At 44.6% G+C, this 142,224-nt stretch overlaps 9 protein-coding genes and 1 long non-coding RNA gene across 10 annotated transcripts; 3 read left to right on the forward strand and 7 right to left on the reverse strand.

Annotated features, from left to right (window-relative positions):
* The first annotated feature begins 16,617 nt into the window (after nt 1-16,617).
* LOC128419221 (free fatty acid receptor 2-like) lies at nt 16,618-17,790 on the forward strand. The gene has a single exon (XM_053399648.1). It carries the CDS (start codon nt 16,618-16,620, stop codon nt 17,788-17,790), a length of 1,173 nt encoding a protein of 390 aa, XP_053255623.1.
* A 5,333-nt stretch (nt 17,791-23,123) lies between these two features.
* LOC128419222 (free fatty acid receptor 2-like) lies at nt 23,124-24,170 on the forward strand. Its single transcript, XM_053399649.1, has one exon. The coding sequence runs from the start codon at nt 23,124-23,126 to the stop codon at nt 24,168-24,170; it is 1,047 nt and encodes a 348-aa protein (XP_053255624.1).
* A 14,459-nt stretch (nt 24,171-38,629) lies between these two features.
* LOC128420388 (free fatty acid receptor 2-like) lies at nt 38,630-41,789 on the forward strand. The gene is made up of 2 exons (XM_053401987.1): nt 38,630-38,808; nt 40,159-41,789. The coding sequence occupies exon 2, from the start codon at nt 40,167-40,169 to the stop codon at nt 41,205-41,207; it is 1,041 nt and encodes a 346-aa protein (XP_053257962.1). The 5' UTR covers nt 38,630-38,808; nt 40,159-40,166; the 3' UTR covers nt 41,208-41,789.
* A 7,635-nt stretch (nt 41,790-49,424) lies between these two features.
* On the reverse strand, nt 49,425-50,375 carry LOC128419223 (G-protein coupled receptor 42-like). Its single transcript, XM_053399651.1, has one exon. It carries the CDS (start codon nt 50,373-50,375, stop codon nt 49,425-49,427), a length of 951 nt encoding a protein of 316 aa, XP_053255626.1.
* A 10,359-nt stretch (nt 50,376-60,734) lies between these two features.
* LOC128419225 (B-cell receptor CD22-like) lies at nt 60,735-76,363 on the reverse strand. Its single transcript, XM_053399652.1, has 11 exons — nt 76,074-76,363; nt 75,481-75,741; nt 73,544-73,804; nt 71,743-72,003; nt 70,820-71,134; nt 69,864-70,160; nt 69,020-69,119; nt 68,170-68,233; nt 67,426-67,583; nt 66,321-66,393; nt 60,735-62,289 (listed from the first exon to the last, which is right to left on the reverse strand). Exons 1-11 carry the CDS (start codon nt 76,336-76,338, stop codon nt 62,125-62,127), a joined length of 2,220 nt encoding a protein of 739 aa, XP_053255627.1. The 5' UTR covers nt 76,339-76,363; the 3' UTR covers nt 60,735-62,124.
* A 1,630-nt stretch (nt 76,364-77,993) lies between these two features.
* LOC128418517 (uncharacterized) lies at nt 77,994-83,862 on the reverse strand. The gene is made up of 3 exons (XR_008331718.1): nt 83,702-83,862; nt 78,832-78,889; nt 77,994-78,340 (listed from the first exon to the last, which is right to left on the reverse strand). It is a non-coding gene; the product is annotated as an uncharacterized LOC128418517 (long non-coding RNA).
* A 1,512-nt stretch (nt 83,863-85,374) lies between these two features.
* On the reverse strand, nt 85,375-99,191 carry LOC128419226 (B-cell receptor CD22-like). Its single transcript, XM_053399653.1, has 10 exons — nt 98,915-99,191; nt 96,343-96,400; nt 95,437-95,850; nt 92,020-92,316; nt 91,415-91,675; nt 89,502-89,762; nt 88,477-88,737; nt 87,470-87,529; nt 87,176-87,367; nt 85,375-86,159 (listed from the first exon to the last, which is right to left on the reverse strand). The coding sequence occupies exons 2-10, from the start codon at nt 96,374-96,376 to the stop codon at nt 86,056-86,058; spliced, it is 1,884 nt and encodes a 627-aa protein (XP_053255628.1). The 5' UTR covers nt 96,377-96,400; nt 98,915-99,191; the 3' UTR covers nt 85,375-86,055.
* Nucleotides 99,192-102,260: 3,069 nt separating this feature from the next.
* On the reverse strand, nt 102,261-110,279 carry LOC128418516 (B-cell receptor CD22-like). Its single transcript, XM_053398241.1, has 6 exons — nt 109,838-110,279; nt 109,252-109,659; nt 107,545-107,838; nt 106,824-107,096; nt 105,308-105,577; nt 102,261-102,345 (listed from the first exon to the last, which is right to left on the reverse strand). Exons 1-6 carry the CDS (start codon nt 110,079-110,081, stop codon nt 102,341-102,343), a joined length of 1,494 nt encoding a protein of 497 aa, XP_053254216.1. The 5' UTR covers nt 110,082-110,279; the 3' UTR covers nt 102,261-102,340.
* Nucleotides 110,280-111,003: 724 nt separating this feature from the next.
* On the reverse strand, nt 111,004-117,189 carry LOC128419227 (B-cell receptor CD22-like). Its single transcript, XM_053399654.1, has 4 exons — nt 117,079-117,189; nt 115,115-115,172; nt 112,771-113,184; nt 111,004-111,284 (listed from the first exon to the last, which is right to left on the reverse strand). Exons 2-4 carry the CDS (start codon nt 115,146-115,148, stop codon nt 111,004-111,006), a joined length of 729 nt encoding a protein of 242 aa, XP_053255629.1. The 5' UTR covers nt 115,149-115,172; nt 117,079-117,189.
* A 3,534-nt stretch (nt 117,190-120,723) lies between these two features.
* LOC128418518 (neural cell adhesion molecule 1-B-like) lies at nt 120,724-138,116 on the reverse strand. Its single transcript, XM_053398242.1, has 9 exons — nt 138,010-138,116; nt 135,956-136,045; nt 132,140-132,352; nt 130,892-131,038; nt 130,226-130,366; nt 129,415-129,605; nt 125,211-125,304; nt 122,775-122,949; nt 120,724-121,444 (listed from the first exon to the last, which is right to left on the reverse strand). The coding sequence occupies exons 1-9, from the start codon at nt 138,047-138,049 to the stop codon at nt 121,384-121,386; spliced, it is 1,152 nt and encodes a 383-aa protein (XP_053254217.1). The 5' UTR covers nt 138,050-138,116; the 3' UTR covers nt 120,724-121,383.
* Between the last annotated feature and the right edge of the window lie 4,108 nt (nt 138,117-142,224).

Genomic DNA, 142,224 nt, shown 5'->3' on the forward strand with positions numbered 1-142,224 from the left:
GGCACCAGCCATTTGGTTTTTCACCTACCTCGTAGCAAATCGTCACAACTTTCTCGGTTTTGGCGGTTAGGCATTGGTATGGGTATTGTTATGTAGGGGGGGAAGCACCATCACCTCCCCCAGATATTGAAGGGTAGTCCGGTAAAGCATTCCAGGGGGCGTGGCCTCGTCCGAAGCCTATGGAGGTCAGGGCCTAAAGCACGCCACCGAGCGGTGACCCCGGGGGAGTGCCTAGGTGATGTGCATCATCAGGGCTCCCCCTCCTGGTGTTAACCCTTCCCGGTCTTCAATCAAACAGGCTGAAGCCGGATAGTTGGATAGGACCAATGCCTAAGCCAATACTGTTCATCACCTGTAACCAATAAACTTGTGGCCAATTTTAGCCCATTAACCTAAAATAACGGTGTCATGTGTCTTTATTCCTACTGGTGGGAGGCGGGAACTTGCCACGCAATGTACTAACCATCCATCACCAGCTGGTCCCAAGGTGGGTTACAGCCATATTTTAACATTTGGAATTAAAAACTGTTAAAATATTACACTCACAAGAACAGGGTGAGTCCTGAACAAACATTACTCTCCGATGCCCAAGGCTGTTTGCACTCTATGCTGCTGTTTGTAACAAATACAACCAGCTCTGCATAGATCAGAAGAAGCTGGTTAGAGTGCAGACCACCAACAATGGTTGCGTCCTAAACTGGTTATGGGCCATCCTTGTCGTTTGTTTCAAACATTGCAAATTTTGGATAAAATGGAGTGTTTCAAGAAGTGGCAGAGAGATATCTCTAGATTTGTCTGGCAGGGCAAGAAGCCTCGAATAAAATTTAAGATATTAACTGATGCTAAAGAAAGAGGTGGATTTGCCCTGCCAGACTTAAAACTTTATTATGAATCAGCCGCTTTTTGTTGGCTGAAAGAATGGATGCTTCTTGAAAACACTGACGTGCTGGATTTAGAAAGTTTTAACAATGTATTTGGGTGGCATGCATATCTGTGGTATGACAAGGTTAAAGCACATAAAGCGTTCAAAAACCATATTGTCAGAAAAGCACTGTTTAATGTTTGGATAAGATATAAGGACTTGCTTGAAAATAAAACCCCAAGGTGGTTGTCACCAATGGAAGCGAAGGCTCAGAAAAAGCTCAATATGGAGGCCAAATGGCCGAAATATTGGGAAATTTTGGAACAAGAGGGAGACAGATTAAAACTGCAGAGTTTTGAAAAATTTAAAAATAGAGTGCGAGATTGGCTTCATTATTACCAGATAATGGAGGCATATAACTTGGACAAAAAAATTGGCTTCCAGGTGGAAAAATCAAAATTGGAAACAGAACTGCTAGATCCTAAAATTAAGAATTTGTCAAGAATGTATAACTTGCTGTTGAAATGGAATACTCGGGATGAAACGGTGAAATTATGATTAAATGGGCACAAGATGTTGGACATAATATTATGATGGCTGACTGGGAACAGTTATGGACCACAGGTATGAAGTTCACGGCATGTAATGCCTTAAGAGAGAATATAATGAAAATGATATACAGGTGGTACATGACACCAGGCAAGCTTGCAAAAATCTACCATTTGCCCGATAATAAATGTTGGAAATGTAAAGAGACTGAAGGTACATTCTTTCACCTTTGGAGGACATGCCCAAGGATTAAGACTTTCTGGGAGATGATCTATAATGAAATGAAAAAGGTATTTAAATATACCTTTCTGAAGAAACCAGAGGCCTTTCTCCTGGGCATGGTCGGCCAATTGGTGTCAAAGAAGGATAGAACTTTCTTTATGTATGCCACAACAGCAGCAAGAATACTTATTGCAAAGTACTGGAAGACACAAGATCTACCCACCCGGGAAGAATGGCAGATGAAGGTGATGGACTACATGGAACTGGCGGAAATGACTGGCAGAATCCGAGACCAGGGAGAAGAGTTGGTGGAGGAAGATTGGAAGAAATTTAAAGACTATTTACAGAAACATTGCAAAATTAATGAATGTTAGAAGGATGTTGGAATGATGTTATGTGGCTTTAGCAGAAATGTTATAAAGGATTTGGGAAAAACTGACTGTTAATTGGTGAAAGGAGGGAAAGTAAAGATACATCATATTAAGATAAATTACAGGACAAAAATTTTAAAAGATGGAAAGGATTTGCTGAAACAGATAATCGAACTAGAATACAAAAAAGGGAGGTGTGAGGAGGTCAAGGAAATAAGCTAATGAAAGATAAGTTATGGGAAGATGCTCTGTATTCCTTTTTTTTTTTTTGCCTTTTTAATGGATTTTATTTTTTGTGTTTTTTCTTTCTTTTTCTCATTCTTGTTTTTTCTTTATTGTGATGTGTTGTATTGTTTCTGTTTAAAATGGTGTTTTTTGTTTTTTCTTCTGTAACCTTCAAAACTTTAATAAATATTAATTTAAAAAAAATAAACTGGTTGTGGGCCATCTCCAAGGGACTTCAGTTCCCAGAGTCCCACCCCTGGATTCCATAAAGAAGTTGTGGGGTGAGTGTCCTGTCACACAGCTGGTGCTATTGAATGTCCACCCCTCGGTCTGTATTTTTACCCAGTGCTGCTTCTGACACTTTTCCTTCTGTAATTGCTGCACATTGTGACCAGCTTCCTGTTTGAGAAGGCACCCATTACCCCAAATATCTAAAGAAGTGCACATGACTATATGCCCCATAGCCAGGGGTGGTTGAGAGCTGCAGTCCAGCCACAGTTGGAGGGCCACAAGTTCCCAATTCCTTGATAAAGAACAGCTGGGTAAAGAATGAAGTGGGACATGACATCACTTCTAGTCACTCTGTGGTTGGAACTGAGGATTCCTGACAGTGGCTTAATGGCCACTAAGTGCTTGCCCTCCAAAGTTCTACTTTCGATGCAATTTCCCCAAACAACGTGCTCGCCAGTAAGATCCAGGCACCGTAAACATCCTTTCCTCATTTCCCCTAATGGAAGCTGGTTACAAAGTGCCGCTTAATCCTGGGAAGGCCAAACAAAGAACTGAGTGATATTGATTGGGCTCGGGTGCAGATACCAAAGATGGTTTTCAGAGAAGATGGGAAAGTAGAGCAAAGAGCCGCAAATGCCCCTGAATTCCTGTTGCTGGAGAATGACAGTGAGAGAAAACTGTTGTGCTCCTGTCCTAGTTATGAACTTCCCATTGACATCTGGGTGGTCTTTGTAGGGAAGTAGGATGATGGATTAGATTGGTCTTTGGCCTGATCCAAGCTGGATGTTATGTTGTTAGAGATCAGGTTAATGAGGCCTACTGGAAACCCCTGCTACCTCTGGGCATGTGCAGAGCTCCCTTTTCCTTTTCCAATGAAGTGAAAGAGGAGCTCTAGCTCAGCAGCTGGGCACATGCCTTGCATGCAGAAGATCCCAGATTCAATCATTAGCCCCTGGAGTCCAACAACATCTGAAGAGCCATGAGTTCCCCTTCTCTGCTGTATACAGAGTCCTACTATTGGGCCACCTAGTCCGATGTTGCCTACTTTAACTGGCAACCATTCTTCCAAGGTCCAATCAAAGGTCTTTTCCAGACCTGCTACCTGAGATTTCTTCAGATGCCAGATCATCTGCACACAAAGCATGAGCTTTATTGTGGATGTACAGCCTCACCCAAAATGCCACTGAGCACTCTGAATAATGTGTCCTTTCTGCATAAAGGAAAAAGGAAGGAGAGGGCTGTGCCAAGGATGTGCCAGAAGCATCCCATTCCCATGGCACATCACAAGAATTAAGACAATCCTACTGGATCAAGCCAAGAGGCCATCTAGTCCAGCATCCTATCTCAGTGTGGCTGACCAGATGCATGTGAGAAGTCTGCAAGATGGACATGAGCGTGACATCACTCTGCCCACCTCTGATTCCCATAGTGCCTCTCACAGTGGAGGTAGAACACAGCAGTCGTAGTTAATTGATAGCTGTATTCTCCATTTATTTGTCCCATCCTTTTTTAAGGCCATCCATGTTGGTAGCCATCACTCCTTCCTGCAGAAATGTTGGGAGGACCTGACCAGCTCTGTGCATAGTTTATTTCTCTCCCATTGGAATAAAAGAGAGAAAAGCTGGTTCTAGATAACTAGAATGAGTTGACTCTGCCTGTCATTGGCTCTGGGTCCATTTACTGTTGGTCTCTCTGCCCTATGCCCCACCAGCTTCAATAACACCAGCCACTATTGTTAAACCAGGGGTGGACGTTGGTAATATGGTGAGTGCCCTGGGCAAGGCCAAAATTTGATACCCCTCTCCAAGCCCTTGCAGTACCTTCCCAAAGCTAGGTAAGGGAGGCACTGGTCTTTGGTAAGGCGGCATGAGGGCTCTGACAGGGTCCTAGAGCCCTCCTCTTCCTTCCCAAACCTGGAAAAGCAAGGGGGGAGGAGGAGGACTCTAGGACCCTGTCAGATCCCTCACGCCTCCTTCCCAAAGCGCAGCTCTTACTAGGCTTCAGGAAGGAGGCAGGAAAGTGCTCTCTTGACTCCTATGTCCTGTGGGGGGGACCGGTAGCACTGCCTTAAATCTGCCTCTGATGAAACCACCCACCACACCTCACTTGGTGGGGGCACCCAGATATGGTTCATCTCACAATTTAGTTTTATGAGGGGGGGCGCGGTTCTGGAGGACACACTGGCACCTGTGGGTGTTGGTGACCCATCACTAGGGAGTGGAATAGTCAAGTTCCAGAGCCTGAGAAACCCTGGCTTCACAAGGACACAGCGAGTTACTAGGAAAAACACAATTTCCTCAAAATGCATTGGAGCCACTCAGTCAAATCCAGTCCGCTTTCAGGATGTGGGCTATTTTAAGGTATTTCCTCTTTTAGCCTAACCTAAAAGTAGAAGTTAAGTAATTTAGGGGAAGTCAACTCCCGTTTCTTGCTTCTTTGCAGTGCTTCCCAAATTGGCTTTCATCAGGTGCATCGCTGACTGGCTGCACAGTTCACCATGTGATCCCTGGCGCGTTGCCTGACCAGCAGTGGTGGATAAGGATCACCTCTGAGCCACCAGGCAGGGAAACTTTGTAAAGTGGAAAACAGCTGGCTCTTTCAGGGTGTCAATGGGCTACCCCTGGCTAATAGCAGTGGACTCTGGCTGTTAAGCAGAGGCTGTATGGCCACCTATCAGGGATGCTGTAGTTGGGATTTCTGACATCAGCAACTGGTTGGTCTAGAAGACCTTTGAAGTCCCTTCCAACAATACAGTTCTGGGGTGGGGGTGTTTTGACAACTGAGTTTTCATGATCTTCTTTCTTCAAACACAGATGAATCTCAGTGGCACTACATCCCATGCCACATCCTTATTTACAAGTTCTCCTTTGTCCTACAAGCAAATGCTCTCTTCCTCCTCTGATGGCAGCAACACTGCGGGCATGAAGAAGGAGTTACAGGTGTGCTTGTCTTGTCTCCCCACAACCACCAATTTTTAAAATTTGCAACTGTAAAGGTAAAAGGAAAAATAAACAATGGTGTTGCTGATTATAAGGACAGAAGCAACAAAAATCCATTCATACGTGTGTGTGTGTGTTTGAACATATCATTTTAAACAATTATTAAACATACTTTCATATCTTATACAATTTTTTTGACTTCCATCAATCACATCTGAAAATTTTCCAATCTTTTCACTTAATTTACATTTCTTACTTTCACTGTTACAGAAATATCATAACTAATATCTCTTCTTTCTCTTCTTTGCAATATTTCATCTATTCCTCTTTACAAAACTTCCTGTAGTCCTACTAGTGCAATTTGTTGATTACAGTTGCTCTTCAAATAATTTGTATATTTCTTCCAATCTTCTGTGAATCTCTGGTCCCACAGGTTTTGAAAGCTTCCTGTCATTTTATCCAATTCTGCGTAGTCCATTAATTTTGTCTGCCATTCTTCTTTCATCAGGATTTCTTCTTGTTTCCATTTCTGGGCCAACACTTGCCGCTGTTGTTGCGTATAAAAACAGTTTAATATCCTGCCTATTAATGTCCTCACTTATAATACCAAGTAAAAATGCTTCTGGTCTTTTTAAAAATGTATATTTCAACATCTTTTTCATCTCATTATATATCATTTCCCAGAAGTTTTTTACTTTCTTACATTCCCACCACATATGATAAAATGATACTTCTTTTTCTTTACATTTCCAACATTTATTACTTGTCTTATACATTTTAGCTAGTTTCACAGGTGTGATATACCAACAAAAATCCATTCCTAGCTGCCATTGGCAAGAAGACTTTTCCATCAATCCTGCATTAAACATGTATGTTAATGCAAGTTGTCCAAACAGGTCTCCAAATGAAATTGACAATTATAAACCATACCTTATAAGTGGCAAGATCTTCAAGCCACCACGGTGGATGGTCTGCAACAGTTCCTCTGAGCAGCTGTGGATTGCATTTTCCTTAGTCACCAAGTTACTCCAGAGACTATCCCCCCCCAAAAAAAAAAAAATTGGCAGAAGGACTCCGGATGAGTTGCTGTTGTTGCCAGATGTATACAAGTCCCAGCGTCTGCTTTTCCAGAAACTCAATGCTGCAACAACCCTTATAGAAAATATGTTGCGTGTGAACTCAAACAGGCTTCAACTACACTTCATTAAAAGGGCACATTCTCTTCTAAAATGGAAGCCACATCACTAGTTCCCTCTCATCTAACTACAGATTCTAGTTTGGGAATTGTGTTTTGTGATATCTATCATCAGTAATGTGGAACAGGGGCATGCAGTCACATAGATTCAGAGAAAACTGGTCCACTGGAACGTGCCGTCAGTGAGCCCTCACCCTAGGGGACACTGGCTGTTTGTTTCTTCCTTGGTTGTAATGTTGCACTTCTGGAACTTATGAGTAAGGAGGACAGGGACAGAAGTAGAATTAGTTGGCTCTGCCTATCACTGGCTCTAGCTCTGCCTACTGTGGGCCTCTCTGCCTTCTGCCCACCAGCCCCTATGGGCACCAGTCACCACTGTATACATTTCTTTGAGGCATATACAATGGTGCCTTGGGTTAAGAACTTAATTCATTCCGGAGGTCCATTCTTAACCTGAAACTGTTCTTAACCTGAGGTACCACTTTAGCTAATGGGGCCTCCTGCTGCCACCGCGCCACCACTGCGCAATTTCTGTTCTCATCCTGAAGCAAAGTTCTTAACCTGAGGTACTATTTCTGGGTCTGTAACCTGAAGCGTCTGTAACCCAAGGTACCACTGTATATTCTGCCCGTTGGCCAAAATGATGAGTTGTTGGCATCTGTCTGTCTCAAGAGACAGTGGAGTGTGTCTCCAGGGGCAAAGTTAAACCACTATGTTAGCAGCACCTCTCCAGGGTGTAAGTGACCACTTTGGGGTATAAGCCTGGGCTGTGTGTATGAGGGTCAAGGTCATAATCGAAATAGACATGATTAGGTTGTGGATGGACCTATCAAAGTCTACATGGGGTTGAGACTAGACATGCATGAGTCAGTCAGTTTCGGTTTCTTTTTGTAATGTTAAGTTCTGTTCTCCACATTCATTTGCCATTTTTTTAAAGAAGTCCTCGTGGAAATTGATCACCATTTTAGTGTGACTTTCCCCCTAAAATAACATGTTTGAGGAAATGTAAGGTTATAAAAAGAATTCTGGGAAATGATGTATAATAAATTGGGGGGAAATGTTTAAAATAACTTTTGTTTAAAAAACCAGAAGCTTTTTTGTTAGGAATTATAGGTGCAGAAATAGCAAAGGAGTACAAAAGACTTTTTATGTACATAACACCAGCTGCACGGATGCTCTCAGAGATGGAAGGATGAAAAAGTTCCCACCAGATGGAAATGGCAGACCAAACTGATGGACTATGCAGAGATGGTGCAAATGACTGGGAAAATCAGAAACCAGGAAGAACAGAATTTCAATTAAGAATGGGGGAAATTTATAACTTACCTTGGAGACCAATGTAAACAGCTGAGCTCTTTAACAGGATTTGAATAACACTTGTAATGTAACAAGAACTAGGGATGCAATGGATATATAAAAATTGAACTGACTTAAAATATGCAGCAGAAAAAGACTGGCAATGGAGCCCATGGAGGGGTGGGAGGAAGCCCAGAGATTAAGTCGAATCATTGTTTGCATATATATATATATATATATATATATATATATATATATATATATTCATGAGTTTGTATGTAAATTTTAATTTGTAAAACTAAAATGTGTGTGTGTGTTTGCATGCCATTTTGTCCAATATAGATATTTTTGCAAAGGAATTTCTTCTAATAGAACACATTCTTGTATGTTACTTTTACTAATATTCGCATTTTATGCACACTTTATCCTAGTGCATGCTTTTTTGTACAAAAGAGCTAGTGTGGTGTAGTGGTTAAGAGCGGTAGACTCGTAATCTGATGAACTGGGTTCGCTTCCCCGCTCCTCCACATGCAGCTGCTGGGTGACCTTGGGCTAGTCACACTTCTTTGAAGTCTCTCAGCCCCACTCACCTCACAGAGTGTTTGTTGTGGGGCAGGAAGGGAAAGGAGATTGTTAGCCGCTTTGAGACTCCTTAGGGTAGTGATAAAGCGGGATATCAAATCCAAACTCTTATTATTATTATTTGACTGGAGAACTGCACCGCAAAATTCAAAGACATGCACATTTTGAAAGCTGGCAATGTTTGCATTTTCCTGTTGTTTTGTGAATAGAGCCAACTCACCTTTAAATGTGATGTGAATTGAATTTTTCCACCATCCCTAGATAGTCCACCTGTTCCTATTTTCATGCAGAATGTAAAGTTGGGGTGAGGGACTCCACATGATATTAAATTTTATGGAAAAATACAATTTCAAGGAAACAGCATGGTTATCCCTCGTATTTATATCAGAGCAGCCACACAATTCACTTAGCAGCAAAGATTCATCAAGTCCTGCATCTCCATGGGGACTAGCTCCTTGATTCTATGAAAAGCGTGTGATGGCAAAAAGAAGCCCACACATGCTAGTCAAACCAGTCTGAAATAGTCTTGGAGGCTGGACCTTTATTAAAAAGAAAAGGAGGGTGGAATGAAATGAGGGCAATGGCAAAACTGAGGCATTCAGGCCACTTTGTAAAGGAATCCCTAGATTGTAAATTCTAAAGGGGGCTCCTGAGCTGATCCAAGTCATAATCTGCCAGGATCAAAATGGACAAGTCTGCTTTGGGATCCACATTTTGTGTGTTTCCAATCCACCCTTCCCTAGACATGATACATAAAGGGGGGGAATGGAAGTGTGTAGGTAGAAGCAATCTCAGTGCAAAGGTTTTAAAGTTGCTGGTCTTATAACAGTCATTTAGCTGTGTCTATGAGGACCCTTGCTGTCTAGAAGGGAAGCAATGCCTCTCCATTGTCGCTGGTGGTTCTGGCTGCCTTGCCCTTGAATAAGAGCAGTCTCTGCTCAGAAGAACACACAGATCTCTCAAAAAAATAAAGCAGATTCAGGAGCAGAGCAGGTGGCAATGTCCATGTCATAAGGTCTCCTGTTACAGCTCTTCCATCGGGCACCTGACTTTGTGGAACTGAAGTCATATATCACATGCCCCTTAACTAGTCATCAGTGCATGAAAGGGGAATGAGAGAGATACTGCATGATTACCAAAAATGGCAATGAGAAATATAAAACATCTTGTTGCAGCTCGAGACTGTGAATTAAGTGTGCTCAAAAGATCCCCTGCTTTTAATCTGCTATGTTAAGTAACTCGTAACACATTTCAGCTTCTTGGTTCATTCTCTGTAGCCCCAGACACAGAGAAGTCCCTCAGCTTAGGGGAACAACACAAGTTGTCAATGCAGAAGGTGCAAAATTCAATCCCTGGTTTCTTCACAAGTGACTGGGAAAGACCCCTGTCTGAACCCCTGGAATGTGTATTTCCAGTCAGTGTAGACATTGCTGAGTGAGATGGACCAAGCATTTCACTCAACGTAATGGGATGTTTTTACCACTTTGTGTTGTTCCTCAAAATCACTTTTTGCACTTGGTTGCTCTGCCTTTTTAGTCATGCAAGAAGGACCAATTACTTAACTTCTTTGATTCCAACATCACCAAGGAAGGGATAGCCAATGTGCTGCTATCTGCATGTCACCTGACTACAACTCCCATCGTCCTTGATTATTGGTCATATTGGCTGAGGCTGATGGGAGTTGGAGTCCAGCAGCATCTAGTGGTTACCCCATTGGCTATCCCTGGTCTATCTCCCACAGTGACCAACCAACCAACCAGATGCCTATGGGAAGCCTAAAGCGTCATCTAGTCCAACCCCCTGCAATGCAGGAATCTCAACTAAAGTGTCCATGACAGATGGCCATCCAACCTCTGCTTAAAAACCTCCAAGGAAGGAGGGTTCACAACCTCCCGAGAGAGACCGTTCCAATGTCAAACTGCTCTTACTGTCAGAAAGTTCTTCCTTATGTTTCATCAAAACCTCCTATCTTGTAACTTGAAGCCATTGGTTCAGGTCCTAGCCACCAGAACAGGAGAAAGCAAGCTTGCTCCATCTTCCATGTGACAGCCCTTAAGATATTTGAAGATGGCTATCGTATCTCCTCTCAGTCTCCTATTTTCCAAGCTAAACATACCCAGCACCTTCAACCATTTCTCATAAGGCTTGGCTTCCAGATCATCTTGGTTGCCCTCCTCCGCACATGTTCCAGCTTGTAAATATCCTTCTTAAATTGTCCAGAACTGGACACAGTACTTGAGGTGTGATCTGACCAAGGAATAAAAGATGGTACTGGTTAAAACAAATTAAAAATCAAGACAAAACAAATTATAATAGGGTGGGTCCTGAACTAGACAACTCAAGCATCTGGCATGGGCATAGAGAGATGGATTGAGTTAGATCTTTGGTCCATGTAGCTCAGTACTGTCTACCTTGACTGGCAGAGACTCTCCAGGGTTTTCGGTAGGATTCTTTCCCTAACCCTACCTGGAGATGCCAGAGATTGAACAAAGCAAATCAGGTGCTCTACCACTGTCTTCTACATCCAATGAAAATGACATAATCAAGGTGTTGGATGCACCTCTTTGGAGAGGGAATTCCACAGCTTAGGGGCTGCTACGAAGAATCTTCTCTCTCTGGTTGCCACCACCACCCTAAATTTCCAAGGGCAACGTAACTAGCCAAAACGTCTGACAATCTTAATATCCAGGAGGGTCTGTATGAAAGACCTATTGAGTTCAGAAGGAGATGGAGCCCGGTGTCACTTTTTTAAAAATGCAGAACTTTTCCACTATGGTCAAAATAGAGTTCCTCCCACTCTGCCAGTGATTTCTACGTAAATTGGTTCCATTGTAAAGACAATCTAGTTCCTTTTTCTACTGGTTAACTCAGTTGCCCAATACATCTGCTTCCACCACGCCCGCTCCCAAACACCACATAAAACTGTACCAGGCAGGTTTTAGGCTTCCAGATGGGGGTTACATGCATGTCCATCCACTTGCTTACACAGGTGGGAGCACAGACCAGCCACTGGAGAAGTCATTGCAGAAGGCTGAGGTTCTTTCTCAACAAAGTGGTATTTTTCTCAACAAGAACACAAGTAAGATTTGAAACTGTTGCTGGGATTTATATTGCTTTTTTAAAAAAAAGACGTATAGTAAAAGAAAGAAAGACAGAGAGACATAGTTTGGTTCATTAATAGAACAGGAATTAATTGATATTCCTCATGGATGAGAAGTATTTGCTCAGATGTCATAGGGAAGATTTTTTCCCCTGAACAGGTTCCAAGATAGAGCTACAAGGGCATTTTGCAAAGCATTGACATTTGAAATTTGACTGTAGGGCGGAAATGACTGGCAGAATCCGAGACCAGGGAGAAGAGTCGGTGGAAGAAGATTGGAAGAAATTTAAAGACTATTTGCAGAAACATTGTAAAATTAATGAATGTTAAAATGATGCTGGATTGAAATCAAGCGGCCTTAGCAACAAGGTTAATAAGAATATGTAAAAATGGATTGATAACGGATGAAAATATAAAGTTATAATATGTTGAGATATAGAGTTAAGATAAAAGAAAGAGGGTAAGGATTTGCTGAATTAACCATGTGAATGGGAATACAAAAAAGGGAGGTGTGAGGAGGTCAGGGAAATAAGCAAATGAAATTTAAGATATGAAAAAATTGATTTGCTTTTTTTTGTTTTTTCTAATTATTTTTTATCTACTTTTTCTGTATTTTTTATCTTTTTTCTATGTATTTTTGTATTTTTGGTATTTTTTTCTTTTTTCTGCTTTCTTCTTATTCTGTAATTTTCTTCTTTTTGTAAAATTTCAATAAATATCTTTTTTTAAAAAAATGAAATTTGACTGTAGAAGTAGACCTGCATGCAAATAAGAAAACCTGTGTCCCTGCTGAGTTATGTCTGGCATTATCTCTTTATAATTTAGGCTATGTTTGGTTAAGATTTACCAATTTTGGGTGGGAGTTTTTGTAGGAAGAGAGACCCAACGAGGCAAATAGATGGATTGCAGCTGCTTTAGTTATAGTTATTTAGGGATTTGTTACGAGATGCTGTGCTATTATTTTTAAAGATTGTGTTATTTTATGGATTTTTAAAAATCTTATTTTGTTATGAATTGCTTTATTTGCATTTTTATGATTATATTATGCTGCTGTTTTAATACATATGCTGTAACCAACTCTGGATTCAAAATAAGAGTGGTATAATTTCACTAGCATAAGTCCCTGAACCCAAAACATTTAAGAAGATTGGAGCAAACTGAACTGAAAGAGCATGCATTTGAATTTGGACCTCTCCATTTTGAAGGCAGTGATTTATTTCAATTCAGCTACAGCAAAATGTAGAACTGTCACAGAGGTGGTGCTGAATTATAGATCTAAATCATCAAAGAGAGACACTGCAGGGCCCAGATGCCTGGCCGCAATGCCACCCACCAGAAAAGGTGAGCGGATTTCTCAAGGCACTGTTTGGTGTCTAGTCTGGGACTAAGGTCTCAGTAAGCAGGATTCTAAGTGCAGTGTAGTCTCAACTAGCCAAGACCAAGCACACAGGCTAGGTCCCAAACATGATCTGCAAGTAAAGTCAAGACACAGTCCAACGTTAATGTCACATGGCATTCACCAAAAGAGGTGGGTTGACAAAGAAATATGTTGTTTCCAGCCACCACACAATAATCACAGCTGCTGACAGTGAAGGAATATAAGGGATGGGTTATTCATTAGTAGACCCCTTACTCACAAGTGGACTGACATCTCTGAGCCCATTGGTGCATATTGTGGCATTTCTCTTCAGCCTGGACCCAAAACTTTTAGCATTGGTGCTCTTGAAGACTGGGACAGTGGTGCCTTCACCTCCTCCTCCTTCTTCATCATCATCAGGTGTCAGCCTAAAAGGCTCCTCAAGGGGATCCTTGATATTGGATTCAGGGGGCTCTGCCGGCTCCTCAAGGTCCTTGCCTTCTGATTCATCCTCTCAGGTTTCTGTGTTTGGCACCACCTCAGGGTGGCGCTGTGGGTTAAACCATTGAGCATAGGACTTGCCAATCAGAAGGTCGGCAGTTCAAATCCCCGTGACGGGGTGAGCTCCCGTTACTCGGTCCCTGCTCCTGCCAAGCTAGAAGTTTGAAAGCACGTCAAAGTGCAAGTAGATAAATAGGTACCGCTCTGGCGGGAAGGTAAATGGCGTTTCCGTGCGCTGCTCTGGTTCGCCAGAAGCGGCTTAGTCATGGTGGCCACATGACCTGGAAGCTGTACGCCGGCTCCCTCGGCCAGTAAAGTGAGATGAGTGCCACAACCCCAGAGTCGGCCACGACTGGACCTAATGGTCAGGGGTCCCTTTACCTTTACCTATGTAAAAGAGGGTGCACTTTATTTTTCCCATGACTGTATATATTTGAGCTTTATCTCCAAAACCCCAGGGGCTGGTAGCTTGGTTTATGTCAAATGTTAGTTGAGATTTTCAACTAAATGAGCGCCACAACCACAGAGTTGGCCACGACTGGACCTAATGGTCAGGGGTCCCTTTACCTTTACAGGGCTAGGAAGGGCACCCTCCAAACTCAATTATTTTGGAGAAGGATTAAAAACTGTTTGATTTCCACATGGATTTGTGCCTTTCCCTATGCAAGTCAATGGAGAGCTATCCATTGTATTTCCACCCCACCCACCCCCACCCAAAATATCTATGGGAGAAGCTTGATCCCACCCACCACCAATGACCTCGGGGAAATAGGGACACTGCTGGTGGGGGGGAGCATTTATTTCACTCCAATCTTTCTTGGGAATCCATTCCCCACACAAACACCACCCCCCAGCCCTTCATAATTCCTATTTTAATTACTCCAGCATGGTAAAGGCTTGAACCACTCTGGAGGACTGCCGTGCCTACAAATTCCACTCACTTCTTTGAAAAGAAATGTTATAGCTGTTTTTAGATCTCCCATTGCAGTTGTATCTCGGAAGTCAAACAGAATCTGTTCCAGAATTCCATTTGACTTCTGAAACATTCAACTTCCAAAGCGCGGCTGGTGGAGTGAACCCTTACGTTTTTTAACCTGGGTTCATGTGCTTTGCTCATCCTTGGGGTAATCCAGAGCAGTCATTATGATGATGGAAACTCCTCTTGGACATATTGTACTCCTCAGGGCCTCATATTATATTGATTTCAGAACTGCAAACTCCTAAAGACTCAAAATACGCTGCAATTAATACAGTAAAAACTTTGGAGTCTGCAAAAAAGAATATGAGTCGAATATGGCCATTACCCATATACAGCAGTTAGCACTGATGAGCAAATTGCACCACCAAAAAAAGAAACATTAATCAAGCTAAAACAAACCACAGAGCTCAAAACAAACTCTCTGGCCACCATCTAGCCGGAAATTGCTTGCTAGTGAGGGCTTTTTTTTTTATCAACTTTAAGGAGTAGGTTGATTCTCCATATCCTCCAAAATACCACAGACTTTCTTCCCCTGGACAGATGCTTCAGTGAATGTAAAAATTGAGTCTCTTTGGTTTTGCAATACAGGCTTCACACGGTTCACTGTATTATCTCTGGAAAGTGCGTCATCTCGGCGAACAGACAGGGGTTCCTGAGTGGCAACGCTGGTGTAAGTGTTTCCTTCCTTTATTTAACGCAATCAGAATTGGGTATACTTCTTTTTAAATTATTCACAAAATACAGTGGTACCTTGGATTACAGATGCTTCAGGTTAGAGACCCTTCAGGTTACAAACTCCACTAACCCAGAAATCGTACCTCGGGTTAAGAACGTTTCCTCAGGATGAGAACAGTAATCACGGGCCGGCGGCGCAGCAGCAGCGGGAGGCCCCATTAGCTAAAGTGGTACCTCAGGTTAAGAACAGTTTCAGGTTAAGAACGGACCTCCAGAACGAATTAAGTTCTTAACCCGAGGTACCCTGGAGGGATGTCATTGGACTACAAATCCCATCATCTCTTGGCTACTGTGAGAGTATAATGCTGGCCCACTGGCTTGATTTAGCAGCCTCATCTTATCTTGTTCAGATCATTGGCCATGTTGGCTGGGATTGATGGGTATATAGCAGTCCAGCAGGCTCTGCAGAGCACCATATTGGGTACTCTTGCAGTAAACTGCTGGTGGTGTCTTCACTCCTTCTCTGAAGGTTCCAGTTCTTCATCAAGTGTCAGCCTAGAGGGCTTCGCAAGGGGATCCTTGATATTGGATTCAGGGGTCTCTGCCTGCTCCTCTAGGGCTTTGTCTTCTGATTCATCCTCTCAGGTTTCCATGTTTGGCACTACCTCAGGGCTAAGAATGGCACCCTCCAAACACAATTATTTTGGAGAAGGATTTAAAACTTCCTGGAGCCAACTCGAAGGCGCAGAAGCCCCGTCAGATGTTCAGCTTCCGAAAGAACATTCAAAAACCGGAACACTCACTTCCGATTTTTGATTGTTTGGGAGCCGGAACATTCGAATCCCAAGGAGTTTGGGAGCTGAGGGACAACTGTATAGTGAATGGGGAGGAGGCAGGACTAAAAGATACCATGGTGCTCCAAAACAGATCAGATGGCTTCCTAGAACTCTGGATACAAGTCGAATTTTACAGTTGGTACCAATCCAAGATAGAGATATATTGCCATCTCCATGTCTCTGGAAGGACAGGGTGCAGAAAGAGGTCGCATCTATCTCATACATTTAAAGCACTCTAATTCTCCTAACTAGAGAAGAGATGCGAGAGAGAGAGAGAAATGAAAAGTTTCACAATGATTATTGTTATTTACTTTATGTTTATTTGAGGTGTTCATACACTGCTCAGTCATTAACATTTCTAAATGGTGTACATAATGGTGTTTTGAGGTGCATATGTTTTAATTTTACTAATCCTAATTTTACTAAGGATAAATTTCAAATGGTAAATAGTGATGCTTTCATGCAAGTTCATCTACATTTTGTTCTCCAGTTTATATTTTGCTCTTTCTCTCTGTGCTGCTGCGTCTAAGGACTGATGCTACAGAAATTATTCTGACTCAGAACATGCTGGAAGAAATGACCTCAGCCTCTGAGTGACACCAGGAGAGGCTGCAAGCATATTCTGCCCCCTGGTGATTTCCTTGAGGGATAGGAATCAGGCTTCCTGATATTTTAATATCCTTCCTTTTACAGCAGAATGGCCACAAAGCCTCTTATCCTTGCCATCTACATCGTCACCTTCCTGACTGGCCTCCCTTCCAACCTGCTGGCTGGCTACGCCTTCCTGAGGAAAGTGCGCCAGAAGGCAACCCCCATGGATGTCTTCTTGCTCAACTTGACCATCTCTGATCTTATCCTTCTGCTGATTTTGCCTTTCAAGATGGCAGAGGCCTCTTCAGATGTCCCCTGGCCTCTCCCTGCCTTCCTTTGCCCCCTCACCAACTTCTGTTTCTTCAGCAGCATTTACAGCAGCACTCTCTTCCTTACAGGGGTCAGCATAGAGCGCTACCTGTGCATCGCCTACCCCATCAAGTTCAAGTCGGAACGTAGACCGACCTATGTAATAGTGGCCAGTCTCTTCTTCTGGTTTCTGGCTTGTTTCCACTGCACCATCATCTACACTGTTCAATACCACCCCGAGTCCCAACCCATGTCTCACAACTCTATGTGTTATGAGTCATTCTCCAATGGCCAGCTTAAAATCCTCCTCCCTGTCCGACTGCAACTCTGCATTCTCCTCTTCTTCCTCCCTTTCATCATCACCCTTTTCTGCTACATTAGGATCATTTGCATCCTGACCTCCTTGCCCCACATCAAACCCCAGAGGAAGAAACGGGCCGTGGGCCTGGCAGTGGCCACTCTGCTCAATTTTGCTGTTTGCTTTGGGCCCTTTAACATCTCTCACCTTGTGGGCTACATTCAGTTCTGGAGCCCTGAATGGAGGGTGTATGGCTTCCTCCTCAGCTCTTTCAACAGCACTTTGGACCCTGTCATCTTCTACTTCTCCTCCACTGCCATCCAACAAACCTTTGCTCACTGCTGGCAGGCAATGCACTGCAAGCTGCTGACTGTTGCATCCCAGTGGTCTTTGCCTTGCTGCAGGACTGCTGGAGAACCCGACAAAGAAGCAGGAGCAGGTGGTATATCGACATCTGGTGAACTGGCAGGGGCTGCCATCCCTACGGAAGCCTCCTTTGTCCAAACTGCAAGGGTCTGTGAGATCAGAGCCTTGAGCCCCCAGCAAGTACAAGTGCTTCGCGCAGGACTACGAGGCTACACAGAAGCCATCCTACATTGCCCAGAGCTGCAAGAGTATAAAGAACAGAACGGCGCAGATACAAATCTTCCAGATGGATCAGATCTTTCCTAAATGGGAACTTTAACCTGAAATCGTGAGTGTGAACCTTGACATTTGAAATCTGAGACCTTGGGAGGTTGCTGTGGTCCAGATCATCTTCACCAGCATCAAAGATGTGATCGTGTAAGTGGTTAGCAGGACAGCCCCACGTGCTTTGCTGCCTCCTTCCAAATCCATGTACAGAAGGCAGTTGGTCTGCCGTTTGGAGCTGACCTCAAGACTGGCAACAGACAGAGACTTCCACATCATCTGGGGGTGAAAGGGTAACTTAGAGCAGGCCATATATGGCACTCAGCTCTCTCCACCAACACTCTGGCACCGCTCCCTACCACCCAGGATTTGTCATCTGAGGCAGCTGCCTCAAGACCAACCCTTGTCTGTGGTTTTTCATACTTTGCAACTTCAAATGACCTCTTTCCATGCCTGTTTGCTTGTCAAACTTATTTCCTCTCTTGAACATCAACTTCCTCCTGATCACACTTGGAAATGCTGATTTTAACTTACGTTTGCATAAGGAAATACACACACAAATTGGAAAGTTAATAGAGGTGTATTAAAATAAATACATTGAAGTAGTAATAGTTAACCACCACCACAACAACAACACTGGAGTGTATATGATAGAGGACAACATGGGTGAGGGGGAAAAGAAAAAAGGAAGGGGGGAACGCAGAAGAGCAGTCCAAGTATTTTGGGGTCTTCTGGCAAACAATCCAACACTCTTTGGAGTAGGCCGTTGGGGGTGGGGTTGGCAGCAGTGAACACATTACATTTTACAGACATTTGTCCACCATGACTGATTTCGGGGAGGGGACCATGATAAGTTTCCCCGAAATCCCAGGTTTCTTTAGACCACAGTTCCACATCCTTCTTACTAATGCATCTTTCCCTGTGACCTATGTCAGAACTCGGCTCTCAAAGAGATAAAGAGGATCTGCAATCTCTCTATCTCATCTATGCCTGGGTTTAGATGAAGGTCAAGATGAAGCTCTTGAAGCTGAAGGCTTGCAACACAGAAGATGTCTGATATGCATCCATCGTTTGGAAACACCACTCCAGTACAGGAACAATCGCATTTGCAGACTCTCTTATAGTGCAAACACCTGGGTTTTTATTAGATTTCCCATTTCCTCAGCCTTCTGAAAACTTTCTGGCTCTAATCGGCAACAGGTAGTTCCACATGTCGGGAAGGATCAACTAATTTAAGTGCTGGCCGCCATCCCTGCAACGTGGTCCACCACAGACTCAAAAAAACTCCTTTTTCTCATACCTGTCTACAACTGCAGAAACAGTGACATTTATCAAAGTTGTGGTAGGTCACTGTCCATGGTTGTGATTGGCTTGATGGGTCTATGGGGTCTGCAGCCCAGGCCAAAATTGAAATGAGCCAATTGCATTGGTGGACTAATAAAATATATATGACTTGAAGGGACACAAGTACCACAGGTGATCATTACTTATTGAAGTAGGGATGTATTTGCTGATACTGGCAGGGCATTAGATCTTAGATCACGGCTGAGCAGGAGCATAGCTGGAACCACATCAGGTATAGCTGGAGCAATGTACTATGTCTAAGTGCCAATTTTTCATATAATGATGCACCACCTCCCATCCTATGCCTTTCTGAAGATAGTAACCAATCACAGTGCTTCCTAGTACCTAGGACATACAGGGTCAGAAAATACAGACACCGGCTTTGAAGAAAACCATTTGCAAGGACCACAAGTCAGGATTTCTCAGTTATGGTCCAAGAAAAAGGAATGGGAGGAACTTCACTCAGAGGAACAGGCTGCTCTGAGTCTGGTAGATCTGACCCAGGCAAAAGCTAACATGTTTTATCAAATCTACAGAAACTCAGAGTGTGTAATGTTTATAAACTATGGTCTATGTATCAGATCATAAGATATCACTTGTGCTATGCTGTAAAAAAATAAAAAGTGTATGTGTATGTGTGTGTTTTCAACTATTCTGCAAAACTAAAGGGATGTGGGAAGAAATGTACCTCAGGTTAAGAACTTAATTAGTTCTGGAGGTCCGTTCTTAAATTGAAACTGTTTTTAACCTGAGGTACCACTTTAGCTAATGGGGCCTCCCACTGCCGCAGCGCGATTTCTGTTCTCATCCTGAAGCAAAGTTCTTAACCCGAGGTACTATTTCTGGGTTAACGGAGTCTGTAACCTGAAGCGTATGTAACCTGAAGCGTCTGTAACCTGAGGTACCACTGTATTTGAAAATAAGCAAATAGGAGAAAACATTTCAGTGAAATTGTCATAGGTGGAGCTCACCTTACTTTTGAACCAGACAAAGGGACTGAGAGTCTTTTATTTCAATTTACAAAAACAGTATCTCCAAGGGTCTGAATTCTGTATCCTTCCCAAGTGCCCACGCTTCCTGAAAACCCCATAGCATCATCATATATATATTACCCTTAATGAAATCACTGCTGAAAGTTTTTGTAAAAGGTAAAAGGAATAAGGTAAAGGTAAAGGGACCCCTGACCATTAGGTCCAGTCGTGGCCGACTCTGAGGTTGTGGCGCTCATCTCGCTTTATTGGCCGAGGGAGCCGGCGTACAGCTTCCAGGTCATGTGGCCAGCATGACTAAGCCGCTTCTGGCGAACCAGAGCTGCGCACGGAAACGTTGTTGTTGACAAAGAACAGTTGAACATATAAAGAGCCCCATTACCTTCAGTAGCTTAGGGCCTCATCAAACCTAAATCCAGCCCTGGTAGCAATTCATGACACTCATAAAGAAATTATTTTATCAGCTTCATATTTTCCAAGATGTCTTTGGCCAATTGAAATTGTGAGTTAATGTCTTTTTCCTCCCCCTGCTCCTCTCTAGATAGGGGAACCTAATTCTCTGATTTAATATGGCACTTTGCCTGCTCATTCACCTGCTTTAACATGAAATCACCCACTAGCTTCCCTCATACCACCCATTTCATCCTACCAGTAGCATGTGCTGTTTCAGTCAATGCCATCTCCATAGCCAAGCTAATGGCATATTCTTCCCATTTAGCCTCTTTTACTATATACCTGTAGTCAATAGACCAGTCCAAATTGCAGGCAGAAAGAGATGGAGATATGCATTTATTGACAGTGGGTGGCGCTGTGGTCTAAACCACTGAGCCTTGGGCTTGCCAATCAAAAGGTTGGCGGTTCAAATCCCCACGATGGGGTGAGCTCCCGCTGCTTGGTCCCAGCTCCTGCCAACCTAGCAGTTTGAAAGCATCCCAAAAAGTGCAAGTAGATAAATAGGTACCGCTCCGGTGGGAAGGTAAATGGCATTTCCGTGCACTGCTCTGGTGTTGGTGTTTCGTTGCGCCAGAAGCGGCTTAGTCATGCTGCCCACATGACCCGGAAATCTGTCTGCGGACAAACGCCGGCTCCCTCGACCTGTAAAGCAAGATGAGCACCTCAACCCCAGAGTCATCTGTGGCTGGACTTAACTGTCAGGGGTCCCTTTACCTTTACCTCTACCTTATCCCTTGGGGGGAAGAAGTTGGTCATTTTATTTTGTCTCCTTTCTCTTACATGTGCAGCATTCTCAGATACAGGTAGTGCCCCCTGTTTCTTGTAACCTTGCCTCATAAGAACCATTATTCCAGGTTATGCACCCACAAGGCTGGCGAGGCAAATGAGCAGACGTGCAAATAAAATGTCCTCCCAGGTCTTCTCTGAGCGTTTGGCTTGCAGCATCCTCTGCTCCATCCTTCAAGGTCCTCTTACTTCAGGGTGGGGTGGAGTGAACCTTTACCTGTTTTAACCAGGGTTCATGTGCTTTGCTCATCCTTGGGGTAATCCAGAGCAGTCAATATGATGATGGAAAATCCTCTTGGATATATTGTACTCCTCAGGGCCTCATATTATATTGATTTCAGAACTGCAAACTCCTAAAGACTCAAAATACACTGCAATTAATACAGTAAAAACTGCAAAAAAGAATATGAGTCGAATATGCCCATTACCCATATACAGCAGTTAGCACTGATGAGCAAATTGCACCACCAAAAAAAAACCATTTATCAAGCTAAAACAAACCACAGAGCTCAAAACAAACTCTCTGGCCACCATCTAGCCGGAAATTGCTTGCTAGTGAGGTTTTTTTTCTTTATCAACTTTAAGGAGTAGGTTGATTCTCCAAATCCTCCATAATACCACAGACTATACTATCTTTCCTCCCCTGGACAGATGCTTCAGTGAATGTAAAAATCTTGTCTCTTTGGTTTTGCAAGGCAGGCTTCAGACTGTTCGCTGGATTATCTCTGGAAAGTGCCTCATCTTTTCCTTGGCGATCATACAGAGGGGTTCCTGAGTGACAACACAGGTAAGTGTTTCCTTCCTTTCTTTAATGCAACCAGAATTGGGTATACCTCTTTTAAAATTATTCACAAATGCATACTATGGATGGATGTCATTGGACTACAAATCCCATCGTCTCTCGGCCACTGTGAGAATATAATGCTGGCCCACTGGCTTGATTCAGCAGCCTCATCTTATCTTGTTCAGATCATTGGCCATGTTGGCTGGGATTGATGGGTATATAGCAGTCCAGCAGGCTCTGTAGAGCACCATGTTGGGTACTCTTGCAGTAAACTAAGGAGTCACAATCAAGTTCTTTAATGGGAATTAACTTATACTTCTGAAAATTTGAAAGTTTTAAAAAAAGAGAAACTGCCCAGAACTTGTTGGACAGGATTTGAACCTTTTCTGAACAATGCTGTCAAATGAAGGAAGAACCTGAGAAGACACATGCTGGGATAGACCAAAGATTTGTCTTATTTAACATCTTATTTCTCACAGAGGACAAGCAGAGAATAGTTCCATGATGCCACTATACCTAGCAACTAGTATTCAAAATACGTATGGTGCCATGGATATTGGAGGTCCTAGATACTGCTCATGATTAGCAGACCTCTATTTCCATCTCCTCCATTTGTTTTTCCAAGCGCTAGCTTCCATTCGTATCATGCAAGGTAGTTCTCAGATTACATTTGGCACATATCTGAAATTCGGCATTATTAGGAACTCAAGTTCAAATACATCAGACATTTATAAGATTCAGGTTTGATGTTCGATTGTGAAAGTTAATCAAAGACAACTTAAATCCTTCATCTTACTTCTTAATTTGAAGACAACAATTTTGTGTGCCAACTTCCATTCCTAAATCAAACTTGATGGGCAGGATATAAAGCACTACATGATTAAGGTGGTTGTGGGCAGACCAAGACTGGTGGCCCAATACCCCATTCACCTTAATTGACCAGCCTCCTCTGCTCACACTGGTATACAGTTCCTGGTAGGGACTTACCATCTCTCCCTTTTGTTACAGACTCCGAGAAGATGGCACATAAGGGTGTGGTCCTTGCTTTCTACATCTTCACTTTTCTGACTGGTCTCCCTTCCAACCTCCTGGCCTGCTACACGTTCTTCAGAAAAGTGTCCCAGAAGCCTGTCCCCATAGACATCCTCCTGCTCAACTTGACCGTGTCTGATATCACCCTTTTGCTTTTCCTTCCCTTCAAGATGGCGGAAGCCACCTGGGACATGACTTGGCATCTCCCTGTCTTCCTATGCCCCCTCACCAACTTCTGTTTCTACAGCAGCATCTACATCAGCACCCTTTTTCTGATGGGGGTCAGCGTGGAGCGCTACCTGTGTGTCCTCTACCCTGTCAAGTACAAGTTGAATCGCAGGCCAATTTACGCAATAGCAGCCAGCCTCTTCTTCTGGTTGTTGGCCTATTCCCACTGCAGTATTGTCTACATTGTCCAAAACCGCAACACCACCATGCTGCCTTCTGACAAAAACTTCTCATGCTATGAGAAGTTCTCCTCCAGCCAGCTCCAAATCCTCCTTCCTGTCCGGCTGGAAATCAGCCTTCTCCTCTTCTGGCTACCTTTCGCCATCACCCTGTTTTGCTATATCAATGTTATCCGCATCCTGGCCTCCCTGCCCAACATCCCATCCCATAAAAAGAAACGAGCCATGGGCCTGGCTCTGGTGACTCTGCTCAATTTCACCATCTGCTTCGCTCCCTACAATACATCCCATATTGTTGGCTTCATTCAGAAGCAAAGCCCTTCCTGGAGAGTGGATGCTTTCCTACTCAGTGCCCTCAACACCACTTTGGACCCGGTTCTCTTTTTCTTCTCCTCTACTGCCATACGGCGGACTTTTTCTAGTTGCTGGGTTGGTATGTCCAAGAGTCTCTGGACCATGGTGTCAGCCTGCTGCTCTCCTTGCTGTAAAGTTCCTGGAGATGATGGTGGTGGTGAAGAAGATGCAGGAGCAGGTCAAACTGTTCCAAATCTCCCAAGTGGATTGGCACAAGCCAGGGATTCCACTCTTTGTACTAGCCGGCAGAGGTCAGGGATATCTGAGCACTGAGCACATACTGAAAGATGTTCCCTGCACATAACAAGACATGTGACTCTAAAACATGCCAACTGAAATGAACCTTTACACACCTTCAAAAGTTTTGAATAACCCCAAGCAGATTTTGACTTTGAAACCATGAATTCAAACATTTCCAGCTTGCATTTTGAAAGAGAAATTATTGACCCAACATTCTCGAACTCCTTGGATCTTCCAGTTTGTTTGTCCATTTGCTTCTGAAGGTATCAACTATGAGATCACATCAGCCAGATGCTTCCAGACATTCTGCCTTCAAAGAAACCTTTCTACTTATTTCAGAGGGATTACCTAGAATACATGGCACATTCATATGGATCACCAGCTATGTCAATTGAGTTATCTAATGTCCCTGTTTGCACCCGATAACAGTCCAAAACATTCAGGGTTGCCAATTTGTTTTCACCCCCTTCTCCCCAGCCTTACCTTTATTGGCATTAGTGTCAAGTCCTCTCTGTGAAATCGTAAACAGGCTGATTTCTCCAAATCAAATTCCTACCTTTAAAAGTACAAGAGCAGTTCAGGTCATTTTTGGTCAGTTGGCTGAGGACAACTGATTCGTCTCGGCACACACAAGAGACAGACAGCTCTGCCCCCCAGCTATTCTGTGCTAAGGACGGGATTATCACTCCAACTCCACTCTTCAAATGATCAATCTGATGGTCATGAAGGGGACAATTTGTTTCCCCACTAAGGTGCTACACTCTAGCTCTGTGTCTACTTTATTTATTTTTCTCTTATCTGCTGGCACCATCCAAATCAGTAGTGTCTTGTGGTGGGCAGAAAAAAATGCTTGAGAGCTGAATCAGACCCTCCCCCTCCAAAAAGCAAACAAACCTGGGGAAGAGGTTAGCCTGCATTAAGAGTGCCAATTCTATGGGACCAAGGTGTATTCGGGGGCCCTAATATCTACTGGGAGGAGCTGGGGACCCTGAATGTTAAGTGGGTAGAGGAGGCAGCGCAAGGAGCCAAATGTGGTGCAGCTTCAGTGGCCAGCTCCTCCTGAGTGTGAGAAAGGAGGAGCTGCTGGCCATTGAAGGCACACCATGCTGGACTCTGCACTTTGTCTCCTCTCCATGATGTGGCTTTGTGCATGCAATGGACACTGGATGTGTGTACCACATGCAATGCACACTGAGTGTGCAATGCACACTGGGCCCTCTCAATCTTGGGCACATGGGGCCTGCATTAATTAAATCCATATGTTGAATACTATTTATTGTATTGAACTTAGTGTTTTTTTATGGCTTGGTTGTTTCCTTGTATGTTAAAGTCTGATGTGTCTGCATTTGGGAGTGCTTGGCTTTTTTACCTAGCATGTTAGAAATCTTAAATAAAATAAATTGCATATGAAATGTTTTCTGCAATTTAATATTGTCCCCATACCTGGAAGGAAGATGGAAGACCATGTTAAAGGCCACAACTTTACTAATGAGAACTCTGAGAAGACAAAACAAAATAAAAAAAATCCTTCCAGTAGCACCTTAGAGACCAACTAAGTTTGTTATTGGTATGAGCTTTCGTGTGCATGCACAGTTCTTCAGATTCGTATCTAAGGTGCTACTGGAAGGATTTTTGTTTGTTTGTTTTGACTACAGCAGAGCAACATAGCTACCTACCTGTAATCTGAGAAGACATGCAGCCACCAACTCAATGGCTACTAGCCAGAATGCATATGTTCTACAACCAATGTTGGAGGCAGCATGTTTCAAAGGCCAGTTGCTGAGAATCAGAAGTGAGGAGAATGCTCTGGTACTCAGATCCTACTTCGGGAGTTCCCAGAGACATCTGGTTGTCCACTGTGAGAACCAGATGCTGGACTAGATGGGCTGTTGATCTGATCCAGCAGCCTCTTCTAATCTTCTTAATACAGAACCCCAGCATTTGTGGGCCTAAACGTAATGAAGAGGTAGAAGGGAGAATCCCTTCTCTTCCTCAGGTAGGTGACATGGCCCTGACTTGTGAAGCAGCATACTAATAGGGATGGACATTCTGTCAATTTTGGATTCTCCTTTTCCCAGTCCTAAATTCAGATTTCCGTATCAGTTTATAATTTATTTATTTTCCGTATCAGTTTGTGATTTTAAAACCTCACTTAAATTTTAAAACCTCACTTATTTTAAAACCTCACTTAAAAACTCACCAGCAAATCTATCCTAATATGTACACCTTTGCATGCACTTTCCTGTAATATAATGCAAGTTTGTGTGTTATTTTCACTAACATTTTTATGAACACGTCACTGTAGTATATGCATTTTTTGTAAACGCTACTTGGCGGGAAAACTACATTGCAAAATTCAGCAAAGTGCCAATTTTGCAGGATTTCAAAGAATTCTGCTTTGTGTATTGTGCCAGGAAGTGCAAATCATTGAGTAAGTTCACATTTAAACACCAACTGAACCAAATCCCTCCCACCCCCACTCCTCCATACTATACAATGGCAGATGGGTAGGCTCACAAAATAAGCCAAGGGTGGGGGCAGTGCCACCATTAAATAGGGCAGCACAGAATGCTCTGCAATTAGCTGCAAAGCAGTTGGGAGGAGTCTCCTTCCCTCCATGTTCACAGACAAATCTCAGAGGGATGCACTGAATGCATCTTCTCGCCCCTGTTGCACTTCCAGCTTAATGTTTGTTTTGCAGTCCTTGTGCTTGCTCCAGAAAGAGGGGATCAAATAATAGGGGTGGGAGAAAATTCAATTCAGTTTCTGATTTAAAACTGACTCTATTAAATTCACACAGCCATCCTTCAAAATTCACACTTCTCTGAATTTTGCACTGCAGTTCGCCAACCAAACCATGTTTACAAAAATGTATTTATTAGGGGAAACTGCTTACAAAAATTTGTACATTCATCAAATGTACTGCATAGTCAAAGCTGCATAGAAAGTGTGATTTATCTGGGGATATTTTCACTAAAATGCTGGTGAATTTGGGGAATTTTTTAAGAAAATAAATGCATATTGTTGCAAAACATGAAGAACTGAATTTAAGGTTGGGAAAAATGAGAAACTGAGAGAAATTAAACTGATGTGTCCTTCTATTTATATCAGGGAACAGGCATGAGTTTTGCAGATGTGAGCTCTTTCTTGGCAAGCTGGAAATACCACTTCTTTCTTGTGGTCTGGTGGTTGGGGTTAAGGTCGGTAGCTGTTCTGCCAGCCCTGGCATTCAGCTCTTTTAACTGCAACTTGATGCATGAAGCAATATTAAAGTTTTTGCAGCTCGAGCTGCTGTTAAACCACAAGAATGGGCCAGGCTATATATTTGTTGCTGACATCCGTCTGTCTCAAGAGGCATTGGAGGGCACCTCTGGGGGGCGAAGGCAAACCTCTGGGATAGCAGCACCAAAGTGGCCTCCCCAAGCTGCAAACCTGGGCAGTGCATATGGAGGTCCCTGGCTGCCCAGACGACAAGACCCTCCTCTTGACCTCACTGATTTATCCAAATGAAAGCAAAGCAATATATTTGGCACTAACTTGGCTGCAGAAGTTGTCGGAAGGAGACACACAAGCCACCATCCAACCATCTTAAGGACTACACTCTGGATACGTGCAGGCTTTAGCCTTTTCTTCTCCTGAAGTTATCCTGCAAGGCAGCAGAAGTTTAGGGTTAGAGTTTTCCTTCTCCTGGATAGGCTACCTTCCCAGGTTGATGAGCCCCACCTGCCTCTCACTCCTCTCTGCACTAAGTAAGTTCCATTGGAAGGATGTCCAGTTGCCGAAGTATATCGCTAAGGCCACCCTAAAATACCCACCAAAATCAATAGCTGTCCCAGCCTACTGAGCTACAAGGCTAGTAGGGTTCTTCCAGCACAAGAGAGAGAGAGAGAGCACCAGCTGGAATGCAACTCTGCCAGCTTATAATATTCGCTTGCTTAAGTCCTGCAGGGGATTAGCAAACTATTTTGCACTATCTTGGCTGAGAGGTCCAGACAAGAGGCAAGAACAAATGACCCAGAACACTCTTGGATAAGAACTCACAAAATTCGCTAAGATTCACTAACAGAAATGTACAAAACAGAATGCGGTCAAGGAGGAGACAGGGGACTCCCCTGAGAAGGAGGCTAGTTCACCAACACAGGAGCCAGATATATGGAGAAACGTGACTCAAAGAAGTAGGAGGCCCAGGGTTCGCTCTGATTGTTTAGAAATACGCAATCGCTTTGAGGTCCTTTCCCCTAGCATGGAAGACGAAGAGCAGACTCCATTTGAGGATCTCTCCCTCATTACAGTCGATCAGGTATATGAAGACGAGCAGCAAAGGCAGTCTTCAGGGAATGTGCAGGCGACCTTGGAACGGACAGCTCACGGAAGAACCCCGACCAGACCTAAGAGGAGGCGTGTAGTGGTGATAGGGGATTCCCTACTGAGGGGAACAGAAGCAGTGATCTGTGGGCCTGACAAGATGTCTCGGGAAGTGTGCTGTCTCCCCGGGGCTAAGATCCAAGATGTAACTGAACGACTGCAAGGAATCATAAAACCCACTGACAAATACCCCTTCCTCTTGGTTCATGTGGGAACCAATGACACTGCAAGCAATAGCCTCCAGAAGATCAAAAGAGATTACGAGGCTCTGGGCAGGAAATTGAAGCAATTAAATGCACAAATTGTCATCTCATCTGTCCTCCCAGTTGAACGACGTGGCCCAGGGAGAGAGGGAAAAATAGTGGAAGTGAACAACTGGCTTCGCAAATGGTGTAAACAGGAACGGTTTGGATTCTTAGATCACGGAATGCAGTTTCTTGAAGATGGACTTCTGGCAAGCGATGGGCTGCACCTCACAACGGTTGGTAGGAATGTTTTTGCAAAAAATCTCAGAAACCTCATCAGGAGGGCTTTAAACTGACTAATGTGGGGGAGGGAGACAGTGCTCCTGAAGGTAGGAGTCTATCAATTGATGAAGATGATCATCCAAATGTCATAGACCGAATGGAGCAAACAGCACGCAGACCTAGTGGTGGGAGGAAAAAATCCTTAAATAAGAGACACGGGGGAATGATTAATGGACTTCAATGTCTGTACACTAATGCGCAAAGTATGGGAAATAAACAAGATGAGCTTGAGCTCTTGGTACAGCAAACTAAATATGACATAATAGGCATCACTGAAACCTGGTGGGATAAGTCCCACGATTGGAATGTAATAATGGAGGGATACAATCTATTTCAGAGAAACAGACCAGACAAGAAAGGAGGAGGAGTGGCGTTATATGTCAGGGATGTGTATACCTGTGAAGAGATCCAAGATTTAGAACCTCAAAGCCAAAGTGAGAGCATTTGGGTCAAAATTAAGGGAGAGAAGAATAACAGTGACCTCATTGTGGGAGTTTACTATAGATCCCCAAGCCAAACGGAGGACATAGATGATGCCTTCCTGGAACAGATGGCCAAGCATGCAAAAGGAAGGGAGATAGTAGTAATGGGGGACTTCAATTACCCGGATATTTGTTGGATGTCAAACTCAGCCAAGAGCATAAGGTCAAACAGATTCCTCACTGGCCTTGCAGACAACTTCATTGTCCAGAAAGTGGGAGAAGCTACAAGAGGAACAGCCATTTTAGATCTGGTCCTAACCAATGTTGATGACCTGGTTAGTGGGGTAGAAGTGGAAGGATCATTAGGCGTGAGTGATCATGCTCTTCTGAAGTTTACTATACAGCGGAAAGGAGCAGCCAAGCATACTAGGACTCAATTTCTCGACTTTAAGAAAGCCGACTTCATAAAACTTAGGGAAGTGCTGGGTGAGATCCCATGGACAGTAATACTAAAAGGAAAGGGAGTTCATGATGGCTGGGAGTTTGTTAAGAGGGAGATAGTAAAAGCACAACTTCAGGCAATACCAATGAGACGGAAACATGGAAGGTGCCTAAAGAAGCCAGGGTGGCTATCTAAAGAACTTTTAACTGAGTTAAGATTAAAAAAGGATGTGTACAAAAAATGGAAAAGGGGGGAAACCACCAAAGAGGAATTCAAACAAATAGCCAGCACGTGTAGACACAAAGTCAGAAAAGCTAAAGCACAGAATGAACTCAGGCTTGCTAGAGAGGTTAAAAGCAACAAAAAAGGCTTTTATGGGTATGTTCGTAGCAAAAGGAAGAACAAAGAAACAGTGGGGTCACTCAGAGGAGAAGATGGTGAAATGCAAACAGGGGACACAGAAAGGGCTGAACTCCTCAATGCCTTCTTTGCCTCAGTCTTCTCCGATAAAGAAAACAATGCCCGACCTGAAGAATTTGGAGCAAATGATTCAGCAGAGGAAACACAGCCCAGAATAACTAAGGAGATAGTACAAGAATACTTGGCTAGTCTAGATGTATTCAAGTCTCCAGGGCCAGATGAACTGCATCCAAGAGTATTAAAAGAACTGGCAGATGTGATTTCAGAACCACTGGCAGTCATCTTTGAGAATTCCTGGAGAACAGGCGAAGTCCCGGCAGACTGGAGGAGGGCAAATGTTGTCCCTATTTTCAAAAAGGGGAAAAGAGAGGACCCAAATAATTACCGCCCAGTCAGTCTGACATCAATACCAGGGAAGATTCTGGAGCAGATCATTAAGCAAACAGTCTGTGAGCACCTGGAAAGGAATGCTGTGATCACCAATAGTCAGCATGGATTTCTGAAAAATAAGTCATGTCAGACTAACCTGATCTCGTTTTTTGACAGAATTACAAGCCTGGTAGATGAAGGGAACGCAGTGGATGTAGCCTACCTTGATTTCAGCAAGGCATTTGACAAGGTGCCCCATGATATTCTTGTAAAGAAGCTGGTAAAATGCGGTCTTGACTATGCTACCACTCAGTGGATTTGTAACTGGCTGACTGACCGAACCCAAAGGGTGCTCATCAATGGTTCCTCTTCATCCTGGAGAAGAGTGACTAGTGGGGTGCCACAGGGTTCTGTCTTGGGCCCGGTCTTATTCAACATCTTTATCAACGACTTGGATGATGGACTCAAGGGCATCCTGATCAAATTTGCAGATGACACCAAACTGGGAGGGGTGGCTAACACCCCAGAGGACAGGAACACACTTCAAAACGACCTTGACAGATTAGAGAACTGGGCCAAAACAAACAAGATGAATTTTAACAGGGAGAAATGTAAAGTATTGCACTTGGGCAAAAAAAATGAGAGGCACAAATACAAGATGGGTGACACCTGGCTTGAGAGCACTACATGTGAAAAGGATCTAGGAGTCTTGGTTGACCACAAACTTGACATGAGCCAACAGTGTGACGCGGCAGCTAAAAAAGCCAATGCAATTCTGGGCTGCATCAATAGGAGTATAGCATCCAGATCAAGGGAAGTAATAGTGCCACTGTATTCTGCTCTGGTCAGACCTCACCTGGAGTACTGTGTCCAGTTCTGGGCACCACAGTTCAAGAAGGACATTGACAAACTGGAACGTGTCCAGAGGAGGGCAACCAAAATGGTCAAAGGCCTGGAAACGATGCCTTATGAGGAACGGCTAAGGGAGCTGGGCATGTTTAGCCTGGAGAAGAGGAGGTTAAGGGGTGATATGATAGCCATGTTCAAATATATAAAAGGATGTCACATAGAGGAGGGAGAAAGGTTGTTTTCTGCTGCTCCAGAGAAGCGGACACGGAGCAATGGATCCAAACTACAAGAAAGAAGATTCCACCTAAACATTAGGAAGAACTTCCTGACAGTAAGAGCTGTTCGACAGTGGAATTTGCTGCCAAGGAGTGTGGTGGAGTCTCCTTCTTTGGAGGTCTTTAAGCAGAGGCTTGACAACCATATGTCAGGAGTGCTCTGATGGTGTTTCCTGCTTGGCAGGGGGTTGGACTCGATGGCCCTTGTGGTCTCTTCCAACTCTATGATTCTATGATTCTATGATTCTATGATTCTATGAAAACCGAGACAATGTTTTTGGTGCTAACTCCAAGACTTGCTCTGCCTCAGGAGTGGGGAATCGTTTTCATCCCGAGGGCCACTTTGCCTTCTGGGGGCCATATGACAGTGGTGGGCAGGTCCAGAGGCAAAGGGGGATGGAAAAATGAATGTAATTCTTGCCTTTATACAGCCAATTAATTTCTTTTTCTTTTTTTGCATATCATTTTTATTAGTTTTACATTAATACTTCCCATTACAATATCTCCTCTTATCTTATATTATACATTTCGGCTTTTTAGGGCCCTGACTTCCTTCAAACCTTCCTTGTGAGTTTCTATCTTTCATTTCAAATTTCTGCATTTTCACTATCTATGTTTTTGATTTTACAGCCAGATAATTTCTACCCAGAATCACACTCTAAGCTTCCTCCAGGCAGCAAGAGTGATTATCACAATTGAAGGAAGCAGTCCAGACAGGCAAAAACACTCAATGAGGATGTGAAACAAAGTTTCTGAGTGGTGTGTCCTTAGGAGAAGGGTCATGGTTGAGGAAGGGGGGTGTCCTGGGGAAGAATCTTAGGGACCAGGCAGGGAGATCTGGAGGGCTGCTCTCAGCTCCCAGGCTTGAGGTTCGTCAGCTGATCCAAGCAGGTCTAGTAGGTAGGCAGGCTAGATCACCCACACAGCAAAAGAGGAGGATCCCTAGGAAAATGCAATACAGAAATCTAAAGTCTGTCATAAAAGCACCAGGGAGTCCAGCTTCCTCTAAATACAGTCATACCTCGGGTTACAGCTGTGTCAGGTTGCGTTTTTTTGGGTTACGGACCACCAAAACACGGAAGTACCAGAACGGGTTACTTCTGGGTTTCGGTGGTCGCACATGCGCAGAAGCACTAAATCGTGCTTTGCACATGTGTGGAAGTGCCGAATCGCAACCCGCACGTGCGCAGGTGCGCAGACGCAGGTTGCGAACGCTGCGGGTTGCGAACGTGCATCCTGCACGGATCATGTTTGCAACCCGAGCATCCACTGTACAACTGAAACTGAAAGTACTTAAAGACAGACGTGCATACATATTTATAGGGCTTCCTCCAGAAAACAGAGAACAATACTCTTTTCCTTGTGCCTATTCTTATGGTTGTGCAACATCACTTGTTGTGCAACTATGGAATAAGTGTCACGGGAACTATGAGAAAAAGTCTCTGATACAAATAGAGACATGAAATAGTGACCTTCCTCTTTCAGCAGACCTTCCTCTGTCTGCATGTACGTATGTGGGAACTATTTTCAACTGCTTTTATATGGAATTAATTTTTAATGGTCATATTGTTTTTTTATATGGAATTGTTTTTCAGTATTGTATATACGACACTGTTTTTCATTCTTTTTAACTTTTTTTCTGGTTTTAACTTTTTTTTGTTTGTTGGATAACCGCAGCACAAGGTCTCTCACTTTCTGTCTGCATCATTCTTCAAAAGCTGCTTCTTATTTTTTTTAATAAGATATTTATTAGCATTTTCCATTTTATACAAACACAAAAAAGAAAAATTTTAAAAAGAAAAAATAATAAAAACACATAAAGTTCATGACTTATTTTTCAATAACATCTTTCACTGACCTCCTCATACCTCCCCTTCTTGTATTCCAGTTCGAATTGTTTATCCAGCAAATCCTTATCTCCCAACATTACAATTAAACCCCTTATTTTCTATCCATCTTCTTATGTTATTGTAGCTTAAACTCTTAGTTATGTACAAAGAAAAAAGGGACCATTTTTTCATATTCTTGTGTGCCATTACAGCTAGGAACCACTTCATTTCAATCCTCCATCACTCAACATTCATTAATATTGCAATATTTTTGTAAATAGTCCTTGAATTTCTTCCATTCTTCTTCTGCCGACTCTTCTCCCTGGTCAGGGATTCTGCCAGTCATTTCTGCCAATCCCATAAAGTCAATCAACTTCGTCTGCCATTCTTCCAGAGTGGGTAGATCTTGCGTCCAAAGGCTGCTTCTTATTTGGAGGCTGGATAGGCTTCACTGTATGACTCGGCTACAGATTCTTACTGTGTGTAAGTACCTGTGTAAGTACCTGTGTGTACCTGTGTTAGATTCAGGCAATAATAATAATAATAATAATAATAATAATAATAATAAATTATTATTTATACCCCGCCCATCTGGCTTGGGCCTCCCCAGACGCTCTGGGCGGCTTCCAAAAAAATATTAAAATACTGTAATACATCAAACATTAAAAGCTTCCCTAAACCGGGCTGCCTTCAGGTGTCTTCTAAAAGTCTGGGAGTTGTTCTCTTTGACATCTGGTGGAAGGGCGTTCCACAGGGAGGACGCCACTACCGAGAAGGCCCTCTGCCTGGTTCCCTGTAACTTGGCTTCTCGCAGTGAGGGAACCGCCAGAAGGCCCTCGGTGCTGGACCTCAGTGTCTGGGTAGAACGATGGGGGTGGAGACGCTCCTTCAGATATACTGGACCGAGGCCGTTTAGGGCTTTAAAGGTCAGCACCAACACTTTGAATTGTGCTCGGAAACGTACTGGGAGCCAATGTAGGTCTTTCAAGACCGGTGTTATATGGTCTCGGTGGCCGCTCCCAGTCACCAGTCTAGCTGCCGCATTCTGGATTAGTTGTAGTTTCCGGGTCACCTTCAAAGGTAGCCCCACGTAGAGCGCATTGCAGTAGTCCAGGCGGGAGATAACCAGAGCATGCACCACTCTGGCAAGACAGCCCGCAGGCAGATAGGGTCTCAGCCTATGTACCAGATGGAGCTGGTAAACAGCTGCCCTGGACACAGATTTGACCTGTGCCTCCATGGACAGCTGTGAGTCCAAAGTGACTCCCAGGCTGCGCACCTGGTCCTTCAGGGGCACAGTTACCCCATTCAGGACCAGGGCATCCTCCACACCTGCCCGCCTCCTGTCCCCCAAAAACAGTACTTCTGTCTTGTCAGGATTCAACCTCAATCTGTTAGCCGCCATCCATCCTCCAACCACCTCCAGAGACTCACACAGGACCTTCACCGCCTTCACTGGTTCTGATTTAAAAGAGAGGTAGAGCTGGGTATCATCCGCATACTGATGAACACCCAGCCCAAACCCCCTGATGATCTCTCCCAGCGGCTGCATGTAGATGTTGAAAAGCATGGGGGAGAGAACAGAACCCTGAGGCACCCCACAAGTGAGAGCCCAGGGGTCTGAACACTCATCCCCCACCACCACTTTCTGAACACGGCCCAGGAGGAAGGAGCGGAACCACTGTATGACAGTGCCCCCAGCTCACAGCCCCTCAAGACGGTCCAGAAGGATGTCAAAACAAAATGACTACACATTGTCCCCTTAAATATAGCTCACCCAACAGGTAACTAAATCATGTGGCTGGGTCGGCTTGCAAAAACAGAAAAGTGCTCAGTGGGTATCTAAAACGATACAGTGAGGGGGTTTCTGTAATGTCAATAGTCGGGGAGTTCCAAAGCTACATTAAAGGGCATCCAGGGCAGCTGTCTACCAGCTCCACCTGGTACGCAGGCTGAGACCCTACCTGCCCGTGGACTGTCTCACCAGAGTGGTACATGCTCTAGTTATCTCCCGCTTGGACTACTGCAATGCGCTCTACATGGGGCTACCTTTGAAGATGACCAGGAAAACTGCAGTTAATCCAAATATGGCAGCTAGACTGGTGACTGGGAGTGGCCGCCAGGGCTACATGACACTGGTCCTGAGAGATCTGCATTGGCTCCCAGTATGTTTCCAAGCACAATTCAAAGTGTAGGTGTTGACCTTTAAAGCCCTAAAAGGCCTCAGTCCTGTGTACCTGAAGGAGCGTCTCCACCCCCATTGTTCAGCCCAGACACTGAGATCCAGCACTGAGGGCCTTCTGGTGGTTCCCTCATTGCGAGAAGTGAGCTTACAGGGAACCAGACAGAGGGCCTTCTTGGTAGTGGCCCCCACCCTGTGGAACGCCCTCCCTTCAGATGTAAAGGAAATAAGCAGCTATCTTATCTTTAAAAGACATCTGAAGGCAGCCCTGTTTAGGGAAGTTTTTAATATTTAATGCTGTATTATTTTTAACACTCAATTGGGAGCCACCCAGAGTGGCTGGGGAAACTCAGTCAGATGGGCGGGGTATAAATAATATATTATTATTATTATAAAGGAGTAGCTCCATGCTAATGCCGAACAGCCAGCTTGCTGCACTTGCAGCAAGTGAACATTGCACAGATCTAAGTGATCAAATCAGCACGCCATCTGTTTGTTATTATCCTATGCATCATTTGTTATACAGTAGCATTGTGTAACCCACTGGTATGTATTGTTTAATGACTCTGTACATGCTGAGTAAGACAGCTGAAGCAGAGAGCAGCCACCATAATGGACAGTTAGCAGGCCTCGTCTTAGCCACACTGAGGTATCTCTTGTGTGTAAGACCCTGAACCTTTAAGAGCAGCTAATGAGGATCCCGTCATAGCTTTAAAAGGAGTTTTGAATTTCCCCAGCACTGCAAGTTCCTTCTCTGTTTTTTTCTCTGTGTTAGAAAGAGGTGTAAGTTTCAGCTTCCTGAGATGTCTGCCATGGAGCTTAGGTGATTTTCTGTCTCCAGCCAGCAGACAGATCGAGCTTCAGGAAGTGGTTTTGTGGTGGCACAACCTGAAAGACAGAACCTGGGGAGAAGGATGCTCTGTACATAGAATAATAGATCGTAGAATTGTAGAATTGAAAGGGACCCAGAGGAACATCTACCATATTTTTTGCTCCATAAACAAAAAAAGTACAGTGGTACCTCGCAAGACGAATGCCTCGTAAGACGAAAAACTCGCAAGACGAAAGAGTTTTTCGTTTTTTGAGTTGCTTCGCAAGACGAATTTCCCTATGGGCTTGCTTCGCAAGACGAAAATGTCTTGCGAGTTTGTTTCCTTTTTCTTAAAACCATTAATACCCAGGGAATCCGTGCTTCGCAAGACGAAAAATTCGCAAGACGAAAAAACTCGCAGAACAAATTAATTTCGTCTTGCGAGGTACCACTGTAAGGGGAAATGTGAGTGTGTCTTATGGAGCGAATGGTGCTGCGCAGAGAGGGAGAACAGCGCAGCGCCCCTTCAGCAATGTGCCTGTCCTGCAAAGCCGGAGGAGGAACATGGGGGCTCCTTCTGTTCCCCCTCCCGCTTCGCTAAAGGGGCATCTCCTGACTTCTGCCTTAGCTGTGTGCAGCCTCTTCGGGCAGAGGGAGCCTTCATCCCGCTGCCCAGGAGAGGCTGCGCACGGCTATCCCATGAGGTAGGACAGCAAGACAAATCGCTGCACAGCAATCCAGCTTGCTGTTCTGGCTTATGGGATTCAGAATATTTTTTTTCTTGTTTTCCTCCTCCCAAAACTAGGTGCACGTTATGGTCTGGTGCATCTTACGGAGCGAAAAATATGGTAGTCCAAGCTCTAGAACAGGAGAAAACAAGTTTGCTCCATCTTCCCTGTAACAGCACGTTACATATTTGAAGATGACTAGCAAATATCCACTCTGTCTATACACACACACACACATTAGGGGAAAGTGCACAAAAATGAATATATTATAGAAAACAACATGCAAACATGCTGATGTATTTTCATGATTTTTTTTTCTAAACCACAAATTGCTGCGGAAATATGGAACACTCATTTTTCAATTTTAAACCAAGAGCACCAAAACTGAGCAGTCCTTCCACCTCCATCTCTTAAAAAATATATTTTTAATCGTTTCCAAAGGGGAAATTTTGTGAAAGGGGTACATACAACTTTTTCCCATCTGCAACTTCTCAGCCATTTCTGATTGGTGCAGTCACAGAAGTTAATTTGTTAGAAAGGATGCGTAATGTAGCAAAAGCATGCCTCTGTGAAGGGGTGTTGGCTCTCATTACAGGACAAATTGGACTGTTGACATGGCTTTGAAGGTGTGGAAGAAGAAGGATGCTACTTTTCTGATCTATCTGTGGTTAGGCAGAAAAAAGTCCTAGTAGCAGCAACTTAAAGCCACAAAGTGTGTCCTTTCCTAGCAATTTCCCTGTAATTTGCTCAGAACATCCTCCTTCATTTCCTTAATTGAACCTGGTTCCAAAACACACCTCTTGCCAAGGCAGTTCTTGCAAGCAGGGATGGGAGATGCAGAAGCTGGCTTTGAGAATGAATAATAGAATTGTAGAGTTGGAAGTGATCCTGAGGATCATCTTGTCCAAAACATTGTGATGAAGGAATCAAATAGCATAGGTGGGGAAGAGAAAGAAACTAGATGCAAGGACTGGAAGGCTACATTTCATTATGGACGATTATGGGTCTTGTGGGATTTTCAGCTAGACTGCTCCAGAAACACAGGAGCTCATCTAATTCTGCCATGTTGGGGAGTGGGGAGGGAAATGGAAAAACTTAGTTAAAAAGAAGATTGGAGAGGGTTTCATTAAAGGTTTGCACAATGGTTGACTTTCATAGTGACGTTGAAATCAGTTTCCTCCCTCTCTGCCGCAGGGTTTCCAGTTTATTTGTTGCTATTTATGATGGGTTCCTTTTTCTGCAAATGACCTCACTTCCTCCAGATTGTCTCATAAGGACTTGCACTTTTGTCTGTTGGACAGATGCTCCAACTTTCTCAAGGCACATGTGAATATGCCCACTGGCATCTTTTTGAAAGAAAGAATTCAGGCTGGTCTTTGAGTCATCTCTGGAAGGTTGTGGTTCTAGTCCTCCGTGGAGACAGAGCAGAGTGATTGATCCCCTAGAACACAAGTAAGTTTAGAAGAATTTTTTTTTTGAAACGCTTAATATAGTGAAATAGTTAGAATTATGATTATTGGTAGACATGAATCCAGAAGTTGAAGCAACTCCCATATTAGGAAAATTACAATGTTTGGGGGCTTTTAAGTTGGTTTTTAGATGTAAACGGGGAATGATCAAGGTGTAGGAAATTTTGTGCAGTATGGAGAAAACGCTAGAGAGGAACTGTTCTCCTCTCTCATAATACTAGAACTCATAAGTGCTGGAGCCTGAGAAGATTTAGGGCAGATAACAAAAAGTATTTCTTCATGCTGCACGTAGTCAAGCCAAGAAATTTCCTACCGCAAAATGTGGTGACAGCCACCAATTTGGGTAGCTTTAAAAGTGAACGAGACAAATGCACAGTAGATAAGGCTATGAATTTCTACAAGGATGTGGGGAAGCCTTGCCTGTTTAATGTGGTATCCTACTGTTTAAATGTGTGGTGTGACCGTGGCCTCAGGCAGGTGGAAAACCCAAACTGGGAAAACTCAAAGGCAGACCTTGCGCTGAGAAGGAATAATGGGGTTTGGGTTTATGAAGCACATCTGTTTAAGCTGGGAGACCAGCTGAGCGTCTTTCATGAACCAGTATATTTTACCTTGTTGAGACATCTGCTCTCCATTCACAACACAAAGCTGGGCCACCTCCTTGGTGCAATGCAAATCAGGGCCACTGAATTTATGAATGAATTAAGATCCAACCCAACATGAAGCGACAGCCAACACAACACAGCACTGCAATGCACAGTTAGAATTGGGAACTGATACGCATTCTCTTTTTTTATTACAAATAAAAAAGGAAACTCTAGACTGTTCTTGTGCTTTGGCAACAGCTTGAGCTGCAAAATCTTCAACATTGCATCACACATCAAGCTGCCGTTGAAAGATTTCACTGAAGAGGCTGACAGAACAGCAGTTTAACTACCAACCCACAAAAAAAGAAGTGGTATCTCCAGCTTACTTTAAGACTCACAGAGCTCACGCCTGCTTAGCTCATGCCTGTTCCGTGATGGCAATGGAAGGATTTGTCCATGTCATCCCTCCATTGTACTTGCCTGATGCTTTGCACTCCAACTCCCAACAGACCCAGCCCCTTGGCCAGTGGTAATGGCTGATGGGGGTTGTGATCTGATGACATCCAGAGGGTAGCACATTGACCACCCCGGATCTATCCACTGGGGAACCATTATAGTTCATACTATGCAGGAGACTGAGTGCGTTCCAAGAGAGAGGACAGTCATCTCTGAATGATACTTTAAGCATTAGAGACAGCTTTCCTCACTTAACGTTCTTATCTCATAATCTCACCCTTCTTTTGCAGAAGCTGAGATGACACCCATGAAGAAGGCTCTTGTCCTTGCAATCTATACCTTCTCCTTCCTGACAGGCTTGCCTTCCAATCTACTGGCTGGCTACGCATTCCTGAAGAAAGTGAGGCAGAAGCCAGTGCCCATCGACATCTTCTTGTGCAACTTGACCATCTCCGACCTTTTCCTGCTGTGCTTCCTGCCCTTTAAAATGGTGGAGGTTGCCAGTGACATGACTTGGCCTCTTCCTGGCTTCCTTTGCCCACTCACCAACTTCTTCTTCTACAGCAGCATCTACCTCAGCACCCTTTTCCTCATGGCGGTCAGTGTGGAACGCTATCTCTGTGTTGCCCATCCGGTCAAGCACAAGCTGAACCGCAAGCCAACCTCGGCAATAGCAGCCAGCATCTTCTTCTGGTTCCTGGCCTGCTCCCACTGTGCCAGCATTGTCTATGCTGTCGAATACCACAACAGGACCCCGTCAGACCTTAACATCACCACGTGTTACTACAGCTTCTCCCCAGACCAGCTCCGCATCCTTCTCCCTTTCCGGCTGGAGCTCTGCCTCCTCCTCTTCTGCCTGCCTCTCGCCATCACCCTTTTCTGCTATGTCAACGTGATCTGCATCTTGAGCACCATGCCCAACATCCCTCCCCACAAAAAGAAACGGGCGGTGTGCCTGGCGGTGGCCACGTTGCTCAATTTCGCCATTGCTTTTGCACCATACAACATCTCCCACATTGTGGGCTTCATTAATAAGGAGAGTCCTTCCTGGAGAGTAGAGACTTTCTTCCTCACCTCCCTGAACACCACCTTGGACCCTATCATCTTCTTCTTCTCCTCCCACACCATCCGACGAACCTTCGGCAACTGCTGGCTTGGCATGTGTAGCAAGATCCAGGCTGTTGTGTCGCCCTGCTGTTTGTGTTGCTGCAAGACTCCTGAAGACAACAAAGCAGGAGCTGGACATGTAACTGCTTCAGATCTCCCCAGTGGACTGGCAGGGGCTCCCACCCCTACTCCTTTTACGACTCAGCAAAGATCTGGGTCATCAGATGACTGAGCAGTCTGGAGCAAGCACGCCACACAAGGAAGCAAACCTGGTGCTTAAGCTCACAGGAAGCAGAGAACATTCAAATCCAAACAGTATCCCCATCCATAATCTGCCAGTTGTTCTAGTTTCCCAACGCAAGTTTTCCATCTGAAGCCATGAACTTACCATTTCAACCTGCATTTTGAACTGGAAATTAACATCACCTTGAAAATGGGGAAACTTGGTTGCTTTTGGCAGGAATATCTCAGTTGTCGTCGTTTGCAAACATCAAGGATGAGACGGCATCTTCCAGTGATTTCCAGGTGTTCTACCTCCAGAGTAGGGATGGAGGGAAATCCGTTTTAAATGGATTTATAGGTGGACTTGGTAGTTCTGATCTGATTGAACTTTTCCTGTGTCAGACTGCCTCTTGCACTGAGAACTCACATGTCTGAGCTGCTTATGTGGTGTCAGTTTTCTTTTTTAAAAAAGCCTGGTTATATGCAAATGGTATGCAGGGGTACAGACATCAGTCTCTGCCAGTACATGGGAGAACTCTCTCCACCCACTGGCCACATTTGCCCCCACCTTGGGTTTATGGTCTAATACCTGCTGGTGGAAGGGACGCAAGTGGTGCTGTGGACTTGCCGATCAGAAGGTCGGCGGTTTGAATCCCCGTGACGGGGTGAGCTCCTGTTGCTCCGTCCCCGCTCCTGCCAGCCTAGCAGTTCGAAAGCACATCAAAGTGCAAGTAGATAGACAGGTACAGCTCCAGCGGGAAGGTAAACGGCATTTCCGTGCACTGCTCTGGTTCACCAGAAGCGGCTTAGTCATGCCTTGGCCAATAAAGCGAGATGAGCGCCACAACCCCAGAGTCGGCCACGACTGGACCTAATGGTCAGGGATCCCTTTACCTTTACTTTACCTGTTGGTGGGGCTGCCCAGATAAGGGCACTTATAGGCATATGTGCTGGGACCATCCACAATTGCATCCATAATTGGTAAGCTGATAGCTGGCAACCCAAAGTTAGACAATAAATAGCACCCCAATTGTTCTCACCTTTGATTACATTCCTCCTGCTTGCAGCCCATCTGGCTATAATTCAGAGCTGGAAGGATGCCTTGGCTTTTACACAGGATGTCTGCCATAAAAGGGGTCTGTACATTGTTTACTTGGAGAAGCTTAATCATGAACTCAAAATCACCAAGGGCTCTGCTGCACTGAGAGACTTTGTGACCAAATGGTGGATTTTTTTGATTTAAATGAATGCGATGGACCACCTTGTTCCAGCCAAGTATGATCTTATTTGGAAGAATCACAGAATTTATTTGGCCCTTTGTCTCCTCCCCATGCCCTTTGAACTCTTTTTCTTTTCTTTTCCTGCTTTCCTACCAGTATTAGTTATTGCTACCCTGATAATAATGTTGCTTTTTGATGATTTCATGTTTTATATTTTTGTATGGTTGTTTTAATGGTGTACCATTCTTGTCCCTTTAATATGTACCATATAAGTTATATGGATAAAATTTAAAAAATAAATTTAAAAGATACATGTATGAAATGTCAAGCTACAAGTGGCATTATATTTCTGCAGCGGGGTTTTTCTAAATATTAACATTCATTATGCATATAGTTCTATGCAGTGTTGTATGCATTTGTTTATGTGCTGGTTGCTTGAGGAAACCTGCAGTGAATGTGCATGTGGGGATTGTTTTTTAATGAAAGTGATTTTAAAAAAAAATTCTCAGAAAGAATTTATTGTATTTTTAGTGGACGTGGTAAACAAAAACACCCTTGTTTCTCAAAAGGATCAAGGAGCAAGACAGGAATTGGGGATGTGGGAGTGTGTGGCTAAACGCAACATCAATATTTCCAGAAAATTCAATCCCTTGGGACATGATGGCAGGTGGAAGATTAATTCACATGGGCACCTACCAGACCTCCTTAGAATCATAGAATTGTAGAGTTGGAGGGGACTGTGAGGGTCATCTAGTCCAACCCTGGCAATGCAAAATCGTTTTGCTCAATGTGGGGCTTGAACCCACCAGCCTGAGATTAAGAGTCTCATGCTCTACTACCTGAGCTATCCCATAGGGCCTCATCATTGCCCCATATAAACAGAGTGTGTGCCAGAGAACATCCCAAAACACAAAGGGTTCTCTCTTCCCCCTTTTAAAAGCTACTTCTGCTCCTGGCTTTTCTAAAATAGAAGCTTTAGCAGGTGATAATATACACCTCCATGTGCTGGAAACAGTCTGCAGACAGTCTACCACTGTTAAAACCACAACAGCCAATTTGACCAATTTAGGAGGGCAGCCAGTGATTGTACCTACCTTCTCCTGCAACTGCCCAGTGCAAGACTGCAGTGGGCACTTCACATTTCAGAAAGGTTTGTCTGTTTTCTTTCAGGCAAACCCTGGAAATCTTCCCAGAACAAGGGGTTGCTTGATCAAATTGCACATCCTTTCCACTCTATTGTTCCTGGGCCTAAGTCAGAATTGGGCTGGCATATGTGGTGCAGTGATTACAGTGCCAAGCAAGAGATCAGGGGAGAAGGTTCAAATCCTACTCACTGAGTGACTTTGCACCAGTTGCTATCTGTCAGGATAACCAATACACAGGGTTGTTGTGAGAATCGCATGGAGTGGGGTAGTCAGGTATGCTGCCTTTCACTCTTAAGATGTTTTCTATATGTGCTGCTATGTTGTGATATTTTTGTATAGAAGGGATTTTATTATTTGACCCAGTATTGTATTTTGTATTATTATTTTTTTAGCTTCTGTTATATTTTTTACCTTTCTGTAAACCAATAGGAGACTGTTTTGGTGTTAAGTCACATAGAAGCATATGAAATAAAATAAAGGAATAAGAATGTTGCGTTCAATTTATTTATAAAAATTATTGTATACTGCAATTTCATTTTATAAGATAGCAAGGTGGTTTACAACGTGTGTATTTGTGTGTGTGGTGAAAACCACCTAAACATTCAAATTGTCAGCTAACTTTCACAGAATATGTTCTCTTAATTATCTGCATAAGTCTTTGTCTGCATAGAAAAGTTTTCATTAAATGGTGGAAAGTTAAAGGGAAGACGCTCCATCAGCAGAGCATTCCGCAGAACTGGAGTTGATGGCACTATAGGTTTGGTTTTGTGTCAATGTCAAATTATCCTCACCAACTCAAGGAATGACCGAAACTCCTGCAGATGATCTCGGTGATCATAGAATCAAAGAATCAGAGTTGGAAGAGGCCCTGAGGGTTATGTAGTCCAATGCAATGCATTGATGAAAGGTGGCCATCCAACCTCTGCTTAAAAACCTCAAAGGAGAGTTCACCAGCTACTGAGGGAGATTATTCCACCATCAAACAGCTCTTACTGTCATAAAGTTCTTCCTGGTGTTTAGTCAGATTCTTGTACTTGGATCATTGGATCACACTGGGATATAAGGATCCAGGCAGTCCTTAGGTACCCTGCACTTCAGTTGGTCAAAGTTTTGCAAATTAATTCAAAGACCTTGAAGTATGGCTAGTATTAGACCTGGGCATGATATAGGCACCCTCCCATCATTTGCTTATTTGAAGATAGTTACAAAATCTAGCTATTCCAAGGCAAGGAGAGGAGGTACAGGAGCTGACCGTGAGAATGGGGAAGAGAAGTTAACCAGTTGCAAGGGCTAGAGGTAAGAGAAGAAATTCGCATCGTTCTAGTTTTATTATAAACCTACGCAATTCATATTTCCCAAACCATTGACTTCAGATTTACATCTATGTTTGTTCACTGTGTGTGTGATATTCGTTTAGAATAAAGGTCTATGCACAGAGTCGCGAACTACGTCGACCCCCATCCTGACATTGAATTAGGACTTGCCAGACAAACATGCAAAAGCAAATTTGCAAATTACCATTTACCAGGTTGCCTGTGGTGAGCAAAGATTGACTCTAGGTCACTAGACAGTAAAATGTTTGTAAAAAACACACAAAATAGCTTAGAGGCGAGAGAGTGTTGCTGTGTTGCTGTGCTACAGATGACTAGCAGTACTTAAAACAGTGGAGTTTTTATTCCTTTCCCCCCTATCAGATGTTGTTTTTGTGCTAATTTCTACGTCACATGCTTACTGAAGAGGTAAGATTTGTCACGCAGCCCTCCTTGATTCTTCCTCCTCTGATGGAGCTAGCAAGGAAGGTACATCGAAATGGGCACACATCTACTCTTCGGACATGTGCGCTACATGTCGTTGTTTGATGAACACATGGGGGTACATCACATTCCCAACACTCCTACAGGGCTTTGTTTGTGCCATGGCTGGCCACAGCTTTGCCCTGGACATGTCTTTTCCATGCCACGTTTCAACCCTAGATAATGCCAGATAAGAATTTGGACAGCTCCTTTGGAAAGAAGCAGAGTGCATTGTTTCAACGGGAACGCGGATGGCACTGTGGTCTACACCACTGAGCCTCTTGGGCTTGCCAATTAAAAGGTTGGGGGTTCAAATCCCCACAACAGAGTGAGCTCCCATTGCTCTGTGCCAGCCGCTGCTAACCTAGCAGTTCGAAAGCGCTCCAGTGCAAGTAGATAAATAGGTACCATTACAGCGGGAAGGTAAACGGTGTCATGGTGTTCCATTGCGCCAGAAGTGGTTTAGTCATGCTGGCTACATGGCCCAGAAAGTTGTGGACAAACATCGGCTCCCTCGGCTTGAAAGCAAGATGAGCGCTGCAACCCCATAGTTCCCTTTGACTGGACTTAACCATCCAGGGGTCCTTTACCTTTTTACCTATTGTTTCAACTCTTGAGCAGCTACAGGAAGTCCCCAGTCGAGACATCAGCAACCAGCAGAAGGAATTTTTAAAGACAACAACAACAATAATGCTGAAATATTGTTATGTTTGTTTGTTTGTTTGTTTGTTTGTTTGATTGCTGCATTTATATCCCCTTTTTCCCCCAAGGACCTCAAGGGAGTGTACATGATTCCCCCCCCTTTATTTAACCCTCACAACAATTCTGTGGGGGAAGTTCTGCTAAAAGGCAGTGACTGACCCAAGGTCACCCAGTGAGCTTAATGGCCAAGTGAGGATTTGAGCCCTGGTCTCTAACCTCTCTAACCACAACACAACACTACCCTGAATATATTTTTGCTCCCCCGGGCTTTCCCAGTGGGGGTTTCAGTTTTGTTTTAACAATATTTGTTGGTTTTGTGTTTTTAACCATTTTTATTATTTTATGTCTTGAGATTGTGGTTTATAACGTGATTAATAAATTAGTGGTATTATTAAGACATACCTCTCCCACCTTTCCTCCAAGAAGCCCAAAGGGGCCTACATGGTTTCTCCCTGTCTTCGATTTACCTTCACAACGGCCCTGTAGGGTAGGCTAGGCTGAGAGCTTCATACCTGAGTGGGAATTTGAACTCTGGTCTCCATGGTCCTAGCCCAGTGCTCTAACCACTATGCTATGCTGGCTCTCAGTATTTCAGTCACTCTTATTCTGGGAATTCACCACCACACTCGGGGGAAAACCAGTGCAGAAATTTTTCCCATATGAACTGGGCCACGAGCTCGGTAGATCTCATGGTCGACGTGCTGGAATCAGCAGCCACACACAACTACTTCCCCTTCCTCTTCCTGTGATGTCTAGTTAAGCTGAAACCTAAGCTGTTGCATCACTACAGAGTATATTTTCAGTTCTCTCTCCTCCCTACCCGGTTTCAACTCATGCATTGGAATGGTGACAGGGAGACAAAATGATGACATCGTGCTGCTACACATTTCCCCTAAGTAGGTGTTAACAGTGAGAAAATGGAGAATCAGGGGAAGCCAAGGCTGACACTTATGGCAGCAAATGCACCTTGTTTAACAGCGCTGGGGCAAAAGGTGCACTTTACATTGCAGAATTTGCACAAAAGTAAACCTACAATGCCACATCCCCGATTTCCAACCATGTCAAAGAAATATAAATTTCCCCAGATAGAATACAGCGTTGGTTGCATCCTTTCCTAAATCTGTCGTGCATGTGTGTGTTAGTTATTTGTTTTACAAATAAATCAGTTTAGCTGTAAGAATTAAGCGACGTACATGAATTGAGATGCAGATGGAGGACAGTTTCATAGAGCAATGGGCCATTATCTTCAGATGGAGTTATTCTGAGAGCTGACCCACACAACCAGGAAAATTGCATGATGTTGCTTAACGTGAAGACAATCCCACTTCTACCTGCAAGTATGGAATTGTGACTTTCAACTCTTCCCCCAATGCAAAGCAGACTTTCTGGATGAAGAATATGTGTTCCTGGCATTTTTTTTTACAATATTCATTGACAGGTGTTCTTACCCGCCCTTCACCTTAGGACCCCAGGGCAGGCTACAACAATATGAAAATGCCGTACACAAAAATGGCGAAGGGCTGTAGCTCAGCACTTGAGGTTCTGCTCGCCATGAAGAAGGTCCCAGGTTCAATCACAGGTAGGGCTGGGAGAAATCTCCTGTCTGAAATTCTGGAGAGCTGCTGCCAGTCAGTGTTGGAGAATACTGAGCTAAATATCCAATGGTCTGCCTCCGTATAAGGCAGCCTCCTAAGTTTATAATACTAAAACCAGTTAAAACAATTTACAATCAAGGGAACAGGGTGGGTTCTGATATTGGTATATTTTAGATGCTAAAGTTCAGGGTAAAGAGGTGTGACATCAGCATGCAATGAAACTATATCATATACAACGAAGGTGCCAGGTACACCTCTGTGCGGAAAATCAAAGTTCTGCAGTTTAGGGGCTGCCCCAAAGAATGCCCTCTGCAAGCCTCCCACCCAATGGACTTCCAAGGGCAGTGGAAATATCAAGGGGGGGAGCTCTACCAATCTTCCAGCTATTTGGGAGCGAAGATGTTTAGGGTTGCATTCACATGGCAACTTGTCTCGTTTTTCCTGATGTTCCCCTGTTATTTTCCACATTATATTTGAGTTTTTGCACAATGTAAATGCTCGTTTCTGTATTCTTTGATTCTGGGGGGAGGAGGGGAGATCATTTCCTTAACCTGGAAAAATCACAGGGGTAAAGCGACAAAATTTGGGTTGCTATACCAGCATAATTTTCCCCCCTGCTGTCTTCATCGGGGAACCATAGGGGAACCAGTACTGCATTTATGTATAAGCTAAACAAGCTATAGCTTAGGGCCCCACTCTCTTGGGGACCCAACAAGAATTTAAAGGGGGAAAAACTGGATGGATGTACATTTCCAAAATATAAGATAAGAAACAAATAAAATAAAACCTACATATAGCAATAGTGTTTTGTGTTGTATAGGCTCCTATGATGTAAGTAATGGGTCCCCAATCATTTTAAATTGGAGCTTAATAATTATTTCACTATTAATAAACTTCTTTTTAATTGCATTTCAGTTCAACAATTGCTTTGATCAAATACATATTTTGTTATGTGCAAATGGCTTTCGATACCGATTAGGTCCATAAATTACCATATAGCATATATTCAACACAAAAAACAGTGACAATTTGTTATTGACAAAGGACAGCTGGGCATATAAAGGGCCCCATTACCTTTAGTAACTTAAACCTAAATCAAACCTAAATCCAGCCCTGACAGGAACAAAAGAACACATATGCAGAAAAGCAGGAAATAGCAATATTGCCTAATGATGTTCATTGTCTCTCCCAACCCTATCTGGAGTTGCTGGGGATTAAACCTGGGACCTTCTGCATGCAAAACATGCTCTGCCAAAGAGCTATGGCCCAACCATTTCAAAAAGTTAAAAAAGAGACATCAGATCAATCACAGTGTAATGTGACATTTTGCCCTAATTAGCCCTTAAGTCATATGCAATCCACAACTCGCCTCCCTCCATTCATCGACCCCCATTCCATGACTCACATCTCTATTTTCATGTAGTGTCTTTAAAAATGAGAACATTGTTACGTTTGCTGGTCCCACCTGAATTGCAGGTTAATCTAATAAACTAGTTTATCGTTACCTAGAACAGCTGGATGCTGAAGATAAAATTCTTTGACTCAGACCGTCAAACAATCAGGATGATGACATTCAAACAAGCTACACCCATGTTCCGTGCACCTTATCTGTGCTCCTGTTCATGGCTCCTGAGAACATTTGCTCTCCTCATGCCTTTCTGAATTGGCAACATCCTGGCTAATGTACTGTCCCATCCCAGACTGAAGCCTGCATTTCTCCTAAGGTTTTGGAGGCCACGGAGGCTTGAGCTCCAGAAGGAACCCCCCACAACTCAGGCAATGGCAAGTACTCCCTGGCTGCTATCTCCTTTCCCATGGGCCACAGCAATCTTCAGCCGGATGGAATTACACTTCTCCATCATGGAGCGCCATACTTTGGTGATCCCATCATCCATGGCAGAGGAGAGGAAGAAGAAGATGAAGGGGTCCAGGAAAGCATTGCATACACTGGGCAGCACAGCCACACTGCGCCACCAAACATTATCCATCACGATGAAGCCCACCACATGGGACACATTGTAAGGACCAAAGCAGAGAACAAAGAAGGAGAGTGTGGCTGTGGCCACCCGCACCGCACGGCGTTTCTTTCGCATGTGGAGATGCGACCCAACCAGGACACGGATGCTGCCGGCGTAGCAGAAAGAGGTGATGACCAAAGGAAGGAAGAACAGGACCACGGACAGCTCCAGCCTCACAGGTACCAACACGGCCAGCTGCTCTTTGCTGAAGTTGCTGTAGCAAGAGGAGCCATTGCTCTCAAAGACCCTGGACGGGATGTCCCTGTTGATCTCCAGGACAAAGATGAGAAACCCATGGAATCCGACGAGACCCCATATCCCCAAGGAGATCAGGCACGAGTAGCACGGCTTTTTGTAAGCCTGATAGTGGATGGGATATGCAGCTCCTAGGAAGCGCCCCACGCTGACCACAGTCAGGAAGCAGGCACTGGTGTAGATGGTGCCAAAGTGGATCAGGTTGTAAAGGGGACAGACAAAGTCTGGCTTGACCCAGTTCACCTTGCTTATCTCCAGCATCTTGAGCGGTAGGAAAAGGACAAAGACCAAGTCCGACAGGCAAAGGTTCATCATGTAGATGAGGTTGGGTGTCAGGCGAGCCTTGGCCCGGCAACAGAAGACATAGAGGGCCAGAAGATTGGAGGGCAGCCCCAGGAGGATGGTAACCCCGTAGACAACCAAAGAGACCAATGTCTCCCACTCTTCCATAGCATCGGGATCAGAGGGCAGGCTGAGCCACAGGCATTTCCTTTAATCACTGTTTGCCTACCTGCTTGTCCATTCTCCAGCAACTTCTCGAGTCGTACCAGAGGGGTCCCAAACTGAGTGCTGAGTAGCTGTGTGTGTGTGTCAGAGAGAAAGAGTCGAGACAGAGGGAGCAAACTGCGCTTAAGGTGAAATGGACTGTGAGAGATTGTTCGGTGCAGGTGACCATGAGCCGAGGCAATAAAGCCATAAACTCCCGGAAAGCTAGGCAAGAGCAGGAATTGTTAATGGCCCATTGGGCTTTTAAATACACCTGGATTGAATGGTGGGGGTGGGGGGTGGGGAGAACAAGTGACTCGGAAGCAGGAACAGATCTCCTTGGACATTTGGAGTTAACTTTAGGGAAAGTGTTGGGCGCATCAACTGGGCTCAACTGGGGCTTTGTTGCCTTCTACAAAATTTTGCATCCCTGAAAATCTCAACATTTGACATAAAACAAGCTACTAGCCCCTGGGGTTTTGGAGATAAAGCTCAAATATATGCAGTCATGGGAAAAATAAAGTGCACCCTCTTTGAATTCTGTAGTTTTACATATGAAGACATAATAACAATCATCTGTTCCTTAGCACGTCTTAAAATTAGGTAAATATAACCTCAGACGAATAACACATGACATATTACACTGTGTCATGATTTATTTAACAGAAATAAAGCCAAAATGGAAAACCCATGTGTGAAAAGCTAAGTGCACCTTATGATACAATAGCTTCAGCAGAGTCAATGGAATTACTTTTAGAAGCAATAACATGAAGCAATTGTTTTCTGTAGGACTTTATCCATCTTTCGCATCATTGTAGAGGAATTTTGGCCCACTCTTCTTTACAAAGTTGCTTCAGCTCATTGAGGCTTGCTGGCATTTGTTTATGCACAGCTCTCTTAAGGTCCCACACAGCATTTCAATTGGGGTCTGGATTGTGACTGGGCCATTGCAACACTTTGGTTCTGTTCTTCTTCAGCCATTCTGTTCTAGATTCACTGGTGTGCCTGGGATCCTTGTCCTGTTGCATGACCCAATTTTAGCCAAGCTTCAGCCATCGTGCAGATGGCCTCACATTTGACTGTAGAATACTTTGGTATACAGGGGAGCTCTTGGTTGACTCAATGACTGCCAGGTTCTCAGGTCCAGTGGATGCAAAACAAGCCCAAATCATCACCCTTCCACCACTGTGCTTGATAGTTGGTATGAGGTCCTTGTGCTGATATGCTGTGTTTGGTTTCTGCTAAACGTGCCACTATGCATTATGGCCAAACATCTCCACTTTGGCCTCATCTGTCCAAAGGACATTGTTTTGCAACTTCTCTGAGCTTTGCATTCACCTTGGAATGAATTTTTTGGGACGTCCACTCCTGAGAAGATTGGCAATTGTCTTGAATGTTTTCCACTCTTGCATAATCTTTCTCACTGTAGAATGATGGACTTAAAATTGGTTGGAGATGGCCTTAGAATCCTTCCCAGTTTCATGGGCAGCAGCACTTGCTTCTCTAAGAACATTGCATCATCTTTCCTCCTTGGCATTGTGTTAAAGCACACCTGAATGCTCCAGACCAGCAAACTGCCAAAACTTCAGCTTTTCTAGAGGTGGGCACACTAGCTGATGATCAATTAAGCAAGGGAATTTGATTATCAGTTCCTGTCTGCTACTTAGCCACTTAATTCCTGTGGAAGCAGTATGGGTGTACTTAGTTTTTCCACACATGATTTCTCCATCTTGGCTTTATTTCTGCTAAAATAATCATGACACGGAGTCATATGTCATGTGTTGTTGTTCATCTGAGGTTGCATTTACCTAATTGTAAGACCTGCGGGTGGCGCTGTGGGTTAAACCACAGAGCCTAGGACTTGCCGATCAGAAGGTTGGTGGTTCAAATCCCCGTGACGGGGTGAGCTCCCATTGCTCGGTCCCTGCTCCTGCCAACCTAGCAGTTCGAAAGCACGTCCAAGTGAAAGTAGATAAATAGGTACCACTCCGGCGGGAAGGTAAACGGCGTTTCCGTGCACTGCTCTGGTTCGTCAGAAGTGGCTTAGTCATGCTGGCCACATGACCCGGAAGTTGTACGCCGGCTCCCTCAGCCAATAAAGCGAGATGAGCGCAGCAACCCCAGAGTCGGCCACGACTGGACCTAATGGTCAGGAGTCCCTTTACCAATCATGGGGGTGGGGGTGGGCTGTAGTCCAGCAACATCTGGAGAGCCAAAGATTCCCCAAAGGCCAAAGTGGTCGGAACACTAAATGTAAAATCGACCGTTATGAAGTAAACTAGTTTATACACGCACTCACACATTCCTATCTATCCTGCATCTTAGCAAGCAAATGGCATTATCAGGGTGCAAAGACATATTACAGCCTGGTAAAAACTGTCAAGGAGGGAGACAAAGAAGGATGATGTTTGGGGAGAAGGGGTGTGGCTTGGGGTTCAGGTGAGATTTGGCTTCCAAGAGGCTTGGGGGCTGCATTTCCTCCTAGGCCTGAAGTTCCCTGTTTTATGGCTGTTATTCTTCCCTTGTGTGCCAGTTTTGAAGTGTTTTTTCTAAGTGAGTAACCAATCACTGATTAAAATAAAAAATAAGTTATTTCCTAATGACTATACAGTCTGATTCCTCAGCTTCTCTTTGCCCCATTTCATTCTTTGGTTTATTGACTCTCTGCAATTGTTAACTATACCGCTCATCCTTCCGCTGTTTTAGTCTTTATGGGCCATCTGTTTTTTTAAAAAAAAAGCATTTCAAATAATGTTTATTTTAGTGACATATCACATGGCATTATTTCCACCAGGGTGAGAAAACAGATTCAGTGACTCAGTGAGGAAGCATGCTCTGCTGACTGATGGAAAGTTTACTCTCCAAAGAGAGCCAATCAGAGAAGCACAAGCCAGGGAAATGTCCCCACCCCGGAGATGACATTTCCCTGTTGTTATTTTTTCTTCTTCTTTGAGTTTGAATAATCACCAGCCTACGTGATTCAGTCAAGATGCCACTGTGGGAAACGGTTCTCATAGAAACCTAAAAAGCTGCCCCATGCCAGCTCAGAGCTAACTCAGTATTGTGTGCCCAGAATGGGAGCAGATCTCCAAGATTTCAATCAGATGTCTGTCCCAAACATGGGCATCTATGCAGGGGTGGGGTGGGGGTTAGGCAAGAGGCAGCCCCTTGAAACAGACCAGAATCCCCAGATTCCCAGCTTTCTTCCTTTTTTTAAAGTGAATTTCTAGCATTTCCAAAACCTGAGATATGGGACAAAAGGTACAGGCAGTATTCTTCTGATTTAGGGCTGGGGGGAACCAGCAGTTTCCACTTTTCAGTGTTTGTCTCCCACCCAAACCAAGAGATGTCTGTGCTTGAACCTGGAATCTTTAGCACACAAAGCAACAGCTCTGCCACTGAGCTATGGGCCTTACCATAAGCTGTGGCTGCAGTGACGCAGCAGTTTATTCCCCCAACTGTTAATTTCCGCATTGTATTTGAGATTTCCCATAACATAATAGCCACTTCCTGAAAACAAATGAAACAAGCTGTTTGCAGCCCCCTTAACCCCCCAAAAAACCCTGGAAGTAAAGTAACTAAACTTGGGTTTGTATACCAGTTCTTACAGTTGTTTCCTGCTATTTTCATGGGGGAATCAAGGGGGAACAAAAGCACGGATGTGCAGAAAAGGTACGGGAGAGTGAGGTATTGAAGCTCAGGACAGCAACACCTCTCCCCATATGAACTAACCTTTACCCCGTGATCACAATTCATGTGCCTCCTCAAGAAGTCCAGGGGTGGCAACACAAGAACGGGTCTTTTGTGGTGGTTTCCCATTTGTGGAATGTTTTCCCCAGAGAGGCTGACCTGGTGCCTTCCTTACATATCTTTAGGCACCAGGCAAAAAAAGTTTGTCTTCAACTAGGCATTTGGCTTATTAACATTCTTTGGCCTTTTAAATGGGTCTCTAAGAGGGGTTTGTTTTATTATGTATTCTGTGTTTTCATTCTGTACAATGGTACCTCGGGTTACATACGCTTCAGGTTACATACGCTTCAGGTTACAGACTCCGCTAACCCAGTAATAGTACCTCAGGTTAAGAACTTTGCTTCAGGATGAGAACAGAAATCATGCTCCGGTGGCACAGTGGCAGTGGGAGGCCCCATTAGCTAAAGTGGTACCTCAGGTCAAGAACAGTTTCAGGTTAAGAACACACCTCCAGAATGAATTAAGTACTTAACCTGAGGTACCACTGTATTTTTATGTTGTGAACTGCCCTGAGATATTCGAATGAAGGGCAGCATACTAATTCTAACAACAAAAACAACTTTGGAAATTGTAGCTCTTTGAGGGATCTCCTAATTGATGGACAGTGTATTGCAGTACAGTCATATCTCGGGATGAATACGCTTCGGGTTAGGCAAATTCAGGTTGTGCTCCACGGCGACCCGGAAGTAACGGAGTGCATTACTTCCGTGTTTCGTCACACACATGCGCAGAAGTGCCAAAACACGACCGTGCATGCGCAGACACGGGTTGCGTTCGCTTCAGGATGCAAACGGGGCTCCAGAATGGATCCTGTTCGCATCCCAAGGTACCACTGTAAATAAAAAAGACCATGCAGAGTCAAAGGTCCAAAAGAAAAAAACTTTTACTAAAAAGGCAAAAGCTTGTTAAAAAAACTTCAGAAAAAAACTTCAGACACACGAAGTACAAATGAAAGTAAGAGAGAGATACAGAGTAGCTCACTGAGTGCAGAAATTTATCTCTGCTGGCTCAGCATGACCTTGAAGTAGTCATTTGCATAGGAACTGAACCTTCTAGAAGCTTCCAGAATTTTCCAGCCCTTTCCAGTTTCTGCCCTCAAAGACTTTAGTCGTGACACTAATAACTCCCAGCACACTTAACAAACTGCAGTTCCCATGATTCTTCAGGAAACACCATGACTGTTAAAGTGGTCTAAGAGAGTTTTAAATGTATGGTATGAATTTACCAAAAAAATAATGTTCGCAAAAAAATCTATTCATTCCTTCTTCCCTTAGTAAGGTAAGATTAGGGGTGTATGCTTGTCAAAGTGAGCTACCACCACCACCAGGCCATGTAAAGCAAGTTTCTGGATTAAAGACCATCTCCAGATGACAGGTATTAGCCCTAACCCAATTTAGATGATCCCCTACATCAACAGTGTCTCTGTCTTATCTGGATTAAGTTTCAGCTGTTGCTGCTGCTACTTTTAATACCAACATTATCCATTCAAATTTAGCATATGTTGCCTTTTCAACAATATTATCCCCATATGAGGTAAAGCCTTCTCATTTAATTTTGTGTGTGTTAAACAGCACAGCAGCAAGACCATTATAAAAGCTAGCAACCCACAGGGGTTAAGAGTCTTCACAGCTTCTGGAAGCTTCCAGGCTAATCCCCAAAGAGTGTGGTCCACAGATAACTATGTACTTTGCTACACTACATTTAACTGTGTGTGTGTGTGTGTGTGTGTGTGTGTGTGTGTTTTCCACCCTGTCAACAAAACAGCTTCTTTAAACCAGTAACACATTTACAGCAGGTCATCGTGCTGAACGATTGTATGGCATTTAAAAAGAAAAATGCAAACACAATCGCATTAACCGATAAAAGTGTCTGAAGATCAGGATTGGTTGGAAGGGAAAGAGGGCCTCTTAATGAAGTGTCTGACACATGCACAGCCAATGAAACAGGAATATTGACTTGGTAGCGTTTCATGGCTCTCCTGCTCACAGCTGTTGTTTGTATTCCCTCCAGCTTGTTGCAGAGGAGATCTAGCCCGCTTCTAGAGTGTTTGTTGGTTTGCTCACTCCTGTCCCTGTTAATAGCCTATAAAATGCTTCCTTTGATAGGGCCTCCTGCTTCCCCATGCAGGAAGGGTATGAGAACTGCTCCCAACATGCATGTCCCAGTTTGCACACCCAACACTAAGGCCACAAGAGGTAGATGGGAAGGAACAAGCAGGTGAGCTTTGCTGAGAGCTACATCCTGATTAAAGGTAAATGTAAAGGGACCCCTGACCATTAGGTCCAGTCGTGGCCGACTCTGGGGTTGTAGCATTCATCTCACTTTATTGGCCAAGGGAGCCGGCGTACAGCTTTCGGGTCATGTGACCAGCATGACTAAGCCACTTCTGGCGAACCAGAGCAGTGCATGGAAACGCCATTTACCTTCCCGCCAGAGTGGTACCTATTTATCTACTTGCATTTTGACGTGCTTTCGAACTGCTAGGTTGGCAGGAGCAGGGACCGAACAATGGGAGCTCACTCCGTCGCAGGGATTCGAACTGCCGACCTTCTGATCGGCAAGTCCTAGGCTCTGTGGTTTAACCCACAGCGCCACCCGTGTCCCTTACATCCTGATTAGGCATCAGCAAATTTGCCAATTTCAGTTTCTCATTTTGTCCTTTCTTATGTTCAGTTCTCCACAGCAGCGTGATGGTGATGGTGATGGTTTTAACAGTCCTCCTGAAAACCCTTTAGTGTTTAGAGTGCATATTTCTCCCAATGAAAAACATTTTTAACCGTGCTTTGCCAAACACACACATTTTTGCAGAGCAATATTCCCCAGTAGATTCTCTGTGTGTTTGTGTGATTGTCACAGACATATGCATTTGTGTACACAATACTTGGTCAGAGAACTGCATTGCAAAATTCAGAATTTCAAATGATGGCTGTGTTTCTTATTATGGTCTTAGTCTTTAAACTGGCATCTCTCTGTAAAGAAAGGTACACAACCACCCTAATGTGTAGATTAAGTTGATGTTTAGATCCATACCGTGAAAAGTTTCACAGTCTGATTTTTGTATGTTAGATTCTATAAAAGTGACAGAAGGCAGGCTCTTCATCATATCCAGCATCTTTTAGCAGATCCCACAGCCACTGACACCCAATGCCTCAGAGATTCCTCCAGGGGACTGTGGTAGAATAAATTTTGGGCCCCTACGTAGCTCTGATCAAAGTATTTCTGCTCCCAGGTCAGCCCACAGAGGCCCTAGAATGGAAGCCATCATTAAGAGGGGCAAGAGGCACTGGCAGGTGCCAAGAAAGTATCTGGGGATGCTGTAATATTCATGAGCATCATGTTATAGTTCCCAGGTGTAGGTGATGGTCCACTCAAGTTTGGAAGAAGACCATGGGTGGTGATGGGGTCCCTGCTCAGTGACATCCCTAGCTGTTAAGATCTAAAACCTCTACCTGGGGTGGGGTGGGGGAGTGGCAGGCCTGAGTCAACAGAGGTAGCAGTCTGGATACATAGTCTTGGAAAAGGCTGAAGTCATCTTCCACTTGATTTCCCTGGAACCCAGACGTCACAGATTTACTTATTTTTATTGTTTCATAACCTCTTGCTTTCAAAACACAAAACAGTGTCAAGCTCCTAACTGTACAGGCCAGCAAAGTTGTGAAAGATGGTCTGTTTACTGAGGAAGACAGGCATTGTGATATTGCGACATAGCTAAATAGGTGCAGTTGGGGAAGTAAGTTCCTAGAAGTGAGAGCAATGTTCGGTAACACACAAACACACACTGGGGGAAGGACTGTAAAAGAGGGGAGAAAATCTGTTCCGTTCCTTTTCTTGTCATTTTGTAAAATTCCATGTATACATGCAGTGGCGTAGCGTGGGTTGTCAGCACCCGGGGCAAGGCAAGTAATTTGCGCCCCCTAACCCGTGGATTTGCGCCCCCTAACCCATGGATTTGCGCCCCCAACCCGTGGATTTGCCCTAACCCCAGATGTTGCGCCCGGTGTGGCTGGCCCCCCTGCACCCGCCACGCTACGCCACTGTATACATGCAAAGTATTGCACCGCAATACAGTATTTGTAGCAAAAAAATAAATAAAACAAATCACATACTTGTGCAGCACAGGTGTTTGTTTTTAACCCCCTCCAGTCCATGATGCTTACTGTAGCTTGTTAGGGGTTTGAGTAGGTCAGTTCTCTCTTCCCCCCATCAATTCACCCAGTTTCCTTCCCCATATGTAAGAAAAGCCTGCTGGATCAGGCCAATGGCCCATCTAGTCCAGCATCCTGTTCTCACACTGGACAGCCAGGTGTCCATGAGAAACCCATAAGCAGGACCTAAGTGCAACAACACTACCCTCTCCTGCATTTTCAGACATCCTGTGATGGCATGGGATTCGGACTCAGATGCTGAACCTGAGGGATCCCAGCCTGCACAGGATTCCCCACCTCCAGAACCAGCTAGGCTGGGGCATGAGCCTGAAGGGTCCTCACCCGTGCTGGATCCTCAGGTGCAGGCACCAGCTGAGTCTGCTCTGGCTCCTGAGGTGATGGAGGACCCATTGCCTGCAGGTGTTCCACTCTCAGCCCCGTCAAAGGAAGCTGAGGTTGCCTCTGGGTCCCGTAACCCACCAGCCTCTCCTGAGATGCAGAGGCTCAGGGCAGAGAGGCGGAAGGAACTAAGTTCCTGCAGGAGGAGTGCTCACCTCCAGGCCAGGAGAGGCGAGTCACCAGAGGATCGGGGCCACCCTATGCCTCGGGGCAGATAAAAGCTGGCCAGCCCCAGTCCCAAGTTGCAGGAGCAACATTGTTGGTTGCTAGTTCCTGCCTGAACCCTGTCTTGCTTTCCTGCCTGAGCGCCTGACCTGCCCTGGCTCCCTGCTTGAATGCCTGTTCCTGACTTCACCCGGCTCCCTGCCCTGCACCCAGCTTCAGCCACTACGGACTGCCTCCCCGTTGCACCTTTGACCACGGACTGGACTTGGACCTCGCCTCTCGGGTAACCCACGGGACCAGCACACATCCAGTATTCAGAATCATTACCACCCCCATCTATGGAGGTAGAACATGGTCGCCAAGGATAGCCTTATCTGCAATGAATTTGTCCAATCTTCTTTTAAAGCCAACCTAGTTGTTGGTATTGCCCTTTCAACTGTCACCTCAATATTTTGTAGATCCCAAAGAGTCATAGTCCTTGCCATATTGCTAAGAGGGTTTTAATTATCTGTCACTATTTATTGTATTGTATCGCCCTTCCTTTTGTAGAACAACGTCCATCGGTATGTACATGTGCATACCATGGGAACCTCTCAAGTACTTAGAAACAACTCCCTTAGTTTTTGCTGGTCCCAATTTGCTGCCAAACTGATCAGGCTGTCACTCAACCTTCTGTGTTGGCTGCTGCAGGGAGGGACAGTAGCTGAAGACAAAAACCTGTTTTCCATTTTGATACAGGGGATTATATATATAGAACAGTGTGTGGATTTCCATTACGTACTACTCAAACAGTAATGTCTTTTAAATGAATTGCAGGATGGCATACGACACTGAGGAATGTATGCCAGGTATCAGATATATGCACTCCCCATTTGCTGGAAGCATCATAAGGAAGGAGGTGGTTATTGATATTACGTACATTTGCGGTGGACCTGTCCACTAGCCTTGACATTTTAGAACAAAATGAATGGGGTTATTGAGATATGATACCTGGATTCAAGCTGTTCTGGGAACCATTAGTATTTCCACCATGTGATACAAAGGATATATAAGCGGACTGCCATAAACTTCTTTCAGATACAATCAGTGCTGCTAGGAGAAAGTTTTGCAAAACATTGGAGACAACTGTTTGTTCAATCAATAGACAGATTCAAAAGCAAACTCCATGGATACACTTGCATGTCAAAACTGATGGATTACATCTGAGTGACAGAAGGAAGACAAGGCTGTAGCAATACCATTCAGAACCAGATGTCTTGTCACTGACCATATAGGGCTCATAGGTCCACAAATGTGACTACGAGCTTAGTAATGGCTGCGGCTCAGCAAGAGTATATATGCTTGGTTGGTATGCAGTATGTCCCATGATCTCTTCAGTACATATGTATCTTCTGGCCTAAGGAGGACAAATGACCAGTAGTTTAATCATTTATTGATAAAGCGCACACTTAATGTAGCTCCTAATGGGCACGGCACCCGGACACACAGTTTTGGCAAAGAAATAGCTGGCATCGCCGCCCCACACTTGTGACCCAAACTAGGCTGTTGGTGCAATGGTGTGACCATGCCTGCCTTCAGACTCAAGTACCCCTTGCCTGATAGGGCATGCACAAGCATCTTGCGACCTACACAAGATGCCTGCCTCTTCCAGCCCTCCTGGTCCTTGGAGACTGTGGGGAAGGGGGCAGCAACAGTCTCCTCCTCCACTTCTGACACCTCCTACCTCATCGCCAACTGCTTGGACTCTCCCTCTTCCTCCAGCCCTAGCTCATGCCCCTTGGGTAGCACAAAAGCTCATATATCACCCATCCCCTCCCCTGGGTCAGCCTCTGGCCCTCTTGCCTCTGCAAGATGATCCTGGCAGTATAGGTGAATGTGTCAGTTTTAATTTCTCTCAGTTTCTCATTCTTTCCAAGCTCAGTTCTTCACATTTTTTACATCAGTCCTCATGAAAATTCATAACCCATTTTAGTGTGAATCTCTCCAAAATGCACATATTTGTCTGCAATTTTGCCTAATGCACATTTTGCAAAACAACTTCCCTTTATATACTACATTTTCCCATGTTGTTTTCACTAATAGATGCGCGCGCGCACGCGCACACCCAGGTGGTCCACTGTGGTCTTTCTCTCAAGCTTTCATGGTCTTTTATGGCAGCCCTCAGCAACATTTGATGTTCCCCCACAGCCCTTGCACTGCCTTCCCAAAGCCAGGTAAGCAAGGCAGTGGGCTTTGAGAAGGAGGCACAAGGGCTCTGATGGGGTCCTAGAGTCCTCCCACCTCCTTCCCAAAGCCAGCATCTTGCTTACTCAGCTTTGGGAAGGTAGAATGAGGGCTGACAGGGGGTCAAATGTTGGCCTTGTTCCCCCCCATTTGCACGACAAGGCAGTGTGAGGCCCACAGGCTTCATGTCAAAGTACCCTTGTGGCCCACTTGATATGAAAAGTTGGGACACACACAAAGAGATATATATGCCCACTTTGCATATACCTCTTTATACGCGTCGCATGGTTGGAGAACTGAATTGCAAAATTTGCAGAAGTGAGAATTTTGAGGGACAACTGTGTTTCGGTTTGTGTGTGGCTTTGGGAAATGAGAATTCTTTAAGTTTACCGTAAAACGTAATCTGAATCAAATATCTTCCCCATCCCTTTCAAGGCACAGCAGGACCCCACCCAGTTTGGGAATCCCTGAACCAAATGCAACCATAGCTGAGTGGAAGGATCCACACAGAGGTTCGATCTGTGACATGTCCAGTTCAAAGGATCAGGCAGCAGATGATAGGAAAGACCTCTGAGCCTGCAGAGCTGCTTCTAGCCAAGATTGATGATACCGGACTGGATGAATGAATAGTATCACCTGGAATATACAGAGAGCAGTTTTCTATGTTGCAAGTATGAATTGACTTGTTGGAAGGAAGGAAGGAAGGAAGGAAGGAAGGAAGGAAGGAAGGAATAGCAGATCTTTCCCATATGATCCGATGGGAAAGACAAGACTTGGGGATACTGATCTCAATCACCAATGAAATGTGTTGATAGGTGGAGCACTGTGCTGGCAGTGATGCACCATATCTATCTAAACCTCAGCCTTGCTTGTCTCCCGGTACAGTCAGATCATCTGCGCTACCCGCTCAAGTTCTGCTGCATTTGATTGCAAACAGCAAGCTATAATACAGGCCCAGCCGCTGGCACCACCTCAACACAGAGGGGAAAGAGTCTAGGAGTAGTTCCTGATCTCTGCTAGTTCCAAGAGGATCAGTGCTTCAAGGATGCATACTGGATGCTCTCCTCCGATTCAGAGTCTGTTTCAGAGTCTACATAGGTGGGGCGAGGCCGTGGGCCCAGGTTCACCAAGGATGAGTAATGCAGTTCCTCTTCACTCTTGTTCACCACATTCTCGTAGTCAGGTTTGGTGTCTCCCTAAAGCAGAAGGAGATACAAGTTGAGGGGAAGGAGTGTAGCTTAGTGGTGGAGCAGAGGGTTTACTCTAAAGGCAAAGGGTCTCAGATACAACCCCTGGCATCACGCAGGGCAGAGAAAGAACCCTGGCTTCAAATTCCAGAGACCTGCTGCCAGGAGACCACGGGTAGGCAATGTGGTATCCTCCAGATGTAATTAAACCCCAATTCCCATCAGCCCAAGCATGCAGGACCATTGGTCAGGGATGATGGGAGCTGTAGTGCAACACCATCCGGAAGGCACTCAGTTGGGGAAGACTGCTCTACTGTGTTAGAGAGACCCAGGGTTACACTGAAATGAAAGCCCAAAGAAGGTCAATAAATGCCCATTTTTTCAAAATGCAATATTTGTATTAAGTTGTATGGGGGATCTCAAAATGTTGCAATTTACCTGTTTTGATTGGATAACTGACTGACTGACTGAATTATTATATAAACTGGAGTACATTTCATTGCATATCATCTACCAACTTTCATATGTCAATTGTTGGCTGGTATATTGCAGAAGCAAAACTGGTGGCGGCTGCATAAAACTGTCCTGTGAGATGCTGTCAAATAGTGACCCCTATTGCACAGCTGAGGAACCTGTAGTCCTTCCAATTCTGTTGGACTACAGCTCCCATCATCCTTGACCATTGGGTGCTCTGGCTGGGGCTGATGGGAGCCGGAGTCCAAGAACCTCTGCATCCTTGCTCTAATACTTATAGAATATCACAAATGGTCAAATATTAGCTGCTGCTAGATTATAGCTGTTAAAATCATGCCTAATATCAAACAGTGTCCGCTTCTGCAGGTTTGCATTGTCAGGTACTATCTTCTGCATGCCAGATGCTGTCAGAATCCCGACAGCTGCAGAGAATGTCCATTATCAAAATCTGTGGAGAAGAAATGCTGACAACAAGGGTGGTGTTTGTTTGATGTTTGCAGCGCACACATAGCAAGCTGCCTTCTACTGAGTCAGATCACTGGTCCATTTACTGTACTTCAGTGTTGTCTGCAAGTCCTGTCTTTCCAGGGTTTCAGACTAAGAATCCTTCCCAGCCCTCCCTGCCCCTTCATCAAAGCCTAGCATAGAATCTGCCTTGCATGGCAAGTTCAGCATCTCCAGGGCTGGAAGAGACTCCTGTCTGAAATCCTGGGGAGCTTCTTCCAATCAGAATAGACCAGGGGTAGGCAACCTAAGGCCCGTGGACCAGATGCAGCCCAATCGCCTTCTCAATCCGGCCTGCGGACGGTCCGGGAATCAGCATGTTTTTACATGAGTAGAAAGTGTGCTTTTATTTAAAATGCATCTCTGGGTTATTTGTGGGGCACAGGAATTCATTCATATATTTTTTTCAAAATATAGTCCGGCCCACCACATGGTCTGAGGGATGGTGGACCAGCCCACAGCTGGAAAAGGTTGCTGACCCCTGGAATAGACAATACAGAGCTAAAAAGGCCAATAGTTTGGCTAGTTTTAAGGCAGCTTCCACCCAAAGCCTTGGAATATTTAGTAGAAACCACCTACACATTTCTCAGGGTGCTCGCTGCAAACTTAAGGACTAACAGCTTGGTTTTTTCGTGTGTTTTTTAAGGACCACAGTTTTTCATGATACTACATCTGCACTCCCACCCAGCCAAGCTACAACAGGTATCCCTATGCAGTTGATAAAACTTTCACATTTTGGATTTAGTGGTTAAGCTTCCTGGATGCAACAGAGCATCCTTCCCCACCTCAGTGCCTTCCAGACATCATTGGACTGTAACTCCCACCAGTCCTAGCCAGAATGGCCAACATTCAGGGGTGGTGAGATTTGTACATAGCTGTCAAGTGTCCCTTATTTGGCTGGACAGTCCCTTATCCCAGCACCATGTCCCGCTGCTGTCCCTTATTGATGATGTCTCTTAAATAAGCTACTGAAGGTAATGGAGCCCTTTCTATGTCCAGCAGTGCTTTGTCAACAACAAATTGTTGCTGTTTTTTTGTGTTGAATATATGCTATATGGTAATTTATGGACCTAACAGGTATCTAAAGCCATTTGCACGCAACAAAATATGTATTTTATCAAAGTAATTGTTGATCCCTTATTTTGGCTGCTGATCCCTTATTTTGGCTGCTGATCCCTTATTTTCGAGGCTGCTGGTCCCTTATTTTCAAATCTGTAAGTTGACAGCTATGGATTTGTAGCTTCATTAGAAGTGCCAATTAATACAGATCTAGGTTTGTCGTCCCCCCCCCCATCTTTAGGGCAGGTCTTCCGCATGCCCCAAAACTTTTATTAAACAGTTGCTTGACCAGACCTCAAGAGATTTCTCTCCTCTCTCCCGTCTCACCACTATGGCAAGGAAAGCCTCCTTTACCTATTGAATTTCTGCTTCTCATGCAGATAGCAGAAGGCACTGGCATACTGTAATGATTTTAAAAAGTAGCACAGCTAGGAGGAGATGCTGTTGACAGTGCATATCCCTGGGGCCGTGTTACGCTCTGCAGAGATTCTATCTGGGCCTTACAAAGGAAACACATGCTCGTCTTTTTTAAGAAAAATGGTTCTCACTTCAAGGGTGACGATTTCTTGTAAATTGCCAACAAGGGGGTGGGACAGCATAAGAAACCAGAAGCTGAATCAGGACAGCATGGCCCTGTGCATTAGCAAGCCTGATGATATGAGTTTCAAAGCAAATTAAAATTAAAAAAATAAATGGTACCCACTCAGTTCAGTTTTCACTTGTCCTAAAACAAATGCCATGAGCAACAAATCACTATGAAGGCAGTTCATTATCTATCCAGAAGTGGATTACCTGGGAAGGTTAGGGATGGTTTACCTTTCTCTCGTGGTTGTGACATTAGCCCAGCTAATTAAAGGTATCTGGCATTTTATTTTGCCAGATTCGGGTGCTCTTTGTTTTTGAAGGTCCTTTAAAACAAAAACCACCTTCTCAAGTTGCTTTACAAAAACAGGGTGGAATTAAACCTGACTTTTTCATTGACTCCAAAGGAGGGTGCTACTAAGGCAACTTCCCTAATCTGATGTTCTCCAGCTGCTTTTGACTACAACTCCCATCATTCCTAGTCAGCATGGCCAATCATCAGGCATGATGGGAGTTTTAGTTCAAAACAGGTGGAGGGTACCAGGTTGGGGGAAATTGCATCAGGGCTTCCCCTGTTCTGTTCTTCTCACCACACACCTATTCTACAGCTGACCACAAAGTTGAGAAAAATATTCTAGTGACAGCTTGAATTCCCTGTACTAAACTGAAAGCCGCAATTCTCTCTCTCTCTCTCTCTCTCTCTCTCTCTCTCTCTTTAATATATATTTAATTTTCTGTTTTACAATTTAAAATACTCATTTTACACCCTTGAGATATCCATGACTTCCATTCTTCTCTTTCCGTGGTTGATTTTGCATATAATAAATCCCTGCACATTTTACAAAAACTATACCTATCTGTGTTCCGTTATTGCGTTCATCAAAACTTATTTACACTGTTGAATTTATCTTAATGCTGACAGCGTTTTCAGCTGTACACAGTTATTTCCCATATATTCAATACACGTTTATTGAAAGCCGCAACTCTCTGTGATGCTTTAAAAGACATATTGCTCTTAAACCTGTTTCCCTACAGTGTGAGTCAAACTGCCATTTGCAGTCTGAATGACAACCAAATTTAGTACATTACCTGAAACATTGGTCATGCTTGTGTTGGGACCAGACCCCTTTGAAGCCCCTACCTCCACCTTGCATGGACCAGACCTCACAGCGTTTTGGAGTTATGGGGGATACCTTGAGAGGACACCCTCCGTGGTCCTCTTTCCCTCTGTGAGTCTACCTCCTCACCGCAGCATCTCCAGGGTTCTCTGGTCAGTGGAGAACCTGCTAGGATGTGGGCCCCTGGCATACTTCCAACCATATGTCCAGACATGCCAACCATAGGAGATCATGGGCTACAATACTGGAGAAGCCAAGTCATTCACACATCCCATGGGATTCTGTCTTACAACGAAGATGTACCTTTGTGGGGAGCTGGGGTTTCTTTACCACACTGTAGATCACGGCATCATCCAAAGGTTGCGGTGCTTTGACACTGTAAAGAATTAAAGATTCCAGTTAGAAAAGCATTCGGAGTATGGAAGAGGAATTTAGTGCTTAGGCTGTCTGAATGCAATATAGCAGCCTTTGTCAGCTTTATGCCCTCCATTAGACCACAACTCCCATCATCCCCAGCCAGCATGGTCAATGGTGAAGGATGGTTGGAGTTGTAATCTACATCCAGAATGCACCATGTTGCATTTTGTTGATTTTCAGTGGGTGGGTCCCTTACTGACTTTATACACTTTCCCATTCACAGGAGATGAGCAACAGAAGTACCAGATGCAAAGAAGAACCGGGGTTGCTGAGTCTTTAATCATCATGCAAACGATGTGGTTTCAGGATGGGCAAATTTTCCCCACCCACCACAAGAGAAGCTGTACCAACTGAAATCCCCTCTTCTACACCAGTGATAAACTCACAGGAGCTCTGGTGACCTCCTTTGTATCTGGTCCATCATAGGGAAGGAAGGAGAGAGAAAATATGGGCATTGGCAGTGTATAAAGGTAAAGGGACCCCTGACCATGAGGTCCAGTCGTGGCCGACTCTGGGGTTGTGGTGCTCATCTTGCTTTATTGACCAAGGGAGCCGGCGTACAGCTTCCAGGTCATGTGGCCAGCATGACTAAGCCACTTCTGGCAAATCAGAGCAGCGCACGGAAACGCTGTTTACCTTCCCACTGGAGCAGTACCTATTTATCTACTTGCACTTTGACGTGCTTTCGAACTGCTAGGTTGGCAGGAGCACGGACCGAGCAACGGGAGCTCACCCCGTCGTCGCGGGGATTCGAACTGCCAACGTTCTGGTCGGCAAATCCTAGGCTCTGTGGTTTAACCCAGAGTGCCACCCGTGTCCCTTACAGGCAGTGTATAGGAAGGGCCTATTCAGTGGTGGCTCCTTGCATGTGGAAGCCCCTTCCTACTGCAGTTCATCTAAACCCATCACTTGTCTGACTCCCCCTTCTTCCAAAAAAGGCAACGTATCTACCACAGCTTCCCGCAACCCTCTAGTCTGCTCCCCATCATACCTGGCATAAACAGTGCGTTCCTCAGACAAACTTGGAGGGAACCTGAGCACCGCATAAGAAATTGAAGTTTCTGCACCCTGGTTCAGGAATCCAATGGAGCCATCTGCTCCATTTTCTCTCAGCCTGTTGTTACCATTACACAGTTTTTCTCCCTTGGCCTAAGAAACAGAGCAGTGTTTACTCTCTTGCCTAGGACACCTTCATTTTCTCTGCAGGGGCATATATTCCACCTGCCCACCCACCCCTCCATGCAAAGGATGAGAGGCTCCTGTGCCTTTTGAGATGTATTTCATGGGGTGCCCCATGTGTCACTCAGGGCTGAGAAAAGCCACCAGCTCCTGAAATTCAGAGCTACCCTGCCTCTGACTGTAAAGGTGGAACATAGTCATTGTGGCTAGTACCCACTGATATCTCCCACAAACTTGTCCAATTCTCTTTCAAAGCAAGGGGACGGCAACCAGTTCCCACTTCACCACAGTCCCAATTGCAAGGCTGGGGGGATGACTTCCAGAGGTTGCTACTTGCCACAAGGGAGAAGAAGCAACCACTGTCATCATACTTGGGACTGTGGTGCAGCTTCATCTAATTTGTCCTATTAATTCATGCTGATCGTCACGACTGCCAACAACATCTAGAGGTCATTGGCTGGTCACAGAAGCAGCCATGTCACTTGTTATTTGCAAACAGATTCAACACCCTCACCCTCCCACAATGTACTGATGCCAGTGGAAAATAAGACTTAACCTTCTTCACAAAAAATGAGCCTGATCTCCGTGCCCTTCCAGTGCCGGGGTCTAATGTTTTCTTCCTGCAATGGTAGAAAAGATACAGTTCTGTCCCACTGGGGCAGTTCACCAGAAGACTACCACCACTTCCAAACCCCTTCACCAAACAGAAGGTGTGTGTGATTTATAGAAAGTTGATAGGCGTTATTTAAACTGTCAGATCATTGGTCAATCTCTTCTGCTACATATTTTGGAAACTGGTCTGTCTGTCTGTTTGTTCTCTACAGGTTTCCCCAGCTATCAAGCTATCGTTGCTAAATTCAGCATGAGAATTCTCAAGGTGGGGTAGTGGTTTTAGTCATTGTTGGGATGCCAAATGCCCTTCTGAATCAAGATGGCAGACTGAAGCTGGACATGGGTATGACTTTGATCATTTTTTGCCATAGGTTTGGCCACCTCTCCAGATTTCATCACAAAACTTAGCATGAGGTGTCAAGAAGTGGGGGAAGGAGGCTTCATCAAAGTTTGGGTGCCAGGAGCCATTGTGTAGCAGGATGGCAGGCCCAAATGTGACTTTGTCTGGTTTTGGGCGTGACGGGCCACTACACTATCTATTTAAAAAACACTTTTTTTTTTACAAATACCTGGGCAATGCCAGACATTACCCACTAGTTATTTACAGTTACATACTGCTTACGTGCCAAAATGGCTTCTAAGCAGTTTACAAGCATTAACTCGATTATAAAATCCATACATAATTAAATGCACAATAATACAATGCCAGCAGAACAGGGAAGCCTACCTCCTTCAGAAACACCACCAGTTAATGACCTACCTGGGTCAAAGAGGCTCTCCCCACAACCACTTACCATCTCTGCACCAAGTGCGACAGCAACCCCAGGAGGAAAACCGCAAGTAGGACACTGCCCAGGCCAATCAGGGCACGCTTCAACACAGTAGCTCTGCTGTCTACATGACACAGAAAAGGAGAAAGAGCAGAATTTGCAACACCTGGCTGTAACGGCGAAAAGATTGTTGCCTGATCCCAAGCAGGCTTTTATTCAGTTGCACACTGAAGTCCACCAGGTTCCTCTCCTTGGCATCCATCTGCCTTGCAAGCAGTGAGAAGGGCCTGAGCTCAGCTGCAGAACATTGGCTTTGCATGCAGAAGGTCCCAGGCAGGGCTGTGTATACCCACTTTCTGCACCCGACCACCACCATCTAGTGCTCTGAGTGGCTGGGTTTGCTGCCATGTTTATTTCCCACAATAACTCTGACACTACAGCAGATCTGTATAGATTAGCAGTGGGGAACCTCTGGTCCTGGGCTCAAATACAGCCCTCCAGAACTATCTGTCTAGCTCTCAAGATTCTCCTTTGTCCATGCTCCTTGGTCAGGTCACAATACTCTCCCAAAATCACAGGTTGTTGGAAATGCATTGGCCATTATATCCATGGATCGTCCTTCCACAATAATTATCAACGTACAATTCTTGACAAAGGATGGTCATGCAGCTACTAAAACAACATTTTGCAAGGTAGAATTCTTGACCTGCCATTAATAACTACTCTAAGGTTACCAGACATCCCCGTTTCCCAGGAACAGTCCCCAGATTTACAAATCAGTCCGCATACAAAATCCTATCATTCCTATTGAAGTTGAAAAGTGTCCCTGGATTCATTGGAAAAAATCTGGTAACCTTAAACTACTTACAGGACACAGTGATGCCCATGGGCGGTGACTCCTGCTCAGAGATGCTATTGGAAGTTTTGCAGTGATAGGATCCTGACTGGTCGACCTGGATTTTCTTAAGCTGAAGTATCTTGGAAGTTTCCTGGAGCCTCTGTTTGTTCCAGTACCATGTGTAAACATCAGCTGGTGGGGAGGCATCATTATCGCATCTCAATGAGATACTCATTCCCTCAATGATAGCATCCTGGGTGCTCAGGAGTAAATGGACATTGCGAGGCCCATCTGCCAAGAAGAAAGGCAGGGAAGATACATTCAGCACTGTCCAGTATTTGTCTTAAGGCTCTCAATATGACTCAAGGGTTGCTGGTGCCCTTTGGGGCTTATAGGGCAGAAGACAGAGAGAGACCAACAGTAGGTGAAGCCAGAGCTATTGAGAGGCAGATCCAACTTTTTAACTTGAATTTTGCCCCCATCCTTTTTCCCTGCTGTGTTCTAGAAAGGAAACAATGAAACTAAGGAGGATGGAATGGACAGCTCTGGTTCTAATTAAAAGGCAAGGGTTGAAGAAAAGATCTTGGAAGCTTGTCCTCAGCTAGAAGCAATGCTTGGAGGACAGGCAGGGTGATGTGCCATTTGGTGGGGTGGGGATGCTGCCTAAGCAGACCCCACCTGCCCCACTGCCCCCATTTATAGGGGTGAAGTGGGGCTGGTATTGACCCCGATTTCAGCTGAAATCTCACTGAAATTGGACAAGCTCTTGTGAAGTGCACAATATCTTGCATGGTTTCAGGCTAGATCTCACCTGAAATTGGGGAGATCTCGCCTGAAATCAGCACTTCTCCACCAGTGAAGGAAACAGCAGGGAGGGTGGTGGAGGCAGCGGTGCCAACGGCAGGGCAGAGTGACACTTCCCATTTTGGCTCAAGCACCGAGAATGGACGGGCCACCCCTGAGGACAGAGTAAGGGAATCAGGTACTTGGGGTGGGGTCCTCATCAGCCATCTCCAGCACTCTCTCCTTTCCATACTCACAAAGGACACTCAGCCAAACTGGTGAGGACTTTGCTGAGCCTACTTGGTTGCTTGCTGCACAATAGTAACTGCCAGAATGCTCAGGGGTCACTTTTGGGATGGTCACTGTAGAGTCCAGCTGCAGCTGTTGCCCTTCTTTGTACCATATGTAGGTGAGCTTCTGGGGGTTGGCATCTCTCACTTCGCATCTCAGCTTAACAAAGCTGCCTTCTTTGATCAGCCCCAGGGGTTCTCGCACAGCTTTCACATCCTTGGGACCAACTGCAGGTGGAGAGACCAAAGGCAATGTATCACATGAGGTGCCTCACCTGCCCTCGCACCTGAACACACACACAAAACCCGCCACACGCACACAACAACCGCTGAATACAGATTCCTCTGCAGTAAATCTGAGTGATCAACCTCAATTTTCAGCTTGAAAAGCACATGCCTGCTGCACTCAACAGCCCTGCTTTTGGCAGTTGCCTTTTTTAAATAGTGCCAACAGTGGGTGCTCACCACTTGAGGAGCATCAGAAAAAAACATTCTCCAAAATATTTCTGCCATAGCGGGTCTGCCTGTGTAAGTCGTGACTGATAATGGCTCACAATTTCTATAGGCAAGCATCCTGGCTTTTGTCATGTATAAGGCTGCTAACAAGTTGGGGTCTCAGGTGTAAGATCAGTCTACGCCAAGAGGCTCTATATGCCAAAGAGTACACACTTCTCGTGATTTGGCTAAGTTATTTAAGTTCAACCTGCAATTCTCCAAACACGTAGTGGAGCCACATAGCCTGTGTGGATCAAGTTTGCGGAATGACTGCACCTGCCTTTCCATAACCTCTGCTTGACTGGTGCATGTGTTCCAGGTCTTCCAGTAGCATTACTTACAGAGTGTTGTCACAGAGATGGGTGCAGATGCTGTACAGCTGATCTCGTTGCAAACTTGACATTTGTAAATGCTGACCTTTTCAGGTGGTGCAGTAAAGGTGTACAGTTCCTGAGTATGAGTTATACGTTCCCCTGACTTGTACCAGTAATACCGTTTGTGACTGGGGTTACTGCTGCCCACAGAGCAGTTCAGTGGGACAGTGTCTCCTTCTGTGATGGGCTGATGGCTATTAAGGATAAGCTGGACATTCTTGGGAGCATCTGGAAAATCAAATCAATGCTTTTTTTATTCCTGAGAAACATCATCCATGATGTGCATAGTTGGGAGATGTGCACAATAATCAGTCACACACAAAATAGCAAAGAATGAGCATAAATACCTATAAATACAAATGTTTCACATTGACGAGTTAATATTGATAATCTCCAAGTTGTTTATGTGCACGGGTCATTTTCTGGAAGTATTTCTACATTTATACCCACTTTCCAAAAGTTAAGAGTTATATTCACAATAACATGGGAAAGGTTGCAGCTTAAAGATTGTAGTTCAATCTCTGACGTCTCCCACAATCTACTGGGAAGAGTTACTGTGCCCACTAGGCCTGGAATCCTGAGCTGTTTGTTTCTTTAAATAAAGAGTTAACTTCACTGACATCATGTGAGTTATTACTGACCAGCTCCCGGCACCTGCCCTGAAAGAATCGCTTCCCAATTTCCCAGTCCCACTAGCATGATCAGCATCACTCAAATATCACCAGCAGAAGCATGGGAGCAGTCAACACACATGGGCTGCTGGTCTGCCGCACTGTGGATGCCCCCAAGTAGAAATTATGTAGGAGCAGGTGAGCAAGAAATTGCTCATACTGAAAATGCAGTGGTGGGCCTTGCACATTCAGACTTACAGCCTTTAAAAGGAAGGGCCATAGCTCAGTGGTAGGGCATCTGCCTTGCGTGTGGAAGGTACCAGGTTCAATCCCCAGTATCTCCACACAGGGTTAGGAGAGTCTCCTGCATGGAATTTTGCAGAGCCATGGCCAATTTAGACAACATAGAACTAGATGGGACCAGTGGTCTGACTCTGTATAAGGCAGCCACCTCTGTTCTTAACTGAAGGATTCAATGGCCTTAATTCACTCTGCACTAGCCAGCAAAGGAGGATCATGAACATGGAGAACATCAATAGAGGAAGGTTGGTGGTGCCCAACTCTCTCCATTAAGCTCTGACCAGCAAGTAGAGGATTCACCCTCCTCCCCAGCCAGCATGGTATCCAAGGGCTGTGCACAAGCAGGATTGGGACAAAATTCACTCAAGGTGGCTGATGCTACTATCCCAATTCAGCTTGCAGAAATCAAGCAGAGCTGCTCGTTTGCACAAACAGCCTTGCTTGACCTCTCATTGCATCCCAAGGTAAGAGCTTCAGGACAGCCCATAGGAATCAGGCCAAAGGCCCATCTCACAGTGGTCAATAACCAAGATGCTTATGGGAAGTCCTTAAGCAGGACATGAACACAAGAACACTGTCCCCACTTGAGATTTCCAGAAAATAGCCTCTGATGGTGGAGGTACAACAAAGCTGTCATGTCCAGCTGCCATTGATAATCTTCTCCAGCAAATACGCCCAACTGTCTTTTAAATTTGTATATGATGTGCCACATACTTTGCATGCAAGTGGTCAATATTCCTGGTACCTCCAGGGTTTTTATAAGGATCAGGTGGCAGCTGATGCAGAGCACAGCTATGACCCTGCCAGTCAAAGTCCAAGCTACAGACCCTTCACTTCCTGAAACTGAGGTTACTTACACTGAACATCCAGGGTGACGGATGAGGATGTTGAATTTCCAATGGTGTTGCTGGCTATGCAGTAATAGGTACTGGAATCTCTGGATTGGATCGCCTCAAAACGCAGCTCCTTGTCAGTTCCAATTATGCCAGACTGACTATCTTTATACCAGCCATGGCGGTTGGTGGCAGGATTCCCTCGGGAAGAGCACTGCAATACCACGTTGTCCCCTTCTTTGATTATCCCTGGTGGCACGTCAATCTTCACATCCTTTGGTGGATCTGGGGTAGAGATATTATGGACACTGAAATCAGGACTCTTGTTTCAAGGCAAGAAAATGTGTGTGCTGCCTTGGGGGACAAGAGAACTGTGAGAGAGTAACGTGTGTATTCAGGGATTGGTGAAGGTAGCAAAACTGGCCCCACCATATGGAAGGGTGAGTCAGCCCACTCCAGCAGGGACATTTTGGGATACTGTTAGAAGACAGATCATTACTATGCTGATGGTGACTGTTTTTGGCATCCACCTGTCTTGAGAGACAACAGACCGTGTTTCCGTGGGTTTAGTCAAATTGCTGCGTTAGCAGCATCCAAGTGACCTCCATATGGCGCGAGCCTGGGCAGTGTGTATGGAGGTCCTGGGCTGCCCAGATGAGAAGACCCCATTCTCCGATTTGCTTGTGTAGTCCACAAGAAAGCAGAGCAATATGTTTGGCACCAGCTTGGCTGCAGGAGTTGCTGGAAGGGGGCATACATGGCACCATCTAACCATCATAGAGACTCCACTCTAGATCAGAGTTTTCCTTCTCCTAGATGGGCTACCTTCCCAGTGTTAATGAGCCCATCTGCCCCTCACTCCCCTCTACAGCAAATGCAGAAACCGTCTGCTTGACCATTGGACCCACTTTGGTCTCATCTGTTCAGTCTGCCAGAGCCTGTCTTCACACACAGGGGAAGTCAGAGTAAGACTTCCCTTTTATCATCACCATTGACTGCCACCTCTGCTACCACCGTGTCAACAGAATCACTACTGCCACCTCTACTATATCATCATCATCATCAGTTAATTAATTGATGGTGATTATAATGTTTACTGCTGTGGTATTAATTTGGCCAACCATTATTTATGTACAGTATATATTTTCATCCCACCTTTCCTCCCAGGAGCTCAAGCTGCTGCATGTGGTTCTCCACCTCCCCATTTCATCCTCACATCAATCCTGTGAAGTAAGCTAGGCTGAGAAATGGTGACTGGGATCCAGGAACTCCCAGTGAACTGCATGTCTGAGTGGGGATTATAATCCTGCTGCTGAAGATCCTGGTCCAGCATGCCACATTAATCAGGCTGAGTCAACCCAACCCCAGGAGGGAGATTTTGGGATAGCATTAAATAATTTTATCATCATATCTGTTATTTCTCATTTGGGGGTGCTGGGAAAGTCCACAGAAAGGTGTTCAGATACTGCAGTTCGGCACCTATGGGGTTAAATGAGGCCATGTCTATGCTTCCTCCAGACCCAGCCAGCCACCAGCCAGCCCTGGATGCAACCCTGCCCATCTTTGAAGAAGAGAACAGTTTGGATTTGATAGCCCGCTTTATCACTACCCTAAGGAGTCTCAAAGCGGCTAACATTCTCCTTTCCCTTCCTCCCCCACAACAAACACTCTGTGAGGTGAGTGAGGCTGAAGGTGATCGGACTTAAGATTGTATTCTAAAGCTACATTTTATGCAAGACCAATGATGCAGGTTTACAAACTATATTGGTGTGTGTATAGAATTGGAGATAAAGAAGCTTTTTCCTGTTTCCTGTCCTGATAGTCACACAATGCATGAAAATCAGAAGGAGAAAGTAGTTCTCTTCTGAAATAAGAAAAGTCCCTCAGAAGAGGAAGGAAGAGGCGAGTAATGTCTGTAAATCTTGATGGTCATCATTCACCAGCCCAACAAAGAAACTCACACTGGACATTGATGGTCAGTTCTGAGCTACCGGATCCAACTGTGTTTTCAGCTGTACAGCGATAGACACCAGAATCTTGCTCTCCTACAGAATCAAATTCCTTTATTGGGCTCATCCATTCATATTTCCGCATATCCTTCCAGTACCATTGGTATGTAACTCCAGGGTTGCTATTGTTGACTGTACATGCAAGAGAGAGTTTCTCCCCTTCTCGGACTGTGATTCCAGGCATAGCGCTCAGCTTAACTCTTTTGGGACTATCTGAAATAAATAAAATATGGAAGTCATAAGTACCATCAGAAAGTGACAGCAGCTGCAAGGCTGGAGGTCCTAGAATATAATCAGGGACCCCCAATTATAACCCCCTCCCATCTTGCAAGGATCCCCTCACATTTTGTACTCAATAACAGACATCCTTTCAAATGTGACAATCACATGCTTCTTGCTATTGTAAATGCCTAAGCCAAAGCCCTCACAAGATTCAGAGTTCAGACGATGGCTTTTCAGAGGAACAGAATCTTGTGCAGTTCAGGCGGAATATCTTTTTCCAGATTTCCCCCACATAGCCCAGTTTCATACCCCTGAATACTCACATTTCACATCCAATATCATGGTGCTCCTGGATATCTCTGCCCCATTGTGGCTTTTCAGAGTGCATGTCAGTGTTTTCCCATGATCCTCCCAAGTTGGAGTAAAACTCAGAACAGTCTGGAGTTTTCCATCTCTATTGGTAGTTTTTTGGGAAGACATACGACTCTCCTCCAAGCCGCTGAAAATCAACATAATTGGCTCATCGGGGCAGTGGTAAAATACCCAGCAGGTCACTGTCGCTGGCATCTGTTCTTGGATTTGTGCCATTCTGCTTTCTATCTTGGGTTTGGGTGGTGACGCTGCATGCAGAAAATTAAAAAGGGAAATTCCAAGTCATTGATCAGGCAAAGCTGTAGACCAGAGATGGAGAACTTGTGACTCTCCACATGTTCTTGGACCCCAACTCCCATCAGCCTCAGCCAGCATGGTCAGGGGTGATGGGGGTTCTAATCCTGCAACTTCTGGAAGTTTAAAGGTTCCCCTCCCCTGATCTAAAAGGAAGCTGTTGAGCAGATAAGAGCCTTGATCATCTATCCAAAAATGGCAAGAAGCATCCAGGCCTATTTTGAACCCCTTCTGTGATGCTGCATGTTAGCATAGTTATACCTGCCTCCGAGTTGATATTTGTCAAATGGACATTTGCGGAAATGATCAAGGTGGTTTTCTTGATTTGAAGTTCATATGAATTATTTTATTGTTTTTACAGCTGAACTTGTGTATATAGTATCCCCATATTTAACTTGCACACCAATTCAGGGGCTTCAGGCTATAAAGCGGATTATAAATTTGTTACGTAGTAAAATAAATAAATAAATATTTGATTCTTTTTGCATATCAAAGTGCTGTGAAAAACTCAGCACTAGATCTGGCAAGGCAAATAAGAACACAGTGCATTGTATCTACAGTTAATCTACTTAGGTCCATTATTTTTAATGGGTCTACTCTGAATGGACTAATGTTTGATGCAGCACAATGTAGCTGATGAATGGCACATTAGTTTCACACAAAGATATGGCATGGCCGCCTAGCAAATACATTATTAGTGTCATTGAACAAACCCTTAGGAGGGGATTCCAGAAATGTTATTCAGTTACCAGTCTACCCATTACTGTTAGTCTTCTCTTGAGATCCCTTCCAGTTCCATAATTCTTTGATTCTATGACTCCTATAGGATTATAATTACAGCATTAGAAAAGTGAAAGTTTAGGACCCCACCCGAAGACCTATTTATTGAACGTTCATCTTTATAGTGGTATCTCGGGTTACATACGCTTCAGGTTACAGACTCCGCTAACCCAGAAATATTACCTCGGGTTAAGAACTTTGCTTCAGGATGAGAACAGAAATCGCGCCATGGCGGCACAGCAGCAGCAGGAGGCCCCATTAGCTAAAGTGGTGCTTCAGGTTAAGAACAGTTTCAGATTAAGAATGGACCTCCGGAACGAATTAAGTACTTAACCCGAGGTACCACTGTATTTCCTTGCATTAAACTTACGCAGAGTATATCCTTGTTGACCATTTGTTCTGATTTGATCACAGGGCAGTTATGCATCTGTTATTCATATTGATTTCTTTATGAGGTATTTACTCATCTTCCCACATTAGTCATTTGCTCACCCCACACATTTCAGTGCATGACCCTGTCACTTGCCAAGCTACAGAAAGGCTGATTCTTTTTAAAAGTGAATTCTTGCACTAGGGCAACAGAGCACTTAAAAAAGCATAAATCTACATTTGTAGTATGCACTTGAATGTCTCCCACAAAACAGTGACAGCCTGGAGGTGTCCTTGGTTTCAAGACTACTTGACCACTTTGGCATGAATGGAGGACAAATCATCTCTGAAAGTTTCTTACCGTTAACATTTACAGCAACAGCAGCAAACCACTTTTCTAGGCGATTGTTCATTGTGACGAAGCCATAAAGTCTTGCTCCATATGTGCCACTGTCATTTTTCTGGAGATGAGAGATCTTCAGGCTGCAGTTTCTGCTGTTTAAATTCCCAACTAACCTCACCCGATCCAGAAAGTGGGGACTTGTTGGAGTCAGGTAGTTCTCTGAGGTCGAAGAGCCATTGTATAACATGATACCAGTATAATCTTTCAGAGTGTCTTCATACTCAGGGTCAAAATACCAAATCAGGGAGAAGTTGTCAACCCGAAGCCTGTTATATGTTAGGCTGATCTTGCATGGAATCAGAATACAGGATCCTTCCCACGCAGCCAGATTATTCGGTGCAATAGTCAATATATTTTCCTTACCCAAGATACCTAAATCGGAAAACAACATGTGATATTTTGCTCAGCTCCCACCATGCATTCAGAAGGATGATGAAAATGGTTTGAAGGCAGTGCTCTCTAATCAAAACTAAACTAAACTTCTGACTACCTCTGCAGACTGGTGGCTTTTTTGCAGGAATATTCTGAAACATGTCAATAGCAATGCAATAGTGGGGGATTTAAACTGGACAATTTACACATCATCAGAAGCACTTTTAGGGTGGCAGGAGTGGTGTGGTCCCACTGAGCACTACCCTGCAGGGGGCATCAAGACAAGGTTTCAGAATGGAGCTACAGAGGTGGGGTTCGTGGAATTTTAGTGTCACAAAGGGCACTGCTGAAATCTGAGAGCCCAACATCCACCACTGCCTTCTCCTCATTCTTTTCTAAAGACCGAAGAGAGCAGTGGTGCTGAAAAGATACCAGAAGCCCAATTTGCTTTTGTTGGCACAAATAAACCTGCATCACACATCATGCATTACCTGGAAGGAAGAGCAGACAAAAGAAGCTCCTCATTGTGAATTCATGCAAGGGCCAAATCTGGAAGCAAGGGGGTGGAAATGGATTATTGATTCATTCAGTAACAGTTATTTACCATCAAAAATATATTCCCAGAGTCATAAGAATGTGTATGGAAATGTGCTTTTATGCACCTTGGTTGAAGGAGGAGAACCTGTCACAAGCTCTATTCCTGTCTATTGAGCTTCTTCTCCCATAGTACTCCTATGGGAAGGGCCGTAGCTCAGAGACAGAGCACATGATTTGCATGCAAAAGTCCCAGATCCAATGCTTGTCATCACAAGGCATGGAGAGATTCCTACCTCAAGTCCTGGAGATTTGCTGCCAGTCAGTAGGCAATATTGACTTGAATGGACCAATGAGCCCGTGTGGTGTAATGGTTAGAGTGCTGGACTATGACTTGGGAGACCGGGGTTCAAATCCCCACTCTGCCCTGAAACTCACAGGGTGACCTTGGGCCAGTCACCATCTCTTCGCCTTACCTACCTCACAGGGTTGTAGTGAAGATGAAAGGGAGGAGGGAACCATGTGCACCACCTTGAGCGCCTTAGAAAAAGAAAGGTGGTATATAAATGTAATAAGTAAACAATAAATAATACCAATGGGCTGACTCTGTGTATGGCACTTTTCAATGTCCCTAACTACCAGGAAGACAGCCGTCTCCAGTAAGCATAAAGAATGTGGGGAGGAATACAAATTCAAATCCATTATGTTCACAGGAGCCAGAAAGTTTTGCATGCTGCTGGGAGTTGTCTTTGAATTTCATCCTTGCTTTCATAAACAATAAAAATCACCAAACCAGTACAAAAGAAAATTAATATTTTGTTTCTTTAAGCAGATTATTGGGGGAGGGGTCACCAAAGCGACTCCCCAAACCGCTTTCTGCCAATCAGCTAATGTAGTGCCCTTCCTATTTAACAGTAGTGTTTCCAGAGATTTCAATACTTGTTGTCCAATCACTATAGAAATTTCTGCAAAGACCACAGTCCAAAACTCTGACACTTTGTCCTCCACCTGACCTTAAATTACTTCGGCTCCTTATATCCTCTCCAACAGGATCTCTAATTAGACACCTTCATTTGAAACAGTCTCATAGGAGTCTTATACCATTTTTGCATTCTTTTCAATGCATGTTCTCTCATGGTAGATAAAATGGATGTCAATGGGAACCTTAACCACATAGAAGTCCACCCATTGTCTTCAATCAAAATATTCCAGTCTGACTCCCACATTCATTTCAGGCCTTCTGCAGAGCCCACATCAGTGCTCAGAAGTAGGACATAAATAGGAGACACCAACCTCTCCACTTCCCCTTCAGAGCTCAGAAATACTAGCTTGGTCTGCATGAGAGCAAGGAGATTTCTTAAGAACATTTCCAAAACAATGCAGCTATATTGCAAACAGAACTTACGATTCTAAATAAGGAGAAACCAAAATGGACCAATTTCACCAACCATAGTGAACATGCACTGAATTTGCCTTGCAAAATTGAAAGCCCCTTTTCAAACTCCTGCCTGTTTCGATCTGGCCACTGACAGCTACTGCTTCTGCGCCATGCTGAGATGCTGCAGGAAGTACAGTGAAGCTTGGATCAGAAGACTAAGACATGGAAGGCCCTGTGACATCCCCCCCCCCTATGAGTGCAAGGCAGTGCAGGGGTCTCAGGCTGCCCCATCAGCTGCTCCTGTCTATCTCCTCTTTTTCACAGAGGCAAGACTCAGCAGACTGAGCTGCTCTACTAGAGTTCATCCTCCCCTTGCAATAAATAGACTTTGCAACCTGTATGCCTGCCCACCCCAGCTGTAGCATCCCTTACAGAGTCAGGCCATCAATAGGATGTGCAGCTATACCCTCCGACATTCCTCAGATGAAAACAGGGACATTCTATTTCACATCAGTTTCTTTGCTTGAGCATTTCCTCCTGATCAAGTCCAAAAGTTATTAGAGGAAGCAAACAAAATTGAAGTATTTTAAGCACAGAAAACTTTGAATTTATACATTGCATTTGGGAAAGCCAGAGGGGGAAAAAATTAAAACCCCAAATCAATAAATACAACTAACTGTGTTTGTGTATACACACACAACATGAACAATAAATGCAACATTGTGAAAATAAATCTTCTTCTTTGGCGATCACTCGTAGACGAGTAAGATTGTCTTCCATAGACACGGTTTTAACAACGAGTCCGTAACTGACTGTGGAGGCCAATTCTGGACCCAGATGTCCTTCCACAGTGGGGACATTGGTTTCCGGGTGGGAGTTGATCACATACAGACAAACACATGGGTGAAAAGAGTTCTGAACCGAATTCAAAGGCTGCTTGTGGTTAGACCTCCCTAGAGTTGGAAGCAAAGTTTGGTTCAGTCTATATTTTAATGTTCAACTACCTACTTCTCATTTCCTCAAATAAAGTGTTGACCAAAACTCATCTATCCTTTGGCCGTTCTCCAAATGTACAAGTCTTCCATCAAAACACATATTTAAAATGCACATGGAGGGAGGAGTATGCATTAAAATGCATATATTGGAAGGTGACAAGCTGAAATTGCAGAGTTATGAGAAGCTTAAAGGGAAGGTGCGAGACTGGTTACATTATTTTCAAATAAGAGAGGTTTACAATCAAGATAAAAAAATTGGTTTTCAGGTGGAAAAATCAAAGTTGGAAACAGAATTGTTAGAACCCAATGCTAAGGTATTATCAAGAAAGTATAATTTGCTGTTGAAATGGAGTACTGAGGAAGAAATGGTAAAATCTGCTATGATTAAATGGGCACAAGATATTGGTCATAATATTTTGTTTGCCGACTGGGAGCAGTTGTGGACCACTGGGATTAAATTTACGGCATGTAATGCCCTAAGAGAGAATATTATGAAAATGATGTATAGGTGGTACATGACCCCAGTCAAGCTTGCAAAAATATACCATTTGCCCGATAATAAATGTTGGAAATGTAAAGAAATTGAAGGTACATTCTTTCACCTTTGGTGGACGTGCCCGAGGATTAAGGCTTTCTGGGAGATGATTTATAATGAAATGAAAAAGGTATTTAACTATACTTTCGTGAAGAAACCAGAGGCCTTTCTCCTGGGCATAGTCAGCCAATTGGTGTCAAAGAAGGATAGAACTTTTTTTATGTACGCTACAGCAGCAGCAAGAATACTCATTGCAAAGTATTGGAAGACACAATAATTACCCACTTTGGAAGAATGGCAGATGCAAGTAATCGACTATATGGAAATGGCTGAGATGACTGGCAGAATCCGAGACCAGGGAGAAGAGTTGGTGGAAGAAGATTGGAGGAAATTTAAAATTTATTTACAGAAGTATTGTAAAATGTATGAATGCTGATGACATTGAAATAAAATGAAGGGGTTCTAGTAATAAGAGATAAACATTTGAAATTTGGGAGGTAAAATATATAAGGATAAAGTAGTAGAATACGAATTTGCTGAACTAATTGTTAAAAAGGGATATAAAAAAGGGAGGCGTGAGGAAGTCAGGAAAATAAGTTAATTGAAGATGAATAATTAGAAAAGAGTGATTTGTGTTTTTCTTATTTTACTGTTTGTGTGTTGATTGTTCTTTTTTTTCTCTTGTTAAACGTTTGTATTTTATGTATTGTGAAAGTTTGTATTGTTGTGTTTTATATTTTTTGTGTTCTTATTGTCCTATTTTTCTATTGTTAAACTGAATAAAATATTATTTTAAAAAAATGCATATATTGGTAGGAATGACCACATTAAAAATGCTTTCTGTTAGGTAAATTTGCTTGGAAAAATGTATCTATGAGGCAAAATGGCATACAAAGGTGTACAATTGTTAAAAAAGATACTTTAAAGGAAAAAAGCAATCGAATGTGGAAATGTGGCAAACCAAAAATTAAGATAGGATACATGAGAAATGGAGCGAAGCCAACTTCAACAAATCTGACTACCGCATGACGTCCTACCAATCCTTCTAACACATGGGCCAAAGAACAGTTTGTATTACCTGTGTAGCTGTATCTTTAAGTGAAGGGAATGGAAGGGTTTCCCCACCCCCACCCCACCCTGCTACACATTTTGACAGCATGATACTGGATCCAGATCGGAAGCCAAGAGGCAGGGAGGAGTGCCTGTTAGAAGGCTTTAACTGTTTGCTTCAAATCTCAATCAGAATTGAGAGTCCCAAACCTACGCAACTGAGATAAACAAAATCTTATTTTACTTTGCCAATTGCAGGTGAAGAGAAGCCACAGTGGGGGGTGAAGGGTTAACACTGCCTTGTTTCCTGATTTGGTCTCCCACAGTGACAATCTGTGTAAACAAGCACACCTGCATTGAAAGGCACAGCTATGTAACATTTACATCTCCTTTACAGAGTTTCTCCCAGCAGGGAAGTGATGGGAAATGTTTCCCCAACTAAAACCCTGTACATTGGACTGCTGTCTGGAGGAGACAGTTTGCCCAGGGACCTGCCAAACCTACAGCCAGCCCTACATGGATCACAACTGCTAGTTGCCTTGTTCACACAATAGACTGAACAGAGGTGCCAGCTGCCTCTACACAGTACAAGTGTTTGCATGAAACAGTTTGCATGTGTTGATTTGCAAAGCTCCACTGTTGTGTACACAGACCCGACTCCAATTGAACATTAGATGTGAATATCTGAGAGTGTGTACAGCTCAACTGCCTAGCTACACAGGTACACAGATTGTACCCTTGCTGTGTGACACCTGCGAACACCCCTGGTGAGACATCCCCTTATGGGTCATTCATCAAAAAAACCCTTAGAAGATCAAAGCTCTCAAGTAAGAGTTATTTCCCTAGGAATCATTCATTTGTATTCCTACCTGATAGTGAAGATGCAGGCGAAGGCTGAGGAGCTCAGCTTAGCTGTGTTAAGAGCGCCCTTTCAGGGCTGAGTGCAGCTGTTTGCCAGGGTCCGATTCAGCCAAGCTGTGATGGCCCAAAATAACAATAAACCCAGCAGCAACTAAGGCTGCGCATCTGTCACAAGAACTTCCCTCTTTCTACCCTGAGCAGAAGATCTGGGGGCATCTGGTTCTGCTGCTTCAAGCTTGGCTGAGTCTCTGCGGTTCAGGGTGAGGTATTTTTGTTAGAAGAGTAGCCTACCCACGTTGCTGTGAGTTTGAGACAGGAGCAATGCATGGCTGGTCAGCAGGAACCCCTGACAGCAGAGGACCATCCAATGTTTCATTTAAGGAAGGGGTGGGCCCAAACATCAACTGCAGGCATCTGCCGGATTTCATGTGGGTGGCAAGAAGGGGGGGGTGGAAGAAGGAAAAACAGGGTAGCAGAGAGAGGGTAGCAAACGTAACTCCATAGTGACCAACATAACATTTGTATGCTGCTTTGCATAATATTTTGTGTTTTAGCTAATATTATTTGAACTCCAGTTAAGATTAAACTGTTTCTGTGTTAACTGGCTTAATCCTCAAGCTGTATGTCATAGTTTAAATGCTTTCTTTTCACAGTATTTTAAAACTGATGTGGCCAATATAACAATTTTGGAGCCTCCAGAATTCCATACCCTCCAAGTGTCCCTATTTTCCAGGGACAGTCCTCGATTTACGGAAGCTGTCCCAGTTATTGATTTAATCCCGGATTGTCCCGCTTTTCTTTAGAACCCATGTCCCCAAAGACAAGTCTACAATTTAAGTACAATTGAGGACAACAGAGGGATGCAAGTACAGGGTATACTGGACCCTTTGCCCTAGCCCTCCTCCCTTTACCGCTGGTCAAACACAACTCCCACCCCCAATTCTCTTCCCCAACTCCATTTGGGCTCTAATACTAAAGGCGATCGAAGCTGAAAGGAAAAGCACCTTCAGCAGGAGTGAAGGGTGAGCAATAGTCAGGGAGATGGTGCCCCTTGGAATTGCAGGTCTGCCTGAGTGAACAATTGTTCCTTGAGGCTTGTTTGGAGCAGAGTTCAATTGGAAGACAAGGTTGTGGAGTGGCCAGATGAAAGTGCAATTGAGGCTAATGAGGCTCCTGCAATTTCAAAAGATTTGTAGAATAAGTGTCAGCATGTTGCTTGTGTGACCTGGTCATCTTCTTGCATCTGTCGCCCCCCCTCGCCCCCCCCCTTATAGACTCACTCACAGTGTCTCAATGCTGCTGAGCAAGAGAGGTTTACAATTCCTTCCCAGAGCCAGCAGGTGGCCCAGAATACCTTGGAAGCTCTGTGTGTTTGCCTAATAACCTCTCGTGAATAAGGGGATTCTAGCTACTTATGTGACTCTGGCCAAAACTAACCTGATGAAAAAGAAAGAGCTCCGCCTACTGACTATCAAAGCGATTGCATGAGGGGCTTAAAATCATGTTAGCCGCTTTGAGACTCCTGAAGGGGAGTGAAAGGCGGGATATCAAATCCAAACTCTTCTTCTTCTTCTTCTTCAGTTCCATAACAGCACCCTGGAATCCAGACTTAACCTACTTATCCAAAGAATTCTTCTCTTCTTTTTTTTAACTTGAAATTTTTATTATTTTTCAGGAAACATACAGAGCAACCCAAAGGAAGAATACAGCATTCTGTAAAAAACCAAAAACACACACCAAATCATGCAGACTAGCCATTGCTTTGTATAGCAGTATTCATTTTTAGTTAGCAATGCCAACACTAATGTTTAATATTTTATTTAAAAACACTTTGATCAGCTCAGCAAGCTACAGGAGGAAACTAACAGCTAAGAACAGAATTGCCAAATGAGGGTTAAATTTGGATTAGAACAGATGTGGTCAACCTTACTCATCCCAAGGACTGCACTCTGTCCTGGGCAACCTTCTATCAACTGTGCGCCAGTGGTGGGCAGGACCAGAGATTAAGTAGGAGGAGCAATGGATGTTAATTTCAGTTTCAAACAGCCGGCTTGTTTTCACACACACTCATTAGAATCAAGACACCAGCTGTTCAGAAAACAGTGCAGGGGTAGAATCAGAGTTCTGTTCATTTAACTGGTGTTCCCCATCATTAGTTTATTCTGCAAGGCAAAAAACAATAAAAATAAAAATATGAATCTTGATTGCAGCCCTCAGCCAGCTTTTTAAATGGGTGTTAACACAAGGCAAAATTAGAAATAGGAATTGAACATAAGGCAGAAACATCAAAACACATGAGAAAGGTGTTTGAATCATTCTCTTCTACTGCTTCATCTGACTCCGTCCACCTGACACCACTGGCCTAAGATTCAAGGTCCTGGATCCAGCGCCTTGCTTGCTGCAGCTCATTTATGAGTTTGTCAATTGCAGATCTTAATTCACTGATCATGCTAAGGATCTTGTTTTCTGGGGGAGAGAAAGAAAAACACTATGGTAAGTAGTCAGAGCCAGCCATGATATTGGACAGAGCAAGGAAATGTGTCTGAGATGGCTTCTTTTGGAGTGCCGTTAAAAGACAACCATCTGAGTGGTGATGTGAAGGCCTCTGCTTCAGTTGCCTAAATCTTAGAATCGTAGAATTGTAGAGTTTGAAGGAATCACAAGGGTCATCTAGTCCAAACCCCGGCAAAGCAGGGATCTTTTGCCCAGGTGGGGCTCAAACCCATGACCCAAAAATTAAATGTCTCATGCTCTTCATTCCTCCCCACGTCCTGCTGCCAAAGCACTACCTAAAGCTAAGCCATGGTTTGCTTTCACATTGTGTGCAAACCCAGGCTTGTGGTGGTTTGTCTCAGTTCCAAGAAAACATGAGCTGTATCCAGGCCTTGTTCTTGATTTATCGCTTTTGGCTTGCTGAGATAAAGGCAATCTATGAGCCTGAGTTTGGATGCAATACTAAAACATGCTGTGGCTTCACTCTGGGTAGCATAGCTGGGTGAGGAACAAAGTGCCTAGGATTTTCTGGGTACACTTGATGCTTCTCACTTAACCAAAATTCGGCTTAGCATGGTGTCGAAACAATGTCACACTGTGGCGAGGGGTGTGTGGGTGTGTGTGCTAAAACAAAAGAAACAAGGGCAAGGAAGCCCACCTGGGGTGGTTTATTTTGAGGTACCATCAAAGGGCAACTAATTGTTCATTATTTTGATTGCTGTATTTTACCCACTGTTTTTTGGAAATGTTCTGAGGAGGTCCCACTTAGCTCTTCTACAATTACCCTAACATCAGAGAGGGCAAGGCACCACACCTCAGATGGCATATTTTGGGGTTGTTAGGCACAGCACCACCTGCGTCCCTGGAGATGCCAAGGATTAAACAGGACTGTCTGCATACAAAGTGGATGCATAAACTCCACGAAAAGATAAGGAAAATGCTAACATTAATGGATGCCTTCCATGGTGAATGGTGGAGGTGATACTTACGACCCTGCGATTTCCTGGTGGAGCAGAACTCTTCCCAGAAAGCATTGCACTTGCAGGGTGTCTGAGAAGAGGAAGGAAGAGCAAGCGGGGTTGGAGAGGATGGTTGAGGCTGGGGAGAAGCCTGAGTCGTCGGACACAAGGAGCAGATCTGTTCCAGGGTGCAGCCTGGTAGCGAGGAAGCCTGTGTCTCTTCTGAGAAGGAAAGGAGAAGCATCTAGGACATGTGTGCGCATACACCCCTCCAAGTATGAAGTCAAATAATGAAATCTGTTCAAACCTGCGATGTCGGCTTACCATCTTTTGTCTTGGGTATAGGCCCAGAGGTGGCATGGGGTAGCACGTCCAGGCAGGTAGCTAGAAAAAGAAAATGATCCAATGAGTTATTTGGCCTATGGCTCATCCCACTATTATGACTCATGGTCATTTATATTTGACTCTTTTCTTTGATTTTCATTGTAGGCAGCCATCTACTTCTGGCTTACAACACAGCAAACCCACTGAGAGCAGGTGTGTGATCGTGCTTTGCCAGCCTTCGCAGCTGGGCTGCGCTTCCTGGGATGGTGGCCTGCCAAGCTGGGTCTCAAAGGCAAATGTCCACCATAGTATTTATCTTAAGGCTCTCACTACGACTCAGGGATTGCTGGTGCCCTTCAGGGCTTGTAGGGCAGAAGACAGAGAGACCAACAGCAGGTGAAGCCAGAGCCGTTGAGAGGCAGATCCAACTTTTTAACTTTAATTTTGTCCCCATCCTTTTTCCCTGCTGTGTTCTAGAAAGGAAACAATGAGACTAAGGAGAATGAATCAGACAGCACTGATTCTGATTAAAAGGCAAGGGCTGAAGACCCTTGGAAGACTCTTCAAAGCTTAGCTAGAAGCGAAGCTTAGAGGACAGGCAGGGTGAGGATGCTGCCTCAGCAGAAGCTGCCTAAGCAGACCCCACCTGCCCCACTGCCCCCATTTACAGGGGTGAGGTGGGGTTGGTGTTGACCCCGATTTCAGGTGAATTCTCACTGAAATTGCACAAGATCTTGTGAAGTGCACAATATCTTGCATGGGTCAGGCTAGATCTCACCCAAAATTGGGGAGATCTCGCCTGAAATCAGCACTTCTCCACCAGTGAAGGAAATGGCAGGGTGGGTGGCGGAGGCAGCGGTGCCAACGGCAGGACAGAGTGGCACTTCCCATTTTGGCTCAAGCACCGAGAATGGATGGGCCTTCCCTGAGGACAGAGTCAGGGAATAAGATACTCGGGGTGGGGTCCTCATCAGCCATCTTCAGGAGTCTCTCCTTTCCATACTCACAACGGACACTCAGCCAAACTGGTGAGGACTGTGCTGAGCCTACTTGGTTGCTTGCTTCACAATAGTAACTGCCAGAATGCTCAGGGGTCACTTTCGGGATGGTCACCGTAGAGTCCAGCTGCAGCTGTTGCCTGTCTTTGTACCATATGTAGGTGAGCTCCTGGGGGTTGGCTTCTCTCACTTCGCATCTCAGCTTAACAAAGCTGCCTTCAGTGATCAGCCCCTGGGGTTCTCGCACAACTTTCACATCCTTGGGACCAACTGCAGGAGGAGAGACCAAAGGCAATGTATCACATGACATGCCCCACCTGTCCCAGCACCTGGACACACATGCAAAACCCGCCACACACACACAACAACTGCTGAATACAGATTCCTCTGTAGTAAATCTAAGTTAACAACCTCAATTTTCAGCTTGAAAAGCACATGCCTGCTGCACTCAACAGCCCTGGTTTTGGCACTGAAGTTTTATTAAATGTTGCCAACAGTGGGTGCTCACCCCTTGAGGAGCATCAGAAGAAAACATTCTCCAAAATCTTTCTGCCATAGCGGGTCTGCCTGTGTAAGTTGCGACTAATAATGGCTCACAATTTCTATAGGCAAGCATCCTGGCTTCTGTCATGTATAAGGCTGCTAACAAGTTGGGATCTCAGGTGTAAGATCAGTCTACGCCAAGATGCTCTATATGCCAAAGAGTACAGCCTTCTCATGATTGTGCTCCAGGGCTTCCGGTCACATTACTTACAGAGTGTTGTCTCGGGGACGGATGCAGATACAACATATCTGCCATAGATAACCTTTTCCAGTGAATACGTCTAACTCTCCTTTAAATTTGTATATTATGTTGCACTTTGCATGCAAGTGGTCAATTTTCCTGGTACCTCCAGGGTTTTAATTTTTAAAAGAATCAGGTGGTAGCTGATGCGGAGCACATCTGTGATCCTGCCAGTCAAAGTCTGAGCTGCTGGAAGGCAACTTCCTGTGTTCCTATAGACCCTTCACTTCCTGAAACTGAGGTTACTTACACTGAACGTCCAGGGTGACGGATGAGGATGTTGAATTTCCAATGGTGTTGCTGGCTATGCAGTAATAGGTACTGGAATCTCTGGATTGGATCGCCTCAAAACGCAGCTCCTTGTCAGTTCCAATTATGCCAGACTCACTATCTTTATACCAGCCATGGCGGTTGGTGGCAGGATTCCCTCGGGAAGAGCACCGCAAAACCACGTTGTCCCCTTCTTTGATTATCCCCGGTGGCACATCAATCTTCACATCCTTTGGTGGATCTGGGGTAGAGATATTATGGACACTGAAATCAGGACTCTTGTTTCAAGGCAAGAAAATGTGTGTGCTGCCTTGGGGGACAAGAGAACTGTGAGAGAGTAACGTGTGTATTCAGGGATTGGTGAAGGTAGCAAAACTGGCCCCACCATATGGAAGGGTGAGTCAGCCCACTCCAGCAGGGACATTTTGAGATACTGTTAGAAGACAGATCATTACTATGCAGACAATGACTGTTGTTGGCATCCACCTGTGCTTCCGGGGGTTTGGTCAAATCACTGCGTTAGCAGCATCAAAGTGAACTCCATATGGCGCGAGCCTGGGCAGTGTGTATGGAGGTCCTGGGCTGCTCAGATTACAAGACCCCCTTCTCCAACTTGCTAATGTGGTCCACAAGAAAGCAGAGCAATATGTTTGGCACCAGCTTGGCTGCAGGAGTTGCCAAAAGGAGGAATACAAGGCACCATCTAACCATCATAGGGAGACCACTCCGAACCAGAGTTTTCCTTCTCAGAGTTGATGAGCCCATCTGCCCCTCACTCCCCTCTACAGCAAATGCAGAAACTGTCTTCTTCACCATTGAACCCACTTTGGTCTCATCTGTTCAATCTGCCACAGCCTGTCTTCACACACAGGGGAAGTCAGAATATGACTACACTTTTATCATCATCATTCACCACCACCTCTGCTACCACTGTGTCAACAGAATCACTACTGCCACCTCTACTATATCATCATCATCATCATCATCATCATCATCAGTCAATTAATTGGTGGTGATTATGATGTTTACTGCTGTGGTATTAATTTGGCCAACCATTATTTATGTACAGTATATATTTTCATCCCACCTTTTCTCCCAGGAGCTCAAGCTGCTGAGTGTGGTTCTCCACCTCCCCATTTCATCCTCACATCAATCCTGTGAAGTAAGCTAGGCTGAGAAATGGTGACTGGGATCCAGGAACTCCCAGTGAACTGCATGTCTGAGTGGGGATTATAATCCTGCTGCTGAAGATCCTGGTCCAGCATGCCACATTAATCAGGCTGAGTCAACCCAACCCCAGGAGGGAGATTTTGGGATAGCATTAAATAATTTTATCATCATATCTGTTATTTCTCATTTGGGAGTGCTGGGAAAGTCCACAGAAAGGTGTTCAGATACTGCAGTTCGGCACCTATGGGGTTAAATGAGGCCATGTCTATGCTTCCTCCAGACCCAGCCAGCCACCAGCCAGCCCTGGATGCAACCCTGCCCATCTTTGAAGAAGAGAACAGTTTGGATTTGATATCCCGCTTTATCACTACCCTAAGGAGTCTCAAAGCGGCTAACATTCTCCTTTCCCTTCCTCCCCCACAACAAACACTCTGTGAGGTGAGTGAGGCTGAAGGTGATCGAACTTAAGATTGTATTCTAAAGCTACATTTTATGCAAGACCAATGATGCAGGTTTACAAACTATATTGGTGTGTGTATAGAATTGGAGATAAAGAAGCTTTTTCCTGTTTCCTGTCCTGATAGTCACACAATGCATGAAAATCAGAAGGAGAAAGTAGTTCTCTTCTGAAATAAGAAAAGTCCCTCAGAAGAGGAAGGAAGAGGCGAGTAATGTCTGTAAATCTTGATGGTCATCATTCACCAGCCCAACAAAGAAACTCACACTGGACATTGATGGTCAGTTCTGAGCTACCGGATCCAACTGTGTTTTCAGCTGTACAGCGATAGACACCAGAATCTTGCTCTCCTACAGAGTCAAATTCCTTTATTGGGCTCATCCATTCATATTTCCGCATATCCTTCCAGTACCATTGGTATGTAACTCCAGGGTTGCTATTGTTGACTGTACATGCAAGAGAGAGTTTCTCCCCTTCTCGGACTGTGATTCCAGGCATAGCGCTCAGCTTAACTCTTTTGGGACCATCTGAAATAAATAAAATTGGGAAGTCATAAGTACCATCACAAACTGACACAAGCTGCAAGGCTGGAGGTCCTAGAATATAATCAGGGACCCTTAATTATAACCCCCTCCCATCTTGCAGGGATTCCCATCACATTTTGTACTCAGTAACAGTAATATCCTTTCAAATGCAACAATCACATGCTTCTTGCTACTGTAAACGCCTAAGCCAGAGCCCACCATCCCTCACAAGGTTCAGAGTTCAGAAGATGGCTTTTCAGAGGAACAGAATCTTGTGCGGTTCAGACGGAATATTTTTTTCCAGATTTTCCCCACATAGCCCAGTTTCATCTCCCCTGAATACTCACATTTCACATCCAATGTCATGGTGCTCCTGGATATCTCTGTCCCATTGTGGCTTTTTAGAGTGCATGTCAGCGTTTTCCCATGATCCTCCCAAGTTGGAGTAAAACTCAGAACAGTCTGAACTTTTCCATCTCTATTGGTTGTTTTTTGGGAAGACATACGACTCTCCTCCAAGCCGCTGAAAATCAATATAATTGGCTCATCGGGGCAGTGGTAAAATACCCAGCAGGTCACTGTCGCTGGCATCCGTTCTTGGATTTGTGCCATTCTGCTTTCTATCTTGGGTTTGGGTGGTGACACTGCATGCAGAAAATTAAAAAGGGAAATTCCAAGTCATTGATCAGGCAAAGCTGTAGACCAGAGATGGAGAACTTGTGACTCTCCACATGTTCTTGGACCCCAACTCCCATCAGCCTCAGCCAGCATGGTCAGGGGTGATGGGGGTTCTAATCCTGCAACTTCTGGAAGTTTAAAGGTTCCCCTCCCCTGATCTAAGGGGAAGCTGTTGAGCAAAGAAGAGCCTTGATCAACTATCCAAAAATGGCAAGAAGCATCCAGGCCTATTTTGAACCCCTTCTGTGATGCTGCATGTTAGCATAGTTATACCTGCCTCTGAGTTGATATTTGTCAAATGGACATTTGCAGAAATGATTTTATTCTTTTTTTGTAGAACTTGCAGAGGTGGTTTTCTTGATCTGAAGTTCATATGAATTTTTATTTTATTTTTTAAAGCTGAACTTGTGTATACAGTATCCCCATATTTAACTTGCACACCAATTCAGGGCCATCAGGCTATAAAGCAGATTATAAATTTGTTACGTAGTAAAATAAATAAATAAATATTAGATTCTTTTTGCATAACAAATTGCTGTGAAAAACTCAGCACTAGGCAGACTTCCGGGTTGGCGCCTCCGGCAATGGCGGAGCTCCTCCGATCGGGAGGAACTTGCTCTGTGAAAAGCAGGGTCTGACCGCCACGGCGAAGGCGGAGACCCATTGAAATCACAAGCGGGAGAAGCTTGTGAACCTGGGATTTGGCTGGCACCTTTTGCGCCTCCCCTACTCGCGGGGAAACCCGGTTTCGGGGATCCGGAGCGACGTGGGGTGAGTGGCGCGGTGCTTTGAATCGACCGCTTCTTTCACGGAGTGAAGCCGCATTGCTGTTGCCGGAGAGCACTGACTTTTTCCTGTGGACAATTGGATTTTAAACAACTACCCGTGAGTAGAAAGAAAATTGGATTTTTAAATACCTTAATTTGGCACCGAAACGGGGAAGGTCTTAAACAGGAAGTCCGCCTTCCCCCTTTGTAAATAGATTGAAGCAAAGACGTTATAAGCTAAAGCCTTTGAAAGCTTTTGGCAAAGGATTAAATTTTCATCGGTTAAAACTACAAAACCCCCCTTGGAAGCAGGAGAAGAGGGGGGTATTTTGGACTTAGTGAGCCTGCAGGAGAGAGTGAAAAACCAAATTACCACTGCTCCGAACCTGGAAAGGGCTGCCAGAAAGAGTGAAGTTTTGGGAGAGTTCATTGACTGCGAACAAAACATTTTTGACAGCTAGTTAAATAAGAGAAAGATACTGTTTCCATTGTCCTCTTCTGCGTTTAAAAAGGAGGAAAAGTAACTGGAAATTGAAACTATTTCTATGGCTTGAATTGTGTCTGAAAGGAATGATACAAGTGGAGACTGTTTCCCTCTAGAGGGAGTTTTTGAAACTGTCACAGGAGTGCAACTGGGGAATCACCAGCTGCAAGATAAGTTATTGTGAGAACCAGAGATTGACCTTGGACCACTCAAAATGTTGACAGGAGAAGCCATTGTGACGGTATTATGCAAGATAAGCGACTCGCTGGAACAGCTTCATAAGAAGACGGATGACATGTCTTTTAAAATTGACAAATTGGATCAAAAAGTGACTAATTGGAGTCAAAAAGTGAGCACTAACACAGAAATAATTCAGGACTTGGTACAAGAATTTACTTTGGCAGGACAAATTGTGGAGGAGAAAGAGAAAGCTGTGGTTGTTGAGCCTAAAGTAATACAAGCGGGATCCTCAGTCTTACAGAAGCAAATTGAGGATTATAATTTGAGGCCTTCTATGATTGAATCTAGAAAAAGCCAGATTTTGAGGATTGGATCCCAGCTTGGACGGAAGAAGGAAAGTTGGAAAGATCCCACTATGCAGGGATTAACTGACTTTTGGGACATGGACTTGGGTCTGGAGGAGATTGGAGTTCTGGGGGCCTTGGGATTTTGAGGAATTTTGAAACATGTCATGAAACATCTTATAGACCTCAGCTTCAACCATGGAAATTGGGCTGACCTGCCTGGAAGGAATAAAAGCATTGTTAGGTGAGAGGAAGTCGAGGAAACAAGGGAATGAAAGATAGAGTATGGAAAAGGTGTGTTGTATGTTCTTAAATGGTTATTGTTTTGTTTTGTTTAGGGTTAAGGTGGGTTAGGGTTACGTTTAGTTTAGTTTAATGTGTTTAGGTTGTGTTTTGTATTGTTTATATATTGTATTGTTTTTGCTTTCTTTCTTTGTTTTTTCTCTTTTGTTTTTTTTTCTTTTTCTTTCCCTTTTCTGTAAACTTTAAAAGTAATAAATATTATTTAAAAAGAAAAAGAAAAACTCAGCACTAGATACTGGCAAGGCAAATAATAACACAGTGCATTGTATCTATAGTTAATCTACTTAGGTCCATTATTTTCAATGGGTCTACTCTGAGTGGACTAACATTTGATGCAACACAATGTAGGGGGCTGGCTGATGAATGGCACATTAGTTTCACACAAAGATGTGGCAAGGCCTCCTAGCAAATACATTATTTGTGTCATTGAACAAACCCTTATAGGAGGGGATTCCAGAAATGTTCTTCAGTTACCAGTCTACCCATTACTGTTAGTCTACTCCTGAGATCCCTTCCAGTTCCATAATTCTTTGATTCTATTATTCCTATAGGATTACAATTACAGCCTTAGAAAATTGAAAGTTTAGGACTCCATCCGAAGACCTATTTATTGAGCGTTCATCTTTATTTGCTTGCATGAAACTTACGCAGAGTATATCCTTGTTGAGCATTTGTTCTGATTTGATCACAGGGCAGTTATGCATCTGTTATTCATATTGATTTCTTTATGAGGTATTTACTCATCTTCCCACATTAGTCATTTGCTCACCCCGACACATTTCAGTGCATGACCCTGTCACTTGCCAAGCTACAGAAAGGCTGATTCTTTTTAAAAGTGAATTCTTGCACTAGGGCAACAGAGCACTTAAAAAAGCATAAATCTACATTTGTAGTATGCACTTGAATGTCTCCCACAAAACAGTGACAGCCTGGAGGTGCCCTTGGTTTCAAGACTACTTGACCACTTTGGCATGAATGGAGAACAAATCATCTCTGAAAGTTTCTTACCGTTAACATTAACAGCTGCAGCAGCAAACCACTTGTCTAGGCGACGGTTCATTCCGACGAAGCCATAAAGTCTTGCTCCATATGTGCCACTGTCATTTTTCTGGAGATGCGAGATCTTCAGGCTGCAGTTTCTGCTGTTTAAATTCCCAACAAACCTCACCCGATCCAGAAAGTGGGGACTTGTTGGAGTCAGGTAGTTCGCTGAGGTCGAAGAGCCATTGTATAACATGATACCAGTATAATCTTTCAGAGTGTCTTCATACTCAGGGTCAAAATACCAAATCAGGAAGAAGTTGTCAACCCGAAGCCTGTTATATGTTAGGCTGATCTTGCATGGAATCAGAATACAGGATCCTTCCCACGCAGCCAGATTATTCGGTGCAATAGTAAACATATTTTCATAACCCAAGATACCTAAATCGGAAAACAACATGTGATATTTTGCTCAGCTCCCACCATGCATTCAGAAGGATGATGAAAATGGTTTGAAGGCAGTGCTCTCTAATCAAAACTAAACTAAACTTCTGATGGCCTCTCCAGACTGGTGGCTTTTTTGCAGAAATTTTCTGAAACATGTCAATAGTAGTGCATTAGTGGGGGATTTAAACTGGACCATCGTCCTATCATCAGAGGCACTTTTAGGGTGGCAGGAGTGGTGTGGTCTCACTGAGCACTACCCTGCAGGGGGCATCAAGACAAGGTTTCAGAATGGAGCTACAGAGGTGGGGTTCACGGAATTTTAGTGTCGCAAAGGGCACTGCTGAAATCTGAGAGCCCAACATCCACCACTGCCTTCTCCTCATTCTTTTCTAAATACCGAAGAGAGCAGTGGTGCTGAAAAGATACCAGAAGCCCAAATTGCTTTTGTTGGCACAAATCAAACCTGCATCACACATCATGCATTACCTGGAAGGATGAGCAGACAAAAGAAGCTTCTCATTGTGGATTCATGCAAGGGCCAAATCTGGAAGCAAGGGGGTGGAACTAGATTATTGATTCATTCAGTAACAGTTATTTACCATCAGAAATATATTCCCCGAGTCATAAGAATGTGTATGGACAATTCTAATCCATTATGTTCACAGCAGCCAGAAAGTTTTGCACACTGCTGAGAGATGTCTTTGAAATTCCTCTTCGCTTTCATAAACAATAAAAATCACCAAACCAGTACAAAAGAAACTTAATATTTTGTTTCCTTAACCAGATTATTGGGGGAGGGGTCACCAAAGCAACTCCCCAAACCGCTTTCTGCCAATCAGCTAATGTAGTGCCCTTCCTATTTAACAGGAGTCATTCCAGAGATTTCAATACTTGTTGTCCAATCGTTATAGAAATTTCTGCAAAGACCACAGTCCAAAACTCTGACACTTTGTCACAAGTCCTTTGCCTGACCTGAAATTACCTAGGCTCCTTATATCCTCTGCAACATGGTCTCTAATTGGACACCTTCTTTGAAACAGTCTCATAGGAGTCGTATACCATTTTTGCGTTATTTTCAATGCATGTTCTCTCATGGTAGATAAAACGGATGTCAATGGGACCTTAACCACATAGAAGTCCAACCATTGTCTTCAATCAAAATATTCTAGTCTGACTCCCACATCCATTTCAGGCCTTCTGCAGAGTCCATATCAATGCTCAGAAGTAGGATATAAATAGGAGACACCAACCTGTCTACTTCACCCTCAGAGCTCAGAAATACTAGCTTGAACAGCATGAGAGCAAGGAGACTTCTTAAGAACATTCCCAAAACAATGCAGCTATATTGCAAACAGAACTTATGATTCTAAATAAGGAGAAACCAAAATGGACCAATTTCACCAACCATAGTGAACATGCACTGAATTTGCCTTGCAAAATTGAAAGCCCCTTTTCAAACTCCTGCCTGTTTCGATCTGGCCGCTGACAGCTACTTCTTCTCCGCCATGCTGAGATGCTGCATGAAGTACAGTGAAGCTTGGATCAGAAGACTTAGACATGGCAGGCCCTGTGATATCTGCCCTATGTGCGAGGTAGTGCAGGGGTCTCAGGCTGCCCCATCAGCTGCTCCTGTCTATCTCCTCTTTTTCGCAGAGGCAAGACTCAGCAGACTGAGCTGTTCTACTAGAGTTCATCCTCCCCTATTTATTGCAATAAATAGACTTTGCAATCTGTATGCTTGCACACCACAGTTGTATTGGAAAGAAGAAGAAGAAGAAGAGTTTGATTTGATCCCACTTTATCACTACCCAAAGGAGTCTCAAAGTGGCTAACAATCTCCTTTCCCTTCCTCCCCCACAACAAACACTCTGTGAGGTGAGTGGGGCTGAGAGACTTCAGAGAAGTGTGACTAGCCCAAGGTCACCCAGCAGCTGCATGTGGAGGAGCGGGTAATCAAACCCAGTTCACCAGATTACGAGTCTATTGCTCTTAACCACTACACCACATCCCTTACAGAGTAAATAGGAAGTGCAGCCATACCCTCCAACATTCCTCAGATGGAAACAGGGACCTTCTATTCTACATCAGTATCATTGCTGAAGCATTTCCTCCTGATCAAAAGTTATCAGAGGAAACAAACGGCATGCCCTCCTACCAATCCTTCTAACACATGGGCCAAAGAACAATTTGTATTACCTGTGTAGCTGTATCTTTAAGTGAATGGAATGGAAGGGTTTCCCCCACCACACCACACCCCGCTACATATATTGACAGCATGATACTGGATCCAGATCGGGACCCAAGAGGCAGGGAGGAGTGCCTGTTAGAAGGCTTTAACTGTTTGCTTCAATTCTCACTCTGAATTGAGAGCCCCACACCTGCGCAACTGAGATAAACAAAATCTTATTTTACTTTGCAAATTGCAGATGAAAAGAGGCCACAGTGGGGGATGAAGGGTTAACACTGCCTTGTTTCCTGATTGGGTCCCCCACAGTGACAATCTGTAAACAAACACACCTGCATTGAAAGGCACAGCTATGTAACATTTACATCTCCTTTACAGAGTTTCTCCCAGCAGGGCAGTGATGGGAAATGTTTCCCCAACTAAACCCTGTACATTGGGCTGCTGTCTGGAGGAGACAGTTTGCCCAGGGACCTGGAGCTCCAGTTTGCCCAGGGACCTGCCAAACCTACAGCCAGCCCTGCATGGATCACAAATGCTAGTTGCCTTGTTCACACAGTCGACTGAACAGAGGTGCAAGGTGCCTCTACACAGTACAAGGGTTTGCATGAAACAGTTTGCATGCGTTGATTTGCAAAGCTCAACTCTTGTGTACACAGAATTGACTCCCCTTGAACATCAGATGTGAATAACTGTGCATGGGTACAGCTCAGCTGCCTAGCTACACAGGTACACAGATTGTACCCTTCCTGTGTGTCACCTGTGAACACCCCTTGTGAGACATCCGCTTATGGAGCATTCATTAAAAACCCCTTAGGAGATGAAAGCTCTCAAGTGAAAGTTATTTCTCTGGAAATCATTCATTTGTATTCTTACCTGATAGTGAAGATGCAGGCAAAGGCTGAGGAGCTCAGCTTAGCTGAGTGCAGCACTTTCCCAGGGTCCGATTCAGCCAAGCTGTGATGGCCCAAAATAACAATAAACCCAGCAGCAACTAAAGCTGTGCATCTGTGACAAGAACTTCCCCTTTTCTGCCCTGAGCAGAAGATCTCGGGCATCTGGTTCTGCTGCTTCAAGCTTGGCTGAGTCTCTGCGGTTCAGGGTGAGGTATTTTTGTTAGAAGAGTAGCCTACCCACGTTGCTGTGAGTTTGAGACCGGAGCAATGCATGGCTGGTCAGCAGGAACCCCTGACAGCAGAGGACCATCCAATGTTTCATTTAAGGAAGGGGTGGGCCCAAACATCAGCTGCAGGCATTTGCCGGATTTCATGTGGGTGGCAAGAAGGGGGGGTGGAAGAAGGAAAAACAGGGTAGCAGAGAGAGGGTAGCAAACATAACTCCATAGTGACCAACATAACATTTGTATGCTGCTTTGCATAATATTTTGTGTTTTAGCTAATATTATTTGAACTCCAGTTAAGATTAAACTGTTTGTGTGTTAACTGGCTTAATCCTCAAGCTGTATGTCATAGTTTAAATGCTTTCTTTTCACAGTATTTTAAAACTGATGTGACCAATATAACAATTTTGGAGCCTCCAGAATTCCATACCCTCCAAGCGTCCCTATTTTCCAGGGACAGTCCTGGATTTATGGAAGCCATCCAAGTTATTGATTTAATCCCAGGTTGTCCCACTTTTCTTTAGAATGTCCCTATTTTCACGGGAGAAATATTGGAAGGCATGGAGTTATGCGAAACCAAAGCCAAGGAGATGAGTAACTTTACAACCTTAGATGACATCCGAAGGCAGCCATGTATAGGGAATTTGTTAAATGTTTAGTGACTTATTTTGTTTTCATATATCTTAGAAGAGACCCAGAGTGACTGGTGGGTGGGCCAGAGGCAAAAATGGGTGGAGCAAGGAATGTAAATTATACCTTTGTATAGTAGGCGAACACTCCCTCACCTTTCTGTATTCTCTGTATTCTCCAAGACACATGATCAGAGTTCAAGGACACATTCCAGCCAAGCAACAACACTCAGAGGGCAAAGTGTGTTTGTGGCTGGAGAGAGCTCTGAGAGAGCGATAAAAACACCCAGGAAGGCTGCATTCAGCCTCCAGGCCTGATGTTCCACATCCTAGTTAAAGACCACAGCGGCAGACCCATGTCTTCAAAAGCAAGTCTACAATTTAAGTACAATTGAGGACACCAGAGGGATGCAAGCACAGGGTATACTGGACCCTTTGCCCTAGCCCTCCTCCCTTTACTGCTGGTCAAACACAACTCCCACCCCCAATTCTCTTCCCCAACTCCATTTGGGCTCTAATACTAAAGGCGATCGAAGCTGAAAGGAAAAACACCTTCAGCAGGAGTGAAGGGTGAGCAATAGACAGGGAGATGGTGCCCCTTGGAACTGCAGGTCTGCCTGAGTGAACAATTGTTCCTTGAGGCTTGTTTGGAGCAGAGTTCAATTGGAAGACAAGGTTGTGGAGTGGCCAGATGAAAGTGCAATTGAGGCTAATGAGGCTCCTGCAATTTCAAAAGATTTGTAGAAGAGGGGTCAGCATATTGCTTGTGTGACCTGGTCATCTTCTTGCATCTGCCACCCCCCTCACTTATAGGCTCACTCACAGTGTCTCAATGCTGCTGAGCAACGGAGACTTACAGTTCCTTCCCAGAGCCAGCAGGTGACCCAGATTACCTTGGAAGCTCTGTGTGTTTGCCTAATAACCTCTCGTGAACAAGGGGACTCTAGTTGCTGATGTGGACAAAGCAGTGGTGTGACTCTGGCCAAAACTAGCCTGATGAAAAAGCAACAGCTCCTCCTACTGACTATCAAAGCGATAGAATGAGGGGCTCAAAATGATGTACTTCTCGCTACAGTTCCATGTCAGCACCTGGAGTCCAGACTTAATCTACCGGTACTTATCCAAAGAATTCTTTCTTAAAACTGAAATTTTTATTATTTTTCAGAAAACAGAACAAAACATACAGAGCAACCCAAAGGATGAATACAACAGTCCGTTAAAAAACAAAAGCAAAACAAAAAACAAGTCAAATCATGCGGACTAGCAATTGCTTTGTACAGCAGTATTCATGTTTAGTTAGCAATGCCAACACTAATGTTTAATATGTAATTGAAAGACACTTTGATCAGGTCAGCAAGCTCCAGGAGGAAACTAACAGCTAAGAACAGAATTACCAAATGAGGGTTAAAGTTGGATTAGAACAGATGTGGTTACAGAAAGGTAGCCGTGTTGGTCTGCCATAGTCAAAACAAAACAAAATTTTCCTTCCAGTAGCACCTTAAAGACCAACTAAGTTAGTTCTTGGTATGAGCTTTCGTGTGCATGCACACTTCTTCAGATACACTGAAGAAGTGTATCTGAAGAAGTGTGCATGCACACGAAAGCTCATACCAAGAACTAACTTAGTTGGTCTTTAAGGTGCTACTGGAAGGAAAAAATTTTTTTGTTAGAACAGATGTGGTCAATCTTACTCATCCCAAGGACTGCATTCTGTTCTGAGCGCCAGTGGTGGGTGGGGCAGGGCCAGAGATTAAGTGGGAGGAGCAATGAATGTAAATTTCAGTTTCAAACAGTCAGCTGGTTTTCACACAGACTCATTAGAATCAAGACACCAGCTGTTCAGAAAACACAACAGTGCAGGGGCGCCAAATTGAATAAAATACTGTGGGGGCCCAGGTAAGCCTCACCACACATAATCAGTCACATGATGCAGCACACATGTGGACATGTGGATTGACCCTGGACTAGGGACTTGCCTCCTGACTTCCCACATGGTAGGCCATGGCTTCAGGACATCAACAGAAGAAGCGCTCCCTACCAATTCCTGGGGATACATTTATATTGTCCACAAAGCATTGGTACTGGCCATTCTACCATCTTTATCTCCTGACCTCTATCCCTTGTCTTGATAGGAGTACGAGTGTGTAACCTTTTGCCCTCCAGACGTTGCTAAACTACAGCTCCCTTTAGCCCCAGCAAAGATGATCAATAGCCAGGGGGGATGGTGGGAGTTTGAAAAGTGAGTTCCATTTTTGCAAGTCATGTTCATGAGGGTAAGAGAAATCTGCCCATTTTGGTTTCCCTCTCTTTCTCATGTTTTTCAGTCGTTAAGTTTTTACATCAATTTGTTTTGGTTTTTTTGTTGTTTTTTTACATCAATGATTTTTACATCAATTTGGGGAATGGGATCTTGATTGCCTCTCCTCTTTTGTGGTTTCTTCTAGGTTCTCTTATCCAGACATGTCCTCTGAGGCTTTGCTCTGCTTCTTTGTTCTCAAAAGGTGGTCACAATATTGATGACTGCTTGTTTCAGTTCTTTGAAATCCCTACAAATCAGGCTTTGGGGCAAAGAAAGAAAACATACTCAGCATCATATTCTGGAGATGTCAGAGAATTCTGACAAAAACAGAAACAGGAGAAGAAATTGTCTACGTCCACTTAATCATCCCATGCCATTCTGAATAACCCAGTCCAATGAATATGATTGCTTTGCTGTTGTTGTTGTTGCTTTCAGACTGCAAATGTTTAGGGAAGCTTTAAATGTTTGACAGACTATTGTATTTTAATATTTTGTTGGAAACCCAGCTAGATGGGCGGGTATAAATAATAAATTATTATTATTATTATTATTATTATTATTATTATTATTATTATTATGACGTATGTTTTGTTTTTGCTCCCATTTGCACTGTGTTTCCTTTATTTTGAAATAAATGAGATGGAATAATGTAATGACACCATAGTTAATTACATATATTGCATAAGCTGCATAAATTTCCCACAGTGGAGAGGAAGACAAATAATGTAGTTTTTGGAGGAAGAACTGCAGCAGCATGGGAACAGTGCTGCATGTGGTGGAAAAGGGTGCCATCTTACATCCGTAATCCTACCATCCCCACAACTAACAGACCCCTAGCATAATCTGCATCATTCTGTAAAGTTGTGCACCTCACTCTCAGATCTCTCAGGACATCTCTAGGCCAGATATAATCCAAAGGATTCTTATGCATATTGCTTTTGAGGTGGTTCCTGCCAATTCTTGCACAAACTGGGTGGTATTCAATTAAGTGCTACGCAGAGTAGACCCATTGAAATTAATGGACCTAAGTTAGCCATGTCCATCAATGGGTCTACCCTGAGTAGGACTAGTCTTAAACACCACCCACTGAAAGTGAGCTCTGCAGTTTACTCAGCCCCAAACCTAATTCCTAGGTTATTTGAGGTTCTATGCCTTTCAAAACCCCAAGGCAAATTTTGGAAAGCAAAATGGAAAACATTGCTAGATGCAAAATTCAGAATCTGAATATGGGAATGCTTAATGGGCAACATTTCATTTTGGGCAAAGACTCTCCTCCCTGGAAGAGAGGGGAGTGGTTGTGGGCGGGAGCCCGAGCTCCGCCCCTGGCCGGGGGCCTTAGCCCCTGCCCCTCCTCACCTGGCTGGCGCTCACGCCCACCGGAGGCAGCCAACCAGGTGTCTCCGGGGGGGCGTGTTTAGCAGCTTAATGCTGCGGCTCCAGCTCCGCCTCCTCCTCAGTCGTCATCGTCCCGCAGCGAGTCACCCACCCTCCACTCCCATTTAGCTCAGGGTCTAGGTTTTTTGGCCTTGCTATGGACCTTAGATTGGTCGCCCCGGTTGTCTGGGGGGCCTGGTAGGAATTTTTCCATTTGGCATTAGGCTTTTTGGTTTTTTCGCCTACCTCGTAGCAATCGTCACAACTTTTGTGGTATTGGTGGGTAGGTTAGGCATTGGATTCATGTGTGTCAAGGGCTAGGTGTGGCCATCGCCTATGCTATCTACCGTGGGTTATTCCGTTAAAGGAATCTGGCGGTCGTGTATTCCGTCCGATGCCTGCTTGGCGGGAGGCCATGGCACGACCCTCGGTGACATCAGGGGTGAGCCTATAGTTGGATTAGCATCAACAGGCTCCACCTACTGTTGAATAAACCCACCTCCTATAGTCATCCAATGCCTAAGCCAATACCTTTTCACTGCTGTAATCAATAAAGTTGTGGCCTTTTCTTGCCCATTAACCTTATATCACGTGTCCTTGTGTGTTTATTTCACATAGCGGGGGTCGGGCCCTCGATCCACAACATTTCATTTTGGCCCCACAATCCTATTAGCAAATGAAGCTGGCTTTTTGCCTGAAGGATGTGTGACCTTCTACTAGCAATGACTTGGTTTCTATCAGCTGGGGTGGAGTGAGCATCCATGACCTCTGCTTGAAAATATGACATAAGAAAAAGGCCACTGGTACCTACAACAGAGATTCAGAGTCTGAGATGTTAGGATTCTGTGCTCAGCTGTGGGGTGCAATAGGATTAGTGCCTAGGTATTAGAACAAAGGAATCGAGCGTGAAGGCTTCAAACAACCCATCATTTCAATAAAACCAGCACCAGCAACTGGAACTTCCAGGAAGAAGAGGAATTACCACCATCATCCTCTACAGCATTTCCATTTTGCTGCCCTCAACCTCCTCTGGAGGAGAGATTATTATTATTAATCAATCAGTCAATTATTACCCATCCTTCACCTTAAGATCCAGGGGTAAGCTACAGCACTAAAACAGTATTAAAAACAATTTAGAACAACTTTAAGCCATAAAAACAAACCAGATCCTAAAAGCGTACACCTCAACTGTTAAATGCAAGGTCAAAGAGGCGCATCTTCAGCATCCTCTGAAAGTTGTATAATGAAGGTGCCAGGTGTACCACTGTTGAGAGGGAGTTCCACAGCTATGGGGCCACCACAAAGAATGCCCTGTCCAAGGCCTTCACCACATTCAGCCTCTGAGGGCAGAGGGCCAATCTCAGCACCCAAGTGAGGCTGTAGAGAAGGAGGCAGTCTTTCAGATATTTGAGGCCTGAGATGTTTAAGGGTTTTAAACGCCAATGTGAACACCTTGAATTGGGCCCAGAAATGAACTGGCAACCAATGCAGCTATTTCAAATAGAGGTTGTATCATATCTAAATGGAACACCAGCCAGTAATCTGGCTGCTGCATTTTGGACCAGCTGAAACTTCCGAATCGCCTTCAAGGGCAGCCCCATGTTGAGTGTGTTGCAGTAATCCAATCTGGAAGATACCAGACCATGGAGTACAGTGACCGAGTCATCTCTATCTAAAAGGGTTCGTAGCTGGAGAACCAGCCAGAACGGAAAAAAGGCAGTCCTAGCCACAACCACCCCTGCAATTCTTTGTATTCTGGTAATAAGGGGATGTTTGTTGCAAGACACCTTGGGCCCAGCCCACTGTGGAAAGGTGGCATATAAATAAGCTCAATCAATCTTACTCACAACGGACATCTATAAGAATGGCTGGGGAGCGTGATGGGCCTGCGCTGTTGCTTGCTTCACAATGGTAGGTCCCGGAATCCTCTGGTTTCACTTCATGGATGGTCAACACATTATCTGCAGAGTCCTGCAGCAGCTGTTGCTCATCTTTGTACCATGCGTATTTCAGTTCTCGAGGGTTAGCTGCTCTCACTTCGCACATCACCTGAAAACGGCTATACTGATGGACCACCTTTTCTGTCATTCCCAAAATGTATACTTCCTTGGGAGCAACTGCAGGAAGGGAGAACAAATACAAAGCATCACACAAAGACACAAGCAAATGAATGCAAAATCATCATCATCACTGCAGCACCAAGGGTTCTGCTGCACTGTCAGAGACTGGCTGGACACTGAGGAATGGGTGTTAGATGCTGAGGAGAGGACCCAGGAGAAGGGGGATTGAAGTCAGAGGCAGGAGAAACTGCAGCGTTGGAGAGTGAAGAACAGGTGCAGGAGGAGAAAGAGATAAGTCAGGCTGGTGTAAAGCCAAGGACCCCCACGCTGCCACCGCCTCCTGCCCCCACCTCTCCTGCTCCACTGTCTCCCAGGATCAGAAGAGAACTGAAATGGGAGACACAGAAACAGGTTAAACACAGACATAGTCCTTGCCTGCTTGCACACAGCTAGAGTGCTTTTTTTCTGGGGGGACATGGGGGTATGCATACCCCTAAACATTTTGTGAACCTTTGTACTTTTGTCCATTTATTGTTTTTATTTTCCCCGATTTGAACTATAAAATGGTGATTTGCTTGAATCAAAATGAGAGTACCCCTAAACATTTTTTTAGGGGGGGAGCACTGGGGAGATACATAAGCTGAGGTTGAGGCCTCTCTGTCGCTGCAACTGCCTCATCAGGTGCACACCTAGGAGTAGCTGAGAGACATAGAACTGGTGGACATGCATTTTCCTAACTTGCAAGTGTACTTCTAATAAAGAGTTAATTCCTCACGCTGGACATTCCTTGCCTGGCAGTGCCATGGCATGCATGAAAGCCAGTTGCACAAGAGAGGAATTTCCTGTACTGTCCCCAAAGACACATGCATACAGAATGTGGCAGCCCTACCCCAGGCACACACTACCTTCTTGTGCAATCAGCGAGAGCTTGTTGCTTACATCATCCTCAAACTCTCCAAAGCAAATTCTCCCCCCTCTGGTTGGTCTTTATGTATAAATTGTAACTGACAGTGGCCCACAGTTTCCATTGACATGTTTCAAAGCAAGGCTACAAAGCACCTGGAATCCACAGTGTACCAGCCATCCACAAATGGACAGAGGATTTAGTTCCTTGAGCATTCAGGCTGTAACCCCTGAATTTGCTTCATGGGCTGTGCAGTGGCTGTGCCTGTCTTGGACATGTTAAATGTGTTGAATGAATACACTTGCCTCCAAAAGCTTTTCCTCTCCCTCTGAGCAAGTACATTAGTCAATGATGAGTGCTCCAGGACTTCTAGAAAGCAAATTAAGTAGCATTACTTACAATGAACATCCACAGTGACTGCTTGGGATGAGGTACAGCCAACATAGTTGCACACTTCACATGTGTAAGACGTTTCAGATCCAGGTGTCGCAGGGAAAGCCAATACATTTGAGCCACTATACTTATGTTCAACTGTATGTGAATCTGATTTAACCCAGTTGTACCAGTTGTTTCCAGGGTTACTTCTGCCCACAGAGCAGTTTAGCATGACGGCATCTCCTTCCTTTATTGGCAAATCATTCATAATGGTAAGCTGGACATCCTCGGGACGATCTGGAAAATCAGGTCAATGTGCCTGTTTGTGGATTGCATACATAATAACAAACCGAGGTGATAATGGGTCTGGAAACAAAGCCTTATGAGTTGGGGGAACAGCTGGGCATGTTTAGCCTGGTAAAGAGGAGAATGAGAGAAGATATGACAGCCATCTTCAAATATCTAAAGGGCTTTTCTGGAGGCTAAGACCCAAACCAGTGGATTCAACTTACAAGAAAGGAGATTCTGACTAAACATCAGGAAGTGGACTCTCCTTCCTTGGAGGTTTAAATGCAGAGCTTAGATGGCCCTTCGCATGGAAAGGATTCCCTTTTTCACTACCCCTGGTGCATATTATTGCAGCCTTTGTGATGACGTGGCTAACTGCATTAGTTGAATTTTGCTCCCACCAGGCAGCATCTTCTCAATCCACAAAAAGACCCATCCTTTCCCACTGTGCACTCACATCTCACATTCAGTTTCATGGTACTGTGGGATATCTCTGACCCGTCCAGATTGCTCAGCGAGCAGCCCACCGTTTTCCCGTTGTCCTCCCATGTGGGTTCAAACGTCACCGTCTTCGTGATTCGATTTTCAAGGATGGTTATTTGTGGAGACAAGTGATGCTTCTCTAAGCCACTGAGAGTCAAGAGTACGAGCACATTGGTGCAATGGTAAGGCACCGAGCAGACCACTTCTGTAGTCCTCCCTTGATGGACTATCGCAGGGACTATTTCCAACCTGGGTTCTGGAGGTGACTCTGAATCCACAGAAGGAAAGAAAAGAAAAATAGCAGTAGTTAGGGCAAAGTGATGATAAAGAGTTACTGGATAAACTGATTGATACTGCTGAGAACCTGATGCCTTGGCCACCAATACATAGGAAGCTGTCATTTACTGAGCCAAACCATTGGTCCATCTACTCAATATTTTCTACACTGAACAGCTGCTGCTCTCTCCAGGATTTAAGACAGGAGTCTCACCCAGTCCTACAATGTGTTTAAAACACTCTTATACCACTTTAACAGTCATGGAGAATCATAGGAGCTATGGTTTGTTAAAGGTGCTGACCTCATGGAGATATTACTTCCAAAACCATAACAAGCAGTGCTATTTTTCTAGGGTGGGGGGAGTTGGCGGAACCCACCATGAATGCCTCCTTTGTTCTCTTATAATGGCAATGGTGCTCACCTGAGAGATGCTGGAACTCAGTTCTGGTGAGCTCCAGCTGGGTGGGAAAGCCCTGGTAACAAGCAACATTGCCAGCAACGTTCCATGATTGTTAGTGGTATAAGAGTGCTTTAAATGTATGTGTGTGGATGAAGCATCTGGAGATGCTGGGAACTGAGGCTGGGACCTTCTGCATGCAAAGCAGCTGCTCTACCACTAGCTACAGAGTTTCTCCAAAACATCACTATCCACCTGTGTTTTAGCACAGTTCCAGGCCTTGGGGGGCTGTTGGACACAATACACTGTGGGCTGACCAACCTCAGTGGGCCCACCTGCTTGTCTCTTTCTTGGGGCCCAGTCAGTTGTACCAACAAGATGGTTCTCGTACTTTCTTGATACAACTATCTAGGAAAGGATGGCATGTCATAATGTACCACCACTTCCATTTTCAGCATCATTTTCTAGTTGCTGCAGATGGATACTGCTAAAGAAAAATTAAGGCAGTCCATCTCATTAGAAAAACAACCAATGTATGCAATCGAAGAATTATCATTACATCTTCAGTAGTTTGATGTGAAGAAATTCAACAGGTGACATCAACATTCCATCAGCATTCCATGGCCACTGAGCATGCTCACTTCTCTTTGGATTCTCACCTGCAAGCCTGGCAAAACCTGGGGGGGGGGGGTCACACAGGTTCCCTAAACCTGTCTTAGTATTTTTTTTCTAAAAATCACTTGTACTTATGCCAACCTTGAACAGACCCCGAGCCTGCTAATACTCAGCACTTGTGCATGGGTTTTGGCTACACAGAAACCTCCCCTCTCCTCTGAAGTTTGGAAATAGAGGGAATGATTCACTGCTAACATCATTTCTGGCCTGAAAGCTGACCATTGAAACACCGCTGATGATACTTTGAAAGGGAGTGTTCTGCACCTCAGCTAAAAGACCACTTTTATACGGGATGGAGCAAAAAAATCACAGCTGTTCTGCCAAGCTCTTACCTGTAACATTAACTGTGGCATCAAGGAACCACTTGAGTCTCCAAGGATAGTTTCCTACAGAAGCAACAACTCTTGCCCCATACCTGCCGCTGTCACTTTTCTGGAGCTGAGTGATCATCAAGCTGCAATCTCTATTACCTAGGTCCCCTGAAAATTTCACCCGACCCTGAAAGGCAGCACTTCTTGCATTGCCTTCTGTGAATTTGAAGCTGTTGTACAACAAGGTACCATTATAATCTGGCAAATTGTGGTCCCAAAAAGGCTCAAAGTACCAAGCCACAGCTGTGGCGTTGACGGTGGCAAAGTTAAATGTTCTGCTGATCTCGCATGGAATCAGCACACAGGATCCTTTCCAGGCCACCAAAGAGTTAGCATGTTTCCTCAGTCCACTGTCATCAGACAAGAAACCTGAAATGGGAAAAGTTCAAGGAAGATGGTCATCATCTTGCGCCTGTCCACCTTATTATATCACATAATGATGTATTTGTAATAATAGTCATATTTAAGAGGTTACAACACAGAAGTCAAGCTCTAAGATTTTATCATTAGTACAATTTCAATGTCTCTCTCTCTTTGTCTTACTCACCAATAACACTAAGTGTGACTGGTGAGGACCGCGATGTGCCCACACTATTGCTGGCTTCACACCTGTATCTGCCAGAGTGTGCTAAAGTAACTTCTGGAATGGACAACTCTTCAGTCGCAGAGTCCATCTCCAGCCATTCGCCATCTTTGTACCATGCGTATGTGAGATTCTGGGGTTTTGCCTTTCCAACTTCACACTTCAGCTGAACAGACTTCCCTTCCTGGATCTTGCCTGCTGGCGTCATTTTTATTTTTACATCTTTGGGGGCAACTTCAGGAAGAGAGGAGGACAAAGAGAAACCATCATATGAAGACACCCCACACTTGGACAACTGAACCCGGGAAAGTCACGTCATCTAAGGCTCTGTTGCATATCAAGTAAACAGCATTGAAGTCAGGAAAACAACATAATTTATCAGCCCTGAAACTCTTGGCACTCATATTCTTTTTTTGGGCCAACTTTGAATACTCACAGTTTACAGTGCTTTCTAGGAGCATGGAAAAAGATCACCAAAATGTTTTCACCACAGTGCATCTATCTGACAGCTAAAAATAGTCCACAGTTTCTATGGGTAAAGGTCCACACTTTCATAAAACACAACGCTATCAAATATTTGACATCCACAGTGTATTATCTAGCTAATAATAATAAATAAATTATTATTTATACCCCGCCCATCTGACTCAGTTTCCCCAGCCACTCTGGGTGGCTCCCAACAGAATAATAATAATAATAATAATAATAATAATAAGCAATAAAGATCAAACATTAGAAACTTTCCTAAACAGGGCTGTCTTACAGATGTCTTCTAAAAGTCAGATAGTTGTTTATTTCCTTGACATCTGATGGGAGGGCATTCCACAGGGTGGGCACCACTCCCGAGAAGGCCCTCTGCCTGGTTCCCTGTAACTTCACTTCTCACAGTGAGGGAACCGCCAGAAGGCCCTCAGAGCTGGACCTGATGCTGGAAGAAGAAAGCTCTGTCTGCAGGAACCTGGACTTCATCCATTTGTATTCAACCTGCAATCCCTGAATTGGCTGCACAAATAGGTAGACTGTGCATTTATGCTATGTACCTTGGATGGACCAAACATGCTGCTCTCCCTGTCCTTGTGGATTTGTCGGTGCAGAATGCCTTAGGGTCCCAACTAGTAAATAAAGTGGTGCTACTCACAGTGTACATCCACGGTGACCATTTGAGATAAAGTACAGCCAGCATTGTTGCATGCTTCACATTCATAAGATGTGACCGGTTCATAGGTCGCAGGGAAGATTAACAGCTCTGAAGCACTATACTTATGCTCAACTGAATGGTGATCTGACTTGACCCAATTGTACCAGTTGTCTCTGGAGTAATTTCTGCCTGAAGAGCAGCACAGCACAACCGTGTCTCCTTCTTTTATGGGCAGGTCATTCATAATGCCAACATGGACACCCTTGGGGCTGTCTGGAAAATCAGATCAAAATGTTTCTTTCTGGATGATACGTATCACAACATTATTACAGTGCACCTGCATACTCAGGGTAACAGGAGAATGTGGCTAAAAACCAGTCAACAAAAAAGAGACTCATATAAGTAACTACCTGTTAGAAATAGGGACTGAGCACATTGGGCAATCAATTAATGTTCATCTTTAATTATCTAAATGTTGGCGTCTTTCCTACATCAATGTCCAGGCTTATATCCACCTAACTCCTACTCAGAGTAGGCCCATTGAAACTAATGGACATATCTAAGGCAACGTTCACACTATACATTTTTGAGCAGTCATGGCTTCCCCCGAAGAATTCTGGGAGCTGTGGTTTATTACGGGCGCTGAGAGTTGTTAGGAGACCCCATTTGCCTCCCAGAGCTACAATTCCTAGGATTCCCTGCAAAGAGGGATTGATTGTTAATCTACTCTGGGAACCGTAGCTCTGGGAGGGGATTAGGAGTAAGCAGTAATGCATCCTAATACCAACTGCTAGGAACCACAGGAGGGGAGAGTGCTCTTTTGCTCAGATCCTGGGATGGGTTTCTCACAAGTCACTATGAGAACAGGGTGCTGGACTAGATGGGCCATTGGTCTGACCCAGCAGGCTCTTCTTAAGTTCTTAAGTGCAGTAGTACCTCGGGTTAAGAACTTAATTCATTCTGGAGGTCCGTTCTTAACCTGAAACTGTTCTTAACCTGAGGTACCACTTTAGCTAATGGGGCCTCCTGCTGCCACCGCACTGCTGCTGCACAATTCCTGTTCTCATTCTGAAGCAAAGTTCTTTTTTTTTATAGGATATTTATTAAGATTTTTTAAAGTATTACAATAAAGTAAAAAAGAAGAAGAAACAGATAGATAACAAAAATACAGAATAAAGAAAATTAAAAACACATAAATTTTCAGTTGCTTATTTTCCTTTAACTTGTTTCCCGGACCTCCTCATACCTCCCTTTTTTGTATTCCACCACAAATTGTTGATTCAGCAAATCCTTACCATTATATTATTACCTATTTATAATCCTTTTTTTTCATATTCTCTTAAAGCATTACAGCTGGTAACCAATTAATTTCAATCCAACATCATTCTAACATTCATTAATTTTACAATATTTCTGTAGATAGTCTTTAAATTTCTTCCAATCTTCTTCCCATTCTGAAGCAAAGTTCTTAACCCGAGGTACTATTTCTGGGTTAGCTGAGTCTGTAACCTGAAGCGTCTGTAACCTGAAGCATCTGTAACCCAAGGTACCACTGTATAAGAGGAAGAGAATCTTTGGATGTCCTACAGCCACAAGCCTACACATATCCTTTAACTAGTTTGCAACCTCCAGGCATCATTTCTGGGCTGAAACTTGCCATATTAAACACTGCTGTCAACACTTTGAAAGAGAAGGGCTTGGGTCCCACATCCTTCATAAGTGATGAAGGCAAATTAGAACTGCTCTACAAAACTCTTACCTATAACGTTGACCGTAGCGTTACGAAACCATTTGTTTCTCCAATTGTAGTTTCCAACGGAAGCAACAACTCTTGCCCCGTACGTGCCACTGTCCTTTGTCTGGAGCTGAGTAATCACCAGGCTGCAGTCTCTTTTGCCCAAATTGCCTATGAACTTCACCCGGTCCTGAAAGGCAGGACTTACTGCCATTGCGTTGCCTTTCCTCCTTTTGGAACTGTCATACAACAGACTGCCATCATAGTCAAATGAACTGTTATCCCAAACAGGCTGGAAAAACCAAGCCACAGCTGTGGCACGGACCTTAGCAGAATGATGTGTTTCACTGATCTGGCATGGAATCACCACGCAGGAGCCTTTCCAAGCAACCAAAGTATCGGGGCTTATTCTTAGGGGGTAATCGCAATATATATAACCTGAAACGGGAAAGCGGATGTGAAAGGTTGGTTAGTTACTCACTTACTATGAAAATTTGCTTCCAGCTCCTTGATGTCACCCATAAACTGAATTTGTCTCCAAGAACTGAGAAATTAACCAATACCTCTTAATGTTTTTATCATCTCCCATGAAGACAATGGATAAGTTTGCATCAGATTATGCAAAAGTAGAAAATGTAGCTGGCTGCATTCTCCCACGGCCAACTTTCTGAGGGCCACATTCTAGCACTGGGTGGAGCCAAAACCAAAGTGGCCATGGCCAGAGAGAGCAGTGAGTGGAGCCACCACCCACTAGCTCACACTGCACAAATCCATTCACACCGTGCGTGTATACAGGCGCATACCCATACTCATTATTCTCTCACAAACATATACTTTGAGTCTCACATTCTACCCTTCTTACCCTGCTGTAGTCAGGCTGGAAAAATGCCTTCTAGTCAAGGGGAGTAGTTTTTGCCAGAGATGTTGCAGCACAGAGAGAGAATTAACCCTTCTCTTCAGAGCTGTGAGCCTTCCTCCCCCCCCCCATGCTCCCTGTACAATAAAGCTTCAAAAAAAGAGTCTTCTATAGGCTTTAATAGATGGCCTTCCTGTCATGTGACAAAGGTATTTGAGAGCAGAAGCAGTAAAGGAGTCTAGAAATGCTGTGAAATGCTGAAAAGCTGCACAATCCCTCAGCATGCTGAATCACTGTGACTCATCTTGAGGATGACTCATTATCTGTATAAGTATTGTATCTGCTTGCAGGCAGTGTCTCAGTCCCAGTCCCTCTCCCTCCCTCCCTCTCTCTCTCTCTCTCTCTGTGTGTGTGTGTGTGTGAGTCAGAGTATGGTGGAGCCTGTGCTCTGTGAAGCCTGTGCCCAATGGAGCCTCTGTGTGACTCAGTAACTCTGTGTATGCTCTGAAGCTAGTTTAATCTTCTGTTCACTATGCAGTTATTTGCAAACAAGTTTATTTTAACTCAGTAAAGCTTTTATTCTTTTACTGAAGAAGGCTGTGTTATTAATTTATGCTGCGCATCACTTCCCCCCAATCTAATTGCTGGAGCTGGGCGGGCAGGGCAAGGGGGTGCTGTGGGCCAGAAGAAGAGGGGCCATGGGCTCCATCCAGCTCATAGGCCACTGTTTCCCTGATAAATGCCTCTCTATGGTTTGTAAATGCAGTGGCCAGAATGCAAAGAACCCCATGATTTTAATCTGTGCAAGGAGGCTCTGGATGCCCACTGTGCAAAACATCCATCTCTCCACCTCCCATGGTTGCATGGCCAGATATTTAGGAATCTGAGAGGAGTTTTGAAAGGAGGGCATCTGCTGTGCAAAGCAAAAATGTCGTATTAAGTGTGTTCAAGTCCCGAAAGTGACTTTCTAGCTTGGGATTTAGCCTTTTCTCTTTTCTGCATGTGCTACTTCTTCTTATCAAGTCTTCCTTTGTCGGTGTCATGGCTGGTGCCCAATCCCGTGGGGAAGGCGGGAAGGCAGCCATTTCAGGACCATGGATAGCTCAAAGTGAGTTAAGCTGGGAGCACTGAGGCCTTTTAAGCCCCTGGCTCCAGTCTGCCTCCTCTGGGCTCCTTTCCCTTGTGGAGAACTTCAAAGCCTTAAAGGACACTTCTCCTCTATTTCATAGCCAGGGAGGTATCTGGTTCTTCTGCAGCCTCCAACTCTTTGGATTGCTGCTGGATTCTGGAACCATGGTATGTAGACTATTGCTTGGGAGTAAGTACCACTGATTTTGATCTGAATGACTCCAGAGTCAATGCATGCAAGTATTGTTGCTTGCTCTCTCATGAGCCACTCATATGTTCTTCAATCCTTCCTCCAAATGCTACCCCACAGACCCAGGAGACCAACGGGGCTTGAGACATCCCAGACTGCTTTCCCTAGCACAAACCGAAACCTGCATGTATTACCTGCAAGGAACAGCAGCCAAAGGAAATGCCTCATTATGAGTCCATGCAAGTGCAAAGCCTGGGAAAGGAAAAGTGGATTATTACTTAGAGCCTTCACTCATTCACATTATGCTTCTCAGTAGGGGAGGAGGGAGGAGGAGGAGGATGGAATGGAACCAGTGTGGTGTAGTGGTTAAGGTGTCAGACTAGGACCTGGGTGATCAGGGATCATAGGCTAATTAAGACAGCAGGTTGGAATCTAGACACATGAAAATGCTGTGAAAATGCATTTTAAAGAGAGTTTTGAAAAATATATTGATTTTTCCATAAGCTCCCCATCAACATCTAGTGTCACATTTGTATAACGCACATAAAATGTTACATTTGCAGCTGTATAGCTGAGTCCCAAGTAACTAGAGTCTTCCCAGCACTATAATTTGCAGGGTGCCCAGGGAAAAATATACCTTTTTTTGTTTTTAAAAGGAGAGGGAGCTGCAAGAGACACCATTAGTTGTTGTTGTTGTTGTTGTTGTTATATTTGTATGTTGCCCATCTGACTCAGTTGCCCCAGCCACTCTGTGCAGCTCCAAACAGAATATTAAAAACATGATGAAACATCAAACATTAAAAACTTCCCTAAACAGGGCTGCCTTCAAATGCCTTCTAAAAGTCAAATAGTTGTTTATTTCCTTGACATCTGATGGGAGGGCATTGACTACCAAGAAGGCCCTCTGCCTGATTCCCTCTAACCTCACTTCTTGCAGTTAAGGAACTGCCAGAAGGCCCTCAGTGCTTGATCTCAGTATCTGGGCTGAGCAATGGTGGTGGAGACCTTCAGGTATATAGGGCCTCCTTCAGGTATATAGGGCCAAAGTCATTTAGAGCTTTAAAGGTCAGCATCAACACTTTGAATTGTGCTCGGAAACGTACTGAGAGCCAATGTAGATCCTATAAGACCGGCGTTATATGGTCCTGATGGCCATTCCCAGTCACCGGTTTAGCAGCCACATTCTGAATTAATTGTAGTTTCCAAGTCACCTTCTGTATGCTTACACTAAGCATACAGGTATTGTCCAGGTAGATGGTTAGAGTCCAGTTTTGAGAGCTAGGGAGGCATGCTGCATGCAAAGCAAGAGTTGTCAGGAGTTGTTAAGATTTGTGGAAATCTGTCCCATGTGGTGAATCGCTGAACTGCAGATGGTACTGCAGGCACTCTCAGGCACTGGGCTAAGTCCACCAGCCCAGTCTGGGCATTGGAAACTCTGGGATCTAGGAAGAATTTCCTGTGTCAAGTGAGCCTCGCTCAAGCCATGTGGTCTTTTTCAGCTCAAGTATGGTCCTGTATATTTATTGCTCCTGACTTGTGCCTCTGTCCTGGTTTGTTCTTTGACCGTCTCTGGCAGGCATAGAGAAGAGCCTTCCCCTGCCCGTGACTCACGCAGCAAGTGCAACTCTTCCTAGAATGGAGATGAAGGGATGGGAGCCGCTCCAGCAGCTAGATAAGCCATAGGACGCAAGGGTCACTATTGCCAATGCAACATTCTCCAGTGAATCATTAATAGAATCCATTGGGAAACAAAACCCCTTTAGAGTCAATCATCTCTAGAAATAAGCCATCCATTTCTCCTGCAGCTCAGGGTCTTAAAGTGACATTGCTTAGCCTAAGGTTATCTGTCCATCCAGACAGGGGGTTCCCAAGTGACCAGAAAACCCCAGTCCAACCTGCTTCTGTACCTTTAACAATGGGTGTTTATACAGGAAACAGGATAGCCACATTTTCACTGCATGGAGGTCAGCAGCATCACCTGCTAATGTCCACAGTTCAAGTTTCTGATTGAGGCCTAGGAGCAGAACCCAATTTCTTTAAAAGTTGGTGACCTTGTAGATTGGGAGGTGAACTTGGCAGCCTGGTTTCTCTCCCCCTTTCTTTGCTTAAGAAAGCAAACCCAAGCTATCCTGAGCAACAACAGCAAAGGCAAACTCACCTGTGAATATGTAAGCTGAGAACTGGCAGCTGTTCTTGCCTGGAAATGAAGAAGTTGCTAAGTTGAGGTATGTCACATGGAGGAATCAAGCATCAGTTTGTCCCTTTGGTGTGTGCGTTTCCCCCCAGATCAAATGTTTGTATATGGGGAGAGAGTTGGGGCTGGTCCAGGAATAAGTCAAGGACGGTTGCTGGCATCTCAATGGCTTGCATTATAATTGCATGGCCAAACATTCTTATTTTCCTCTTCTCCAATAAGCAGCTTCTGTACTGGTGCAACCAGACTTGTTTTTTGGGGGTGCTGCAAAGAATTGGAGAGCCACGTCTTCACAGTTTTGGCTTCCAATGACAAGTATCTCTGTTTTGCTCCTAATCTCTGTGTTGGAAGCCACTGTAAACCTCCAGCTCTTTCTGAGGCTAGCCTGTGTGATGAGTTACCAGAACTACAATGTGGAGCCTCTTCCTGACATAAGGAGATGAGTTAGACCATCTTGCTCAGTGTTGTCCATACTGGATGGCAGTGGCTTCCAAGGGTTTCAGGCAGGGAACCCTACCTGGAGATGGTGGGGGTTGAACATGGGGGTGTGGGTAGCGCTGTGGTCTAAACCACTGAGCCTCTTGGGCTTGCCAATCAGAAGGTCAGTGGTTCAAATCCCTGCGAGCTCCTGTTGCTCTGTCCCAGCTCCTGCCAACCTAGCAGTTCAAAAGCACGCCAGTGCAAGCAGATAGATAGGTACCGCTGCAGTGGGAAGGTAAATGGCATTTCTGTGTGCTCTAGTTTCCGTCACGGCATCCCGTTGCGCCAGAAACAGTTTAGTCATGCTGGCCACATGACCCGGAAAGCTGTCTGTGGACAAATGCTGGCTCCCTCAGCCTGAAAGCCAAATGAGCACCACAACCCCATAGTTGCCTTTGACTGGACTTAACCGTCCAGGGGTCCTTTACCTTACCTGAACATGGGACCATTTGACCGTGAAAAGCTTGATCACCACCCCATCCTGATTGGTCTCAAAAGCCCCACATGTCCCTCCCCCAGGAGAAACCACTTGAGGCTTGAGAAAAGGGGTATGTGGCAAAATTAACCCCACTTGAGAGTGGAAATGGCATTTTCTGTTTACAGGTTGCAAGATTAGGCCATTCACATATCCGCTGTGCACTGGGTCCAGTCTCCCAAAATGCTATTTGTTTCACATTTGCAATGGACAAATAATTGCTCTGAACACACCCATGAAAACTCCTCCTCCTGTGCAGGGGCAGCTGCTGAGTTGGTGCGGCAGAACTGACCACACAGCCTTGGACCTGGCAGTAGTCTCATTGTCACTTACCTGGGCAGGGCGGCAGTGAAGTCAGGGTGCCACAGGTGCAATGGTAGAGCCACAGTGGGACTCAATTGTTCGTTTTTGTTTAAAAACATTTATACCCACCTTTCCTTCCTGAACCCAAGGCAGCTAACTATGAAAGCTAAGAGGAAACCAAGCACTGAAGGAGCTGTTCCTTCATCACCAATGGATGGAGCCAAGCTGGTTTCATGTCCTATGAAGCCGCCTTGTTTATAGTGAGTCGAACACCATTTTGTCCATCTCGTTTTGGACATGGCTTTCCCCCCCCCCATCAGCACTACCTGGAAATGCCAGGAACCAAACCTGAGACCTTTTGCATACAAAGCCCCTGAGCCACAGTCCTTCTTATGTCAGTGCAGGGAATGGTTTTCCCAGAACCATTTCACTTGCTTAACATGGCTCTGCTGTCCTTGCAGATATATGAAGCCTGAACCGATAGATGAACTTCTGGCTGCTTCCTCTGCCGCTGGTCTCCCTTTCTATACACACCAGGTGGTGCTGTCTGCATTCTAGCAGCATCTAGTAATGGGCATTAGAGGGAATCAATGGCCTTTTAAACTGTGGGTGGAGTATTGTTTTGTTTGTTATTATGGTATGCATTTTTGTGCTTTTATATTGTAAACCACCCTACTGTTCCTCAGATGAAGGGCGGTATAGAAATTTAGTTAATTGTTGTTGTTACTGTATGGATGGTTCATAGACCAGTGTAATTTTGTTATCTGCAGCTCATTGTTGCTATTATTTCTCCAGAATTGAAATGTATTTTCTCAATCGGCTCCTGGAACAAATAGACAGGAGCGCTCAGTTCATGTTTCCTCTGCCAGGATGTGCCCATGGATGCCACTGTCCTAGGATTCCCCTGACTTGTCACCTGTAACACAACCTGTGTCTGGGGATCCTGGTGTCTTTATTCTCCCAGGATGATGCCACTGCCAGTGGGGTGTAGTGGTTAGAGTATTGGACTTCAGATCTGGAAGACCAGGTTTCAAAACCTCACTCAGCCATGAACCTCACTAGGTGACCTTGGGGCAGTCTCTCAGCCACAGCCTACCTTGCAGGTTAGTAGTGAGAATAACATTGGGGGTGGCAGCCATATACGCTGCCTTGAGCTCCTTAGAGGAAAGAAATGGAATGCACATGTACAATAGCCCAGGTGACTATTGCAGTTATTTTTTTTATTTTTATTTTTTGCAGAAATCAACCATAAGTGTCCACTGCATAAAATGTATGACGACTCCCATTGATAATTGTATATTAATGATCACTGTTTTTCAGGCCATTGATGCTTTTCATGCATACATGCACATTCATCACAATTGTACTGCATTATGGGCTTTGTAGTCAACCCCCAGATGTTTTGACATGTATGTGTTTCATGGTCACAGTGCACCATAATTTTGGTATACTACAAAACCCACCTATGTGGCGTGGTATGGTTGAAGTGTTCATATGTATGAAAACATTCATGGGCCTAACTGCAAAGTCCATAATACAGTGCAACTGTAATTTAACATACACATCCAGGGCCTTGGTAATAATGAAACCTGGGGTTGGCCAGGATGCAGTGTGTTTCCATTTCTTATGGCTGTCACCACCTCTTAATTTCCCCCCAGACATGACTGCTACTTACATCTAACATCTAACTAACAAGTAACGCCTTCCTATTCCCCACTAGGCAAGCTGGCCTGTGTTCCTCATGTCAGATAAAGCATGGAGCCAGAATGAGCAATCAATCAGGCATGCAGGGAGCAGATCCTTGGGCTACTAAAGTATGCAGTCAAACCCAGGTTCCAATTTTGAAGCTTTATTGAGATTAAGGATCAGGGATGATGGAGAAGAGGTAGCATCAGAGGAATAAAAGTTTATTCTCTAAATGGCCATACAATTCTAAGGAGAAATCCCAGAACTCTTTTGCTTGAAACAAGGGCTCTGAGAAACAAAATGAGGTGGGGGGGGGGTTTCCAGTCTGCTCCTGGTATAGAGAAACCATGAGGGTGGGGTTGGGGAGTCTGTGGCCCTCCAGATATTGTTAGACCCTAATTCCTATCAGCCTCAGCTAGTATGGCCAGTGATCAAGGATGATGGGAGTGACATTTGGAGGGTCAGAGGTTGACCATCCCTACACTGGAGCAGTTTTCCTCAACTTGATGCCTTCCTGATGTCGCTAAACTACAGAACCCATCACCGCTGACTTAGGGATGGAGAAATACGTCAATGTCAGTTTCTCTCAGTGTCTTGTTTATCTAATTTATCCAAAGTTCACTCCTCCATATTTCCGCATCAATTGGTGATTTTTTTTTTAAAAAAAAGGACTCACGAAAGATCATTAGCATTTTAGTGCAAATTTCTCCCATACACATTTTTTTGTATACAATTTGGCCTAACATGAACATTTTTGACAAGCAGCTTTCCCTAATATAAGACATAGCTGCATGTTATCTTCACTAGTACACACTTTACACCAGTACGTGCATTTTTATACCCACTACTCAGCTGAGCCACGGCATTTCCAAAATGTGGAGACAGGCGGATTCCAAAGGATGCCTGGCTTTCATTCTGCATCTTGTTTTGGGAAGTGCAAATTAGGTAAGTTTGCTTTTAAATGAGAACGGAATCAAATTTCTCCCCCCAGCCCTATCCTTGACCGTTTGGGCCATGGTGGCTTGGAATTATGGGAGTTGGAATCCAACAACATCTAGAGAGCATAGAGTTGAGGAAGGCTGCATGAGGAGGGTGTTTCGCTCCCATTGGCTTGTGGTGCAACAGCTATTCTGAAAAGGAGAGTTAGGTCACTGGGCCACAGGCAGGAGGGTGTTAAGGAAAAAGTGAGATGAGAAAGAGAGGCACTGTTTTCTCAGCTCTCCCATATGGGAAGTCGCCTTTTGTGTTTCCATTTTTGATGAAGAGCTCATCCAAGCTTGGCCATGGAGTCCCATGCACAATCTAAGGTCATCGCTGTCGACTAATCAGGCCTCAATGCCAGAAACATTCACCACTGTACTTTTCCCCGACTTGGAGAGCATTTTCCTGTGGAAACAAATAATGGAAAGCTAAAGCATGGGTGAGCATAGATAAAAATGCTTGTTTATCCATTTTTTTATTCCAATTTTTTTATCCTTTTTTATTCCAATCTTCAGCTGAAAAAAAGCTCCCTGAGCAACATACAGAGAAAAAAAATAAGACAAGTCAGGTTAACCTACCCTCTTTGAGGAAGCCAGTATGGCTTAGTGGTTAAGATTGTCAGCCTAGGTCCTGGGAGAGACCAGGGTTCAAATCCCCACTTGGCCATGAGGCTCATTGGGTGACCTTGAACCAGTCAGCATATGTCAGCCTGGCCTACCTCACAGGGTGATTGTGATGATAAAACGGGGAGGAGAACCATGAGTGCCACCTTGGGCTCCTTGAATGAAAGGTGAAATATAAATGTGACAATAATTAAATTTCTATCGGGGGAGAGGCACAATTGCCATTCAAAATTAGTTGTGTGGGTTTTTTTGTTTTTTAAAAAAGTCTGACATAGATGAAAGTATACTTGTGCTAAGAAAGAAAGAAACATGTGATAAAGAACAGTGATCAATAATATAAATAGGGCAATAGTGTTATGGAACAACCAGTTATAGATCCAGCCAATCTTTTTCAGATATGTCCCAATTAGCCCTGAGTCCTTGGACTAACTGAACTACAGTGGTACCTCAGGTTAATTAATTAATTCGCTCCGGAGGTCCATACTTAACCTGAAACTGTTCTTAACCTGAGGCACCACTTTAGCTACTGGGGTCTCCCACTGCTGCTGCGCCACCGGAGCACGATTTCTGTTCTCATCCCGAAGCAAAGTGCTTAACCTGAAGCACTATTTCTGGGTTAACAGAGTCTGTAACCTGAAGCGTATGTAACCCGAGGTACCACTGTACTAGATTCGAAGAATTTGTGATATACAACATAAGGTTGTGTTTGTAGAGAACAGGCTCTCGACAAAAGGAAAAGTGCTCAGCTAAAAGACTTTTTTCAGCCACTGACACACTAGTGGAATTATTTGGACACATTCCCCAAAGCAGATGGAGAAGGTTTTCTAAGCCAAGGACTCAGGACCAATTGGGACATATCTGAAAAAGTCTTAATGGTCAAAACACGTCTATAACTGATGGACCATGGAAATCACTACAAACTGCTATCACCACCATCCCAATCAGGCTGCTGTGGCTGCCAACTGAAACATGAGATGAGATCAGTAGATGAAAGACTGGTGGAGGAAGATCACCACTGGAGAAGGTTAAGAAGAGATTCCCATCATTGCTATGCCAATATTTGGTCCTCATTTCCTACCATGGCTATCCTTCTCTCCCCCATATGAACTCACCCATTGTTTTCTGTGCCTGTTCCGGATGAGTTTTTGCCCAGGATATTGTTCCTACAATACATCAGCAAGCCACGCTGGCGCTTGTAGTAGCAGAAGACATCCATCACCAGCAAAACCACCAAGAGGATGATCAACATAATGAGCACAAGGATGCCAGTTCCCAAACCTTGAGTGTCTGGAATGGGGAGAAGGACATCCATTTGCAAGAGCAGATGGGAAGGACATCAGAATGCAGGAATCCTTTCGCTAGCCTTGAGCAGAGAATGACCCCCATTGTGAGCAAGGGCACCAGCCAGAGGGGGAAAGCTGAGGTGAAGGTAAGTCAGCCCAGACTCCTGGCATGTACTGTGGCTGTAAGAAAGACAGCCATTGAGAGCAACAGCAGGATTGTTGGCTGGGAGTGAGGCATATTGTGGTTCTCAAAGTTCTCTAGGACCTTTGATAGAGTGCAACTTCTCAAGCTGCAATTCCTTTGGACCTATATAAGATTTTATGACTGACCCTTGATCTTTTGCTTTGTGCCACAAAATAATTGAGTTTATTTTGCCATTCTTTTTAGTGAAGGGGAGGGGACTGGCAGTACCTGAAACAGATATGAGAATCTAAGTAATACAGACATTTTTATTACTGCAGTAACTGATCCAGCTTAGGTTAGTACGCGTCTATTTTATTTTATTTTATTTTAGATCCTGTTGCATGCTTTCAGAAACATTTGTATAGTTCCTTCATCCTATTTAAAGTCAAATATGAGAGCTATTCCTAGGTATTTAAAGCCACCAAGGGCTATGGCTAGGAGAGAGTTAAGAGAGAAGCCAATTGAGATCCCTTGTGTTCAGACTGACCAGAAGGATTGTTGATTTTGTAAATTTTATTCATAAATCTGCCACTTAATTAATTTGCTTACCACCAGAAAGTTCTTAATTTTTAGTTGAAATCTCATTTCTTGTCATTTGAATCCATTGACTCAGGTCCTACCTACCCACCCTCTGGAGCAGAAGAAAATAAGCTTGCTCCATGCTCCAACCCTTCAGATATTTGAAGATGGCTGGCATACCACCTCTCAAAATAAATTTAAAAATTGTCCAGTAGCACCTTAGAGACCAACTAAGTTTGTTCTGGGTATAAGCTTTCGTGTGCATGCACACTTCTTCAGATACACTAAAGCAGAAGTCACCAGATCCTTATATACAGTGGGAGGCTGGGGTGGGGTTTTTCTAAGAGGGGTAGTAGGAGATGGGTGATTGACTCAGTTGGAATGGTAAACCTGTTGATGACTGCAATTAGTCCTACAGGAAAAACCAAGGGATAGCATGCAGATGACCAAAAATAGCTTTAGCATATGTAATGAGACAAGAATCCAATATCTCTATTTAGACCAGGTTTCTCCATAGTTTTCAGTTTAGTAATAAGTTGTAATTCAGCAACTTCTCTTTCAAGTCTATTTCTGTATATAAGGGTCTGGTGTCTTAATGAGGGTGAAAGAGGAGAGCGCAAAATATGGTCTGTAGCTCAACATCAAAAAAACTAAGATCATGGCCACTGGTCCCATCACCTCCTGGCAAATAGAAGGGGAAGAAATGGAGGCAGTGAGAGATTTTTCTTTCTTGGGCTCCATGATCACTGCAGATGGTGACATCAGTCACAAAACTAAAAGACACCTGCTTCTTGGGAGAAAAGCAATGCCAAACCTAGACAGCATCTTAAAAAGCAGAGACATCACCTTGCCGACAAAGGTCTGTATAGTTAAAGCTATCGTTTTCCTTGTAGTGATGTATGGAAGTGAGAGCTGGACCATAAAGAAGGCTGATAGGTGCAGAATTGATGCTTTTGAATTATGGTGCTGGAGGAGATTCTTGAGAGTCCCATGGACTGCAAGAAGATCAAACCTATCCATTCTTAAGGAAATCAGCTCTGAGTGCTCACTGGAAGGGCAGATCCTGAAGCTGAGGCTCCAATACTTTGGCCACCTCATGAGAAGAGAAGACTCCCTGGAAAAGACCCTGATGTTGGGAAAGATGGAGGGCACAAGGAGAAGGGGACGACAGAGGACGAGATGGTTGGATAGTGTTCTCGAAGCTACCAGCATGAGTTTGGCCAAACTGCGGGAGACAGTGGAAGACAGGAGTACCTGGCGTGCTCTGGTCCATGGGGTCATGAAGAGTCAGACACAACTAAACAACTAAACAACAACAACAAGGGTCTGGTGACTTCTGTTTCAGTGTATCTGAAGAAGTGTGCATACATACAAAAGTTTATACCCAGAACAAACTTAGTTGGTCTTTAAGGTGCTACAGGACAATTTTTTAATTTTTTTTATTTATTTTGACTGCGTCAGACCAACATGGCTACCTACCTGAATCTAATATCACCTCTCAGTCTTCTCTTCTCCAGGTTAGTGTCAACATTCTGACTTTAAGCCAATTGTTTGCAACTCACCTCCTTGAAGAGTAACCTTCTTCTTGCTGCTACCCTGATCATTGGCAGCTGTTATTAGTAGTTCTGAGAGATCCTCTTGTGATGCTGGCGTGAACTAGAACCAAAATTAAAAAGGAGAATTTAAGATGCATCAAAATGTGAAGTGGAATAGTGTTCTGCTATGGCAAGTGAAGGAACACTTATGAGGTTTTCTTTTTCCAAAACTACACCTGCCTTCTCGAGCCTGGTGCCCTCCACATGCTGCTAGACTACAGCTCCCAGCATTCCTGACCATGGAGTTATAATCTGAAACATCTGGAGGGCACCAGGTTGCAGAGAAGAGTGGCTTACACTGCAGGTATCCTCAGCAACTATTGGTGGCTTCATATTGCTTGCTTACTAGGGCTGAGCAGAAACAGTGGTCCAGTCTAAAATTCATGAACTTAACCCAACAATTCAAGGAGGGGTGATTTCATGGAGTAGCCCCTCACCCAACTCTTGTGGGGTTGAGTTTACCCTTTCATTGTGAAGTGAACAACTGGTGGGTGGTTGGGTGTGGGAGAGAGAGAGAGAGAGAGAGAGAGATCTTTCATTAAATGTTCTTCAAATGCTCTGCAACCTCCATAGCTGCCAACACTTCCTTATCTGCAAATGCCTCAAGGGAAAAGTTAAGCTGCTGGAACCACCAAGGGCAATTTGTCCATCCGCCTTGCCCCACGTTCCCTGTCTGGGTCCTTATAAGGTGAAGGCACTGCTTAAGTATTCTTGCCTTCTCTTTGCATTTTTACAGGGAATGTTCTTTGCCTTTTGGATGTGTTTGGTTTTTACTACTTTTGAAATGTCTTGAATTGGTATGATCTGTAGTGTTTGTTTTTACATTATTGTATTTTCCTGCATAGGGACGCAGGTGGCGCTGTGGGTAAAACCTCAGTGCCTAGGACTTGCCGATCGCATGGTCGGCGGTTCGAATCCCCGCGGCGGGGTGCGCTCCCGTCGTTCGGTCCCAGCGCCTGCCAACCTAGCAGTACGAAAGCACCTCCGGGTGCAAGTAGATAAATAGGGACCGCTTACCAGCGGGAAGGTAAACAGCGTTCCATGTGCTGCGCTGGCTCGCCAGATGCAGCTTGTCACGCTGGCCACGTGACCCGGAAGTGTCTGCGGACAGCGCTGGCTCCCGGCCTATAGAGTGAGATGAGCGCACAACCCTAGAAGCTGGCAAGACTGGCCCGAATGGGCAGGGGTACCTTTACCTTTACCTTTATTTGCCTGTATGTTTTGTGAGCTGTCTTGGGGGCCTTCTTGCCTGAAAGGCAGTGTATGAAGATGCAGTTAGCATAATATATCAGCATAGGAAACTGAGAACGCTGGCTACCATGCACCTGCAATTGGTGGGCTCACTTATTTTGTTTTTGAATGAAGTTCTTCCTTTTACCTTTCTTTTTTTAAAAAAAACTCCTTTCACTGATCTCCATAAAAGTTTGCATTAAAATTTTCATTTGATTTACATTTTAAAAAAAAAACAGGCACAGTACACAGCCTTCCCAACTTCCAGAAAAGGCCATTTGAGGTCATCACTGAGTTTTCAAGAAGTGTTTTGTGGAATTTTGGGGTTCCTTTGAAGGGGGACCCCTGTAAGCTCACTCAGCCCTGCGTATGAAATGATCTAGCCACATCTCTGGGTGTTCTGATGTAAAAAATAAAATGTTGCTTTTTTTAATGGTGTTGCTATGGTTGCACATTTTGGAAAAGAGAATTGAATGAAGATATTTATTTAAAAATCATTAATGGCAGACATGCTTTCCTGGCTTATATCTTATGAGTCAGTCCTTATAAGTGGATCCTGAGACAAATGTTTCACTGAGGAGTGCTCCTGTTCAGGATTCCATTCTAGTCAGTCATATCCCTTTCCAATATGTTCCATTTGCTACCACCACCAGTTTTAGATCCCAACACACACAAACACACACACATATGAAACAATTGGTTGGTCTTCCATGGCCACTGAACATGTTCAGTCCTCATTAGGGATGGAGGAGAAATCCAGTTCAGTTTGAATGAATGAATGAATGAATGAATGAATGAACTTTATTACGGTAACAGACCAGGATAAAAAAAAACACATATAAATAAAATAGCAGTTAAGATTTTTTTAAACTGATAAATGTTGGAGCAAATAAGGACAAAGGAACAAGCATAGGATAAAACATCTGAATAAAATACAAGATTAAACACGGATAATGGATGGATAAAAACTGATAATTAAAACAGATAAAAACTAAGAACAAATAAAAACATGCAGTTAAAACAACTGTAAGAGCATAAGAAATAAAAGACTCGCAGTTAAAACAACTATAAGAGGCTGCAGAGTAGAAGCCTCTGAAATAGAGGACACTCACAGCATTAGAAACTGGTGTGCAAATATGGTTAAAACAGACAATTAAAACAATGTACAACAAGAAATTTAGAAACAATGTGCAACAATAAACTATCCCAGGGAGTTGACTCAGAGTCACCCATGGAACCGAGTTTGGGGATTTTCATGCCGGACTATTTTGACACAAACTGAAGCATAGCTCTCCCTCAGAGCTGAAACTTCTGCTAATTTTGTGATGCAATCCTCCAAATGAAAAGCATACACTTCCATAATAGGGGGGAACATGCATAGATGTGCATACGTTTGCAGAAATGACCGTGTTAAAAATATACTGTTGGCATCCATCTGTCTCAAGAGACAATGGAGTGTGCCTCGGGGGGGGGGGGGAGTCAAACTGCTAGTTAGCAGCACCAATGTGACCTCCCTAGGATGCAAGCCTGGACTGTGGGTGGATCTAGACACGGGGGGGGGCTATAATTAAGTCAGAAATTAGATCGTTATGACAAAAGAAAATAAATCTCTATGGAAAATGGGTTTTAAAATTTCCTGCTCTCTTGCGCCATCTGTTGTTGCATGTCTATAGTGCAGTCAAATCGCTGTTTCTTTACTAATGTAGCTGAGTCCTGTGTGTATGCAGGTCCTGGGCCCCACTCTGGCCCTTGCTGATGTGGTCCAAAGGAAAGCAGAGCAATACTTTTGGCACCAGCCAGGCTGCAGAAGTTGCTGGAAGGTACAAGATGCCATCAAACCATCTTAGGGAGTCCACTCCAGATTTGTGTAGGGTTTACTCCTTAGCCTTTCCTTCTCTCAAAGATGTCATACACAAAGCAGTGGAGGTTTAGGATCAGAGTTTTCCTTCTTCTGGATGGGCTATCTTTCCAGGTTGAGGAGCCCCATCTGCCTCTCACTTCCCTCTACAGCACATGCAGAAATTGCCTGCTTAATTGTTGGACCCAGTATTGCTCTTGTCCGCTCAATCTGCCAGAGCCTGTCTTCACATGCAGAGGAAGGATCTTAATTCAGCAAGGATTTGTGACTCATTGGCTCCTGGTTTAGTTGGCCAGTCAAAGCCTTTCCTGGGGTTTGGCCATTGTTGCATGCCGACGGCTTCTAGCAGCCACAAGTGAGAGCTGAGTGCAAGGTGGGGACCAAAGGTGAACAAACAACCCCAGAAGGAGCACAATGTGCCCCCCACCAGAGGAACTAAAGTAGAAGTAAAGGGACTCCTGACCATTAGGTCCAGTCGTGACCGACTCTGGGGTTGCGGTGCTCATCTCGCTTTACTGGCCGAGGAAGCCGGCGTACAGCTTCCGAGTCATGTGGCCAGCATGACTAAGCCGCTTCTGGCAAATCAGAGCAGTGCACAGAAACACCGTTTACCTTCCCGCCGGAGTGGTACCTATTTATCTACTTGCACTTTGACGTGCTTTCGAAAGGCTAGATTGGCAGGAGCAGGGACCGAGCAACGAGAGCTCACCCCGTCGCGGGGATTCGAACCGCTGACCTTCTGATCGGCAAGTCCTAGGCTCTGTGGTTTAACCCACAGCGCCACCCACGTCCCATACCAGAGGAACTACCCCTCCGCTAACACCCCATACTGTGTTAGGCAAAATTGCACTCCAAAATTCATATATATTCCAACAACTGCTCCCTAAAATGCTGCTGAATTTTCATGAAGATTTTTTTAAAAAAAAATGCAAACTGATAGAGAAAAGTGCAGAACTGAATTTAAGATTGGGGAAGTGGGGATGAGGAACTGAGAGAAACTGAAACTGACTAATGTGTTGGGAATGAGTTGGCTGTTGACCAGTGCTCAGGGATGATGCAAGTTGTAATCCAAAACAGCCTTACCTCAAAGGAATACGTATGTCTGTCTTGGTCCTGCGCCACTTTCTTGATATCATCACCTTTGAAAACCTTCCCCTTCCAAGCAATGGAGACAGAGGGGGGAGGGTAAGCCAAGATGCTGAAGTTGTATTGGGCAGGTGTCCCAATCGGGGTGGCAAATGAGTCACCTGTGAGGAGCTCTATCCTTGGAGTGACTGAGAAAGCAAAGCAGATTGACATTTGTTACATAGGAAGCTAGCTTTTGCCATTATTTTACCTCTGGGTAAAACATGGTGACTGCCAAGTAATATATTTTCTGTATTTCTGATGTACTTTGCTTTTGAAAAATTGTTTGCTGGTCTTTGGACCGCAATAAAGAATGTGGGTATTATCTATACAGTGGTACCTCGGGTTAAGAACTTAATTCGTTCTGGAGGTCCATTCTTAACCTGAAACTGTTCTTAACCTGAGGTACCACTTTAGCTAATGGGGCCTCCCGCTGCCGCCGTGCAATTTCTGTTCTCATCCTGAGATAAAGTTCTTAACCCGAGGTACTATTTCTGGGTTAGTGGAGTCTGTAAACTGAAGCATCTGTAACCTGAGGTACCACTGTAGTGACTGGCAGCAGCTCTCCAAGGCCTCAGGCAGGAATCTCTCTCAGCCCTACCCTTCTCTTTCCAAATCAAAAGACCCATCCACTTCTTGCTTCCTAAACTTTACCTATGGTTAGGTCCATCCACTCTGCATACAACCAAATTTACAACCCTGGTAGCCTAACAGAGGCCAAGGCTCCTATCTCCCAGCACTGTGCTAAGAGACCCCAAACATCTCTTACATTTAATATTGAGGGAGACGTCCATGACAACAGTTTCATTCCGCTCTTTAATGCTGGCCTCGCAGGTGTGGACACCAGCATCTGAGGGTTGGGAGTCCTTTACCACCAACGTCCCATTTGCAAGCACGGAGACTCGTCCTCCTGCCCAGAAAGGAGAAGCAAATTAGCAGTGGTGATAGTGGGATATATATATTTTGCAGGTACATACTAGCAAAATATCATAACAAATGCCAAAAGCAAAAGGGATTCCGAGAACTGAACATTGAGCAAGACAAATACCTGCACCTAAATCAAGATCAGCCAATAACAAATAACCAATGACAGATCAGTATAACACATTTCAAAGTAACACAAATGGGTTTGCATTATCCTGTACCTTATTGCTTCAAAATAAATTAGAAAGAGACTTCATTTCTCCATAAAGACATTGTCTATGCTCTCTCTGGTTCTAACCATATGTGTGAGCTTAACCCTGCATACAATGGTCAAGATTTTAGTCATCCATTCTCTTCCCCCCACCCAAGTTTTGTCAAATAATAATTTAGGCAGCGGTCAAGAGATGTTGTATTAACCCCTTGTCCTCTAATAGTACAGGAGAAGCAAAATAGCAGAGGTGCGAGTGGGTTTTCTATCTAGGGGCACCTCTGAACAGAATATCCTACTCACCATCTCCGATCTTACTGATTTCCTGGTTTCCAAAGGTCCATCGCACAGTCGGTGGTGGGATTCCAGTGGCTTGACAATCAAAGGCTACACTTGTGCCCTCAACAACTTCCTTCGTGGGCTCCTTGGGGGTCACAAACTTCGGTCTCTCTATGGATAGGAACACGGGAAGTTGATTTGTACCAAGCCAAGCCATCTAGCTGACTGGCAGTACTTCTGCAGGATTTCTGGCCCCAACTGAAGACAATAACAATTGAACCTGGGACCTTCCACAGGCAAATCACAACTTGGGGTAAAAAGTCAGGGTCAGGTGGACTGGACTGCACTTGGTGACATCATGGTATGATGAGCTATGTACACGGTGTTCAAACCAGGGGGCAGAGGGAGCCTAGCCTTATCTTTTGCGTTGACCTAATTGCCTGCTGTTTTTAAGGATATGATGGGGGGACACAGAGAGTGGTTTAACAGTTCATCCGTCTTGAGAGCCAGTGTGGTGTAGTGGTTAAGAACGACAGACTCATAATCTGGGGAACCGGGTTCGCGTCTCTGCTCCTCCACATGCAGCTGCTGGGTGACCTTGGGCCAGTCACACTTCTTTGAAGTCTCTCAGCCCCACTCACCTCACAGAGTGTTTGTTGTGGGGGAGGAAGGGAAAGGAGAATGTTAGCCGCTTTGAGACTCCGTCGGGTAGTGATAAAGCGGGATATCAAATCCAAACTCTTCTTCTTCTTCACAAGAAAATCTGGGAACTGTAGCTCTGTGGGGGGAATGGAGCCTCTTAACAGTTCTCTGCACCCTTAAGAAACTACAGCTCCCAGATTTCTTTGTGGGAAGCCATGAACTGTTCAAAGTGGTATTGTAGCACTGTAAACGTATGGTGTAAATGTGACCTACGGTGTGTTAGTTTCACCTAACACTCCCAATTTATTGTCACTCTAGACCAGGACTGGGGGACCCTTTTCAATATGAAGGATGCATTCCCTAATGCGCAAGTTTTCAGGGGCCACACAGCAAGTGAGGCCAGAGGCAAGAAATGGGGCAAATGTAGATGAGCCAGTCAACCAAGAGACATTGTCATCATTAAAGAGAACGTTTCAGTAAGGAGAGAGCCCTTGAGGTTGCGTGTCCTTGGGAACCCCAAGGGCCAGGTCGAGAGGCCTAGGAGGCCGCATCCATCCCCTCCTCCCTGGATCTGAGCTTCTCGGTCCCTGCTCTAGCATATTGCAGGAATGTCAATAGAATGTCACTTACGGACCACACGGATTTTGATCTGGGCAGTTGCCGTGTCTCCAGACTCAAAGTCGCCTTTGCAGGTGAAGATCCCTCCCGCCTGTGGATCAGGAAGAGTCATCTCCAGCCCCTTAGACTGCTCGTCGATATGCCGCAATGTGTACAGCTCTGAATCCTCGATGTCTGTATCCTCTGGGTCAGTCCAGGTCAAGGTAGCTTCACCACCAGCTCTCACTGACATGCGGAGGAATTGAAATGCACAATTAATAGATCACCCAGGTGGGGTGGTAGCAAGGGAAGGAGGGATGATGAGAAACCTGACCTGATTGATAGGTAAAGGTAAAGGGACCCCTGACCATTAAGTCCAGTTGCGGACGACTCTGGGGTTGCGGCGCTCATCTCGCTTTATTGGCTGAGGGAACCGGCGTACAGCTTCTGGGTCATGTGGCCAGCATGACTAAGCCGCTTCTGGCGAAACCAGAGCAGCGCATGGAAACACCGTTTACCTTCCCGCCAGAGCGGTACCTATTTATCTACTTGCACTTTGACGTGCTTTTGAATTGCTAGGTTGGCAGGAGCAGGGACCGAGCAACAGGAGCTCACCCCCGTCACAAGGAGAGAGAGAGAGAGAGAGAGAGAGAGAGAGAGAGAGAGAGAGAAGAGAAAAGAGAAGAGAAGAGAAGAGAAGAGAAGAGAAGAGAAGAGAAGAGAAGAGAAGAGTGGAGTGTATACAGCAGTTTCTCTGTTTTGCAAACATGTCCACAGCCCACCCCCACCCCCCAGTTGGCAACCCTTCCATCAAATGAGTGGAGAGTTGTATAAGAGAAAGGTTGTACACACACATACAGACTATCTTAAAAAGTTAGATGAATGGGTGGGTTGTTGTTTTAAAGAAAGCTCAGATTTTCGCAAAAACAGGAGCCACTCTGCTCTGGAAAGGGCAGTGACTATATAGTTGTCAAACATATCTAATCATGTCTTGAAGACCGAAGCTATCTACAATTAAAGTCTGGACAAATCGCACCAAGGATCCCGGGAAGCAACAGAGATTACCCCTTACAGAGCTATAATTCCCAGCTGCCTTAACAGTTCCCATTATTCTTTGGGGTGGGTGGGAATATAATTTAAATGTATGCTGTGTACACAACTTGAGTGCAGGTGGGGAAGGAAGAGGTTCTGTGACTTTTAAACAAAAGGAAATGTGCAGATAGAACAGCGAGCGGCTGGGAGCCTGTCCCACCTCTGAGCCCTCTTCCTGTCACCACAAACAATTGAACTTTAAAAAACAAACAAACCAGATGCTGCATGGTTATTTAAATGCATAAGCAGCAAATATAATTTTAAACAAGTTTTTTAAAGGCAGACCACACACACACCCAGAAGCAGGGTGGGAGAGAGGCCAAACTGGCAACGCAAGCAACGTCCACTGTGGAGGAAAGCAGGTGTGTCCTCTGAAGGAGCACGTCAGAGCATTGCTCTATTTAGCTCAGTGCTGCCTACACTGACCGGCAGCAGCTCTCCGGAGACTCAGATGTGGGGTGAGCTTTCCCTGCCCTATCTCGAGATGCTGGGGGTTGAACCTGTTTGCAAAAGATGTGCTCTGTCGCTGTGCTGTGGACCTTTCCAACAGGAAGCTTCCTTATACCGAGACAGACCATTGGTTTATCTCGCTCTTCACTGTCTATCTCAGGGAATGGGAGCCTGAGGTCTTGCAGATGCTGTTGAACTACAATGCCCATCATCTCTTGACTACTGGCCATGCTGGCTGTGGATAATGGGAACTAGAGTCTAATAATAATAATAATAATAATAATAATAATAATAATAATATTTAAACCCCACCCATCTGGCTGGGTTTCCCCAGTCACTCTGGGCGGCTTCCAACAGAATATTAAAATACAATAGTCTATTAAACATTAAAATCTTCCCTAAACAGGGCTACCTTCAGATGTCTTCTAAAAGTCTGGTAGTTGTTTTTCTCTTTGACATCTGGTGGGAGGGCGTTCCACAGGGCGGGTGCCACTACCGAGAAGGCCCTCTGCCTGGTTCCCTGTTGCTTTGCTTCTCGCAGCAAGGGAACTGCCAGAAGGCCCTCGGCTCTGGACCTCAGTGTCCGGGCAGAACGATGGGGGTGGAGACGCTCCTTCAGGTATACTGGACCGAGGCCGTTTAGGGCTTTAAAGATCAGCACCATCACTTTGAATTGTGCTTGGAAATGTACTGGGAGCCAGTGTAGGTCTTTCAAGATGTGGTTTCGGCGGCCGCTCCCAGTCACCAGTCTAGCTGCTGGATTCTGAATTAGTTGTAGTTTCCGGGTCACCTTCAAAGGTAGCCCCACATAGAGCGCATTGCAGTAGTCCAGGCGAGAGATACCAGTAACTAGAGCATGCACCACTCTGGTGAGAACTGGTGCAAGTTTATTTGGCAAAGGCATTGGAGAAGCCACCATGGTGAGTCCCACAGACCCATAGGTATATACAGAGGCATTCTCTCACCTTAGCTTTACACATGTATAGAAATTAAGGGCTCACCCACACTTCTGTTTTTCCAGCAATTCCTTCCATTTGTCCCGTGATTCCTAGGCATGGGTCCAAAAGGTTCGTGTTTTTTGTCCCACTGTTTTCCCTGGAAAAACCTGCTGTTTACCACTGAAATGAAACAAATGCTGATCTTCTGCCACAAACCCTTTGTTCTCATTGAGCAGTATGCAGCCGGTTTTGCCGGGGACAAAAAAAAAGAACCTCTCCTTCCCCTTCCAACTCTACAATTCTATGATAATCACGGGGCAAACAGGACTGTGGATGTGCCCCAAGTCCTGTTCACGGAGGGAAAGTCACCCTGCGCCATCACAGCTGGATGCCTGATCCAGCTGGAAGAAGAGGATGCTCAATCTTATCAGGCTGGGTCAAGGCTGAGCTTTTCCTGCACAAACGTCCTTGACACACCTCCTTAGTGCAGGCTGGGTAAGCAAATTCCCCTAACAATATTTTTAGAATCATAGAATTGTAGGGTTGGAAGGGAACCCGGGGGTCATCTAGTCCAACCCCTTCAAATGCAGGAATCATTTGCCCAATGTGCTGGGAATTATAGGGGACAGAACTACCTAAACTGTATAGAAACTTGTGTGCTACTACAGCGGCAAGAATGTTACTCTCCCAGAAATGGAAAGAAGCAGAAGTCCCAACAAAGGAAGAATGGATACAAAAACTTATGAAATATGCAGAAATGGTGAAACTTACCGGAAGATAACAAACTTTTTAAATAAAAGAAATGTTCTATTGAATATTTACAGATAAATTGTAAACAAATAAGAACATTGGCAGTATTGTTGTAATAACCTGCAGTTTTATATAAGAGTATATATTTAAAGTAGATGACTAAATGAGCAAATTAAGTTAATTTGAAGAAGGTATTAAAAATAAATTTAAGGAACCGCAGAAAGAGAGGAAAGGAAGTCAAGTTCTGAAATGTTAAAATGATTGTAAAACTAGTGAAAAGTATAAATCTGAAAAGCATAAATAGAATTTTAAAAAGCAACGGGGGGGGGCTCAAACCCATGACCTTGAGATGAAGAGTCTCATTCTCTACTGGCTGAGCTATCCCAGACAGTCTGGGTAAGGGGAATCAACCAGTTCTCCACTGCTGGTCTCTATTGACTGGCAGCAGCAAATCTCTCAGGTTTCAGACAGGGAAGAGATGCTGGGGTTTTGAACCTGGGGCCTTCTATATGCAAGCAGGTGCTCTGCCACTCAGATCACCCTGCAGGGTCCCCAAATACTGTGCTGGCTCCTGCTTTGATGCATATTCGTGCACAAGCTCTCCATTATCCGCTTTCACCTTTGCACAAGAAATACGCTTTCTCGCCCAGCTGCACGTCCCCATTGCCAGGAATGATTTCCAGAGACGTCTTGGCAGAGTGAACAGCCCCTAGGAAGAGGAAAGAAGCACATTGTTTGGTCCAAGCACAAGGCAAAGTCCTTTTAGCTCAGAGCATCTAGTCAGGGCTGGCCAACCAGCACAAGCAAGCACTCCAAGCAGCCACAGCCAGTGGCAATAGTGCTCAGGGCACCACTTAAGCAGCAGATTATTCAAGAGGCATCCCCTCATGATCCTCGACGACCCCACAGTGACGCCAGGGTGCAGCTGTATAATTGCATGGTGCAACAACAACAAAAACATGCCCTGGACCACTTTGGAGTCCAGTAAAAGTAAAATTTATGTGTTGATTATCTACATTTCAGTCACTACACTGGTGAGTCAGCTAAATGTAAATACTGCGGAGATCACTCAAAAGGGGGAGAAAGTGTGCTTTCTTTGACCCCACTCACACCATACGTTTAAAGCATTATGATACCACTATAAACATTCCCCCAAAGAATTCTAGGAGCTGTTGTTTGTTAAGGTGCTGAGTTGTTAGGAAAGGCTCCTAATCCCCCCCCCCCAGAGTTACATTTCTCAGAGTGGTTTATCAATCCCTCTTCCCAGGGGCCTCTGGGAATTGTAGTTCTGGGGGGTCTCTTAACAATTCTCAACCAAGTATGCTTTCCAGGAATCTGGAGCTGGGGAAAACCATGACTATTGTTTTGATTGTATAGTGCAGTTGGAACCTAAGTCATGGCTACTAATTTCAGTGGTTCCAACTGCACTATACAATCAAAACAGTATCATGCCCCTTATCATAGTCATGGTTTTCGACGCGGGTGGCGCTGTGGGTTAAACCACAGAGCCTAGGACTTGCTGATCAGAAGGTTGGTGGTTTGAATCCCCGCGACAGGGTGAGCTCCCGTTGCTTGGTCCCTGCTCCTGCCAACCTAGCAGTTCGAAAGCACGTCAAAGTGCAAATAGATAAATAGGTACCACTCTGGCGGGAAGGCAAACGGCGTGTCCATGTGCTGCTCTGGTTCGCCAGAAGCAGCTTAGTCATGCTGGCCACATGACCCAGAAGCTGTACACTGGCTCCCTCGGCCAATAAAGCGAGAGGAGCGCCACAACCCCAGAGTCGGTCATGACTGGACCTAATGGTCAGGGGTCCCTTTACTTTACCCTGAATAGGTCTAGCATGAACTAGAACCCAAAATAGGTGTTGACTCGTTCAAAACTATCCTGTTAGGCATTCAGAAAACAGCAGCAGCAGCAGCAGTAATTTACCGTTAGAAAGACTAAGCAAAACATTTGCTTGCAGGTTTGAGCTAGGGCAAATGGCAGTTCAGCTGGCATCTCCAGTTAGCAGGATAGGGAGAGCAAGTAACGGGGAAAGACCTTTTTCTGCCTTAGATTCTGGAGAGTTTCTGCCAGTCAGAGCAGATATTGCTGGGTGAGATGGACAAACTGGCTGGCTTGGTACATTCCTAGATTTTCTAGGTTTGAGATTACTTGCAGAAGCCTTCTGATCTAGAGGCACTTCAGCCCATCACAAACTCATCCTCTGTACTTTTGTAGCCCAAATGCCCAGGCAGCCCACAATATCCCCATGCAAGAAGGAAGCATTGCTGGGCTTCAGAGAGCCCCCAAAGTTTGCAGAAGTACCATTGGGGCAGAGAGGGGGTTGGAGAGGTAGGAAATATATCATAGATTAAAAGGCAAGAGACATCTGATTAGGACCATGCGTGGTCAGTGGCCACAAAGCACTGAGGAAAATTGGAGGAAGGATAATGGGATGCAGTATTCTGGGAGAGGGTATGCCAGACTGGCTAGGACCTTGAAGAGGGGCACATCGCACTGCAATATTTTGTTGCAGGTCTCACTTGCTCCCTTAAAGAAAAAGTCATAAAGAGGAAGGAACAAAATAGCCAAAGAGCTAATACTAAGGGACTGTGGGGGGTGCAGTCTAGACACCCACAAACTCCCTTCATGGAACAGAGCCCTTTCATTCATTCATTCATTCATCTTACCTGCTGCAAACATGAAAATGAGGAATCTCCCTGGTTCCATCTTTAAAAGGTGGGGATAGGAATTGGGCTCCTTTGCCTTTCAGCACCAGCAGTTTGGAACAGGGACTCCTGGGTCCTGGGCTATTTATAAGGCTTTTTTGCCCACCCACCACCCTCCCTCCCTCTCCCTCCCACCTTTTTCTTTCCTCCCTGCTGTGTGCCCCTGTGGCATCGGGGGGGGGGGGAGGAAAAGGGCTGGAGCAGGAAGTCAGGGTGGGACGGGAGAAAGAAAATAGGAAGATTTGTGTACATGCACGCTTGTGCAGGCATGCGGATATGCATTTCCAAATGTGCATTTGCCTATATTTCAGCAAACTCAGGTGCTCAGCTACGATCGCTACCTAGTCAAAACAGTACCATTAAGATGCAAGAGGGTAGCACCAGCATGCTCAGGTGGCAGAACTCCAAGATTTGGAGGAGAAAGAGAAAGAAAAAATTCAAAATAGAATATCTCAATGAGGATTGAGTATAATCCATCGCCACAGAATGCTGGGTGTTTGCTAGAGGGAGGCGGAATTAGGGGTGGCAGAATGGAATGGGACAAACTCAAAGGAAACTTGGGCTGTGTGGCCTAGCTGGAATTTTCAACAACAGCACTACACACTGAAACATTTTGTTGCACTCCACACTTGCTATTTAGCTAGCGAAGTGTTATATTTGTTAGTCGCTTTATAAAAATAAATAGTGTCGATGCAACTTAATAACAAAATGCAGACAGAAAAAATAAATTAAAAACCATTTTTTTTAAAAAAAAGGAAAACCAAATGTACAATACAAAATTCATTTAAAAGCTCATTCAATAATACAATAGGAAGGACAAGTCCTAGTAGGGATGTGAACACACACACACACACACACACACACACCTTGATCCATCCCAAGGCCCCAATCCAGGCACCCAATCCGGGTTGCCCCAGGGAACACCTGCCCAGCCCCAGATCCATCCCTGAAACAAGTTGGGTGAAGGACTGATGTTTAATGAGAGCTTTTTAAACCCTAGTTAAACATACAGCCTTCCACCTGATGGAGAGCAGAGGGGCTCTGATCAGGTGAAGAAGCGCTGCATCACAAAACCCTGCCATACCCGGAATACTCTTGAGGAGCAGTACTCTGTAGCAGCAGCCAGAGGATTCAATCTTGTGCTCCTCAAGAATCACCCGCTATGGAGATCACCCACCCAGCCCACCCTGGATCAGGCCATTGGTCCATCCAGCCCAGCACCCTGTTTTCAATGCAACCAACCAGATACCTGTGGGAAATTCCTCTCCAAACACAAGCTCTTTCCCCATCCTGCAGCTTCCAACAACTCATATTCAGAAGCATTTACCGCCTCCAACTGCGTAGGTAGAGCACCTCCACAAACTTGTCCAATCCTCTTTTAAAGCCATCCCAGTTCATGCCCATCACTTCCTCCTGTGGAAGTGAGTTCCACAGGTTAACTATGTACTGTGTAATTTTAAAACACTAATTAAACATAAAGTGTTGGTGGGAGAGAGATGCAGAGTCTCCTTCCCCCTCACCTGGCAGAGAGTGTGGGGTTCGATCTCATGGGGCACTGATACTATTGTTTATATAGGAGTATAAAGCTTGGGGGGGTTGAGGTAGAGAGGAAATAGATAATTTACAGTTACAAAACCCTTGGCCAGGTTCCTATGCAACTGAATAACGTGACAGACTAGTAAATCTAAATATTTCCTTTCCCCCATTATATATATATACAGACACTTAAAACAAGCAACAACAATCTCAGCTGACTTGGGCCAATATCTAATCCTGCAGAACAGCTCGTAGAACAAAGGATAGCCCCTTCCCTTTCCTGGACACAATGAATATATAAAAATATAACCTGACTCTGAGTTGAATGTGGTATTGCAAGTTTATGTTGAATGGGGGAGTTCTTGTTCCTGCCAGGGGTTTCAAAGTATATTTTACGTTTGTGAATTGTGCCTTTTTGAGTGATTTTTCCTGCATTGCTTCAGGGATCACGAGCCTTCATGGCCCCTTTGGCTCATTTGCAAAGTAGAGGAACTATTGTGACTCTCCCCAGCACACCAAAATTAACCCCATGCTGTGATTAGGCTGGCGAAGGCTTACTTCAAACCCGATTCCAATGTCTGAGATTTCATTTACTGGTTTATTTAAACTTATTTACCATTTAATTGGTTTTTAAAAAACGCACCTCGAAGCAATTTACAAAAAAGAACAGGAAAATGAAAGTATCAGTAAAAGCAGTCCAAAACAGCTATTGAAAATATTTTTTTAAAAAAATGGAATCAACTACAGTGGTACCTCGGGTTACAGACGCTTCAGGCTACAGACTCCACTAACCCAGAAATAGTACCTCGGGTTAAGAACTTTGCTTCAGGATGAGAACAGAAATCACTTGACGGCATCGCAGTGGCAGCTGGAGGCCCCATTAGCTAAAGTGGTGTTGTTGTTGTTTAGTCATTTAGTCGTGTCCGACTCTTCGTGACCCCATGGACCAGAGCACGCCAGGAACTCCTGTCTTCCACTGCCTCCCGCAATTTGGTCAAACTCATGCTGGTAGCTTCGAGAACACTGTCCAAATATCTCGTCCTCTGTCGTCCCCTTCTCCTTGTGCCCTCCATCTTGTGCCCAACATCAGGGTCTTTTCCAGGGAGTCTTCTCTTCTCATGAGGTGGCCAAAGTATTGGAGCCTCAGCTTCACGATCTGTCCTTCCAGTGAGCACTCAGGGCTGATTTCCTTAAGAATGGATAGGTTTGATCTTCTTGCAGTCCATGGGACTCTCAAGAGTCTCCTCCAGCACCATAATTCAAAAGCATCAATTCTTCGGCGATCAGCCTTCTTTATGGTCCAGCTCTCACTTCCATACATCACTACTAGGAAAACGATAGCTTTAACTATATGGACCTTTGTTGGCAAGGTGATGTCTCTGCTTTTTAAGATGCTGTCTAGGTTTGTCATTGCTTTTCTCCCAAGAAGCAGGCATCTTTTAATTTCGTGACTGCTGTCTCCATCTGCAGTGATCATGGAGCCCAAGAAAGTAAAATCTCTCACTGCCTCCATTTCTTCCCCTTCTATTTGCCAGGAGGTGATGGGACCAGTGGCCATGATCTTAGTTATTTTGATGTTGAGCTTCAGACCATATTTTTTAAAGTGGTAGCTCAGGTTAAGAACAGTTTCAGGTTAAGAATGGACCTCCAGAACGAATTAAGTTCTTAACCTGAGGTACCACTGTATCAGCTAAAACCAGATTAAAACACATCAGCATTCTTGCATTGAAGGGAGCTGGACCAGATGGCCCTTGGAATCCCTTCCAATTCTACAATTCAGTGATTCTATTAACATTCTACATTACCCAGTTGGGCTAAACAAAAACATTTACTCTCCCCCCCCCCAAGACCCTAGACCACTATGCCACTGTCCCTCACAGCCAGTAGACCACCACACCCACCCCATGGGGGATGAGACGCAACAAGTCCTTGCAGTTGCGATCTACAGTCCTGTTCTCTGCCTCCATCCATCACCATGATGGGCATTTTGCTTATTATGTTTACAAGAGACAACTCCTTATCTCCGCAAGGATCCACCATCTCAGGAAAGCAGGGGGACTTGGGGACATGAAGAGGAGGAGAGCAGGAAAGACAGGGTTTGGTGTTTGAGTTCCTTTTCAGAAATGCTATTCACTTCTTCCCCGTCCGCTGCCCATCCCAGCCCTTGCCACCCCTCCTCTTCCTTCGAGACAGTGCCCCACCTAGTCAGCCTGTGATGGCAAGTACATGATGGAAGAACTTATGGGAAAGGTCAGCATGGCGTCATGTGGAACAATGCCATTGTTAGGGGTGTCCCAGATGGACAAGCACTGGGATGTGTGTGTGCTGCGGCCCAGATCCGCCTACCTGTCCCCTGCTTTTAAACTTAAAAGTTTTAATTTTGTAAAAACAAAAAGACTTTGCCTATACTTTGAACATGCTGTAAAATGCAGTGCTGGTGGGACATGCAGGCACCCAGACAGCTGCAATCTTAATTTGCTTAGACATCTAGCCTAGAAACAGTGGCGTAGCATGGGTTGTCAGCACCCGGGACAAGGCAAGTAATTTGCGTCCCCTAACCCGTGGATTTGCGCCCCCTAACCCTAACCCCCAGATGTTGCGCCCGGTGCGGCCGGCCCCCCCTGCACCCCCCACGCTACG

This window comes from Podarcis raffonei, chromosome 8 (genome assembly GCF_027172205.1).
Source record: "Podarcis raffonei isolate rPodRaf1 chromosome 8, rPodRaf1.pri, whole genome shotgun sequence".
Lineage (NCBI taxonomy): Eukaryota > Metazoa > Chordata > Lepidosauria > Squamata > Lacertidae > Podarcis > Podarcis raffonei.

Bases quoted from the DNA above. Each gene is read 5' to 3' on its own strand.
- LOC128419221 (XM_053399648.1), top strand. From the start codon at position 16,618: ATGGCCACAAAGCCTCTTATCCTTGCCATCTACATCGTCACCTTCCTG.
- LOC128419223 (XM_053399651.1), bottom strand. From the start codon at position 50,375: ATGGAAGAGTGGGAGACATTGGTCTCTTTGGTTGTCTACGGGGTTACC.
- LOC128420388 (XM_053401987.1), top strand. From the start codon at position 40,167: ATGACACCCATGAAGAAGGCTCTTGTCCTTGCAATCTATACCTTCTCC.
- LOC128418516 (XM_053398241.1), bottom strand. From the start codon at position 110,081: ATGACGCCAGCAGGCAAGATCCAGGAAGGGAAGTCTGTTCAGCTGAAG. The intron at 109,660-109,837 runs GTGAGTAAGACA...TTCCCATTTCAG, and splicing joins AGTCACACTTAGTGTTATTG to GTTTCTTGTCTGATGACAGT. The intron at 107,839-109,251 runs GTAAGAGCTTGG...CTGTGGATTCAG, and splicing joins TGCCACAGTTAATGTTACAG to AGTCACCTCCAGAACCCAGG.
- LOC128419226 (XM_053399653.1), bottom strand. From the start codon at position 96,376: ATGAGAAGCTTCTTTTGTCTGCTCATCCTTCCAG. The intron at 91,676-92,019 runs GTGAGTATTCAG...TATTTATTTCAG, and splicing joins CATGACATTGGATGTGAAAT to ATGGTCCCAAAAGAGTTAAG. The intron at 87,368-87,469 runs GTAAGCCGACAT...TTTCCTTCTCAG, and splicing joins TATACCCAAGACAAAAGATG to AAGAGACACAGGCTTCCTCG.
- LOC128419222 (XM_053399649.1), top strand. From the start codon at position 23,124: ATGGCACATAAGGGTGTGGTCCTTGCTTTCTACATCTTCACTTTTCTG.
- LOC128418518 (XM_053398242.1), bottom strand. From the start codon at position 138,049: ATGGAACCAGGGAGATTCCTCATTTTCATGTTTGCAGCAG. The intron at 136,046-138,009 runs GTAAGATGAATG...TCCTCTTCCTAG, and splicing joins CATTTTCATGTTTGCAGCAG to GGGCTGTTCACTCTGCCAAG. The intron at 131,039-132,139 runs GTAAGTGACATT...TCCTATCCATAG, and splicing joins GATCAAAATCCGTGTGGTCC to AGAGACCGAAGTTTGTGACC.
- LOC128419227 (XM_053399654.1), bottom strand. From the start codon at position 115,148: ATGAGGCATTTCCTTTGGCTGCTGTTCCTTGCAG. The intron at 113,185-115,114 runs GTAATACATGCA...TTCCCGTTTCAG, and splicing joins TTGGCTGCTGTTCCTTGCAG to GTTATATATATTGCGATTAC. The intron at 111,285-112,770 runs GTAAGAGTTTTG...CTGATTTTCCAG, and splicing joins CGCTACGGTCAACGTTATAG to ACAGCCCCAAGGGTGTCCAT.
- LOC128419225 (XM_053399652.1), bottom strand. From the start codon at position 76,338: ATGGCACAAATCCAAGAACAGATGCCAGCGACAGTGACCTGCTGGGTA. The intron at 68,234-69,019 runs GTAAGTGGTTGT...CTACCATTGCAG, and splicing joins TCGCACTTGGTGCAGAGATG to GAAGAAAACATTAGACCCCG. The intron at 66,394-67,425 runs GTATGATGGGGA...AATTCTTTACAG, and splicing joins GAACGCACTGTTTATGCCAG to TGTCAAAGCACCGCAACCTT.